General features: G+C 33.2%; 1 protein-coding gene across 2 annotated transcripts; it reads left to right on the top strand.

Moving 5' to 3' along the window:
* Positions 1-1,545: 1,545 nt before the first annotated feature.
* wdb (serine/threonine-protein phosphatase regulatory subunit widerborst) lies at positions 1,546-55,828 on the top strand. 2 transcript variants are annotated; one of them, XM_076475697.1, is made up of 13 exons: positions 1,546-1,776; positions 5,189-5,913; positions 26,686-26,882; positions 34,010-34,111; positions 34,379-34,471; positions 37,793-37,923; positions 38,401-38,460; positions 41,464-41,572; positions 47,415-47,468; positions 48,446-48,496; positions 51,871-51,990; positions 52,162-52,391; positions 54,475-55,828. In XM_076475697.1, the coding sequence occupies exons 2-13, from the start codon at positions 5,736-5,738 to the stop codon at positions 54,632-54,634; spliced, it is 1,485 nt and encodes a 494-aa protein (XP_076331812.1). In that variant the 5' UTR covers positions 1,546-1,776; positions 5,189-5,735; the 3' UTR covers positions 54,635-55,828. The 2 variants fall into 2 exon arrangements, with proteins under 2 accessions (XP_076331812.1, XP_076331813.1); XM_076475698.1 differs by lacking the exon at positions 34,010-34,111 and having other exon boundaries at positions 1,561-1,776.
* Positions 55,829-115,796: the final 59,968 nt, after the last annotated feature.

The raw sequence follows: 115,796 nt of genomic DNA, 5'->3' as shown, positions 1-115,796 counted from the left end.
ACTTTAGTAAATAAGTTTGCTTCATGTCCTGTTGAAAGTGTTCGTACATGTGTAGGGAAGCATAATATGCTAACACAGAAGTACATTATTGTTAATTAATTTACAACCGTCTCATCTGGGACTTAACTTGTCTTTTCCAGATCTTGTGTCCTCTTATCATATTACTCTCAGAATAAATAGCAGGAAACCTGAAATATTTATCCTCCTGATCGCCTCTTACCCATCTTTCCTTAAAAAACAAAAGAAAAATACTTTAACCTATTCCTATAATACAAACCTTAAATCCCCAGAATTGTCTTAGTATCTGCATTGAATCCTTTCTAATAAGTAATATTGTGATCAATATGCCTATTAAAACATTCTAAAAGTCTATTAGTACTACCACTAGAAATAGAAAACTGCTTCGATGACTTCAATACATCCAGTAGTGTACTAAGGCCTTTTTTTTTTCAGGTTTGCTTGTTATGCACATAGCAACACAATGGACTATGTATACCCTTCATACCACTGGTATCGAAACCCAAAATTTAGTTAATTATCGTAAAATTCCAGACCTACTGAGCTACTGGAAGACATTTATCTACTCACTCTATTAAATAGATTCCCCTTTCCCATCTGCATTAAATGTGTAATCCAAAAGTTATGACGTAAATGTATTACCTTGCACTTACTATAATTATGTTATTTGTCAAATATTTATGCAAGTCATTTGTTATACTTCAACACCTTATCACAATTAGAAATACCGAAATGTTTAATGCCGTCAACAAATTGTACAAAAAATGTTAATTATGCTTCAATAAGCATTATTGACATAAATAAGAAAAAACAACAACAATGGCATAAACGCTGTCTCGTGAGACATTTTATTAGTTACAACGGTCCAATATAACTTGACTCAGCTAATAGCAACCTTTTATTTCTGTAATTTAATTAGCTATCATTTTCTCAACGCATACCTATGTGAATTTTTAAGCTTGTGTTATTTTACGCAAAGTTTCTTGAAAATCTCAAAACATGAAGTTAATATTCTTTTCACTATCTATATAACGTATGACATCCAAAAGAAATGTTAACATATTAGTAAGGGAAGGTTTTCCTCTAGTAAACTCATATTAGCTTTCCTTAATTATATATATATATATATATACATTCAAGTGATTTTACAAAGTTTTTTCTTTTGTCAGTCTTTCTGGAATTTTCCCAACAACAAAAGTAAAACTTCATGTATACTTAAGAAATGTTATATTCGATAATTTTTATCTCTAAAAGGAAATTAAATAGGACTATCATTTGGCTCAGAGGTTTATTTGCTAAAGCCAGATTTTGAAGTAGTTCATTTAATTAGCTCAATACAAACTTGTATGTTTATAACAATAACAACAAAAAGCCTCGCGGTGTATAATAAATTGTGTATTTGAAGCATTCGTGTTTTATGTCTAGAAAGAAACAAAATTATTATTTATTTTATTATTACCATATCATATTTTTTTCTGTCTGAAACATACGAAAAATAAATATAAAAAGGTAGTCATGGGTTAAATTATGGTGTAGGGGACTACACAGGATGCACGATGGGATACACTGAGGAGTAAAAGGGGATTTGGACTGTAGTGGTATTGTGCCAATAAAGCAATGTAAAAAATTTTGTGCTTATGAGCATTAGATAATATGTACGAGTTTCAGTAGTTTCGACGTAGTTTAATGTTATTATTAACTAACTATGAAATCTGTTGCGAATATTGCATTTTGGAAAATTGGCAAATTTTAAATGGGGTAGGCTACGTTTTTTTACGTTATAACTTTTTAAGTCTGTGATAAATGCTTGACCGTAACGTTAGTTTTGCTAGGCCTAAGTTTGTAATTTGTTAATATTAGGCTTAAGCTGAGTCTTACCTAATTGCCGGGTGGAATATTGACCAATTAACGTTGTATTGGTATTTTTTTTTGTTTCATTTTGAGTCTAATGATTAATTAAAGATACAGAGATTTGTTTGTCTTGTTAATTTTTTGTTCGTTTTGGCAGATACTGTGTTGAATTGGAGCTTGGGTGTTGGCAATTGTTTTCGAAATGTGTTGGTAATATTGTTGCAATTTAAGTTCCACTGTCATGGAACTTTGTTATTGCTTAAATTTTGTTAAGCCTTGTTTTATTTTTAGGACGTAGCCTTGCATAAAACTTTTCTATGATGTAAAGGTAATACTAACAGCATTACACTATAAATTTCAAGAGTCATAAACTACTGGAAAGTAAAATAGCTAATGTTCAGCCAACTGCATGTGAAATTATAGTTTTAGTATCTTTTGCAGTAATACGTAGATGAACTTTGTTCTCCATCTAGATGTATGCACAAAGACTATTAAGGCTTTTATAAACAGTAAACGTTTGTGTTGCAGTAAATTGCTACCTCATTACTTTTAATAGTGTGTGAAGTTAATACTAACAGGCTAAATATAATACTATCTTTTAAATAAAAATGTTAACATTTAAGGTATGTGGTAATTTCTAATATTGGTTTTTTCATTTTTAAGTGATATTTTATCAACATGTTTTTTCTAAAAATATATCTATGGTTTCCATATAACTTATTTCTAGTAACTTGTCAAATATTTCCTTACTTTTATGGTTAATATACTATTGTGATTGTTGTAATTTAAGGAGCTAGTTACAAAAGGTTTTTTTTCTTTTATGTGGAAGAACTAGAAATGTCTTATTCTAATGGTTAAGATTTTTTTAGGTTTATGGATGATCTTTCTGTGAGTGATCTGTTTGAATGCTGGAACAACAACATAAATGACAAAAGTATAAAGTTTGTTTCCTAATTGAGACATGCAGAAATTATATTGGCCATGTGGGTGTGTCTTATCACTTCTCAGATAGGTTTGAAGTTTTACTGAACATGGAGATCTGAAATAATATTTTGGTTACATCTTTCAAGAACATTTTGAAGGGATGCAATAAAAATGGATTGTTAAAAACTGAGCTCCTGAGTTAAATGGAGATACTGATCACATGAGTTAAATATTCAAGATGAATATATTCTTTATAGGAAAAAATAAGGGGGGCACAAATGAAAGATCAGATTGACAGTTATCACTAAAGTCTAAGGAATATAAAGACCAAGAAAGTTAAATAGAATGTTGGGAAATTCAAAAGGGAATATGAAAAAAAGGTTGGCTAAAAGTGTAAAAAATAACAGGAAGAACTTCTTTAAATACAATAATAGTAAACAGTGTTAAGATGTGACTAGGTTTTTTGAGGGATGGTAGTGAAAAGTTTATTTTTGACAGTCATGAGATGGTTGGGTTACTAAATTCAACATTCTCTTTAGTCTTTCCTAATGGATAATTAAGCAGCATTTCTTCTTTGGAATAGTTTCTAGAGAGAAGCAATTGATGATAAGGTGGTCATATTAATTTTAAGGTTTTTAAGGAGATATTGGGATGTTTAATGAATGACAAGGCTTCTGGATCAGGTTATATTATTCTTAAGAATTTCAGAAGAGCTTAAGAATTAATTAACACTCCTACGAAAAGTGGGGCCTAATAGGCCCCAGAGCAACTTGAAAGGTTATTAATATTAAGCTAATAATTTTGTATTTAAATTAAATTGCCATTTAAATCCATTAATGAATGGATTAACGAGATTCCCACTGTCCCTATCTACAATCTAGCGAAACCACAGCCAGGGGAACAGGCTTGGAGAAATCAGGACTAGAAACGTCTTTTCGTAGGAGTGTTAAATAATATGAGCTACTTTTTTTTTTGCAAGCCTCTGAGTAATGGGAAGATACCAGAGGATTGGAAGTTGGCTAATGTTGCTAGTTGTAATAAGGATGTTGCTTTACAAAAAGTTTAGATTATTTGGGGATGGGGACAAATAAATAGCAAATGTTTTTTAGATATGAAAAATGGAAAGTAATGTATGCAAGTTAGCATAATTTGAATTATAAGTACAGTTGTGTGGAAATAACTTCAACAGTATTATGGGGAAAAAAGGATGCGATGTTCTGGCTGATTTGTCTGTTAAGTCATTCAAGTTGTTGCTGGTGATTGGGCAAATAGCTTTTAGATTCTATTTATATAAATATTAAATGTAAGCCTAACAGTAATTTCATTTTTAAATCATTGGTTAAGCCTTATTAGGAGTGTTTGAATCCTTACCTTAAGAAGGATACTGAATTGTTGGAAAGAGCTCAAAGGAAGGTTACTATGATAATATCTGAGAAGGAAAGATTGTCATATTAGGACAGGTTAAAAGGGAGAATCTGATTGAAGTGCTCAGTACAATTAAGAAAAATGATAATATTGATTTGTTCCATTTCTTTTTTACATGTTTAATGTGAGAAAGGTAGGATAAGTTGACATGAATATAAATTTTGGCAGAGTAGGAGAACTTTTTAACAATGACACTTTTACTTATCTAACAGAGTAATTTATCTTCAGAATGGATTGTTTTCAGATGTGTTGGATGTAGCAATTTTATGAAAGGCTCAATAAATGTCTTAATAATAATGGCTGTTTTTATTTTGTGTACATTTATAACAAATTGCTGAAAAACAGATATTGGAAAGTGAAATTGTCGTTAGCTTGGCAATTAATCAATTATGTAGAAGCATTGATTACATTATTGTCTCGTAAAACAATTAATTAATTGCATCTATAATAAAATAAATGTCATGAGAACTATCAGCTGATTAAAATGAGTGTCTAATTGTTACAAATTTTGATTGTTCCATCTAAGGTTGATAGATGAAAAGTTAGCCTGTGTATATACTTACTCATGAACCTATGTATCTTTTTTTGCTATAGGTTTTTATGTAAATATTTTCTGTTGTTCTGATTGAAAATGGATTTCTAAGCTATGGGTATATTACAAACCACTTTTTCTAAACTTAAAATATAAAATTGTTTTACCTTGATCTTGCTGCTTAACTTAGTGTCTGGAAGTGTGTTGTGAGGTTAGTAAGTCAACAGCATCAGAATTTTTGAAAATATTGTTTTTAGCAGATATGTAATGTAATTAAGTTGTATTTAGTGGTTGTATTATAGCAAAATGTTATAAGTGTATGTTGATCGGAGAAGAAGCTCATAACAGTTTGTTGATAATATAGCAAACATAGTGCATTGCATTAGATGTCTGATAGAAATTGTTTAAAGGTAACTAATAAATATGTTTTTGAAATAGGAACTGGTTTTGTGCCCATCACCTGGAAGCTTACTCGCTGGATAAGTCTTGAAGCCAGTGCTAATATGATACTTGTACTTGTGGATCAAAAGAGATTTTTTACCCCTGGAACTGAATATGCAAATAGACTGCTTAATTTCTTGAGTGTATGTTCAACTAATAATGACACTAGTTGAAAAGTGTAATTGGAAGTTCCATTTTTGACTAATTTGAAGGTTGCAGAAAAACATTGCTGTTAATTAAATTGTTTTATAAGCTCTTTGTTATTTAGTCATTCAGTGACATAATTTCCTGTTTGTTTCTTTTTTATTTTGACAGAGAAAAAACAGTATACTCCAATTTATTTTGGAACATTAGTTATTATTGATCAAAGGATAAATAATAAGACTTGGTCAAATATATAGGTTACCACAGTATATATAGAAATGCTGTGGTATTACCTGGCCTGAGGAAAATTAAAAACCCCTTAAAATTTGTTGTGCACTTAGTACATGTTGAACAAAAAGAAGTGAACTGGGCCTAACGAAGAATACCATATACTGTGGCAATGTCTTCTGTTTCATCTCATTCTCCTTCGCATTCTCTGTCAGCTGCATCAACATTTGTTGATAAGATAGATCCATTTAAGAAAGGCTCTCTGAAAAGGAAGCAGAAAAAATCCCAGGGTTCTTCAAGGTATAGATCAACTAGTGTTGTTGAATTGCAACCTCTTCCTCAGTTAAAAGGTGAGTGAAGTTCAGTTAATATTTAGTTTAGTCTTTTTTAAAACTTTTTCCAGTAATTTGTTCTTTATTATGTATGTGTGCATAGATATTGTAGGTGTGCGTGCTTAACATTTTTATAAACATTATGGAACTACCCTACATTTAAAATCATTAATTTCATATGTAATACTTTGCATTTTAAATTTGGTCTAATTTTAAACTGCTGTACATGAAAATTTATGAAAAACAGTGCAGTACAAAACCTTAATATTATTAATTGTATTCCATTTTCACAAGATTACTGAAATTTGTGGATATTTATTGATACAAAATAAACATTACTTTGCAACATGAATTATAAATGAATAAAATGCTGAATATAATTGGCAAGTATTTCCACTTGTAGTTACAGGTTCTTGGAATTGAGTTAGACATTAATATGAATCAGTAATCAGGTGGTAGTAAACAGTGTAAACAATTTATGATCAAGCAAGTAGATAAGTCACAAAATTTTTACTTGTTCCTTGGCAGAAAGTGTTATTTCCCAATTGCTTATGCCTAAAGTAAATGGAAAAGACCTATTTTTTCTCTTCAAACTTTGTTTTTGTCACCTGGGTAATGAAGTTTTCAAATTTACCCATTTTCCAGAACATTCCAGGTAGATTCAGTGCTAAATAGCTGATAGAGAATTTTCTCAAACTTGCAAGAATTTTCAAAAACTTTCTAGGATGTTATAGAACTTAAGTGAATTTTCTAGAACTTTCCATAGTAATATATACAGGGGCTTACCACTCATAACTTCAGTTTAGTTCTAGCTGTCTAAGTGAACACAAGACTTACCTGATTTTATCAGAGATGGCATCAAGAAGCAGCAAGCATTCTCCAGATGCATTGTTATGTATGTGGCAATTTATCACAACTGAGTTCTCTGTGGGGAGGCACATTGTCAAGTGTGAGCCACCAGTGGACCTCCAGAAGGGATTGTTCTCACCATTGCACATAAAATTGGATCTTATGAAATAATTTGTCACAGCTCTTGATAAGGAGTCTGCAACCTTCAAGTACCTTTTGAGACTTCTTTCCTAAGCTGTCTGAGGCAAAGGTCAAATCTGGTGTCTTCATTGGACCACAAATAAAGAAGATCCTGAAGTTCACAGAATTCCCCAAGAAGCTTAGTAGGAATGTAACAAAGCTGCCCCAAGCTTTTTTTCTGTGGTTCAGGCATTCTTGGGCAGTCACAAGGCTGAAAAGTGTGTGGAACTGGTTGAGGCTCTAGTGATGAACTATGGCAAAATGGGCTGCAGGACATCCCTGAAAATCCATATCTTTGATGCTCATCTTGATTAATTCAAGGAGAACATGGGAGCATACTCAGAGGAGCAAGATATACTGAACTTTGAATGCTGCTGCCAAGAAGTATATAACGAAAATATGATGGAAGACTATTTGGGGTCTGATACGTGAATGTGATTTATATTAGTCAGAAATCTCAATGAGCTACTCACTTCTAAACATTTTTCTTCATTTTTGTATAACTTTAGTATAAATACATGTAAATTTTGATTCATTAGTTTTTATTCAGACCTTATGTAAATGAAAATGTGCAAATTTGCATGTTTTTACATAGAAAATGGGTTAATTTGTAAATTTCATTATCCAGGTCACAAAAGCAAAGTTTGAAGAGAATAGTGACCATTTTCTGTACTTTTACAACATAATCAATTAAGAAATAACACATGCTATCCAGGAACAATTTTTTTTTTTTTTTTTACAGTGTAATTTAGATGTGTCAAATAAGCTTAATAGTATGTGCCATTCATCAGAAGATAAGAACATCATCATTGGTTGTTATTTTGTACACACTATTTCAGTGCAAAGTGAACCAACAGTTTGTTTTAAATTGGCAAAATGTCAGCTCCACACAAATTTATTCTCGTATTTTTTATCATTGCACTTGTAGAACAAACATTTTTTGAGGTAACATTACCAGAAATAATTTGAGTAGGTCAGAAGGATTTTTTTCAAAATTTGAAATATTACCCTACATTGTATCATATCATCTATATAATCAAAATAATGTTTTTCTTGCATTTTATCAGATCAAGAATGACATTCAATTTTTTAGTTTTATGTCTGTTCTACTGCAAATGTTCATTTTGGTTTTACACTTTTAGGTGTATTTACATCACATAAGATCTTTGTGTTACAGGCTCATGTTCTTGTTTCTAATGCATTGCTGCCCAAATGGACCTTCAGTTGTAATGCATTAGAAAAACTGTATATTTGATTTATATGCACGATGTCAAATTTGTAATAAACAATACCTAATATATATATACATCATATTATTATTAAAACTTGTGATGTTCTCACGTTAGTAGATTCTGTTAAATTAACTGATAAAAACTTGTTCATGTGAATGATAAATTAATTTTTATTTCCTTAATGTTTTTACAAAGTACCTCAACCACACCTAATTGTAGGTCATGTTTACAAATAACATTAATGCAAACTAAACTGATTTGCTCTATCAATTGGAATGAACTCCAAAAGCTTGAAACAATTGTCATCTTTACAATTTTGATCTTCCTGGGTTTTTTGAGCAATCCTTAAATAACGACAAACCAAAAACTAACAATATACTAAACTCTTACCAACACTTTTTGTTTTTTTTTTCTCTCAAGGCACATGGTAAACAGATGATGTCATCTTACCCCCTGTTGTAATTGGTTGTTCTGGTTCTGAGGGAGTTCTTCTTAGGTAGATTGTTGATTAAATTCACTGATGGCACCCTTGATTCTCTTGACAGGAACTTCAGACTTCTTAATAGGGTGAGATTTCACTAACAAGTTCTCCTTTGGAGTTACCAGTCAGCCATTTCCTTCACTAATGTACATTGCAAACTGATGTATGGGTGACCTTTGGCTTGGATCATCTATCCATTTGGATTCTGTAAATCACATTTATTCCTTTCTGTACATCATATGGGCTCTCTCAGCACTACAAAATTTTGGAGTTTATCCTCTTTTGCAGCAGAAATTGTTCAACCATATGTTATCTGTATGGGATCCAATCATACCAGCATTAACATCATAGCAACATTTCATCACAAAGTGATTTTAAATCTTCTGGGTAACTTCATGTAATCTTATTTTCACATCCAAGAGATCTCCTTCCAACCACCAGTTCTTCAGGATATACAAGATTATTTGGTTCTACTGTATTCCAGCCACAGTGTGAAGAATTATTGCTAATAACTCTGGCTGGAGTATTTCAGTTCTTGGTGGTGCAATGGTTACTGTACACTGTTTCCATTCAGAATTCAACCTCTGGTGTAGCAGTTGCTGTGTAGCAGGTAGGAATTTTCTGGTCATAGATTTTGAAGTTATTTATAGCCAACCTAAACTTGCATCAATGTCTCTGCAGAAGTGAGTTACCAAGATGTACCTTTCTTTAGTGTCAGTTACCTGTATGTCATGTGGTATATAGTAGACATTTTGTGGACATTTTATCTGATGCTGCGATTTGGGTATAGTGCTCACGAAATCCTGGTGTTATAGCAGTGTACTTGTTTGGCATTGTAGTGTGTTTTCTCATAGGGCTTCATTGTGAGTGGGGTCAGTGGGCACAGAAATATTCCTTTTTTTATTATGGATCTTCCAAATAGTGAAAATACAGTCCATAAGTAAACGACCACATCTTGAAGATTCTGAGCAACTATCTTCAACATCTGTAACACCTCTTTCTTATACTACATTCTCTTTCAGACAAACCTTTAGGACAGATGTCTCCCTTTTTCATTCAGAAGGGACTTGCTGGCTCTCCAAAGTCAGTAAAGAAGCTTCAGTCTGGTGGCATATTGGTGGAAACATCCACATCTCAACAAAGTGAACTCCTTGCATTCAAAGGCAATTGGGGATATACCTGTTGAGGTTACACCTCATGTTACTTTGAATTCATCACAAGGAGTTATTGTTTAGAGGGATTTGAAGAAAATTTCTAAGTCAGAGATTGTTCCTGGTTTCTCTACCCAAGGAGTTTCTGCAGTGAGGTGTATTTCCACTTGCAAAGATGGAATTATGATGTTGACCAGTATATGCAAGAAAAACAGCTTGTTTGGGTTGAGAAAATATTTTACGTAGAAGAGCGAACAAAGTTTCGACCTTCTTCGGTCATCGTCAGGTTCACAAAGAAAGAAAGAGGTGACTGACCGGAAGCTGACCACATGTTTGGAAAGGGTTGTGTAACTGAGTGTCGGAATGTAGAGGGCAGTGTTAGATGTTTGAATATATAATTTTATTTTATTATATTTAATATAGGTATAAAGGCGTTCCTTTATATTGGTTTATTTTGGGTTTAAGTTGTATAAGTAAGGCTTCTTTAACAAACATAAACAAACGCAAAATTAAAGAAGCCTTACTTATACAACTTAAACCCAAAATAAACCAATATAAAGGAACGCCTTTATACCTATATTAAATATAATAAAATAAAATTATATATTCAAACATCTAACACTGCCCTCTACATTCCGACACTCAGTTACACAACCCTTTCCAAACATGTGGTCAGCTTCCGGTCAGTCACCTCTTTCTTTCTTTGTGAACCTGACGATGACCGAAGAAGGTCGAAACTTTGTTCGCTCTTCTACGTAAAATATTTTCTCAACCCAAACGAGCCGTTATCTTAATTGCAGGGTACAGCCATACATTCCAAACCCTCTCCAATGTTTCCAGTGTTAGTGGTTCGATCACCCGAAGAGATCATGTCGTGGTTCCTTGATGCATGCTCGTTGCGGTGGTAAGAACCACAATGCCTATGAGTGTGAAATGGACCCTCGTTGGGTCAGTTGCAATGGCTTTCACCCATCCTACTTTTGCTCTTGCCTTAAGTGGTTGGAAGAAAAAGAGGTGCAGCATTTGAAAATGATTCAAAACATGACTTGCCATGAGACTCGAAAGTTGCTGTCAACCACTTCATCACAGACTTATGCTGCTGCACTTTGTTACACTACTATAGTGGGAATGCAGACAGATCTCTCTGTGCTTTTAAAACAATCATTCTCAAACCATATGAAAAATCTTTTGACCTTCATGGTTAAAAAAGTTGATGAAGCAATGTCAACATCAATCTGTCCCTAACATTCATTCCAGCAAACCTCCAGATCCACTTCTTTTGGTTCTGAGTGTGGGCATTTCCTCAGGTACATTTTCTCCAATCCGAAGATGCAAAATGATCATTCATTTCATGTCCTCAGTTGCTGGAATCCTCTTCCAACAGCAAAGACCTGCCCAATCGACCCAGTGCAGGATCCATGGAGGTTGATAGACCTTCCTCAAATAACGACAGTAAAGAAAAAAGACATGGTCATAAACAACAGGTTTTCCACCCAGTTCCCTTACACATAAATAAAAATGGCCACTTTGGTACAATGGAACTGTTGAGGTTTACGTTCTAATCTGGATGACATCAAAACACTGATTGCTTCCTATCATTTTGTGTCTTTCCTTGCAGGAAACATTTCTGAAACCTTTTGGCAGTTTTCTTTGGACAGAAATTCCACAGTGTGTGATGGACCGAGTGCATGGAGGGGTGGCACTGTTAGTGGATCAGCATGTGCTCACCCTGTCTTTACCACTCGACACACCCTTGGAGGCTGTAGCCATTTGTGTTTCCTTGGGTCATATCATCACTGCTTGTTCTTTCTACCTGTTGCCTGGAGAGACCTATGTTGAATAAGACCTTCATTCTCTAGTTAAACAGTTGCCATCTCCGTTTTTAATCCTCGGGTACTTTAATTGACATCATCCCCTCTGGGGAAGTGCTGATATTGATAGGATGGGTTGCTCCATAGAGCATATGCACTTTGATCATGATCTTTCTCTTTTTAATAGCAGTTCTACTTATTTTCATGCACCTAGTCAGTCCTTTACTGCTATTATTCTCTAAATTTGCTCCCCTTCATTATTCTCCCACTTTTCATGGAGGGTAAACAGTAATCCATGAGGAAGTGATCATTTTCCTATAATCTTGAGAGAGACTGGCTATGGTCGATGCCACCTGACCTGGGTGCCACAGTGGAAGCTGGATCAGGCAAACTGGCCATCTTTCACTGCTCTCGCAGAACTTGATCCTGCCATTGTCTGAAAGCCATCAGTAGATGACTGTGTGGCAGCAGTAACTGATTGTATTATACAAGCAGCTACTGAATGTATTCCCAAAACCTAACACGTTTTCCACGATATCCTCGTCTGTGGTGGAATCCTGCCTGCCACATGACACAGAAGGCTCAAAAACTGGCCTGGGATATTTATTGTAGGTATCCCACACTTTCACACTGCATTACTTTCCAGCAGGCCTGTGCACGTGCTCAATGGGTAAGACGTCAAAACCAGAAGGAATCTTGGATTAAGTTCTCAACCAGTCTATCCTCAACCACCAGGTAAACTGTGGAGGGGCTTTCCAAATTGCTATCAATATGAAGTATATATGGTAAATTATAATAATGTAAATACCAAGGTACATTTCAGAAAGGTGTGCTATTTTGAACTGCATTTTCAATGCAGTTTTCATTGGAAACTCATACTCTGATTAATAATTAATTATTACAAATTAGAAATAATCTGTTTATGAAAATATGCGTATATGTAAAAGAGGAAGCTCACCTAAATTCCACCCAAGGTATTACATAATAATAAAGAAAATCAAGATTAGCTTAGATTGAACATTTAACATACAATAAAGAGTAAAGCTACAAATCAAAAGAAATATAACATAGAGAAAGTTTACATAGCACTATCAGGCTAACTATCTTTCATCTTAATGAAGATGTTGAGTTCTACAGATCAATGTCTCTTTGATGTTAATTGTTAAGCAACAACGATGATTGTCTTTCATATTTTATGAATATATGTAGGTAACAATATTGGGAGGCTGAGGGAGGCTTGGCTCATTTTGGGGGGATTAAGCCCTCCAAGCCTCCCTTGGTGCTGCTGCTGCATTAAGACTCAACAACAGCACCATTTTACACATATTCTCTCCCAAGGTTTGTCCATATCTTTAGGCAGTGTTATTGGTGATGGTGACAGTGTCCACCTTGGTAATGTTTTTAGTTTTTTAAAGGTCATTTATCTTTTTGATGCTATTTAAGTTTTTTTAATTTATACATTAGACTTCTTTTAATGTGATTCCCTTTTAAGAATCGCAGTAAATCTTGTTTGATTTGAAATTAGAAAATGGTCGTAATGTTAAGTAACTCAAAACAAGGACTTCAAATGGCAAACTTCAGGTGACTAATGCTGCTGTTTGAACTACTCGTTAGCCAACCTGGCAAGTTAGTTAAAGTTTTGCTAAAGTCTTTTAACACTCCTACGAAAAGACGTTTCTAGTCCTGATTTCTCCAAGCCCGTTCCCCTGGCTGTGGTTTCGCTAGATAGTAGATTGGGACAGTGGGAATCTCGTTAATCCATTCATTAATGGATTTACATGGCAATTTCATTTAAATACAAAATTATTAGCCTGATATTAATAACCTTTCAAGTTGCTCTGGGGCCTATTAGGCCCCACTTTTCGTAGGAGTGTTAAAACTTTTAGTACTTTACTTTCTGAAAACAGGCATAACATCAAATAACTTGAAACCAGGACTAGAAAGGCCAACTTCATATGACTAACACTGTTTTTTGAATTTACCAATTAGTCATCCTGGCAAATTATAATTAGTTTTGCTGCAGAAAGTCCTTTACAACTTGTGTTACTGTAGTTTTTCTCTTAGTGCTGTAAAGTAGATGTAAAAATTGGATATAATGATATTTATGTTTTTAATTCAAAAACTAAACCTTTTCTTTTGCCTTAATTTCTTTTTATGAATTTTAATAATTTTACTTTAATTTTAACCTTTTACTGGATGTATAGCACAGATAGCCTAGTTGCTTTGTGCTGTAAAACACCAAACCAACCAACCAATCCAGAATTAGATTTGGTAACTTCATGGTTGGAGCAGTCTTTTAGTAACAAGTGATGGAATAGTGGTGGCAATTAGATGTGGACCTAAAGTTTTCCCATTCCATATATTATAGCAGATGGTATTCCAAATTGTAGTTTTTGAGGTAATGAAGAAGGAAGTGTGGCTCGTATGTTCCTTGCGTTTAATAAATTCATTTTCTAAATGTTTTATTATATTACAGATGTTCTCTTATTCCTGTCTTTTTTTTTTTACTGATTTTATTATTGCAACACTCTGAATTTGTCTCAATGATATAATCTACTTTTGTGTCTGATATTTTTATTAATCTTGTCTTCAATCAGAATTATTTTTTAAATCCTTAAGTAGTGTCTTTCTTAATTTCTTAAATTTTTGTCTCTAGTCTTGATCTTGTCTTAATTTCATCACCTTTATAAGGACATGTAGTCCCACTTCAGACAGTTATTATAGCATTGTTCTGTTGATGTTGTTTTCTTTTTTAATTATCTAGTGAAATTAAAAGTCCACACTACAAATATTTACAAATTAAGTTCTTTTTTGCATCTTACAAACTACTCTCATGTCACATACTTGTAGGCCACACTTACAATGATGCTATCTGCTTTACATTTGTATTAAGAATGAACATAATGTGTACAACTTTATGACTGAAGTGGAGGGATAGTTGCATTCAGCTGGCTAGAAATTATGATAGTCTTGAAACATCTCTACCAACTTCTAAATTATATTTTGAGAATCTTGTACTTCAGTTCATTAGAAAACTTCATGTAACATTTGTTTTGAACATTCTAGGTGTTATAGGCTTATCTGATCTTAACTTCATTATGACAGGTAGCTGTTTCTGCTAACAACTAAATTGCAGCATTAAAACTATAACATAACAATACAAGCTTCCAAAATTCAAATATTGCAGCATTTAAATTAATTACCTGAATTTTGTAGCATATTGATCATTTGTTACATATTGATGTATAGGTGTAGTAGTGAAGAAACTTGTTTGAATTGTACAATTGTATACACTTGACGTATATCATCTGCAGGATAAAATTAACTCTAGTTTTAAAAGTAAAGTACTCACAACACACTTTCTGGATATTTCAATATCTGCATGTCACTGTGTGCACTTAAAAGTTTGTTTTTAAAAACCCAAAACTTTTCTAGGTACTTTCCCACAGAGTAAACAAGTGTCCTTTCAAACAAAGTATTTTCATGAATTTTTAAATAAACAAGAAACATTGCCTGGTCAAAACATATAGAAGCATGAGTACTGGAAGCTAGTTAACATTTTAATATTGAGCTGTTTTTTCTTTGAACAATAAATCTCATCACTTAGCAATGATAACAAATGAGTGGCATTGCCAAAAACAATGCTACTGCATTTACTAGTAGTAAATAGATAATTACATATTTCAACTTAGGTTAAACAGTGGTATAGTATTTGTAGAAATTGATACTTTCAGAAACTATTATTCAATAAAGGATAAGTATCCTTTAAGTATTGATGTAGTTCTCATCAATGAACTGAAACAAACATGGCTGTTGAGAGAACATTACTGCAAAGTTTGTTCAAAAAAGCTGGAAAGAAATTGCAAGTTATCCATTAACTCTCTTGCCATGGGATCAGTCCCAAGGGCCAGCCATGTAACCATTTTGTGCTTGTAATAATTTTCATGCCATAATTTTAATGCAGTAAACATACCTTCATAACATTTTAAGATTATCAGTAAGCATTACAAGACTTTAGTGTACAAATTATTTTATTAAATTTTAAGATATTTTAAGAAACGTTTTTCTCATGCATTTTTCTTTTAATGTTGACTGTCTAACGTACATAGTAATATTTCATCTTGTTACTGGGTTACTTTGAAATATCTTCCAGTTTAATAACCTGTAAAAAAAATTGCTGTAATATGCCCATAAAATATTTGAAGTGATTTAAGTGAATCTGGATAGGTTAGTTAAAAAAAGTATAAAAATATAGTTAAGAAATTAGTTTCAAATTAATACTGCTTAAAGTTAGCTCTGACAAAATTAAGTTTTATCTGTTTAGGTATCATTTACTGCACATATCATGATGTTTGAGGCTTATATTCAACATTTTATTAAACTACCTTTTGTTTGTTATATCAATTAGTATAGCATAAAGTCATAGCAAATAATAAATATTTTAGTAGTATATTAGTCTTAAGTTCTTCATTTTATAAGGCAATTATAAAAGTTCTGAATTTCCTCTCGTGTGAGAAAGGTGACATTTTCTGTATCCCATATTCTGTATTTTATTTACCACTTCTCTACAGTAAGAAATTTGATGTTAGTTACACACTGTAACTTGATAATTGTTCAAACAAACAATTTTTATAGCTTTCAAATTTGTTGGCTACAAAGCCATCATAAAGAAAATTGGACCCTTCCTGTCACATATTTTTCTTTAGTGTAATTTTGTATTATCCTTAATGCAGAATCCAAGGTTTGTCATCTATCAAATGCTATATTATGTTCAAAACAGAGAACTTTAATTTTTTATTTTTTTTTGGTACAAGCTTTCTGTATATAATCAGTCAAAAGCTCAGAATGTCCAAATATTTTTCTCAGTCTCTGCAAGATATTTACTTTGTAAACCTTTTGTTTTTGTATTAGATTCCAAGTAGTGAGGTAAGACATTAGAGCTTTTCATATTTTTCTAGGCCCAAATACAATAGTTACTAAATTTGATAATTTATAGTGGAATTACATAGTATTGATATCGTAATTTACTTTTTTTGATATTTCAAAAGGTATATGTAAAACCCTTAGGTTTATATTTTTTATATCTGAAATGTTATAAGGCTTAATAACTTGTGGCAAGTAGCAAATTAGTACAAAATTTTTAATTACAAAATATTTTCTGTACTTCATTTAGTCTTCTATGTTTTACAAAAAATAACTTTTAAGAGCTTATTTATAAATAGCAAGAATGTATATACACATGTAATGCATTATGTCTAAAGTGTGACTGTATTTTAGAAAATCCTGATCCATTAGAATAAAACCAAACCAGTTTTATTTTCCTGAATATGTTAACATGAGTGCATATGCACCACATCATTGCAGTTTTTGTGACGTTAGCCAGGCGCAGCTGAAATGTCAACATTATAAAAAATTATATGGATGTATAACGTTATTAAATTTTTTTATTTTTTAGAATAACATTTGTTTTCATGATATAACTTGTAGTTATTCTAGAAGGAAAAAAGCATAATTTATTTATTTCTTTACTTCTGTGGTGGTTACAAGATGAGTGAAATTGACCCAACCTATACAATGATAAAGTAGTAAAAATAACAGAAAATTTTTTAAAGAAAAAAAACCAAATACTTTAATTACCTCAAGGTTATAAAGATTTTCATGTGAAATTTGAAAGTATTTTGGTGCATGAAAATAACTTTAATATTAAAATCAAAATTATTTTTATGTTGGATAGTCAACATTGGAAAATAAAAATAAAATGTACAAGCAAATGATTACTTAAATTTTGAAACTAAAAAAAAATAAATCAGATACTAAAGTCTTGTAGTGCTTATTGATAATCTGCCAAAAGTTTCATCAAGCTTTGTGTATTAAAATTTATAATTTCAAACTATGATAACCACAAAATGGATATGACTGCACCTAATCATACAGGTTGGGAGTGATACCAGTGTTCTTAGGGTATGTTTTGTTGATACTGATAAGTATTTTTTTCCCTTATAATTAGTTCAGGTTTTGTATCATAGGTGAAATGTCTTGTTGGGTATATTATCAAAATTAGTTTATTCACTCATATTGTTCCCCAGATTTAAGGTTTGATTTGAGCATTACAATGTATATGGTGCTTAATTTATTATAAAAATCCATCAACTCTTAGTTTTTCCAGTTTTGATAGAAAACCTGGTCTGATAGTATATGGAAGCAGAATAAATGTGTTGTTTTTCACTTACATGCATATCCTTTCATGTTTCTCTCGTACTTCCTTTTTAATTCAGAGATACTATTGTGTATTGGCAATCGCAGAATGAACTTTGTTTGAATTATGAAATTACAATTGTGCAGTTATGTTACTATATTTTTTTTAAATCATGTCCCAACATGTTTGCAAACCTGTTCCCTGTAGATGCTTTTCATCAAAAGTGATGATTCAGTTTCTTAATTTTTGTGGACTGAATAGATATATAATGAGAACTACCTTGATACTACATTCTAAAAGTTAGATGCCAGAAGTGTTACACTGGCACCAAAACATGTCCTTGTTTATTTAATGTGTGTACAGATTAGAAAAAAAGTGTTATGTAGAAGGTTATATTAGTTTATTTCTAGTTGTGCAGTTGCAGAATTTTTTTTAAATATAAATTTATAGATAATTTTTACAGTGGTAATGTATTTCTTAACAATATTTTAGTGTGAATTAAAATGAAATTGTCAAAAACATGTGAAGTGCTTGTTGTGAATTATAATGCCTTAAAGTTAATAAAAGTGTACAAAGTTCATGTTTGATTTTAAAGGGTAACAAGATTATTAATTATTTACCATGTTAAAGAAGTTGGTGAAAGAGCAGTTTCATAAGGTACATGTAATCTTGTCCTTGTAAGTACTTTACAGTTATTGAAATTGTTACTTTCCTTTCCTGTTACACATTCATAATGTGATTGAAATTAATGGTTACATAGAATTAAAAATGTTTAGTTTTAAAATGCATAAATATACATTGAGTTAACTGTTCATATTAAAATATTTCTAAGTATTGTGTGTATCTGCAGAAAGATCATAATTGTCAGTTGCATATATTTTAATGCTTAATAAATGTTAGTTTATTTTATTAGTTTTAACTATTTAAATGTCTGTGTAACCTGGACTTTTAATTTGCAACTATTTTTAAATAACACAATACATGGTCAGAATGAAAAAAATTACAAGTTTTTAAGCATTTGGACTCCATACATATATAACACGCAAGTACAATTCTTTTATAGATTAATAAAGTAAATGCTGTATATTGTTTTATGTTAAACAGTATATCTTTGTGCAGCTTCATTTAAGCTGAATATTCTGGTACATTAGTATTGTTCTTCACAGATGTGGTATGGTTTGTGAATTAATAACTGTGAATTTGGTAAATGATCCAGGAAATACTTCATCAAAAAGACTGAACTTGTGTAATCTAATATGCCTTTAAAACAACATTTCTACTGTGTTATTTAATGCTTTCATCTGACAACATTGTGTACTGAGTTTTTTCTTCTGTGTCTTATTTGGCCTTTACTACAAGAAGAATGTAAGCATAATGCATATTTAATGCTACAACAAATTTGTATCATCCTCTCAAAAGAAACTACTTTTTTAACTAATGGGATGGATAGATAGGTCAGTGTGCAGTTGAATTGTAATTTGTGCTATTTTAAATTGAGTGCTAGTTTTGCAAAACTACTGTAACTTGCTGATTTGTAATTTTAGCATTTAATTTTAATTATAAGTGTATTTCACAGATCATGAAATTTTTATTGAAAATTTTTACAGAAGTAGATAAATACTTTATTTTACTATGTAAAGCCTTAAAGGCTTCTAAATGAAATTACTTGTTATTGCAAGATATTTTGTTTGAAAGGATAATGTTTCTAAAAAACAAAATAACACATGCTGAGCTACATAAATTGAGTTCTAAGGAAAACCACTGCCTTTGAACTGAATTTTTGGTACTTGTGGATGGTTGAGTCAAGCTGGGTGATCTGTGGAATTTGCTAACTGTTTAATTGCATCATTAAATAGTGACATTCAACAAACTAATTATTCTTACATGAGCTTAAACCTTTCTATTTTAAATTAGTAAAGGTTCAATTTGAAGACATTATCAAACTAGCCTTCATTTAATGATAGAAAGTTTAGTTTCCAATGTTAAGTACCATTTGCAATTTTTTATATAGTTTTTCAAATCATGCCTTTTCTTAAATTTTGAATATGTCAGAAAATGTGGTTTTATTACTTTGTCCCATCTTCAGTTTGTCACCTATGCATTGATTTGTTTTGATTTGAGACATTAATTACTTTTGCACCATTATCATTCTTTTTCTCCTTATTTTAAGTAGGATCTTATATGTGCTTTAACATCTTCCTTACATGTCTTATTGCTGTTGTTTCTGTTATATTTATCTAAGTGATCATAAGTAGAAACATGGGCTAGGTCCTCTTTCTGTCTCATTGAACATTGGGGTATACTCTGCTTGGCTTTTCTCACAATAACTTGTACACTGGACCAAAGTCTCTTAATTCCAGTGTATGCAAAGAGAAAATGCCACCAAAGTCCTAAACACTGGATTAAAACTGCTGACAGGTACTCTTATATCTCAATGGACTGTATTCCCCAGTCTTTAGCTGCAGGCTGATAAGCTACTCGTATTGGATTGTTGTACAGACCTGCATGACCCCCCAGGTATGATGAGGTGCCATCAGTGGCATGGAAACCATTACATCTTGTAAGGTGCTTCATCCAGTCTAGTCATGGTATTCTCTTGTGGATGTCTTTTGCCTCACCTGTGAGGGAGACAAATTGTACTAGAAGAAATCATCCATTATTGGCAAGTCCAACCTTAGTCTTTTGTCTTAACTAGAGGTGGGACTGTGCATCTCAGAATGGCTGGTATGGATATTAACACTTTTACTAATAAAGCATAAAACAATGTTTTAAACTTCCTAAGTCATTTCATAGTTAAGAAAGAGAGAGTTTGTAACAGACTGTTGCTGGGTGCTTAGATGGATTTTCTGTTCATTTTTCCTTGTTCACTCCATATTCCAGGTCTGTGGATGCTACATTCATCCTACTTCGTAACTTAAGGATTTCTATTATCTCTGAATATTATGTTTTACTACAAACAGAGAAGTATAGACTAGATATTGTTACTAAAAAAAAAAAAATCAAAGCAATGTACTACTTCAAATAGGGTAAACTGTGTATTATTACATAAAGGATAGGCTCTGTGTATCAATAGAAACAAAAGAATAGACTATATATTGTATATTATAAAAACAAAGGACAGACTTGATAGAGTGTATTACTATAAATAATTAAAGATAGGTATGATCAGTGTATTATTACAAACAAATTAGGATAAATTAGTATGTATTAATACAAAGGATGGACTTAATACTGCTTATTACTGGATGCAAAGCAGCATGAACTAGATACTGTGTATTAGTACAGAGGTTAGATTTTATGCTGTACATTACTGAAAATAGAGGATAGACTCAGCACTGTGTGTTACTACAAAGAAGGTTAGACTGTTTTCTTTGTTTCAGTAATAATTAGAGATGTTTTACATTTCAATTCCATACTGCTATTTAATGGTAATTAGGAAAAGAAACAAAACATAGGAAATATAAATTTGCTGTATAGCACTGAACTTAGTCCAGTCACATCAACATGTAATGGGGAATGTCATAAGGTATTGGGTGTTACATTCAAAATTCTTATTAAACTACTTTTTGTTTGTTATATCAATTAGTATAGTATAATAATTGATATTTTAATAGTGTATAAGGTTTATGCTCTTAAATCTATGAGGCAATATTAAAAAAACAATTTCCTTTAGTGTTACACACGACATACTTTCTATAGGTACACCCTTGTGCAAATTAATTGAAACAAGATGGAAAATTATGACTTTTTCAATTTTTGCATTTTATTTCTGAGAATCCAAAAATTACTCGCAAATGAATACATGTTATAACCGCCTTTAATTTTCAGAAGATCATTAATCTGCTTTGGCTTCGAGTTCATGAGTTGACTGCAATCTTTACTAATTTTTGGATCATGGTACAACACCTCAATTATGGCCTCAATTAGCTTCTTTCGTAGTACAGTCTTTTTCCTGAAGTCTTTCTTTACAAATCGCTCAAAGATTTTCAATAGGATTTAAGTCCAGAGAGTTTCCAGGCCAGTCCAGCACCTTTATTCACATTGTAGTTATAAAATTCTTCATAAGTTTTGAAGAAAGAGTATTTTGACCTTTTAAGGGCTCATACACGTTGCCAAAAACATAGTACTAATTTCCTTAATTTACTGATGTTATTATAACTACTAGTTTATATTTTATTAAACTTTTATTTTATATGTAATATATAAGTGAAATAAGACTTTCACATGTAGTTTAAAAAATACAGTATGTAGCATAATAATCATATTTTATATTTAAAAAAAAATGTAAGTGATACTTGTAGTTATGTACAGTAACCTTGTGTTGCAAAAGCACTGTATTGTGACCAGTTGAAAGAACTATGTAATTTAAGCAAAACATATCTTTATTTAAGGTAGCGCTAACCCTTAAAATTTGGCAAATTTACATGCTGAAAAACAATTGTTAAATATTATGCAACCTTCAAGTTGAGTATAAACTAAAGTATGACATCACAATCTCTGAAGTACACCTACAATCATGTATGTCCTGTGGGTAACTAATAAAGCAGGGATAAAAATATAATGTAAACTGTTTTAACATCTTAACTTAGGAATGATAAATAGTAAAAAGTAAATTGATACATGTTCTTTATGAACATCGTAATAGCTTGAATTAAAAACTTTGCAAATCTACTATGAAATAGAGATATGGGCAGTTGATTTTAATGCCTTTATTTAATAAATTCAAGGTGTGAGAATGCTCAGAAATAGCATGTTTATTAATTTTCATGTTTTTATTATTCCTAAGTAAAGTTATGATGTTAAAACTAGTTTCTTTTTTCCTGCTTCATTAATTTGCATGCAACATGAGTGAAAGTGTACATTCAGAGATTGCAACATCATAGTTTTGTTATGTGCTTAAAGTTATAAGAAGTAATTGTTTTCTAAGCAGTCAAATTTTACCTGTTTTAAGGGTAATTACTACCTTAACATTCATTGTTCCAAGCAGATCAAGTTTCTTTTTAGTAAAATCTATTGACTAAATAAACTTAATAAATAGGATAGTAATACTAACAGTTTAATTAGCTAATACTTTTATCTGAAAATCTACACAAGTGTTATTTCCAGTCATGTTTCTAGCTACGCTGTTTATTAAAAGCGTATAGGGAAGGTTTAAATTAGAATTATGCTGGTGCTCCTATTTCAACATTATTATTATTATACATTTTGTTTCATACTTATTCTACCATAATATTTCTTACATCTTGAAAACAGGCATTAAGTACATCTTTTATAAGTAATGCAGTTAATTAATGTACACCTATCCATGCTTCATCATTATGGTCTTCTCCAAGTCAAGGAAGTTAGTTGCTGCAAATTTAGTTTCACAGTTGTGCACTTTTTTTTTTGTGTGTAATAGAACACATTTTGTTTAAGTAAAAGGTATACAAATCAAAGCTATGTGGTACATAGTGTGTTTCAAAGACTGGACTGTTTCTGATGCTGAGAAAAACACTGCTTGAACATTACATGATATATCACTGAATCTTTTAAAATTATCTTTGAATTCCTGACAAGCAAAGAAACCTGTTATTTACTTAGTGGTGTCATCAAACGAAGATAAGTTGCCAAGCATAAGGAGCTAAGTGCAACTACACTTACCAGTAGTGCATAATCATGTTTCATTATATGTTAAATAGTTGGGTAACTTTAGAGATAAGTACTTTGAGACTGTTAGTTAAAACTCCATGCAGATATAGTTCGTCTTAATAAACTGACACAGGTGTCATTGCAGAAAAGGGAAATGTATGGAATTGGCAAATAAGAAATCAATATAAATGAAATAAGAGCCAAAGAACTTGGAAATTTACTGATTCCTAAAGTGAAAAAATGTAATGTTATTTGTATCAAATGTGTAAACTTTATTTCAAATAAGATCACTATTTCATTGTACAAAAATATTTATTGAATAGGCATTGAAGAAATGTATAATTGATTTTGACAAGCCTGAAAATCTATTAATAGTATATACAACTTTTGCCATAAATGAAAAGACTAAGAAACATAATGACCCAGTGGCTAAAAGGGGTGTATGTATTTGGTGGGAAAGTGAATTGAAGCTGAAACTTAAAACGTGAGGCATATTCCATAATTACCTAGCCTTGCTAGAACAAAAGTGAATAAAGATGATATCAATGAAAAACTTTTTTTAATGGAAAAACTCTACTTCATGTTAGAAACATTGGTTGTGGTAGTTTATATTTGGATGCACAAAGCTTATAAAATGTAAAGACAGTGCTCTGTATTTAATTAAAACTTAGACCACTTACTTACGAAGATGTATGTGGAGATTTGAATGAATCTAATGGTTGTGCAAGGTAGCTCAGTGATTATGGGGTTAAACCTAAGTGGATTCCACAATGCATGATACTCATGTCTGTGATGAAAGATATTTTGAGCCAGGTGGTTTGATCAAAAATGACAAACTTACTCTGTTAATACATGGGAATATTTCTCCTAGGTGCCTACTTAACACAATAAGGGTAATGATAGTCTTAAATGTCTGTAAATAAAGAAATTCTCATGTAAAACTTCAACATGTGAACCACTACTGCATTAAATGGGGCTGAGGGATTACAAATCCATTTCTCAAATATTTCCCTCTTTGTAACCCAGTGTACTGTATATCCACCTCTTTCCTATGAATGTAGGGACATTATCTGTAGTCCCTACCCCTAATTTTGTACTTGCATAATTTAATGAAGTTTGATAAACCTCCCATATGCATTCTTTTAATTATACAAATTATTAGAAATCATTATTGCAGTGAAATGCTCAAAAAATTAGTTGCTTATTTTTGTCATAACACTAATCTGTTAAGTTGAACTTGAATTTAACTAAAACAATGAGAAATCATAAATATTTTAATACTTTGTTATTTGGAATCAAAAACACTGATTTTGATTTGTTGATTGCCTTTAGGATGTTAATAGATTTAATCAGTGTTGGTTATTTATTTTATACAATGCTATTCAGTGTAGTCAATTCTTATAAGCAGTTGGTTTTATTAATCTGAGTTAATTGATTATCTCTGGATTTGAGTTCATTGTATTAAAATTTAGTATACGTAGAGCAGCAAGTTAGGTGACAACTGTAGCCAGTATATGAAGTTGTAGTTGAATTACATGTATCAGAACTGTTTTGTTAATGCTTGGAATTTTGTAGGTGGTGTGATGCAACAGAAAATTTATTTTGGTGTGAAAGAGTATATTGTACTCCTTTCTGGTGTTAAGTATTTGTATATTTGGATAATAAAAATATGTTTAGATTTGGGTATTTTGAATTTCCAAAACAAAAGGATTTGTATCTAATGCCATTTAAAAGTAAAATAATTAATATCAACTTTAAACCAGGATCACTCAGAAAGAGATTTGCAATAAGTTGTATCCCAGCTGTGGTAAAGAAAATGACTATAACAAGTGAAGACCCACAAAACCAAATGTTTGTGGCATAAGCCATGCACATACCCAAGGCAAAAGTACAGAACATAGTCAAGAATGATCTTCTTTTGGAAAAATGGGTCAAGGTCACATATGCAAGAGTTGAATGAATATCTAGCAGAAGCAACTTCTGTATATGTGACCTTGGAAAATAAAATTGGTATTATATTCCATACAAACACATAAGTTGCCATATGCAGCACCTTTTGATTTATGTGCAATCAGATTGTTCCATTGGGCACTAAAATGCTGTTGTCCAGGTAAAGTAGGTGAATTATGGAAAGTTGATGGAAGGAATGTTGTGCTTTAGTCATAACAACCTTTACAGCAGAGTCTTTGTCAAGAGGAATGGCATTACGAGACTTGGAATGATTTGGTGAGGCTTAAATTGTTTTTGTATTATATACCCAACTTCTTAATACTGTTTTGAAAAAAACATATGAACCAGGTCCTGCAGTATTTGGTACTTTTGTCTCAGGAAGACGAGTGCTTATTCAGAAGATTTATTTTAATCGAGTTTTTTATGCTACTTTTAGCTTTAGAGAAAATCTGAATGAAAACTAATATTGTTACATAATTGTTACAATATTGTTTGTTTTTATATATTAATGATGCAGACAAAATGTTGTATTGCCAAGTGTATTGATGTATTGTAAAATTATTACAATGACCATTTTTAGGTTTTTATTTGTTTTTCAACCAGTTGGAGAAAATTTTATTTTGCTCACTATTGTGATGCTTTCCAAACAGTATAGTTGGATGTTACCTTTTCCTTTTGAATAAATAACAGTTTAATTTTGCCAGTTTTATACTGTATTGCAAACAACTAGCAGATCTTCAATATTCCTTTTTGAAACATTGAAATAAAAGTTTATCTTGAAGGTACATTGTGTCTTTATCTATAAACAGTATTATTGAATAAGAATCATACCAGTTACATAGCATCTTACACAACAGACTTTATAACTTAACTGAATTTATGAGAATTTGCATTAATTCCATAACAGTAATATTCAAGAAGTTGCAAGTTGCTCTGGAAACTTCCAGTTGAAGAGTGTGCTCTGAAGCTACTTGTAGAATTAGGTTACTAAAAATTGAGTTCTGATTTTGGATACTCTTTAGTGTGACAAATTGGTATGGTATAGGAATTGCAATCCCAAAAAGTACAGAAACAAGGTAGGGATGAATATACAAAAAACACAAGATGACTAGCAAAATATCAACTCTATTTTTAATTTTAATACAAGATGACATGTCCAATAAGCTATAAAAGCAGTGATATTGTGTATGAATGAATACAAAAAAAAATCTTTAGATAACATTTATATTTCATTAATTGTTTAAGTACCTATTATCATGATTTAATAAGTTTTATGATGTAGTCACATAAACATTTTAAAAAATTTTTGCAGATGTACCGTCATCAGAGCAGGAAGAACTATTTATTCGTAAGTTGGGGCAGTGCTGTGTTGTATTTGATTTTATGGACCCAGTATCAGACTTGAAAGGAAAAGAGATCAAGAGGGCTACATTAAATGAATTGGTGGACTATATAACTGCAGGAAGGGGTGTTTTAACTGAAGCAGCTTATCCTGAAATAATACAAATGGTAAGCGTATGTTGGAAGGTTAGCCATCATGCTTCCCACAGAAAATCCTCAGTGCTATTTTACATTTCATTTTTATTTTCTGTATCTTATTATTTCTGAAATACCACTTCATACACAGAATTACAGTTTGGCGAAAAATACCTTAACAACTGAAATGTGAAAAGCAAATTGAAATTGAAGGAAGATTGTATAAATGATAAGCAGAATAGGATATGTTTGGTGGAAGGTTGAGCTTGGTACTTTCTTGTGACTTAGTAGAAAAATTTAAGCCTTATTATGCTTATACTAATTGAATAAATGATAAAATATTTGATAGTTGAGTAACATTTACTTTACAAAATAAACAACAAAAGAAGCATTAACGGATAAAATTGTTTTTGAATACTTATTAGCCCTGTTGCAACTGATCAGGGTTCAAAGGCCTTGTCATCACGTTTGTTGACTTGTATACAAAATTTTATTGAACTATTTTATAAATTTAAGTGTGGAATCAAACTGTAGGTTATATGATATTAAAGTTTGATTTATGTGTTAATTTCTTAATTTAAAAGTAAATATTAACAAAATGTTTAAATATAGAGTAGTGAGTTGTGTGGTATGTTGAATGCAGCATTTTTTGAGATTAAATGTTTATGATGTCAAAATACTAAGTCTGTAATTTTGTACAAATTAGTACTTAAGTTACTATTATTGAAAAGCTAGAATATAAAATAAGAACCTCATCTTTTATTTTTCTGAGACATGGTTTATGTACTGAATTAAACATGGTGGCCTCCTCAACTCTTGTATACTATTACTAAAATATGACTTGAATAATCAGTTAACAGCATAGAATGTCCCTGGAGTTGTTTTTTCAGCCATTTTAATCTTTTAATAAAGCTTCCATGTTTTTTTGATCCACACATGGTTGGATTCCTGTATGTGGTGAGGGGACCTCCCAGAAAAGGTTCTGTTCTTTCAGTTTACCTCCTCTAGGATATAAATTTCCACCCGTGTATTTGCTGTGCTTGGCAACTAAGGAAAGGGAAGAGAGGTTCCTGGTGGTTAAGGAGTCCAACCCTAACACACCACTTTGGCCTTGAATTCCTGTAGATGGGTGGCCTTTGGGTGGTTCCCCTTGAGTTAATCGGCTGGTCCATTTGAGCTACGGTCAACCAATTACCAGTGTTGTATGTTCTCAACAGGTGTTGTGGACATTGCAGCAATGCCAGAATTTCATGAGCTCTATAACCAAACAGCAACATCAGATACAATGTTCTTGTTTAGCACTGTAGTATGTCCCCTTTGCTGCTCAGCCCTATATCTTCAAAATCAGTAACACTTGTACCTCATTTACTTATACTGCATTCTCTTTCATACAAATATTTAGGGCAAATGTCTTCTCTTTTTTAATTAAGAAGGGATGAGAGGGACTTGCTGGCTCTCCAAAGTTGGTCGATCAGCATGTGTCCACCCTGTCTTGCCACTTGACACATTCTTGGAGGCCGTAGCCATCTGTGTTTCCTTGGGTTGTACCATCTCAATCTGTCAACCCTTTATGAAAAGTGGGAGGATAGTGAGAGGGAGCAATATGAGGGATCATTAGCAGTAAGAGACTGACTAGATACATGAAAGACACCACCTTAGCTATTAAGACCCCAATACAATTATTACCCTTTTCCTTTTAAGCTGATCATCTCTTTAACCATAACTGCCCCTTTTACATTGGTGGAACTCAAGCTTGTTCTTTATCAGTTTAGCTGTACATCAGTCAGACCTGGTGATATCACTACAAGATCATGTGCCATCTTTTTTCCTTCCTCTTTTGCTATTCTTGTGGTTGTTTTTAACTGGATCTGGCAGGAGAATGCTTTTCTTGATGCTTGGTGCCATGCTATTGCCCTCCCTTTTTCTAAACTTTGGAGGGATTCCAAGATTCCTTCAAACTACTGTCCAGTTGCTTTGATGAATTGTCTCTGTAAGACCTTAGAGAGAATGGTAAATGCTCTTTTTGTTTGGTTTCTCGATTCAAACAACCTCCTCTCGTCCACTCAGTGTGGGTTCTGATGAAAGCCCTCCACTGTGCACAACCTGATTCAACTTGAAACTTTGATCAGAGAAGACTTTCTGAAGTGACGACATCTTGTGTCAGTATTCCTTGACCTTGAGAAGGCTAACAGTATTACGTGGAGGTATAGCACTTTGCAAGACCTCCATTCAAATGGGTTGTATGTTTATTTTTATTAAAATATTTTTAATGGGCACACGATTCCAAGTTTGTGTGGGTTCAACACTTGTTCTTTCCTACAGGAATTTGGAGTCAATCAGGACTATGTTTTGAGTGTCACACTGAACAACTCCTTACTGTTGCAAACAGCTCTATGTTGACGACTTCTACATCTCATGTGAGTCATCAAACATGAGTGGCAGCTACAGACTGCCCTCAGTCATTTACTAAAGTGGACCACAGCAAATGGCCTTAACTTCTCTCCCTCTAAAATCGTTTGCATGCACTTTTGCCACCAACATCGTATTCACCATATTCCTGAACTCTGTATCAGTGAAGTTGTGCTACCTGTGGTCTCTGAGACCACAGAAAACATATGCACACACTAAGACAAAAAGCAAAATCAACTAATAAAAGTAAATATACCCCAAAATTTAAAAAATCGTGAAACCATATACTGCTGCATACCATATATTTCGGACATCAGCAGAAAAATAACCAACATTTGGCAAAAACTAGTAACAAAATGACATTCCAGTTAATGCCAAATTTATTCAAAAACCAGACACAAAACTGTGTAAAAACTACATTGACAAACACAACACTAACATTATTTATAAAATTAAAGAAGCCTTACTTACACAACAACTCAAGCCCAAAATAAACCAATAAAAGAACACCTTTATACCTATATTAAATATATCCAACATTTAAGCCTGCCCTCAGCATTCCTACATTCAATTATACAACTGCCTTCAAACATGTGATCAGCTATCGGTCTGTAACTTTTTCTTTCTATGTGAACCTGACGATAACCGAAGAAGGTAGAAACATTGTTTGCTCCTCTACATAGTGCTTTCTCTACCCATACCAGCCATTTTTACATATAATTTTCTTGGTGCTTATCTTTGACCATATGCTGACCTTTATACCACACATCAAGCAGCTACAGGTCAAATGTACAAGAGCACTGAACGTCCTTCATGTTCTCTCTTCCCCCACTTGGGGAGAAGATTGATGTTCTATGCTAAAGATACATTGTGCTCTTATTAGATCAAAACTAGATTATGGGTCACTGGTCTATGGCTATGCCAGGAGCTCTGCCTTGAAGATGCTGGATCTCGTTCATCATCTTAGACTTTGGCTCTGCACTAGAGCTTTCTGTACTTCCCCAGTCCAGAGCTTGTACACAGTCTCATGAACCTTCTTTACATCTCTTCCATTTGGAACTGTCTTTACTTGATACTTCAAAACTTTGATCCTTACCTCAAATCCCACCTGTGGATGTATTTTCCTTTCTTGGTGCTTTTTCAGAACAGATGATCTGCCATTGTTACTTTTAACCTTCGTATCCAGGCTGTGTTAAATGAATTGAGCCTGTCTCTTTGGATAACATTGCTGTATCCATTGCTTAGCTCATCCCACCATGGCTTATTACCCATCCCCAAATGTGACCTTTCTTTGGATACTCCTGATTGGAAGTACTCTTGTATTTGCTGAACATCTTTCAAACCATCCTTCCATTTCCATTTATACAGATGGTTCAAAATCAGGTGACTGTGTGGGCTCTACCATGATTTATTATGGTACGGTGGTTGTACACAGAATCCTCTCTACAGTTTGTGTTCATTGCTGAACTGTATGCTATTTCGCTTGCCCTAAATCACATAGAAGCTAAGCAGTACTTGAATTGTACTATACTATTTATAACAACTCTCTTAGTTTTCTACTGTCTCTGTGACCTGGTTTTAAAATTTAGAGTACTGCTACCATCATTTTAAATGTATAATGATTGTATTAGTACTCTAAATTTTATTTATTTAAATAATTCACCTAAAGACAGAGTAGTGACAAGCACAAAGAAAACAATATCCTATAATTCATAATTTTAACTGGCTTACTAACCCCAAGAAGAAGGGTTTTAAATAATTCCTATAGGTTCTTAAGAAACTTTTAAATTAAGATTGAAATTGATAATGCTCTGTTCAGAAAACAAACAACATAGCTTTGAAGTCTGAACTTGTTTGGGAAGGATTTGATTTTGTAAAAATCAAGGTTAAGACAGAAATTTGTAGTTTATTTATGAATAAACTCAACCATTTGTTTGTTTTGTGTAAATATTGTAATCCTTAACTGTTATACTGTATTTTACTGAAGATGAAAAATGTACAATAATGCCAGAGCCATTGAATTGGATATGGCATTATTTCAGTGATAAGCAACTAAATTTTAGTGATTGACAATTACACAAACACATGTTAACAGTGCTAATTGAATGAAAAATTACTTGGCAGGATATTAAATGCATGTCCACAATAAAACTATGATCTGCATAAACCTTTGAAACAAAGTTACTATTAGTATGTGCAAATGTAGGAGTTTTGGGATGTATTGAATTAATCTCACTATCATTAAAGTCTACAAGTGGCAACCTAGTGACAGTAAAAGTGGTTCTTGTTTAAAAGATGAGGCAGTACTGTGAAAACACTAACAGTTACAAATTTAAGCAGTTAAAAGCTAGTTCTTGATGATATTTTCCACACTTCAGAACAATTTGTTGAAAGTGGGAAGTGAAATCTGACAACTACTATTGTGAAACCTAGTGAGAGTTGATCCAGCATAAGTTGAAATTTAATGAAGTTAAATGAGGCTGTGCATAATAGAGACAGTGGAAATAAGTCTTATCTAGTAATTGTGTTTAACAGTTTAAACCATTTATTTTTGTTATAAATGTTCAAAAATACTAAAGTATATAAGAAAATACAAAGTGAATTAAAAGAAAAACTTGTTATTCTAATTATGTCAATCCCTTGTAATTTTCATAAAGCAAAGGTTCTCAAATAATTTACCAATTCTAAATAGTTAGATGTCTTAATGTTATTTATGATCTGTAATTGTTTAAAGTGTTAACTTTCTAAATGTTCAGTTTTAAATCTACATTTAAAAAATATTGCCCAACCTTTTATTTTGAAAACTTCTCATTCCTAATTACCATTCTAGCATTGAAGCTTTTTGTTGTCACTGTGTGTAACACTATTGTACCAAAGTTTATGAGATAAATGGAATATGTGATGTCTGGACAAATTTTTCAAAATTAGGAAAAACAGAAAATTAATTTCACTGTGCGACAAAAATATTTCAGATCCTGTGCTGTCTTTTAAAATTCCTTATGCATGATGTGTTTCAATCTTTACATTATTCGACCAGTATTTACTGTGTTGTGTTTTAATATTTACATTGTTCTACCAGTGTCTACTGTGATGTGTTTAATCTGGCTATTGCTTCATCATTGGTAATTTCCATTGCAGTGTTTCTGTAAATGATTATGAGGTATATAATAGGCTATGTATTTTGCAAGTATTGTACAGGGATATGTACTTCCAAGACCATTATTTTATAGCAGACTGAGAGCACAAAGTCCACAAATTTGCAATAATGATATCTTGGGTATATCAAAGAAGAAAGCAATAAATACTACTCCATTCTTCATGGTTTATGGAATTGCTACTGTAGACTAGTGTTTCCCTGTTTCCTAAATTGGCAGCCATGAAACTTTCTGGGGGTCAACCACAAAAATGGGGTGAAACCAAAGATACTGAGTTGATTTTAATGCTGAAGTTATAGGTTGGATGCCTAAACGTTTTATTCACATCCAGGGAACTTCAGACTAAAAACCTTTAGGAACCACTGTTTTATACAAAACTGTAATTTGATATTTTAGTATATTTTATTCATACCTTAGTATTTTAATGTGGGAATGTCATCTTGTAACACTATATTCTTGTATATTAGTAACTAGTTCTCCTTTGTTTTACCCTGAACATTTTGACAAGTTTAAACTTCCTGCAATATAAGAAATTTGTGACAAACATAAAACTTGAGGAAAACTCTTCATTCTTTGTGTTATGCCCTTATTGCCCTGTGAGTGATAGGAAATCACTTTTTTTGATATACACATATTGAGGTTAACTCGGGTGTACTGCAACAAATTTGTCTCTTTATGTTCAAGTAGTTATTTGTAGTAAGTATTAATTTACAATTTGTTTTTTTAATTCTGAGGTTTGAGTGTATTGTACAATTATTGTTTGATTCTTTACAAGGATAAAATCTTTTAATTACATTCTATGTATGTGGTTTAAATGGATTCAGCTCTTTTAGTAATCAGTTTATGGGTTGCGGTGCAGATGGCATTTCTGCGTGCCTAGTGTAAACTTTGATTAATGGAAACCTTCACTGTGGTGGTTCCTGTTTAGGTGACTTGTACATTCTCATTACATTTTGACCATTTATTGATAATATTCTCTTTGGTCTAAATTATCTATAAAATTGGTGTGCTTCATGGTTTGCATTTGTTTTTTTTTATTATTATTAAATAAACATTTTTCTTCAGAAAGGATAGTTAATATTTGCAGGTAATTCTGATGAAAGTTTGTATGTACTTCATATGTGGTATTACCACGAGACTTGTTATGAGAAATTAATTGTGGGGATAATGTTTGATCAATTTTGCCATTATTAGGCCTTTTTAGACTGAGAAGTTAAGAAAAATGAGCAAATGCTGAAATAACAAGTGTACTGAGATATGGCAAATTCAAAAGTGTGTGTGTCGTACAGAAAAAAACCCTCTACAACTAAAGATTTAATTTCTGTTCACACAGATGTATCTGTGTTGCAATTTTTAAAATACTTCATCACATTTTACATATCCACAGTTATCCTACTTCAAAATTGCTGAAATATGAAGTATTTTAAAAATGTGTTAATGTAGTTTAAAAACAATCTAATGGTATGAAGGATTAATTTATTTTTTGTACACAGTTACAACATAATTTTTTTTCCCAAGCATCTGATCACTAAGATATTAACACATTTTGTATAAGTTCCAAGAAAGTTGGCCATATGGCTTCTTTAATACATTTAGGTTGCATGTAACTTGTTTCGAACACTCCCGCCAAGTGAAAATCCTGACTTTGATCCAGAAGAAGATGATCCAACATTAGAAGCTTCTTGGCCTCATCTACAGGTGTGTTTCTTACATATTTAAAAAAACAAAGTTTAATTCTGACCACATTCTGACTCCTGTCTTCATGCATATGAATTGTATAAAGTGTTCATTTTAGATTCCATCTACATGAATTATGAAATAATATCATTACAAAAGATTATTAATTAGAATTATTGTACTTATAATTATAAACACATTAATTTTTTTTACATTGTAATAAATTACAAACTTTGTATCCAGATTTATAAAATTATTTTATATGTATGGCTGGTCATATCTTTTCAGCTGGTTTACGAGTTTTTTCTTCGATTTCTGGAGTCCCCAGATTTTCAGCCTAGTATTGGGAAGAAAGTTATTGATCAGAAATTTGTTTTGCAGGTAAGTAACAAAAATTGTAGCTTAAAAATTTGGTATATTATTAAGTCTTGCAATTTTCAAATTTAGTTTTTTTTTACTGTAATTAAAATTAATTTGAAAAGGATGAGTCTTATTGAGAAGAAATAGCACAGTGAGAAAACCTGCTGAATCATTTATTTTATATTGAAATATATTGTGTAGCAGAACTGGTACGTTAGTGGTATGTTTCTGCTGAGTCACAAGTCAATGTTAAAGGAACTAGTTTTTGCTCTCAAAGAACGTGTATATTACAAGTACCTCTAGAGTACTTGTGTAAATTATTGAATCTAAGTTTCTGTTAATGAACTTGCTCAGAAGAAGAATTAATATGATATTAACTGTCAATAGCTTCTAAAACACTGAAACCAACAGGCTTTATTTTTAACAGAAATCACACTAGAATACTAGTGCTTAACTTTTTCACATTCCTCTTAAATTTATAGATTTTCATTGTGCATACTTTCAATTTGAAATCAACTTATTACATCTTAAATCTGTCCAAACAAATGAGCACATTTCAGATTTTGAATGCACTCCTGCATAACATATTTCAAAACTTGAGTATAATAATTCTGTTAGAAGTTTTTGTAAAACATTTTATAATTAATACTTTATAAACTTTAATGTAATTTGCAAAGAAAAAGTTCAAACACTAGTTATGAAATTGGTTTAGGATTATTATTTACATCTCAAACTGTAATGCTACTTTTTTTTTTATCAAGGTTTTGGTTTTTTTCTCACTATATTTTCTATCTCTTGCACTTAATTAAATTGGTACATTATCTAATTAACACGCTTTTATGTCCCCCACAGCATATGACCTGGAAAAGTGTTAATGAAGCTCTGCTTTGAAAATAGCTACAGGCAAAATTTAAATTCCAGCAGATAAGAGAGATAATAAAGTATTTACTTCAACATAGACTTTATGAAGTGGTATGAAGAGTAATTAGTGATCTTGTGTGGAAATTGATTAAATGTAGCTCCTGAGGGAACAACAACAGGATATTTTGATGACAAGAAACCCACCTTAAATAAAATTGTATCTCAGAACAGCTGGTATGGGTATTGACACTTTTAATGATAAGGAAAAAACAAGGTTTGACCTTTCTAGGTCATCTTCAAGTTAAGAAGATTAACCTCTCCTTATCAATAAGTGTTTATACCCACACTAGCTGCTCTGAGATAGACCAAAGGATTTAGTAAGAAGTTCATTAGAATTAGGAACAAACCAAAGATCTGGGAATTTTTTTTTACGGCCCCTTCACCCATATTCCTGAAAATGTTTTTATATTGTATTTCTTTGAAAGCTACTGAATATTTTGTGTCAAGACATCAGGTAGACCTAGTTAACCGTAAAGTTTGGTAGATGATGACAATGTTTTGATAACTCAATTACTTATGCATTCAACAATATTTTTAAGTATTGTACACAATGTTGATAAGTAAAAGAAATTAGTTTTTAGAAAAAAAACTAATTTATTAGATATGAATTTAATATAACCAAGAACATTGTAAAGAATTATATTGTTACTTGACCTGACAACATTGTGACTGGTCAGGTCATAGGTTACCAATTAATCTTTCAGATTTTGCCATTTTATTTGTTGTAGACAGAAGTTATGAATGTTACAACTGACAGAATAAAATATCAAAAGAAATGTTGATAAATATCAGTGAAGTTTAGGCTTATTGAATATATAAAATGCATTTGTCTGATCAAAATAATAAATTCTAAGATGAAAAAGAAATTAGTGAATTTTCAAAGTAGTGTTCATTCAACAAAATTTTAGAAATTTCACAATGGGGAAAAAATTAGAGAAATAAGTAACATTGATTTTTTTACACCTAAAGCTAGTTACATCTCAAAAGACGTTTTTATTAAGTTCTGTGCAACTTGGTTTAGTATTCCCTTTACGAGAAGGGGAAATAGGCATATCGTTGACCATTCTTTTTCAAGTGCTTTAAGTGGTAAAGACAATGAAAAACAAAAAAAAAATGTCTAGTCTTAGTATCATTTTGAATGACAAGTGAAGTACGAAATACTTTATCCAACTTTATTAAACTTGTAATGAAATTGTTCACCAGATCTTGTGAGAATTTTTATATGGAACATTGCTTATATTTTTATACATGTGGCCTATGTTTAGACATATCGATCACGTACTTGTAAAGTCTCTAGGAAAAGTAATTAAGTGTAATAAACAGATTGTATTATGCTTAAAAATGTAAACTAAAAATGGGATGAAAACAGGATTAGGAACACTTACGCACCTCTTTTTCTTTTGTATAGAAGTAATGATACATTCAACTCGTTTCTTAAGATCTGGAAATGAGACTTATGAAGTTATGTTCTTGTTTAATTTGTTAGTAAACTGTGAACACACTAGCAAATGACTGGATGTACTTTGCAAGCAATAGTTTCATTATATCTTGTTTGTTATGCTTAACCTTTTTTAAATTTAATATTACACTTAGAAAGGTCATTTTTCAGAATGTTTAGATTAAATGACTAATGAAATTCATTTAAACTGGTCATTTCTTGTTAGTTATAATTGAAATTTATAGCCAAAAAAAAAAACTTCAGTAGCAGAGTTACTCAGATGATGGGTCAGTGTGATGTAATAGTTATAGGTTTATTTTATAGTGTATTCAATTTAGTAATAAGTAATTTCTATTCAGTTTCTTGTGCAGCATTATCTTTGGATATTTAAACTATGAGGTAGTTAGAGAACTAACAACAGACTGCATTACACCATTTTTATACCCTTGCTATTAATGATGTCAGCTGTATTTCAAATTAATGGCAAATTGCACTCTGCATAGCAGATTAAAGTTACATATTAAAGTATCAATACTATTCAAAAAATTAACTAATTTGTTAAATAAGTGATTTCTTGTAGGCTGGAATTTTAATGGACTTAATCCTGAGACTTTTTGGCAACAAAGCATATTTTTCATGAATTTTGGAATCTCAAAATATTATAATACATGTTTTATAGATAAATTGCTTATGTTCCATGAAGGCTCTTATAAAACATTTGTTTCCCCTGCTTTTGTGTTTTGAGAGAATTTAGTGGATATTTACCTCAGTATCTTGAACTGTTTATAATGACTTTGTGAATGTGCATGTGATGTTGTGCAAGTTTTTATGTATATGTATGTTTATAATGAAATACTTATGGGTATAACTTAATTTTTTTCATTCTGGCTAGATTAATAACTATTCAAGTTTCAGACACAAGTTAAGAGTAACTCTTAGGATAATGTTGTAAGTTAATTACCTTTGTTTTTTTTTTTCTTTAGTTGTTAGAGCTGTTTGATAGTGAAGATCCCAGGGAAAGGGATTTCCTAAAGACTGTCCTTCATAGGATCTATGGAAAGTTTCTTGGCCTGCGAGCTTTCATTAGGAGACAAATAAATAATATATTCTTAAAGTAAGTTACATTTTTAAGTGTTATTAAATTTGTATTAACAGTTCCTGTAAGAATAGTTTGTATTTGTTGCAGTATTTTATAAAATTTATGCTGAACTCTATCAGTTGATTTAAGTATGTATTAGCTTTAGATTCAGTGATAATTTGTGTTTTTAAATATTGTTTATTAAAAATGAAGTTTGAATTTTCATTCTGAGAAGAAATCTTAATGAAATAGCATAACTTCAGATATCTTTCTATAAATGATGTAATTTCTATAAATAAGTAATTGTTTGTATGAATTTGTAACGTAATATTTGTAAGATGTTTTTAATATTTTTTTAAGAAACAAAAATTAAATTGCAGTCTTCATGAAATATGTTGGTGTGCGATTTCTTCTGAATGTTTTAAGGTTTGGACAAAGAATTGAAGTTGAAGTTGATTTTTTTAAAACTTATATGTAGTTACAGGGTTAATTTATAGAAAACTCTTTCTGTAGGTTTATTTATGAGACAGAGCAGTTTAATGGTGTTGGAGAATTGTTGGAAATATTAGGCAGGTAGGTAAAAGATCAGCAAGTTATGGAAGATACTTTGTAAGTAAAAGTAATTGCATAATATAGTAATTTACTTCTATGTTACTGTAATATAACTTTTAAACTCAGTCTTTTGTACATTTTGCTCACAAATATAAAATCACTCTGGACTTCTAAAAAAGTTAAAATAAAGATAATTCTTAAAGACTATTTCTGATGCTTTAGACTTTTTATAGAATTCTAATATCTTGTATTCTTTGGAAAGTCTAGGTTGAGAATAATCAAGTTAACAAAGAAAAATGCCCGTTAAATAGGCATAAAGACAGTACTTTGTATTTTTTCAGTTCAGTCTAACCTTAAGCCTTCATTTGAATTTTTTTAACAATATAATAAATATTCTGCAGGCATGAGCTTTCCATGGCATTGTTAGTTAAGAGAAAATATGTTGATATTGAAGAATGTTTTGTTTTTCCTCTTGTTTCATTGCTAGTTAACATACACTAACTTCTGTTACCTGCTGATGATGCCAAGCCTTCAGAACTATGTAAATTCTTCAATATTTTGTTGGAACTATAGGTGAAACCAGTTTGTGGACCTGCATTATTATTTGGGAGAAATATTGTTTGAAATGTCATTGTTTTTTGTTTTAGTATTTCGGTTTAGGTACATGTCAGTGTATTTTATGAAGGCATATATAAAGGTTCTTATGACTTAGCCATAGGCAAGAAATATGGTGTTTAGATTTGCTTTTCACTATTACCTGTAGAATAGGCAGACATGAATGTAGCTTATCAAGAAGTACTTTATAAAACTAAGTTGTGAACAAAGAATACAACTTGATGCATTTTAGGTCAGTTCATCTGGGATGAAGTATGGGCAAATATTCTTAATCTAGATTTACACTGTAGAGCTTACGAGGATGTTTTCTGAATCAGTCTTTCTTTTATAACTGTTTTGCCTTAACCTTGTAACCACAGATAATCTTTACTGCCCATGATGCAAGGTTTTAGTATCCTACATTCAACATTTTGTATAAACTTTGTTATACCAATTAGTATAGCATAAAATATCAACTACGAATCCATATTTTAGTAGTATAAAAGTTTTAAGTTCTCAATTCTTTAAGGCAGTATTTTAAAAATTCCTGGATTTTCCCTACTGTGATGCATGTGACATTTTTCTTTAGGTATCATCTCAGTTTTATCTACCACCCCTCCAGTAACTGAAATTAAACTGAAAAGTAAATTACTCACTGTAAAATTGTTATTGCTTAGACAGATCATAATTTTTAGAATTCTCAAAATTTTCTTTGGTTACAGAGCTCTCAAATAGAAAATCAGATGTTATATTCGCATTCTCTCTTTCAGGATTTGTTAATAGTTATATTCAATTATATACTTTCTATAATCAATAGAAAGTCAAGGTTTTTCTCTGTCAGATGATAGATATCATTGTGTTTTGAATGGAGAATTGCAGTTTCACTAAGAGTACAGTCTTTATTCCCACATGCTAGTTAACAGATTGAATAAATTTGTAATGACTTTTGTCATGTAGTTAGAAAGCCAAAAAAGTTCTGAGAGTTAAGGGAAATTGTCTGCATTTTGCATGTTATTAGTCTGTTCTTCAGTGTATTATTTAATTAATTATTTAGTGCATTACTACCATAGAGTAGGGTTAAGTACCATCAACAACTGACACCAAGAAAAAAAGATAAGGCAAGTATTTATTTATTGTTTACCTTTATTCTTTATTACTATAAAAGTAACTAAAATGTAGAAATAGGTATATTTTTGTTAGTTAAGAATAGATTGGGCAAAATAAATAGTAATAACTACACAAAACATACACGCAAACAGCTTGGAGTAGCTTGTGGGTGTTGTAATATGATTGTGCAATTCACATTAGACTTTCCTAGGGTAATTTAAAGGTTCAAGGATATAGTTTATGGAAAGCATTTTAACAGGTGAATTGACAGAGAGAGAAAAAGCGTGGTGTTGAAGTCAGGATGAAAAATAAAATACTTAAGAGAATAAGAACTGATGATAAAAGAAATTATCTGTGGCAGTAGAGCTGTTGATATTAAGTTTCATACAGTTAACTGTTCAGTTGTTATTGCTAGTAAATAACATGTAAGAAAAATCAGATAAACTGGAGAATGCAAAAACAAACATGGATGAAACTTAAAATAGTTTGACTTTTTCAAAGCAGAAACAAATTTCTGTTCACAGAGGTCAGAAAGAACCTGCAATCACAAAACTCTTGTTGTACTTGGTCATTTAGGAAAAAGGTACAATAATGCCTGAGTATATACTTTGTGTGTGTATGTATAAAAGCTATAATATTTTACTATACTATAATGTGTTGCAAATTTTTATTAATGATTTTATTCATAATTAAAGCAACTTTACTAACTCAATGTATGATGATACAAGTCTTTTGCTGTCTCCCACTTTTTCACATCATTGGTATGTTTTTACATGCATTTCATAAAGTTCAAAGTCAGATTTTTATAATAAATCTTGTTTGTTTTTTGTTATGCATGACATGATTTTGTACTGTATTGCCATATAAGCTAAACTAGCCATTTTAGCATTTTATAAAGATAGAAGTATCAGGATCTCGTGTGCTTGTACATTATTATTTTTAAAGAAAGCTTAAAATATTTTGGATGAAATGTAGAAATGTTGCTTTCTGAAATAATTCGTTTTTTAGTAATAATTTCTCTCAGTTCACAAAGTGTTTAAAGTATTTCAGGCCAGTCAAGTCATTTCAATAGAACACTTTGCAAGGTTTTTCCAGATCAACAAGTTGTTTTTTTTTGTTTTTTCATTTGTACACATTATTTTTACTTAAGATACTTAGTCATAGGTGGTTATGATAACTACATGGTGCAAATATAAATGTTAGTAGAGAGGTTTGTTTCAGCATTTAATTTTTTTCTCTTTGTATTAAATTCTAAGTATTATAGATGGTATTTTTATGTTTGTGAAAGAGCAAAATTTGACTGTAGCATGTGTCTGGTTACAGCATCATTAATGGTTTTGCCTTACCACTGAAGGCAGAACATAAGCAGTTTCTGGTCAAAGTACTTATACCTCTTCACAAACCTCGGAGTCTAGGACTTTATCATGCACAGGTAAGTTAAAGATCACAGTCTGATTAATGTAATTTTTATACATTCAGCAGTAAATGTCAAAATTCAATTATTTCATAATTTACAGGTTCATACAGAACTACAAGTAAACAAAATCCTATTTCTTGAAAAGTTCTAAGAAAGAAAAGTTACCAACTCGTACAACTGACCTACAGCTAAAAAATATGGTAAATTCTGGAATAGCTAGGAAATAAACTTGTTAATTTTTGCCATACCGCCTAAATATTTGTGTAACATTATCATAACATAATTAAGTTTAGTTGTTCTCTTATATACTAATAGTTTCAATCAATATTTGGACTTAATAAATAAAAGGTTGAAAATTTGTCAGAAAACACTTTTTACAAAAATTGTATCGATAAGCAACATTTTAAATAATTTTTGTTGTTTTAAGGAGTTAAGTTTTTTTTATCAGATTTCTTTTGTATTTTATATTCATTTTAAATTCTTAACTTCATAAGAATTTCTTAAAACTGTACCTATCCATCCACACACGTGCAATATAGAGCACTATTGATTTTTGTATTAGTCTTTTATAATTCTACATGTTACAGCTGACAATAACAAATCTTGATGATAGCATTGTATTCAGATATTCTGTCCTTTCCTTGTGAATGAAAAATATGTAAATACATATATTTCTACTTACAATATAGTATACTTCACAAAACAGTTAAAATGTAATGGTTACTTTGTATATAGCTATGGAAAGGGAAGTCTGTTATTGTAAAATGTCTAATACCCTACCAAAACTCATTTGTATACATGACAGGCATTTAATGATTACACTATGTAACACAAATTTTGTTCCTGGATAGTATGCATTATTTTTAATTGCTTATGTTGTAAAAGTGCAGAAAATGGCCATTACTCCCTTCAAACCTTGCTTTTGTGACCTGGGTAATGAAATTTAGAAATTAACCTATTTTCTATGTAAAAATGGGCAAATTTGCCTATTTTCATCTATTTAAGGCCTGAATAAAACAACATAAGAATCAAGATTTACATGTATTTATACTAAAGTTATACAAAAATGAAGAAAAATGTTTAAAAGTGAGTATTTGAATATGTGATATGTGAATGTGATTTACATTAGTCAGAAATCTCAATAAGCTAGTCTCCCATCATGTTGTCGTTATATGCTCCTTGGTAGCGGCATTCAAGTCCAGTATATCTTGGTGGAAGTGCTCGTCTTGTTCCTCTGAGTATGCTCCCATGTTTTCCTTGAATTTATCAAGATAAGCGTCAAGGATATGGACTTTCATGGACATTCTGCAGCCCATTTTGTTGTTTTCACCAGAGCCTCAAACAGTTCCACATAATTTTTGGCCTTATGATTGCCCAAGAAGCCCTGAACTGCTATGACAAAGCTGCTCCAAGCTTTTTTTTGCCTTCTTACTGAGCTTCTTGGGGAATTCTGTACACTCAAGGATCTTATTTATTTGTGGCCCAGTGAAGACATCAGCTTTGACTTTTGCCTCAGACAGCTTAAGGAAGGTCTCAAAGGTACTTGAAGGTTGCAGATTCCTTATTAAGAGTTATGACAAATTGTTTCATAAGACCCAGTTTTATGTGGAATGGTGGGAACAACACTTGACATTGTGCCTTACCACAGAGAACTTGGTCTGTTTTGGTCCCTGATGTTCCAGAGACAAAGATAACAGGGAAACTTAAAGCCTCCTTGGAGACTCATCAGGATTGCCACCAGTTTCAAGTTTCCGATAACCTCTCAGCCATACTCATCATACTCCAAGGCTTTTAGCAAGGTCTTTATGCTGTTGTAATTTTCTTTGAGGTGCATTGAATGAGCCAGGGGAAGAGATGGATACTTATTCCTGTTATGGAGCAGGACAGCTTTGAGGCTTCTGGATGAGCTATCAATGAAGAGGTATTATTTGTTCAGGTTACAGACAATTCCAGCTGCCTTGCACAGACTGGATACATTGTGGTAGAAGCAAAAGCCATCTTAACAAGTGAAGAAGCTTGAAAAACGTTGGTGACACTTTTTCTGACTTCTGACTTGCACACTTTTATCTGACAAATCCAACTCCTTGATCCTAGATGTCAAAAGCTGACATTTGACTTTGTTAAACCAAGATCTCTGTCAAGTCATTGAGGTAGTATGGGTTTCTCTCACCAGTTGCACATCTGAAGTTGTAATCTGGATCTTCAACGTCTACCTCCTCTTCTGATTTGCTGCTCTCTTCTGAGGATGGCTGCTTTCTCTCTGGAATATTTGGTATAGGGAGTCCAGGGCAGTGTGGTATTGGGGTGATGGACGATAGAAGGTCTGGATACATGATAACAGATGCATTCTTGCTAGCACCATGTTTGAAAGGGTCCACCATGCAGAAGTAGCAATTAATTGAGTGGTCAGTGGGTTCATGCCAAATTCTTGGAATAACCAACTTCATGGCTCTCTTTTCCCCTTTGTACTATCCTGCAAAAGAGCAAAATAAAATTATGAAGAATAAATTTTTCATCCACAACAAATGTGTAAGAGGTTCATGTAAAATATTTTGATATTTTTTCTATACTATTGGGAATTACAAAAAGAAAATTTAAAAGGTCTAAAATTTGTATAATATAAAATCTTACTATTCACAAAAGCAAAGTTTGATAAAAATAGGTCTTTTCCATTTACTTTAGGCATAAGCATTTGGGAAATAACTCTCTCTGCCCAGGAACAAGAAAAAGTAAAAATTTTGTAACATAGGGTTATTAATGTTATCTGAAGGGCAAATTATTGTTATTCATTCTGTATAGTATACATTAGACCTCATGCAAACTCTTGACATTAAAAAAACAAGTTTCATGAGTGTGAAGGGCTATTGGGCAAACAAAACTAAATGTGAAACAGGCTATTGAGAAATTGCAGTTCATGGTGGTAGAATATGCAACTTCAAAACCAATTATATGGTTTCCCTGACAAATGGATGATGCAGACAATCATCCATAATACAAGCAAAGAACCTTGTGTTATTTGTTTGCTGCTTCATTTACATACTTTCAGTATAGAAACTGTTAGAAACAGAGTTAATGATGTATGCCAGAAATAGTGAGGCTGTTCTGCTCACAGTGAGGCTTAAAGCAGCTTGCCTCTAATGTTAAAATGTGGTGTTATTTTCTAGATTAGTTGTTTTATCTTGCAGTCAGATAAAAATGTTATTATTTAGAATCTGAAATTGATCCAGTGCAATTTACTCATTGGGATATGGAACGTGTGTCAGTGGTTGAACAATATATATTGGTCATAATATTCACATTAACATCTTGTGGAATGGCACCACTAATGTCACTTATCATAGGGAGCATGTTCTATTAGCCTTTGTGGTATCATAAGCTTCTGTTGAGCCTAAATGCAGCTTCAGAGATAAGGAAGACCACCCCTGCAGGGTTAAACAATCAGAATGTTTACAGTGGTATTTACAGAATAACGAGGTTTGCTTTCTCTCAAAGTATGAGGAATTTTTCTGCAAGACATTTCACAGGTCATTGTGACTCCAGACATTAAAGGTTCACATGAAATTGCTTTTTCAGAGGAGTTTTAAAAGGTATCTGATTTTGTCTTTCTTGGTGGTTGTGATGCTTTTCTCACATTATTTGGATTGTGAAGATAAAACTTATCTTGGAACATGATTGCCCTTTCAACCATGGAAATAATGTAATGTGGCAGTCTGTATATTAGCTGGGAAAAGAGCAGCTCAAATGATGGCAGTGGGTTGTGTTGACTGGCTATTTTAATTCTAATTTATCTTGTAAATTAGGATTGACTGGTAGAGATAGCCTTTGAGTAGCTTTGTGCAAAAATTCAACACACAAACAAACACTGGTACGAAGTTGTACATGCTGATCATGATGACAATAATTTATAGTGAAATGCCAGGAAGTATTTTCAACTAAAGAGATTATCATTTATATATATGTGTGTGTGTATAATATACAAATTAAAAAAAATATTAAGTTCTGTCAGTTTTTGATATACCAGTACTTAGACCAACTAGGATGTTTCTCTGAATTTTGGTCATAGTTTGACAAACTTTAGATCTCTCTATTACAAGTGATGATGATAATTGTATGTAACATATTGAATATGACAGAGAACTCTAACAATTAGATAAAGGGTTTAAAATTAAGCTCAATTGTTGTTATTGTAAAAATGACTGAGATTTTAAAGCTGGTAATTTTGACCCATATGTGATTAAGTTGTTTTATTTTTTTGAATGATGCATTGTATTTAAATGGAAACCTAAGAAATAAACTGTAATATTTTAAGAATTTCTGCTATTATAATTTGAAGATGAATTTCAGTCTAGAAATTATCTTTAGTGTAGTACACATGAATGAGATGTCTATATCAAAATCTTTTCATGTGTATTTGATGTTAATATGACTTAATTATATCTGATGCTGATTTTTGATTCACTTGTGTGGGAAAGATTTGTAAATTACTTTTGAAGTATCCACAGGAATATCAAGAGGAAGGAATCAGTTCATGCTTTAAAATAAACTTCAGTGAACATAATTTTAGTAGAAGCTTTAGATTTTTTTTTTTTTCCCTGTTGAAATATTTTAATATTTGAATATAAGAAGGAAGTTGGCTGAATCTTGTTGCTAAAGCAATGGAAGAGACAAAATAATTTTTTAATAGTATTATTTAATCTGCACATTAGTAAATGAAACAATGCATCTGTAGTTTTCACAAACCTGAAGAGTTGGAAATTGAAGTTGGTCAGGGAATCTCAAATTTCTTTGATACAAAACAACCCACACGTGAAATACAGAATTTAAAATGTGAAGTATTCTGTAGTTACATTAGAGAAGATAACATCATATGTTATTCATCTCTGCCGTTTGGTACCTCCTGAAAATACTCAGATTTTCAGGTTACACCTTGGACTTCATTATATAATATTTTCAAATTTAAACACTTTTTGTATGAAGTGTTATGTTAGTTTAATTCACTTTGGAAGCTTGAAACTGTGTACTTGAACTTATCAAGTGTATCTTCAAAAGATTTAGCAGTTATATACAAAATAAGAAAAAATTATAAAACATTTTTATTAAAGATATATCTGAGTTTATGAATCCTTTACTGAGCCAAAAGTGATTTTCTGCTAAAACTAAAATTTTTTTCATTTCACCTTAGTTAATATTCAATTTTTCTTTCTTGTGCAAGATTTTACATTTCATCTCATCTTTACCATAATACTGACTTGTGAAATTGTCATATTACAGCAACTTAAAAGCAGAAAAATACAAAATATAAAGAATACTATTTTATGTTGGTTTAACATTATTTTTTAACAAAATTTAATATTTTTGCTTTTCATTACGTGTAGTTTACATTTTTGATTGGTTAAACAGTAGTAGAAGCTCTATTATTGATGTTGTGAAAACTAAAGGAATGAATTCAGTATGTGTACATCCCGTGTGATTCAGAAGAGTAAAGATTGTTTGTTTTAAATATTTCATTCTGCAACTAAAATTGTAACTTGTATCACAATTTGTATTATAAACTGTTTTTATCTGATTTGTGTTGACATACATTAATGATACTGTTGTTTCATCAAATTGACCCTTTAGTCACACCATACACATTGAGAGAATTACGTAATACATACAGAGTTTGAGCAGGAAACAATTTTAGAAACATTAAGAAAATGAAATTTTGAAATTTGTGGAAACCTTGATTTTCTGTTTTTAAATATCAGAATATACAGAATTGTTTGTTTAGGAAATGAACTGCAGTCATTTTGCACATATAAATGACTTTTGTTTTAGTTGTATGGTGTTTGTTTATTTCAGTGTTAATTTTTTGCAGTTGGCTTACTGTGTTGTTCAGTTCCTGGAAAAAGATGCAACTCTTACTGATCAGGTTCGTCAGTTTTTAAAATAATATATACTGGTTTTCAGTGTTTCATTTTTCAGTTAATGATGAAGTACATCTGAACATTGAACAGTTTTGCCTGGTATTTGCATTGAATTTTATACATTTTCAATGACAAAATTACCATTTGGTAGCAGAGTCTGACTCGCTGTTTGTGTGAAACCATGCATGTCAGTTGGTAATAATTGGAAAATATTTGTTATTGTTGTTTAAAGATGTTCATTTAAAATAACATTTTACAATTTATTGGTAAAAATGTATTTCATGGACATTTAAACTTTTAATACTGATAACTCTCCCTCCCACCCTCTGGGAGGTAGCTGAATATTTTGTCCACTTACAACTCATACTTTCAAGATTTTAGCTTTGTCTCAATTTTTGTGGTAGCACACGCTTATCTCCTGATTAAAATTTGGTTTTGAAACTCTGAAAACAAGGGAGTTTGAAGACCACAAATAGAAACTACAATCCAATAAAAAATTTCAAACATTTTTCTGTTTACCAAAATTTGGTTTCACATCTGTCTTCAAAGCCACTTAATTCTATAGAGAAATTTTTTTTTTATTATCTTTTATGTATCACATAACTTTTTGTTCCACGCTCTTGAAAGTTTTGACTGATTCTTTGAGATGTTTACGCATGTAAAGTTTATTATTATTACAATATTACATGTTTGTGTTTGGAAAGTTCCAACTGCTTTTACTAGTTTCTTTTTCATGGCATCCACTTGCTCTCTTGTTATTGTGTTTCAAGAAATTGATCTGTAATCTCTAATATTTGTCTATCTACTTTAAGAATTCAATTAATGAGAAGATAAGCATGATACTATGAATAAACCAACAGTGAAAAGTAGTTTGGAACATAGTAGCTAATGTTTCTTTTTAATGATGGATAAACACTTGTTAGCAAAAGATTTTCTGTTGTTTAGGTACTTATTTTGATACATATTGCATTTTCACAAATAGGTAGTCAAAGGACTGATGAAGTTTTGGCCAAAAACCTGCAGTCAAAAAGAGGTAAGTGTTTGATCCTTGGTACAAACCTGTAGGATTTCATATTCTTTTCTAATTGATTTTTGGAACCTTCATGTTTTCCTGACATCATGATTGTTAATATGTCTTATAGACTGTAGTATAATTTAGGAGAATATTTGAATGTTATTAATGTATCTGGAAAGTATAATAATGTGTTGGCTGTGGTAAATTTTGAGAAATATTTTATCCATTGTAACTTGCCTGGAAAATATTTAAGAAGTAGTATGTTTTAAGTGAATACAAAATATTTTTGTATATCTGGAAGACAGTACCCTTGAAGTAGTATATATTTTTATCTTTGCTTCTTCAGCTTGTACATTTACTATGGAAATCAGATTCTCAGAATGTAGTGAGAATGATTAATCTATATAGCAACAAATAACAATACTAAACATTTCATGTAGCTTCTGTTAAAACATATAACATTATATAAAGTAGACTTAAAAGTATGATATAATATAACCATGGTAGCTAGCTTTGAAGAAGCATGATAGAGGGCAGCTTAACTCTCAGTAGGGGCTGTTCTATTGGACAGATGATGTGGTCTCTTTGTACTCATTTCGCCTTTTCAGATTTAATAGTTCTGACTTTTAATATAGTGTGTACATCTTTTGAAATGTCTTTTGGTTAATGTTATGTCTTTTGCATTAAAAAAATATTTTTTATGAAATAAAATAGAGATTTATCCATGAATATATTAAGTATTTGACTTGAACAGATCATGTGAAAGTAATTTTCATATTAAGATTAAAAATACTTTTCTTCATCTCAAAAATCTGATTTCCTCTGTATAATCTGTAAAACCTCCTAAATGCATTTCAGACTTTTTTCAGTAAAACTTTGTAGTTTGTATTCTATATGCTATCTTAAAACTGTATCAGTAAATTTTAATGACCTCATAACCACCCAAAAAATCAATCTATTTTATCCTTTTTTCTTCCTAGATTCACCTGAGTAGCATGCATGCCTTGTGAAAGAATGTTATATTATTTTATTTAATATCAAATAACATAGAAAGATGGTTATTCATACATTTTATTTACTTTATTTGTAAAGAATAAACATAAACAAGAAATGAAATACTTAACCAATCTTTCTTTTTCTTCCTCTCAGTTGTGGAAGAGTTAACTTTAATTTTTTATGCTAATCTTAGCACTGCAATTAATAATTTGTATTTAATTAAATAATACACCAAACAGATGAATAACATGCAAAAGGTGGACAAAATTCCCTTACCTCTCAAAAATGTTCTTACTTTCTAACTATGCGACAAGAGTCATTACAAATTCATCCAAGCTAGTCGTTAACTTTTCCATTTGAGCAATGTTGACATTCTGGGTGAAGTTGACACTTAATTATTTGGAACATAACTTTATACAATACGTCATTGTATGGATGAAAACCTTAACTTTCTATTGGTTTTAGGTAACGTATAATTCAATGTAAGAAAAAACTTAATGAATTATGTAGAGAGGATGTGATTGGTAGGTGTCTGATTTTTTTTATTTGATAGCTCTGTAACCAAACAGAATTGAAGACTGATAAATGTGATTTGTCTGAGTAATGAAGATTTTATAGGGAGTGGTTTAGATTTCATACTTTTTTCGAGGGGTGGTAAGTAAAATATGGATGATGACCTGCTAAAAGAAAATGTTGTGGGTCACACTAGGGGAAATTCTGAATTTCTTTTAATATTACTTTGTAGAATTAAGAACATAAAAGCTATATGCTATTAAAATATGGATTATTAGCTAAGATTTTGTTATTCTAATTGGTATTACATAAACAAAAGTAATATTTTGAATGTGAGATGTTAAAACCTTGTGTCATGCAGGAAAGGATACCTGATGCAACATGGTTAAATTGTATGCAACAGAACAGGTTTGGTAATTAGGATAGTTTTTTTAGGTCTTATCATGTTAAAGTTTATGGCCGAGCCTTCTTTCCGGCTTTAAGATTTGTGCTGTTCTCAAACCTTTCTTACTTATGTGAAAAAAAAAAAACTTCTTAAGAAGCTGAGCAATAAACATTGCCACCTACACTCAAGATCAATTTGGAGTTATCTGTAAACCTTAATTTTCACATTAGGATTTTTCACTTTAAAGTTTACATCATAAATTTTTTGTGGACTGTTTGTGTGTGCATGCATATGTACACATACATAAACATATATACATGTATAATTTGCAAAGTTATGTATATCAGCAAAAGTAAATACCATTTTACAGAACATATGAACATGTGGGAGTTTCAGAACTGTCCGGAAGTGATTGTTCCTGTATGAGGTATTCATATACGCTGAAATCAGTAATCATAAAATTTATTTCACTTGCATGTTATAACTACAAACCATGTTGATTTACTTATAAAAGTTCTCCTAACTAACTCTGATCAGCTCAGTTACTTTTGGCTGTGTATTTTTATGCATAATCATTACATGCAGTTGTGAAGCAGAAACTCTGGACCAGTACAACGTTATTGTTTTTGAAACTGGTAGACAGAGTATGTACCTATAATATAAAAAGAAAAGAGCTACTAATTTTATTTATGATTTGTACAATTTTTCATTATACTTTGGTTTTTCTGTTGGGTACAGATTCATACATATTGTTAGGGTAGAGGTAATATATAGTAATACTGGAAAAAGTTGTATTATAGGAGGTTTTCTAGGTTACACAACTGATATTTGAGATGTTTTAGACCAAAGTATTTTTAATCTTAATCTGCACTTGGACTGTCAAGTAACTGATTTTTGTGTACAAATAAAATTTATAATATTTACTAAAAGTCTGCTACATTTTGTGAAGAATTGCACACTGTATTAAAAGTTGTAGTATATAAACTGAGCACAAAGTGGTCATAAGGCCAGCTGCTATAGAGTTTGAACCTGATCAGTGGTTCTATAACAAAAAAAATAGGCTCCAGGATGACAGGTGTATTAGTAACAGTAATACAAAATGCTACTGGCAAGTTTAGTTTGAGGAACAACATTTTGTTTGAATATATTATTTGTTAATGGTATCTCATTTCTTTGCTAGTTGAGTGAAAGTTGCACCTTTTTATGCATAATATGAAATTCTTAATGTTGTTGTTAAACAAAGGTACTGGAATAACATGCTTGAAGTAGAAGTCTTTTCAGTTCACTTAAGACTGCTAGATTCTGCTTTTAACAAGTTTTACAGACAGCTTTAATAAGTAGTAAATAAAAAAACTTGGAAATTTTTACAATAGCATCATTATGAAAAAAGCATCAAAGATTTGTTACAGTACCATTAACATGTTAGGGCAAAACTTCACTAAAAATACCATCTGTTTGCCATAATATGTATTTTAAATGCTGATATTTTAACATATAGGTAATGTTTCTTGGTGAGATGGAAGAGATTCTGGATGTGATAGAACCTTCTGAATTTGTCAAAATACAAGATCCTCTCTTTAAGCAGGTAGCCCGTTGCGTTTCAAGCCCTCACTTTCAAGTAAGTGCCACTTTAGGGAAACTGCAGTTTTTTGTAGCTTTTTAAACTATTTATAATCTTATTTTATTGTGTAATGATTATCTTTGGACACTATTTTGAAAAGAAATGCACACAAATTACTTGTAAGTAGCAATAAAAATGACTTGTTCAAACTGAGCATGTTGTATTCAGGTTGCTGAAAGGGCTCTTTATTTTTGGAACAACGAGTACATATTAAGCCTAATGGAGGAAAACAATGAAGTCATCTTGCCCATCATGTTCCCAGCTCTGTATCGGATATCCAAGGAACACTGGAACCAAACAATTATTTCTCTGGTCTATAATGTTCTTAAAACTTTCATGGAGATGAATTCCAAATTATTTGATGAACTTACAGCTTCATATAAAGCAGAAAGACAGAAGTAAGTAGTCAGTTTTTTTTCTATGTATTACTGGCATTTTAACATGTATCATTACCCTTTCATAGTGGGTCAATGGTCAAAAGTCATGTCATTGCATTTGTTGACTTGCACTGAAAATTTTATTGACCTAGTATTTTATGAATTTGTCAATAAGTTTGGATTCAAATTATAGATTATAATTCAATCTTTAATGTTACATGCAAACTAATTTCTTAATTTAAAAGTGAATATTAAAAGAACACACCTAAATACTGATTTTAGTGAGTTGTATTTTGAATGCAGCACTATTTAAAATTAACATTTGATGTCAAAATATGTAATAATACCAAGTCTATAGTTTCATACAATTTAGGAACTCAAATTGCCAATATTAAGAAACTAAAATATAAAATAAGAACCTTGTATCTTTTTGTTTTGTGGGATACGGCTTATAAAGTGGCCCCCTTTACCTCGTTCTATTTTTGGAAATGGTCCTCTATATACACTTCATTATATAGCACGTGAATAACCAATATGACAGCTTAGTGTTCCCTGAGGGGTTTTTCTGAGCATTTTAATTTTTTAAACTAAGATTTCAATGAGGTAGTGTGTGCTTTTAGTCTGCTCGAACTTTCACGTATTTTGTAAACCTACATACATCTTGGTTACTGAGCTTAATAATAATTGAATTCTATTATATCTGTATAGTTATTTATGATTCTTTTGTTATTCTTGGATATTCTTCGCATGCAAAATTTTAAAAGGCTTAGCAACCTACACCCAATATCAAGAGTTCAGAGGTTGTTGCTAGAAAATAGAATTATTTGCTTTACTTCTTTATTTATTATTTTGTATTTTAAGATAGGTAAGTTTAATGATTGAAATATGAGTGTACATTACAAAATAATAGTCCATTAAAACACAGCCAAGACAGGGAAGACTAAGGGTCAGTTTTATCTTATTTGATACATAACATCAGTGCATGTGCACTGCATCAATACAAGTTATATGATGTTAGCTAGGCATGACTGGAAGGTCAATAATAGAAAATGTGTAAATATGTAACATTATGAGACTTAAGCTAGTTAGACTAAACATTTGTATTTTCATGTTATACATATGTAGTCATTTTAGCATGAAAAAATGTAATTTATATTTATTTCCTAATTATTTTTGTGATGGTTGAGGTTGGTCATGTGACAGATCCCGCATAGTTTGGGTATAGAAAATAAGTCTTACTGAAAACAAACATTTGAAATGTACTTAAGTTTTAGAGATTATTCACATATTTCAGATGTTTGGAATGAAGAAAAGTTTTTAAATCATAACATGAAATCACTTTGCACTCAGACTAGTAACAAAACAGTCTGTTTTTACAAACAAAGCTTTAGTAAATATATTTCATTAACAAACTTGATTTTTTGTGTACAAAAACTTGTCATTTTTACTAAAAGTCTACCAAATTTTGTGGAGATACATGTATCAAAAGTTATAGTGTGAATACTTAATGTGTGCAAATATGTAGACAAATTAGTTTGTTATAGTGAAAGGTTTAAAAGTTTGAGGAACATATTTTCCTGAAATTGTTAAATAATCGCTGGTTATAATGATGCCCAAAAGTTAGATTTTATGAAGGTTGCATTATAATATTCTTGGCTTTCTGATATTTATTTTTAAGTATGTACAATTAATTCCTTAGAATCTATATATATTCTTAAGTTTCACCATATGGTGGAAAATAACTTATTGAGTTATTTCATATTTAATAACTATCTCTTGCATTTTAAATTCTTCATTGTTTTATGAAACATGATGCTACAAGTTAGTTACAGAAAATGTTTAACATGCTGGCTCACTGACATATCAATGTGATGAATGTTATTTTTACACTGAAAGATATTTTAATAATAAGAATAGAGGTAAAGTAGGCAGTAACTATTTCCTTTAGAAGTTAATTAGTAAATACTATAGGTTGCATTGCACAACATCTAATAGAAATACTTTTATTTATTTATTGAACTGAAGCAAACAAAATCCATTTAATCAATTCTTATCCTTGCTGTGATTTAAAATGTTTTTATTTGACTATTTTGTTTCATTTTAGAGAGAAAAGGAAGGAAAAAGAACGTGATGAATTATGGAAGAAACTTTCTCAACTGGAACTGAATAATAAAGCAAAGCTGATGAATTCTGGGTCACTCAACCAGAACAATACTAATGTTGCACACACTCAACGACAAGTAAACAAATCAGGCCAAAATTAACCAAGTATACCACTTTGTTTGTGTCAGTTTGTCACAGCTAGGCTTAGAGCCATTTTGAATTAATTCAGAACTGCATGTTCAGGAATGAGCAGTTTGCCCTTACTTAGCATTGGGTGTCCTAAATGATGCCCAGTGCTAATAAGTGTGAAGAACTGGTCATAAAATAATTGGGATGTGCATCTTTAATCAGCTGTTCCAACTGGCTTAAGTTGTCTGAAAATCTCAGAAAGCTGGTAATTTAGCCTTCATGAAAAAATAATAAAATAAAATTTAAAAATCATCGTAGTAGACTCTAGGTCATTCTAATCAGGGCAGAATTGTATTGATATGAAAACTTATTAACTAAGATTATGCATCTATGTATTATCAGCCTCATTGTGTTACATGTTGTCTAGTAGGTTATATTCTCCTAGATCATTTTAGGTACTTTTCAATCAAACACAAATTGTATGATTTTGAAAATATAGAAACAGTCTAAGGTAGCTTGAATGTTTACTGCTGTGACTACACAAAAGCTAGGGATTACATTTTACTTTTGTTTATTATTATTAGCAAGAAACATTGTAATGTAGACATACTTCACACTGAGAAAATGTATTGCTCCTAGTGTGTATGTTATTATAGTATCATTTTGTCTTGTTAGAAAACTTTGCACAGTGTGAGGGGTGCATGGCAGTTTTCAGGACACTAGTAGAAAAGTGATTTTGGTTCAGTGGTACACCTGCTGTATATTGTCAACTTTGGGGTTGTTAGAAGTAATGTAAAATGGACAGAAATTTCAGACCCTTCATGTACAGACTGTTTGATTTTCATATCACACTAAAAACTGCCTGTTTTTGTCTGTTCTTTTCAAACACATTGAGTGTTTTTTTCTTCATTATCTAAAGTTGTTTTCCTTCTTTTTGTTTTGCTCAACTCTTGTTATATGTAATTTTGTAATGAATAATATGAATAACTGAACTGTATTCTCCTTGGTCAGAATGTAATTGTAGTAATTTATTTTGATTTTAACTGATTATTAGTCTTCTCTATTTCTAACTTCATATGCTATGGAGAGAGAACCTTCTAGTACCAGAGAAATAAATAGTAAAAAAATCTTGTGACTGCTACTTTAGTTGTTGTTAACATGCATAAAGTGCTGCTGTGTAAATAAAATTGGAGATCCCAACCAACAAATGTTTTTTTAAATAAAAACTGTATATTGGTTTTATTGGGGGGAGGCATTATAATCAACCAAAGACAAGAACCAAAAAAACAAACTAGAATTTATTCACTGGCTTCAGAGAATTCAATTGAATGTTTTGTTGGTTTTTTTTTTTTAACTGTAGGTATCACTAGCATCTTCTACTTATAAATAATGACTCCCTGCATTAAGTAATATTTCACCAGAAATGTATTGTAGTCATCACATACTTTATATATCCATGCTTTTGATAATTTCGTTTTCTTCAGGATAATTCAACAGCAGTATGTGTCCTGAGAACTTTCATGTGGAACTTGTGTGGGATGAAATTACCATTATCACTTTTTGCTATTAGTTGGTAACTATGTTTTTGACCAAATTAGGGGGGTGGGGAATGTTGAAAGCTGTTCTTTATTTAATGTTTGAATTGAAGCCAAAAACACAGGCTTCTTTTTTTTTTTTAATGTGTACATAAAAATGTTTCACATGTGGCTAATGCTTAATACCTAATACAGAATTCCTCTTCCTTTACAAATTAAGCCAAAGTTGTTTGTTTTGCTTCCATATAAAACATATCAATGTAATCATATTTTAGAACTTTGGCTTTATGCTTATTAAATCAGCTAGTATCATTAAGCACTTCATTTTTGATGTCTCAACACTGATATTACCCTCTCTACTTTATTTGTTTGAGAATTATGCTGAATAAACCTTGGAGAATCCCATTTTTGGTGTTTAGACCCAAGACTTGCAATGTCTGAACTTGCAAACAACCAACTGGTATGTCCAGACATTATTTATCATGTCTGTAGTCCAATAAAATTTACCTTTTGTGTTCAGTTAAAAGTTTGTGATCTCTGAGCTCTGCAACACTCCTCTGGTGTGTGCAGATGCTAGACAGTTAAAATATCTCAACTGTGTAATACAGGTTAGCTTGAATGTATAAACACTGAAGTTATGATGACTGAAATATCATACAATCTGTACTACATGGGTACACTAGTTAAATGATGTATGAACTTGGAAACAATCTAAGTGGTATGTACAGAAATGCTAGAATTATGTATTACCTCTTATAATACTTAGATGGTGTATTGAGACATCAGTTATAATGAGTAAACTTTGAGGGGGGGATGGTTATAAATGTATATTTGAGGCCATATTCAATAATTATTGTCTCTGACTTGTAAGTTTTATGACAGTTTAGTTTGTGTTCAAATTAAGTTATCTAAGCTTAAAGTCCAAGATACATTCATTGACCTAAAAGTTATGATGTCCACATCTATGACACAAATATAGCTGATGATGTTAGACTTTTAAAAGTAATGGTGTCTAACTCCTGATGCAAAATCAGATGACTAATTCTGGACTCTATTATATCCTTCTTTGTTTGATACATATTGATGCTAATTCATACTACAATTATGCAACCTCTCTGAGGCAGTTTTTTCTGTCTATTCTGACCTCACTTGTGAAACATTCAGTTGCTAATGCTAAACCTTAGTAATATATCTTCTGTAAGATCATGCCCTGTTTCTCCCCTTTCCTTGAAATAAATGCAGTTGGTAATGATACATCTTAATGTGATATCTTCCATACTAAATAAGCTTTTACGTCTACCCTTCCCTAGGACAAGTGTTGCAGCTAATCATATACTTTAATGCGATGTATCTTTTCTGAGGCTGTATTCTCTTCTGTGTCTTTCCCAACCCTCTGCCAGAAACAAGTTGCTGTTCCTAAAGTTTAACGTATATTCTCCTCATCTCACTTCTGATTTTGTCTCCCCTAATCCCTCTCTTTCAAACAGTTCCATAGCTAAATGCTAGACCTGAATGTGATGATATCCCTTCCATCAAACTACATCAGCTTTCATGTCTACTCTGTGGTGTGACTTTGCTGTAATTAAACATTGTTACTAGGATATTCTGTATTCCAAATGTTTGCTGCTACAGCAAAACCTTAGTGCTGTAATGTCCAGATTTTCTGGCAAATTCAAACCATCTGTTGTTAAGTTTTAATTTTCATGTCCATATTTCCAGGTGCATCAAGCTTTTGCATTGAATTCTATTCTCATAGTCAGTCTTTAAATGTAATATGTCTAAATTCAGTTGTTACAATCAGGTTTAAGTGCTAAGATGCTCAAACATAATTGCTATTATTAGATTTTACTGATAAGATTCCAAAATTCAGTTACTGGAACCTCAAAGCTCCCAAGCACATTCAGATTCTTTTTTCCAGCATAGATGTTTTTAGGTTTCCATGTTAGTATAGAAACAAAAACCCTAGATACAATTTGTTTGATCAAATCTTAAGATCCAGTGCATGTTACCAGGCTGCGAGTGTAAAACTATCTACAAGTAAGTTTATAACAGAAGTTAAAATAGCTTAAGATTCACTTGTTCTCCTAAATTTTGTGTAAGATGTTATTTCCCAAAGGTTACATAATAATTATAATTCCATAGACCAATAAAATGCCTGTTTAAAACATCTGTACTGGTAGGTGAACAATTATTCTTTTGTGGGTGCTTTTTCCAGCATAAAGTTTAAAGAAAAAAAATTGTTAATTACACTTAGTAACATCTAATCATTTAAAGATTAAAATTGTTATAATTTATGTGGTAATATTATTGCTTTTACTATGAGAATGAACAGTGTTATTCACAGTAACAGGAGCAACATTCTTTTAGAAAGTATCTATAAACTCAGTGTTGACGGGATCAGACAATGAACTTAATAAATGATTTGCGTAGTTTGAGCGGTTTGTAAGGTGTTATTGTTAGATATTTTTGCAGTACTGACAAATAGTATTTCTAAATCTGAAATAATATAGTCAGTATAAATGTTGAAACTTTATTCAGCCACTGAACATCTACTGTTAAATGACAAATAACCAGAAATTTGCTGGTATGTTTGATTATTGATTCTTATTGGAAATTTTATTGTATTAAAGTTCACATTTTAAAATATTGTATCTAAAGCTATAAACAGGTAGGTACTAATAGTACCAGTGATAGGAATTTAAAATTGTTTCTGTATGAATTAAACTATTACATGTTTATTTTTTATGCAAGAAGATACGTTTTTTTTAAGTTTCCAGCCAGACTTACTATGTAAGTTATTTTGTATATATACTTATAACAGTGGGACAGTAACTGAATTCTGATTAATACAACAAACTTGCAGAGTAACATTAGTGCTATTTTCAATTTAACTATCTGGATTTAACGTTTTGTCACTTTTGGTGTAACTATCCTTATTCTCCTTAGTACTGTTTGCAGTATAACTATTTTGACTACACTACACTATTTTCAGTTTAACCACCTTGATTACACTTAGCACTGCTTCCAGTTGTAACCACCTAGACTACCTTAGGCACTGCTTTCAGTTTAACCTTCACTAAATTTTACATTTTGGACAAGAATTACTGTACATAGAACGTATTGTCCAAGAATAATTACATGAGCCACCGGATACGTTGACAGAAAATATTCACTCTTGTAACTGTTGGTTTAAAGGGCACTTTAACCGAGAAGAATTACTTGAATCACCTTATGTACAAAGAATGTTATTAGAAAAGAATTACATGACCTTCATCCGTGCGTGGCAGAAATAGTGTCGTAAGATATACACAAAATAACTTGTCAAAGAGATGTGATAATTACCATTGGTTATAGTGTGTGTGTTGGGCAATCATAGCCCTGTGCTTTGTACCCAAAGACGGGTTGAACAAAAGAATTATATGCACTTTCAGATAATGTGCTTACATTAAAAGAAAAAAAAATTGTATTTCAATATGTAAGGAAGTTTTTAAGAGTGCATGTAGATCCAGGTAAAAATAGTGTGTACTAATAGATGTATTGAGTTTATCTTGATTGCTGAGTTACTCTCATCCACCAGGTGCACGAAGAACGTGTTGACAAGGGTGATTTACGTGTACGAACATATGTGAACTAACTATTTATGCAATTATATATGTTTATTAATAAAAATAAAATCACAAAATATGCATAAGAAGTAAAGAATTACATCCACTATCAGTTTAGAAAGTGTGTTTAACAAGAATTATATAGTTTGAGAGGTATTAAGAGCGTATTGTGGAGGACCCACATCTACCATCAGCTTTTTTTTGCTGTCGTAGTTTGAATAACCAACGAGTCATGGGATACGTTTTTACTACACCGGCGATTTGAAACATTTAGAATCAAAATATTTTTTTTTTACTTTAATTAATAAAAAAATAATTCCTTTAAATAACATTTAAGCTCGGAATTTCGGTGTTGATGTTGAAATATTCCTTTTTAACTTAGAATAATGTTAATTCCTTCATTAGTGGTTTGTGTGATCTGATTATCATATGACCGGTGTGAGGATGGAAGTGAGTAAAATTGACATAATTTCAATGATATCGGTAATACACAATTTGTAAGTAACATATAAATGTAAACTTCATGTGAATATCAACGTGAAATTGAAAGCTTTAAAAATATGAATACGTTTTGGAAGGTTAAGTATCCATATTCGTTTACACTCCTACAAGTTATGCTTTTTTGTGGGCTCACTGTGAAATTGGTATTACATTGTAAATTAAATGGTCATAATAAGAAACTGCAAGTATTAAAACGCATCTCAAACATAATTAATATTGATTTATGCCCCAAATTTAATCAAATTATGTTAATGTCATAGGTACAAAATCGGACATCAGGTGAAAGATGAAGCAACGACCCCAACTTGGTTTCATCCCCAACATGACTACTTTTGGAATCTAAAATTGCATTAGTTATTAAGAAAAACAAAAACACGTTATAAACGAATGAAACTTTATGAAGATTAAATAGCGACATTTGAATTTAAAGCAAGGGACAGTAAATTTTAAGTATGAAAAATGTTTGTGAATTGTAATATTCTGATGAACAGATTTTCTCATGTAAAATGACTAAATGAAGTTCCACCCTTCTTCCAGTGGCTTAGTTACAAGGCTGAAGGTTTTTAACGCTAAAAACCCGAGTTTCGATACTCGTGGGTTAGCACAGATACTTCATTGTAGTTAACGAAAAATAAGTTAATGCTGAACAGTTGGAATTTGAAGGTAACAATGAATGCGCTATAGTCTTCAGTATCAATTAGCCAGGTGTTAAGGGTGGTTCTGAGGGTCACTATATATGCTCACCCTTTCTGCCGTAAAGGCATTATGAAGTAACAATAAATCTCGCTATTAGCTATATTGAATAGCCTAAGAGTTGGTGGTGACTAGCTCCTTTCTCTCTAATCTTACACTGCTCAATTAAGTACGGCTAGCGCAGACAGAACTCTAAAACATATCTTCTGATGAAACTTTGTAGAATGGACGGTAACTGCATGTTGTGGAGACAGAAGTGTAAAGGAAGACTTTCGTGCATATTCAAACTGAGGAAAAAGTTAGGACACTCTACTTCCTAAGAGCTAGTGTTGCCCCTTTGACTGAAATAACTGCAGTGAGACGCTTCTTGTAGCCATCTACCAGTCTCTGACATCGGTCTGAAGAAAGTTTGCCCCACATCTCAATGCAGAATTCTTTTAACTGTGACATGTTTTGAGGGGTTTCTTGCATGTACAGCCTGTTTCAAGTCACCCCACAGCATCTCAATGGGATTAAGATCTGTGCTTTGACTCGACTATTCTAGGACTCTCCATTTAGTTTTCAACCAGTTCTTGGTGGATTTACTGGTATTTTGGGTCATTGTGGTGTTGCAGGGTCCAGTTCCGCTTCAGCTTTAATTTTCGTACAGATGGCCTCATATGATCCTCAAGCACCTTCTGATACACAGTAGAATGCATGGTGGATTTTATGATTGTGAGCTGTCCAGGTCCTGCTACATCAAAGCAGACCCAAACCATAACACTTCTACCTCCATGCCTTACAGTTGGTATGAGGTTCTTTTCCTGGAATGCTGTATTTGGTTTACACCAAACATGTCCTCTGTTCTGGTGTCCAAATAATTCAGTTGTGGACTCATCTGTCCAAAGAACATTATTTCAGAAGTCCTGGTCTTTGTCTACATTCTCTCTGGCAAACTTCATTCTGGCCTTGATGTTTCTCTTAGATAGCAAAGGTTTCATCCTTGCACACCTCCCATGCAAGTTAAATTTGTGCAGTCTCTTTCTGATTGTAGAGGCATGCACTTTCACATCATCAGTAGCCAGAGCCTGCTGTAGGTCCCATGATGACAAGTTAGGGTGTTTGGAGACCTCTTTTAGCATCTTACGGTCTGGTCTCAGGGTGAACTTGCTTGGACGACCAGACCTGGGCATATTGGCAGTTGTTTTGAAAGCCCTCCACTTGTTGACTATTTTCTGGACAGTGGAATGGCTGATTTCAAAATCTTTTGGGATCGTTTTAAATCCCTAACCAGAGTCATAAGCTGCTACAATTTTCTTTCTGAAGGCCTCAGACAGCTCTTTTGCTCTCACCATGGTGCTCACTCTCACTTCAACAGTCAGGAGCACACCAAACTAAATGTCTGAGGTTTAAATAGCGCAAGCCTCATTCAAAATGCCGAGTAACGATCTTTTAATCATGTGCACCTGGTGTGATACAATTGTGTATGAGTTGAGTCATTTTAAGTGGGAATAAAGGTGGGGGTGTCCTAACTTTTTCCTCAGTTAGAATATGCATTTTAGTAGCATAACATTTACAGAAGATCTTGAAAAGTCTTTTCTTCAGTTTTAATTGTTTAGTTATATTCCTATAATCTCAGTATTGTTAAATATCTATATATCCAAAAATGTTACAAAAATACACAGGCTTTCATAGGGTGTCCTAACTTTTTCACATGACTGTATGTATCATAATATTCTACTGCTTATTTTTCTAAAAATAACATTTTTCTCTTAAGTGTAAAGAACGTTGTTTTCTCAGCAATACAGTAGTATAAGTTTTTTAGTGGTGACTATATAAAAGAGTTTAATCTGTAAGGGAATGATAGACGAAGATAGGGACTATTTCCTTCGATTTCAGGCAGATTACTTCCGTGAGTGGTTGAACACAGTCAGTTAGTAGAATGTCTTACACCAAGTCTGGGCAGTCTATCATTCAGTACGTCGGAGTAATTGGATAAAGGATAATTTTCAACTTGATCATTATTATAAAGTAGTTTGTTTTCTCGTACGTGCTACAGATTTGATGTTGTGGAGTAATTAATGTGTTTTTTTATATGGCTGGATCCATAGATTGGAGTAGAAGTTGACAATTTATCCAAATGACTTTTTGACACTGAATTGGAAGCCACTTATGAGTACATCAGTTTCTAATTTTTTATATTATTCCCCTCGGTGTGGATTCCTGTGTTGTGAGGGAACTTCCCAGAGAAGGTTCTATTCTTTCAGTTTACTTCCTCTGGGATCTAAATATCTATTCGCGTGTTGTCCACCACTTCATCTCAGATGCATGCTGCTGCACTTCATTCCACTACTACAGTGGGAATACAAAAGGATTTCCCTGTGCTTCCAAAATAATTGTTCTCAAAAGAAATCTGTTTGACCTGATGATTTACACTATGACATGCTGCACTACCTCTCTCCTGCTTCTTTTGATATTCTTCCAATTGTTTTTAACCAGATCTGACAGAAGAATGTTTTTCCTAATGCCTGGCGCCAGGCTGTTATCTTATCTTTCTCTAAGTCTGGAAAAATCCCAAGATTCCTTCAAACTACCATCCAATTGCTCTGACGAGCTGTCTCTGAAAGACCTTAGAGAGGATGGTTAATGCTCGTCTTGTTTGGTTCCTCGAATCAAACAACCTCCTATCGCTCACCCAGTGTGGGTTCTGACGACAGCACTCCACCACGGACCACCTAATTCGACTTGAAACATCAATCAGAGAAGCGTTTCTCAAACGACATCTTGTATTAATATTCTTTGACATTGAGAAGGCTTATGACACAACATGGAGGTATGGCATTTTGCGAGATATCTATCTATATATATGTATTACGTGGCCATTTACCCATCTTTATTTAAAAAATTTTAATGGACAGAAGATTCCAAGTTCGTGTGGGTTCGACACTTTCCCGTTCATTTCTACAGGAACTTGGGGTCACTTAGGGCTGTGTTTTGAGTGTCACACTTTTCAGTATTAAGATCAATGCCATCACTGAACAATTCCCTCTCACTGTTGCAAATGGGCTCTTGTTGACGACTTTCACATCTCGTGTCAGTCGTCAACATGAGATATACTGAGTGGCAACTACAAACTGCCCTCAATCATGTACTGAAGTGGACCATGGTGAATGGCTTTAATTTCTCTCTCTTTAAAACAATTTGCATGCACTTTTGCCGCCAATGAGGTATTCACCCTGATCCTGAATGCCATATTGGTGAAGTTTCTTGGAGCTTATCTTTGACCATAAGCTGACCTTTATACCACACTTAAAGCAGCTATGAGTCAAATGTACAAGAGCACTGAACATCCTCCATGTCCTCTCTACCACCAGTTGGGGAGTGGATTGATGTTCTATGTTAGAGATATATCATGCTCTTATTCGATTGAAACTCGACTATGAATCAATGGTCTATGGCTCTGCCAGACCCTTGGCCTTAAAGATGCTGGACCCCATTCGTCATCAAGGACTTCGACTCTGCAATTGGGCTTTTTTGCACCTCCCCAGTTCAAAGCTTATACGTAGAATCTAATGAACTTTCTCTGCACCTTCGCCATTTGGGTCGAAACGTTGTTCGCTCTTCTATGTAAAGTGTTTTCTCAGCCCAAACGAGCCGTTTTTGCATATAAATTTTCGAAACTTTGTTCCTTCTCAAAGCATCCCACCTGCGGATGTGTTTTCCTTCCTCAGTGGGCCATACTTTTTCAGAACAGACTATCTGCCATTGCTCTTTTTTGGCCTTCGCGTCCAGGTGCAATTGGATGAATTGGGTCTGTCCTTGGATAACATTGCAGAATCCACTGGTCAGTCATCACATCATGGCTAATTAGTCCCCAAATGTGACCTTTCTTTAAGTCACAGATACTCCCGATTGGAAGTACCGTCTTTTATTTGCTGAACATCTTTCCAACAACCTTTCTATTCCAATTTGTACGGATGGTTCCAAATCAGGTAACTCTCTGGGCTCTGCCGTGGTTTGGTGGTTGCGTGCAGTTCAGCAGTGAACACATAAGCTGTGTTCCAACTGCACTCTTTATAGTGACTCGCTTAGTTCTCTACTGGCCCTGGAATTGCTTCACGTTGGCTACACCCTGTTCTCATTGATATTCAAAATTGATTGGCCCATTTCTCATTAACATCTACTTGTATCCAGTTTTTCTGGATACCAGGTCACGTTTGTATTCGCGGGAACGAGCTTACAGACACAGCAGCTAAATCTATCTGCTCTGGCACTATCACCACTGTGCCTATTCAATACATGGACTACACCCTATGGCATGCAGCTGGCAGTCAACTTGGAGTAAGCAACGCGACAACAAGCTTTTGGCCATGTAACTTCTGTAAGTTTCGGAAGGAGGAAGTTGTTCTACCTATACTACGCATTGGTCACAGTTTTTTTAACTCTTCATTTTCTCTTATCTGGAACTGTTGCACCAGTGTGTAGTTTGTGTAACACTCAGATCACTGTAAGCTGTATTTTACTTTCTTGCAATCGTTACGACTGTCAACGACGGCACTGTTTTAAACATGTTCTGTCCCAAGGTTTGTCCGTAACATTAGTGTTATTGGTGAGGGTGACACTATCCACCTTGATAAAGTTTTTAGTTTTTTAATGGCCATTAATCTTTTTAATGTCATTTAAATGTTTGATATTTATTAATTACACCTCTTTAATTGTGGTTCCCTTTTAAGGGTCTCAATCTCTCTAGTTCAATTTGAAATTCGAAAATGACCATAACATTAAATAACTCGACACCTGGACTGGAAAGGCCAACTTTAGATGACTAATACTGCTGTTTGAACTACCTGTTAGTTGTCCTGGCGAGTTGTTATTACAATTTTGCTGTATGTCTTTTAACACTTTTATTACTTTACTTTTTGATAATGGCTGTTATAACACATAACCAGGACTGGAAAGGCCAACTTCAGGTGACTGATGGTGGTTCTTGTACTTACCTGTTAAGTCTTCCTGGCGGGTTATGATCATTACCATTATGCTAGAGAAAGTACTTTACAACTTCTCTTATTCTGCTTTCTCTCTAACATGGCATCAACATTGGTTTTATGCTTTTTCTGTTTTTCAATGCTGTTTTGTTTTACCTTCATTTCCTTTTATGTATTTTACTACATTTAATTTATTTTTAACTTTTTACCGGACGCTTAGCACAGATTGCCTAGCTGCTTTGTGCCATAAAACACTAAATCAACCAACCAAAACAAATGAAAAGTATTTTGACCTCCATAGTTAAAAAAGTTGATGAATCAACTTCAACCTCTATATATGTTCCTTATGTACATTTCAACAAATCCCACGATTCAGTTCCAGGTACAGGCATTTCCTCGGATACATCTTCTTCGGCGATTTTCTTTGTACAGAAATGACTGGCTGTGTGATGGACGAGTGCATGGAGGGGTGGCACTGTTGGTTGATCAGCATGTCCCAACCCCATCTTTGCCACTCGACACACCTTCGGAGGCTGTAGCCATCCATGTTTCCTTGGCTCATACCATCACTCTTTGTTCTCTCTACCTGTTGCAAACTGGCCCTTTTTCACTGCTCTCGCAGAATGTGATCCTTCCATCGTCTGTAAGCCATCAATAGACGACTGTGTGGCAATAGTAACTGATTGTATTATACAAGTAGCTGCTCATTGTTTTCCTAAAATCTCGACACATTTTCGACTATATCCTCATACGTGGTGGAATCCTACCTCCCACATGGCATGGAAGGCTCATAAACGGGCCTGGAATACTTTTCGTAAGTATCCCACACTCTTGAACCACATCGCTTTCCAGTAGGACCCGTGCACATGTGCGGTGGGTAAGACGTCAAAGCCAGAAAGAATCTTGGATTAAAAGTTTGTAATCAGCATATCTTCTACCACCAGTTCCAAAGTGATGGGACAGGATTCAAAAGGTTAGTGGACAATATAATTCTGTTCCCCTCTCGATCTTGCTCTCTGATGGTCAGGAAGTAGCTGACACCCAGAGCATCACCGATACTCTAGGTGAAAACTTTTGCCGGGCATCTAGCACTTCTGTTTTTTTTTCCACCTTCTTAGCCATGACGACTCAGACACAGCAATTACCTCTTTTCTTTCGAGCTGATTTTCTCTATGACTATAATCGTCTTTTTACACTAGTGGAACTCAAACTGGCCCCTTCATGATGCTGGACACCATTCATCATCAAGGACTTCGGCTTCTGTACTGGGGCTTTCTGTACTTTCCCAGTTCAGAGCTTATACATAGTCTCATGAACCTCCTTTGCACCTCCGTCGTTTGCAACTGTCTTTACTATATGCTTTGAAACTTCGTTCCTTACCAAAGCATCCCACCTGGGATTGTGTTTTCCTTCCTCGGTGGGCCATACTTTTGCTATTGCTCCTTTTGGCATTCGTATCCAGTCACTGTTGGATAAATTAAGTCTGTCCTTAGATAACATTGCTGTATCCACTGATCAGCCTATCCCACCATGGCTTCTTATAGTCCCCAAATGTAGTATATCTTTAAGTCATCTGAAAAAGCAGACACTCCCGATTGGAAATACTGTCTGCTATTTGCTGAACATTTTTTGAACCATCCTTCCATTCCGATTTATACAGATGGTTCAACATCAATTGACTCTGGGCTGTGCCATAGTTTGTTGTAATTTAATAATTATTAAAGTTTTGCTTGTCAGTCATACTTCTTGATATAATGATGATATTCTTAAAGTGTATTATCAAGGTTTTTCTGGCACAGCCGAACAAATTTATGCTCAATAGCTCATCCTGGAGAAAACGAAAGATTGCTAAAACAAAGTACACTTGCTTTGGTTTATATAACAGCATTTTAAATCAAATGTTCAAGTTCAAACACTTCAATAAAAAAAAGTATAGTTTACAGATGTAAGATAGCTTATTTTAAAAAATTATAAGGTTTACTACTCTAATATTTTGAGATATAATGTGTTCTTCATTACAAAATGTCGTGGACTGAGCTTGCAAACTTGCTTGTATCTTTCATATACGAACCTTCTCTTATCGCATTTTGAATACAAAGTTCTTTCAATTTTGTAGGAAACTCAGAAAAAGTTTTATACATTTAAAAGTTTTACATAATATCATGACCTCTTAATTTGTTAGAAAATAAGGTTTGTTTGTTTGTTTGTTTTGGAATTTCGCACAAAGCTACTCGAGGGCTATCTGTGCTAGCCGTCCCTAATTTAGCAGTGTAAGACTAGAGAGAAGGCAGCTAGTCATCACCACCCACCGCCAACTCTTGGGCTACTCTTTTACCAACGAATAGTGGGATTGACCGTCACATTATACACCCCCACGGCTGGGAGGGCGAGCATGTTTAGCGCGACGCGGGCGCGAACCCGCGACCCTCGGATTACGAGTCGCACGCCTTACGCACTTGGCCATGCCAGGCCAGAAAATAAGGAAATAATGAACCATTTTAGTTATATTGGTAATATTTTATATGGTTATTTTATTATTCAAGTACTAATTTAAATTCTTACTTTGCACCTCCATAACAATTAGTTTTTGGCTGTACTGTTGTCATGGTCCTGTACTCAATTTCACAGTTAAACAGCATAGCAGAAATTTATTTCGAGTGTCAGGCTACTCTAATGTTACACTGCAGTACCAGTTTACTGAGTTTTCATTGGTTCCAAGACATATTTAGGAAGGTTTATGCAAGGTTTTACTTAAAAGTTTGGTTATACTTATGTTACTTTGTTCAACAAAACTAAATTTGCAATGGTTCTTGAAACTAACAACTAGTTGTGTGTTCAGTGAGGTATAGTATGTTCTTTCTTTGAATGTTACTATCAGTAAAAGTATTGGTAAATTGTCTAGAGTACGTAGTTTTTTGTTATTTTTATTCTGGATATTATTTTGCATAGTTAAATGTAGCACGTTGATTTAAGATTCAAATTTTTTCAGCTGGTAAAACACCATATTATTGGGCTTATGATCGAAAAAAATCGTTAACACATAAGGTTTGTCAACTGATGGACCAATGTATCGTAATTTTTACGCAAGTGTTTAGTGTAATAACAATACATTTAATTAGATATAATCAGCAACTTGTTGATTTTTATTTTTAATCTAAGTAGGGAGCTTACTTAATTAGAAGTTAATGTTACTGATTGTAATCAGTTGCAGTGATTAATCTAACACTATTTTTTATCCAAAAATAAAGCTGAAGTTACATGGTCTGTTATTATACTAAGTTATGGTACTGATTTTTAATTATGGTCGTTCAGCTTTTGTGTGGAGTGGTTAGTTGAACATTGATATAAGCAGAAGCGATTCAGGAAAGCTGTGGTGACTATTGAACTATCACTCTGAATTCAATGACGATAATGGAACTCTGCATTTTGCTCATAAATTTGTGAATGTGTTTATAGAAAGACTGCCATTACACAGTAACACGCTTTCTTAAAGTAACAAGTGATTCAAGTGCAATAAAATAACTACCTTCGGACTTCCTCGGAGCACTAGGGAGACCCAGATCTGACATTGAATAATATAAAAAAGAATGAAATAATATATTTTTTTTTTCAGTTGTAATGAAGAAGAGAAAAAAAGCGTTTGAAGTTTTGGTGTTTTTACTTTTCCATAACTGGACTGATATCTATATGGTTGGAAAATAGTCACTGCATAAACACGCTATATCCAAATTTGAAGTTGAATTGGCAATTGAAGTAGATCGAAGATCGTTTCAGCACAGAGAAAGTAATGTTTAAGTTACGTGTTTTTTTTATGTAATAGAATAATGTACCTGATATGTTAGAGAGGATGATGGAGCTTACACCTAAAAGGATGTAATGGGAAAGATGCCTCATGTATGTGGATAACATTTTAGTTTTTGTGTGCATGTTTTAGCCACTTTTTTGGAAACTAAAAATAGTTTCATAATACCAAAGATACAGATTTACCATCGAAACTAGTAAACTGTGTCAACACTTGTGTAAAAATGGTATTTCTCAATGAAATAGGAGGTAGAAACGAAGTGTTCACTAATTTTGCAAAAATGGCATTGGTGGAGAACTGGCATAACTATCGGATCAAATGAAAAATATTTATTTTTTCACGTTTACATCAAACCTCCAAGAGTCTGTGACTAATTTATCCAACATAGCTGCATCACTGTTTGTAGTGACAAAGACTGACATGCACTTTGTATGGATGCATGAATAAAAGCAAGCATTCCAATATTATGATTGCTTAAATAAAATGTATACTGACATCTTCTGGATGTTGATGCTGTACTACAAAGAAAGAACCATTTGCCTTTGTAGTATTTGCCAGATAATACTACCACTACTTCCATAACAGGAAGTTCATTATTGGAATTGATCATGTGGAACTGAAATGACTGAATTTGAGAAATATCGATTAGCAACACTACAATAGTGCAAAAAATGTACAGATATCGAAAAGTGAGATGAGTGGAATATAGTGAATGGTATTTGTTATTTCACAACGTTTACTTAGAGACATTAATACAGTCTGTTTTTGACGTTTTGGCAGAATAATGTATGGCGCGATTTAGAGAACTTGAAAAAAGTTGCTTCAGATCAAGGAGCAATCTTTAATAGTTTGATAGTTTGTTTAAATGGGTGGAGTAAACGGCATAGCTGAACACTCTAAGTTTAGCACGTGGCATGTTTCATTAAACCACATTGCACAACTGAATCACATTTAAATGGTTGTTCTTTGCATGTACTGATGCACAGTAAAGTTGTATAGTACCCAGTGCTATCCTTCTGTCAAGGGCAAGTATGTAATATTTGATGCAACAAAGAAAGGACACTTCGAATTTTGATAGTACTGACAGTGACTAAATAATTTAGTTCTTCCAGCATACCGACAGTGGTTAACTAATGTGGTTCTGCGTAGGCAAATCTGTATTTCCTATGACGACAACGCGTGAAAACGAATTATGAACTGCAGGTGACATGCATGAATTTCGAATATGTTGACAACCTCAAGTTCTGTGTTAGTGACGAGCTGCTTTAAAAATAATTGATTCGGGGAACTGGAGTGATTAACTTTGATGACACGATACTTGTATATCTTACAAATTTCAATAATGAGCAGTTTAATGTTAACTTAACAGCTAAGACTTTTCCAAAAAGGAGTTCTACAAGTGCTGTTAAGATATTCCAAGATGCTGATGGTGGTATTTTACATTAACATTAGTAGTTTAAACAGTCAATCAGTTAACAAAGCAATGACTAAAAAGTAGTGGTATTCTTCCTGAGCCTTAAATAGTGGTTGACAGTAGAATGTCAGTACGGTGTTTTGTAATAATCACTCCGTTATAGTGCTGCTAGGATGGTTGTTTTGTAGAGAAAATAATTAGTGACTGTTTGTAAGTCTTATTGTTTCGAGTATTACTCAGTTTGTAGTGGTAAAATATTGGTGTGATGTTTTGCCATACTGTTGACACACAAAGTTCATTATACTAGCATTCATTTGATGCAGTAGATCATGCTAATAATTCTTGATATAGCTAGATTACCTGCGACTGTCAAAAAACATTCTTGAATATTGACTGTCATTATTAATGATTAAAACTGATAAATTACAAACTTTGACATTAATCTTTGCAGTAAAACTTTTCGAAATGATAAATTTGATCATTTTAATTGTTATGAACCATTTTTACAACCATCGACATTTGAATCTATAGTACAGGGGTGGCCATACCGTGGCTCTTGACATATAATGTATAGCTCGCGGAAATATGTTGGCTGAGCTTCTTTTTGCATCACAATTAATATAAAAGGTAAATAAAAAATTTTCAAGCTTTATAATTATTTACTGGGTATAAACTGAGAATCCACTGGATTAAAACTTAATTTTAATGTTCATGGTGATTAAATATATTTAAGAATGTATATCCCAATTTAATGCTAGATTTGAGTCGGGGATTAAAGAAATTTTGGACCAGCAAGGATTACAGAGGAATTGTGGTAAAGAATCAGTAATCATGCAAGGCAGTGCTGAGAATGTTAGTTTTAGTGGGCGTGGCTTGCGATCGCTTGACTGTGGCGTGTGTGGCTATGTTGCGGGCAGTGAAATTATCGGAGTATTAGTGTGATACTGAGCGCTGTAGAGTTTGGTTGTGTTGCGCGTGCTGGAACTTGTTGTTTCTTTTCACTCTAATTTTTTAAAAGTGTCTGTGAAGGAAAATGGCGTCATCAAATTGTAAGAAGCGAAAGTGTGATGCTGAAAACAAATTTTAAGCCAGAGTGGGAAGAAGATTTTGCATTCATTGTTTAAAGGAGGTAAACCTCTGTGTATCTTATCTGCAATGTGTTACTCAGTCATTACAAAGCCGGTAACTTGAAACGCCACTATGAAACAAATCACAAAAATTTTTCGTCTGATTATCCACCTAAATCAGAATTACGGAGAAACAAGTTAACTGTGTTAAAATCATCAAGAAATAGCTAGCAGACACTGTTGACAACGTTTGGTAAGGAAGTTGACACAACGACTGCAGCTAGTTTTGTTATATCATGGAATATTGTTCGTGCTAAACGCTCATATTCTGATGCTAAATTTGTTAAGAAGCATGTAGCTAAAGTTGTTGCAATGTTAGATCCAAACAACTCAAAACTTCAGCGACTAATAGCACAAACACCAGATTTACGCCATACTACAGAGACGTATATCCCAGTTCAGTGCTGATATTGCAGGCAAAATGCAAAATTATTTAAAGAATTCCCTTTCATTCAGCTTAGCCCTTGACGACTCAACAGACATACAAGACAACCCACAACTGGAGGTATTTGTACTTTGTTTCTTCTGATTTAAATGTGAAAGAAGAGATGTTGGGCTTAGTGGCACTAAAAGAAACAACTCGTGGTGTTGATATTAAAAATGCGCTTGACAGACCCTTAATGACTGCCGATATTCCAATGGACAAACTCGTCAATGTTGCAAAAGATGGAGCACCTGCAATGGTGGAGAAAAATGCAGGATTAATTGTAGTTCTGAAAAGTGATCCCAGCTTTCTAGAGTTTCTCCCTGTTCATTGCATTATTTATCGTGAACAAATAAATAAACTTACATTATTATTTGACAAGCATAAATACCAGAACCAACAATGTTAATGATAAAAAGTAAGAGGTAATCTTTAACGTAAATTAGTTACGCACGTATTTAGGACCTGAAAGTACGAACGTGTTTTGTTGAAAAGGGTTTTATATATTATTTAATATTTGGTGGCATCGCACTGCCTCACGATAAAATATAGTGATGATACATTTAGACTGATGAATACATTCAAATGTACAGTAGAGGTTTTACAGGATGTTAGTAGGGGAAGGTGGGGTAAGACGGTCGGTCTTAAATTTGAACATTGCTTTTTTCATGTGAGTAACCTTCATTGGTAAAAACCAAGTATTTTTAATGAACCGTATTTATATATTTCTCCTTGAAACAAAGGCTTGAAAAATTTCTTTCATAAATAATAAAAAAGGGTGGGGCGTTTTATCCTAAGCCACTCGTAGTCTCACTACAAAAAAAAATCGATAAACTCGTTTTTTTTACAGCATATTCGTCTGTTTATAATTCCTTATTATCTGAAATCAAAAAGAAAAATTCTTGAAATATATCATTTAAAACTGCAAAAATGTTTAAACACTTACCTGGTTATAATAATTTTTTTAAGCAAAAAATTGGGTAGTGATGTAATCATTGGCGCTCGTCCACCAATGTGTTTATGCACGAACTCACGTGAGCTATAGTACGTGCAATTCGCTTAATATGCCAAAACGTCATAACTGATTATATAACGGGGAAGTTATTTTATCTCAGGGATACGTCTTACCTCAGTTTCTTAATATATATTAATATTGTATTGCGGTTCTTTTCTCCTTTGTCGTGCTCTCGAAATGGATAATGAAGAAAATAAAACTACTTACTTAGCGTATCAACTCACAAAGACCACATGTGAGTCAAACCGGCTGAACAAAGAGCAAAATAATTTTACACAAACGGGCTGAAGGAGGACTGAAGTTCCTGAACACTTAGAAAGAGCTGATAGACTCGCCTGAGTATAATAAACTGTTCATACATTAGTTCTTTATTTACTTTGAATTTCGCGCAAAGCTACACGAGGGCTATCTGCGCTAGCCGTCCCTAATTTAGCTGTATAAGACTGGAGGATGTGCGTGTGCGTTTCTTGTAGCAAAGCCACATCGGGCTATCTGCTAAGCCCACCAATTTTGGCGTTGTAAATCCGTGGACTTACCTCTGTACTAGCAGGGGGCAAGACTGGAGGGAAGGCAACTAATTATCAGCATTCACCTCCAACTATTGGGCTTCTCTTTTACTAACAAATAGTGGATTGACCGTAACTTTACAACGCCCCACTGCTGAAAGGACGAGCATGTTTAGTGTGACAGAGATTCGAACCCGCGACCCTCAGATTACGAGTCAAGCGCCCTAACTACCTAGCCATGCTGGGTTTCTTCATCCATTGAATCCTTGTCACGATTAAAATAAAATAAAATATATTAATATTTGAACAGTAGTTTTGAGTATAGGTTGTGTTTGTTTGTTTTGAATTTCGCACAAAGCTACTCGAGAGATATGTGTTAGGCGTCCCTAATTTAGCAGTGCAAGACTAGAGGGAAGGCAGCTAGTCATCACCACCCATCGCCAACTCTTGGGCCACTCTTTTACCAACGAATAGTGGGATTGACCGTAATATTATAACGACCCCACGGCTGAAAGGGCGAGCATGTTTGGCGCGACAGGGATGCGAACCCGCGACCATCAAATTACGAGTCGCACGCCTAAACACGCTTGGCCATGCCGGGCCTGTATAGGTTGTGTCCTTTTTTTACCACTTACCTAGATTATATGACGAAACAATGCCATTTCATATTCTCAGAAAGTTTGCAGAAATTACTAAACTAATGTTATTATAGAAACAAAAGAGAAATCCATATAATTTCGTTTATATACCTTTTGAGATAACTTAATCGTATAAACTCTCTCTTCGAAATAAGCCACTCATGAAAGAATTATACATTGTAGAGCAGCCATTTCAAAGATATCACTCTTATTGAAATACTTTAATCTTATTGGACGTATTTACTGTTAAAAATGACAATGACCACAACAAGCAAACAAACAAAAGAGATCGCCTGGTTCTGAAATTCACGATTTTGTGATTTAAATCAATACGCATGCTCCAGTTCATAATAGAAACGTCTTTTGTGTTGTATCATTATAATATATTCTAAAAATGAGATTATAAGAGTGGCCATTGTTATAACTTCAAACAGTCGGATATACTGCAGGATAGTGCATCAAGTGTGTGTGTAACATTTATTCATCATAATGTTTTCCTCAAGAAGCGGATATCTCTATGAATTCTTGTTTCTTCACCTAGCTTCATTAGTAACGTGCCAAGATTTAAAAGGTAAACAATAATAGTGTCGATACAAGTTAATATATTAACTGATTAATTTATTTATGCTAAAACATTTCTTATATTATCTTTTACCAACAACACTTAATAATATAACTTATACTTGTGGTAAACTTTGTGGTAAAACATTACTTATGTTATCATTTACCAATAACACCTAATGATATAATGTATACTTGTGGTAAACTTTGTGGTCAAACATTTCATTTATTACACTACGTAACACAGATTTTGTCCCTGGATATTGTGTGTTATTTCTTAATTGATTATGTTGTAAAAGTACAGAAAATGGCCATTATTCCCTTCAAACTTTGCTTTTATGACCTCGATAATGAAATTTACAAATTAACCTATTTTCTATGTAAAAGCGGGCAAATTTGTACATTTTCATTTACATTCATTCTGAATGAAACAACATATGAATCGAGATTTACATGTATTTATACTAAAGTTATAAAAAAATGAAGAAAAATGTTTAGAAGTGAGTAGTTTTTCGAGATTTGCGACTGTAATGCAAATCATTTTCACTAATCCCAAATTATATTAGCCCCCAAATTTAGTCTCCTATCATTTTTTCGTTATATGCTCCCAGGTCACAAAGTTTGAAGATAAAAATAGGTCTTTTCCATTTACTTTAGGTATAAGCAATTGGGAAATAACATTTTCTGCCCAGGAACAAGAAAAAGTAGAAATTTTGTCACATAGTGTTATTGTTTTCCAGCAAAACGTAATATTATAACTTATTTTTGTGGCAGACTTTGTGGGAAAATATTTCTAATGTTATATTATTTAACAGAAACACCTAATTAATGTTAGGTAATTATGAATTATTATTATTATTAGGTTTTTATAAATTGTTCTTGAGATGGAATTTGTGGTGAAATATTTCTGTTAGGCATACAATTTTTAGTTTAATAGTAGTTATTTAGTTTATTTAGTGACTAGCTGGACTACCCGTCTCCTGGACGGAAGTTACGTTAAACCATGATTAATGGAAGGTTACCTTAGGACATGAAAAGCTGCTTGACTTGTATGTAAATATATAAAATGGCCATAAAAACTGCAAGCCGCAAAAATGTGAAACCGCAAATTTCCATATACCTCCGGATGCATTCAACAAACCTTCATGCCAAATTTGACGAAGATTCATCAACTGAGAAAAAAGTAGTGGCAAAAAACGCAAAATGTAAAACTGAAAAATAGTAAATATCTCCCATGAACCCAATGAATTTCACTATATTCAAAAAGGCCCATAAAAACTGCAAAACGCAAAATGTTTGTCAAACGGTGGGACAAAGGTATTCAATGTTACTAAAACGTTTATGTATCTCTTTCTTTCATCCTAAGTTAAATTGGAAAGAGAATCTATGAGGTAAAAGTACAGTGCATTATTTGATTGGCTGTATTCTCTGTTATGAACTGCTGCTTTACTGTTCAATGCTTATCAACACAGCTTGTGTCAGCAAACCAAAGAAATACCATTGTCTTTATAATGTTGAAGTGTATATAATATCTATGGGGTTTTGAGTCCTTTACGAAAAAATGATCCACATTGATTTCAATATGTGAATAATATTATGACATTTCGTTGAATTCATTATTCGGTATTACTCCAGTGAAAACGAAATGAAATTTTTAACACACACACACATAATCATTAAACAGCTGGTCTGCTGTAGAGTAGTGAATAATGAATTCAACGAAACGTTTAAACAGTTACGTACATTGAAAATCTACAAACGAAAATTAAGAATTCCGAGAATCACAAGTTGTACCACATGTCTAAAGAGACTTGTATTTAATTGTACCATCGTTGAGACAGTGTGAATTTACGGATCCACAATGCTACAATCCATGGTTCGATATTGTGGTAGGTATAACACATATAGCTCATTTCGTGACTTTGTACTACACAAAAATAAAAAATGCAAAATATTGTCTACATTATACAGAATAAATTTTAATAGCTATTTACTTCATATCGTGTTACAAGTGTTTAAATAAACGTGGATAGAGACGCTTCGTACTATAAGAACATAATGACATTAGCCACAAGCCTTATTACGTGTTACAAGTGTTTAAAGTGATGTGTTTAGAAACGTTCTATACACAAAAATAGAATTAAAATGGCCACAAGCTTTATTACATGTTATAAGAGTTTAAAAATATTTTAGAGACGTTTCATACAAGAAAAACAGAATGAAACTGGTCACAAGCTGTATTACGTGTCACAAATGTTTAGACAGATGGTAAAGAGACATTCTGTACAACGTAAACAGATTGAAAACATCTTTATTGAGTGTTATAAGAGTTGGAATACAGTTGTATAGAGATGTTCTATACAATGAAAACATAATATCTATAGCCATAAACCTTTTTACCTATTACAAGTGTTTTAAGTAGATGTGGATAGAGACATTCCGTAAAACGAAATGAGACAATAATACTCTCAAGCTTTATTAATGTTAGAAGTATTTAAATAGATGTCTTTAGAAACGTTCTATACAATAAAGACAGATTGCCAATAGCGACAAGCTTTATTAAGTTTAAATAAAGTTTTATAAAGACACTATAAAGTAAAAACAGAATAACAATTGCCAAAAGTTTTATTACGTGCCATAAAAATTTAAATAAGACTTTCATGGAGACGTTATATATAATAAAAATAGCCAGAAGCTTTACTTTACCAAGTGCCATATGGAAGTGAACAAGTGTTATACTTCTGTGTTTTCACGGTTTATATTATAATAAATATCAGCTTTTAGAATAAAACTAAATTAAATATAGCTGTCTAAACACTAGGCATAATAAATTAATTTTTAGAGGTTCATAACGTGTAACCAACGCAATGTTCACTGAAGTACGCCAAATCCAATAAGTTGAATTGTATAATGTTATTTTAAAAATTATGGATCACATCAATGGATAACTCTGTTTACTTGATTTGTGGTTATCAGGTCAGTTGGAAAACACGATTTACAGAGTCTCGTCAAATTGTTACAGTGGCTACATCCAATTATGTTGTATCTGACGGCCCTACATCTTGACAATATTCCTGTAGCATAGTTTCCATTTTAAAAGGCTCTGCAGTAAGGCTGTTCTGTGTAAATATCATCCTCTGTGCTGGCTTTCCGTAATCGATATGGGGTATGAAGACAACTGTTTCACAGCACCAGTTTCAACAGTGTTTTCGCACAGAAATACAAAAGCACTGCGTCCAACTGACCAACTTATCTTTGTATAGAATAGCAGGAATAACCGGTTCATTCTAAATTCTTGATCAGAACACATTTGAATATTTTGTGTTAAATAAGGTGTTACATGCCCTACCAAAAAGCGATAAATTTTCGTCGGCTGAAAATTTAGTTCTGATGCACTCCGTTCCACTGCTACTTTATATCGACTGTGGTTTTGCGTGACTTCCATCTTTAAAATCGTTTTTATGTAACGCATTCAATTCTTTGAAAAAACTGTTTCTTACATGAGCATTCTTTCTTTCGTTAAATAAAAATGTTAAACTTTATGAAAGTCAATTATTTCAATTACTAAATTAATATATTTATATAGTTAAACGAGTAAAGGAATAATTAAAAATTTTAAACAATTATTTGAATATATCGTAATTTATTTCACTGTGCTATGACGTAGTTCTTAAAATCAAGTAGTAATTTTCAAGACCCTTTAAAATATATAAATTTGTATTATTGCTTTTTATATTATTTTTTTTATTTTTCGATAAAAGTGTTAGAACAAGGAATGAACAAAAACAATCATGTAAAAATTATCTATAATGCCAAAATAAGCACAGGTATTTTACAATAAGATGTAAAATATTGAATTACTTACTGGAAATATATAAACGATCCGACCCATTAAAAAAAATACACCGAATTACAGAACAGAGTGACAATCGAGAAACCTTTAAAAACGATTTAGCCTTTGTTGCGCGCTGTGGACTTGAAATACACTGAAAACAGAACCCAAGTGGCACAGTGGTATGTCTGCAGAATTCTATTGTTATCAAGAGGGTTTGAATACCCGTAGTTAGCAGAGATAACCTTTTGTGCATAATAATAAAACGAACAAAGCGAAAGAAACTTTTATAAATGATCGTATGATTCGTTACGCTCTGGAACAAAAAAAGGTTTTCGAAGTAAATATAATAGTATGATAAATAATTAAGCATTAATGATTTTTATTTGCATATGTGTCACCAATTCATACAAATTCATAAACTGAACAAGAAATGAGGTTATAGATTTTACAAGTTTCTTTATTACAGGGCGAGAGACTGTTAGGAGAAAATTTAGTAGTAATTTATCATTAATATACCATGAAGGAGAATAGTCCATAGTTCCAATGAAATCCGTACCTCGTTGAGACAGGGTAAATCTACGGATTTATAACGCTACAATTAGGGGTTCGATTCCCTTTGGTGGACATAAGAGATAGCCCGATGTGGTTTTTCTATAAGAAAAACGCAAACACACACACAGCCAATGAAATCCCATCATAAAGATCAGAAAAAATTACTACAAAACAGCATGCAATAGTAAGCTTTAAAAAACAATTTCCATAGGAATATATTGGCTTTAAAATTGACAGTTGGAACTAGACATTTGGTTACTAAAATAAAACGTTTCTCTGCTTATACAGGATTGTTATTTTTACTCATTAGAGGTGAAAACTCATTACAGTGATTCGTATTGGTCGAGATGAGTTTCTGATACTCTGCAACAGCGTGATGATAGTTTTTCCTATAACCCATGTCCAATTCAGATATTACACTTCTTAAAAAGAGATAAAGGCAGTGAATGAACAGAAGAAGGTATTTTGTCTGAATTGGAAAACAAGTTCGTCAGAAGAATAAAAATAAATGGAAGTTACTGATTTTATTATCGTTCTATTAGGGGAGTCGTTTCAAGAAATTGAGTGGTATTTCGATATTTGAAATACTGTCGAAGATCTATGTAAGCATATTTTCGATTTTAGGTTTCTTTTTTGGAGCAATAATTTCAAGACATAAATCTCATTTATTATGTATAAATTACATAGCTTTACAATACAAATATTGTTCTAAACAAAATTGCGTTAAGATTTTTTCTAACATATTGCTCTAAAAAATGTCACAGGACCGAAATATAGTGATTCAACGATGTTAAAAAACGAAGCATCAACACAATGTAACAAGTATTCAACAGCACTTAGTAAATGAAAATCTGTGTGGAATTAAGTCTATTTGTCATGTAAAAGTACTAAAGACAGATTGATTGGTCCTTGTTACAACAAGCATAATATTATCGCTTAAGATACGAAACCCGATCCGACTCTTAACTAGAATTTAGTTACAAAATCGCAGCTTGAGACAGTTATGCATAATTTTCATAAAACATAACCTGGGATTTGTACGAATTTGATATCAATCAAATACATACGTGTTAAATTTTGCTTATCATGAATTTAGTATGGATAAGCTACTGTATGGGTGAACATATGCGCGCTGGTTATTATAAAAGATTTGACTGTATAGAAGTGTTAAACCAGTACGAACTATTTACCTCTTCGATAAATAATAGCTAAATTTTACCTTTCCTAGTTCTCGATGACTCAGCGATAAACCTGAGGATACTATGAGAACTATATATCATAGCCATCACTAATTTTGAAGTGACAGGCATGAGAGAAACCATATAGTAAATACCACCCACAGCCAATTCTTAGGTTAGCCTTTAGCAATGATTGGTGGCGACTAACCGTCATATAAAACCTCCACGAGGACTGGTTTAGATCTCGCGACTTACAGATTATGAGACGAGAGCCCTAACCACAAGGTCATGTTAGGCCCCAACAATCAAACAAGTGTGTTTCTGGTTCGATCTATTCATTTTTGTTATACCTTGTCATTATTTCAATGGATTCTACTGGCACAAATAAATCTAAACCATCCGAAATCGAAAAAGCCTTTTTAGTTTACACCTATTTGTACATATTTGTACCGATAAGTAAGTTGTACAGTAATAGAAATTAAAACCCTCTTTCAGCAAATGTTAAAGATTTAGTAATTATTGGTGCACAGAGGTCAAATATTACTTTTTGCATAACTTGGTTTGAATATATTGAATATTTTTTTATATCTATTATGTATGGAAACATTTATAAATTAAGATTTTCTCCTGGATGTTCACCATGTATGGGGCCCAGCATGGCCAAGCGTGTTAAGGCGTTCGACTCGTAATCCGAGGGTCGCGGGTTCGAATCCCGGTCGCACCAAACATGCTCGCCCTTTCAACCGTGGTGGCGTTAGAATGTGACAGTCAATCCCACTATTCGTTGGTAAAAGAGTAGCCCAAGAGTTGGCGGTGGGTAGTGATGACTAGCTGCTTTCCCTCAGGTCTTACACTGCTAAATTAGGGACGCCTGGCGCAGATAGTCCTCGAGTAGCTTTGCGCGAAATTCAAAAAATAAACAAACAAACATCACCATGTATGTTGATTTATATTCTTATTTTAAAATATATTTTGTATGATGTACGGTAAACCAAACATTTTATATTTTTAGGTAGTTGGAGCTGCTGTGAAAACCCTATCTCTCCAAAGTTTGTTGTGCATTTGACAAAGTCTCTACCAAGAGGAACAATGTCGGTTATTGTTTCTAACGCCCAAGACTGTCGTATGTACTTTACGTTTCTGCTAAATTTTCAACTGTTTATACATATATATATATATATATATAAAGAACATACTCCGTACTTTTAGGTGTGTTATAACCGTGTCAATGAAACTCATTAAGAGTATCCGTATATGTGGTGAGTGCTGTGGCTGATTGCTCTCTTCTGGTAAAGAGTTTTAAGTTACGGATGATTACGTGAGTATCTTAAGGATGACCTGGCTGTTTAAACCATATGTCGCATAAAGTACAATTTCATTTGAAATACGAAATGTTTGTTTGTTTGTTTTTTGAATTTCGCACAAAGCTACCCGAGGGCTATCTGTGCTAGCCGCCCCTAATTTAGCAGTGTAAGACTAGAGGGAAGGCAGCTAGTCATCACCACCCGCCGCCAACTCTTGGGCTACTCTTTTACCAACGAATAGTGGGAATGATCGTCACATTATAACGCCCCCACGGCTGAAAGGGCGAGCATGTTTGGCGTGACCGGGATGCGAACCCGCGACCCTCAGATTACGAGTCGCACGCCTTAACACGCTTGGCAAATACGAAATAATCTATTATGATTATGATTAAATTAGTTAATGCTTTCAATAAAATAAGACAAAAATAGAAAAGCGACTTTTAATTTATTTTGTCTCTTAGCACATATAGGTATATCAAAGTAAGTGACTATTCAAACGTAACTCCGGATGTAAATATAATTTTTATTTTTATTTTTAGTTATATTACTTGAAAGATAATTCAATTTTTCGTTTATATTGTTGGGAGTAGGCTTTTTTCAAATTTCCTGTAAAAATAGTACTAGAAAGTCTTGTCCACTTAATGATAACTAAACGTTTTATTTTTAAATGGAATAAAATGAATATAATTTTTAAGAACGTGATGGTAGGAATACATAACACATTGTAAAATTAAATATACTTGAAAACACATAATTATTTGCGCAACTCTTAGAGAAACGCATGTGAAATTTACCCTGGTTATTACCAACTGGGTCACAATTGACTCAATGCGCTGTAGAAGTTCGACTACGCGTTGGATAAACGCGCTATGACCTTATGGTTCGGTTGGATCCATGCACTATGATTCTGTAATCTTCTGACGTGTCGATTCAACACGTTTTAAGTTTCTAGTCAAACTTCAACTTGCAGTCAACACGTTTGACCCTCTTGGCTGCAGAAAACAGGGATATAGTAAATGGATCCAAAACAAACTAGAAATTTTTACTTGGACGATGGTATTAAAAACAATGTTATGCATGGCTACGAGTTGGATTAGTGTGTTATAGACCTAATGGTTTCGCATAACATAAACGCTTATCCTCAAGTGCATTAAAACCTCAAAACGGGAATAATTTAAAAGTTAGATCCAGTTATATAACAGTACCATGAATATTAGAGTACAGGTCTGGAAAAATGGAAGACATTTTAAAGATTGAGGTAGGAAGTTAAACATTACATAATAAATGAGGGCCTGGCATGGCCTAGCGCGTTAAGGCGTGCGCTTCGTAATCTGAGGGTCGCGGGTTCGCGCCCGAGTCGCGCCAAACATGCTCGCCCTCCCAGGCTTGGGGGCGTTATAATGTTACGGTCAATCCCACTTTTCGTTGGTAAAAGAGTAGCCCAAGAGTTGGCGGTGGGTGGTGATGACTAGCTGCCTTCCCTCTAGTCTTACACTGCTAAATTAGGGACGGCTAGCACAGATAGCCCTCGAGTAGCTTTGTGCGAAATTCCAAAACAAACAAACATAATAAATGAAAAATATAAATTAATTATTTCACCAGATTTGACAAAAAATTTGAAAATAGGGATATTAATATGTTAATAATAACATGAATAATTTTAATTGTAACAGTTTTGTAGATTGAAATACTATTAAAATAATAATAATACAGTTTTCATGTTGTTAATAAAACATGCAGGTTCAATAAATAAATTTAGCGCAAAGATACGAAACCATATCATCTAAGTACTTTTAAGGGGTTCTTATAATGCTAGAAACCGGATTTTGATACTTTTGGTGGGCAGAGCACAGATAACCCATCGCGTAGTTTTGTGCCTGACCATAAACAAACAAACCTTGGAGAGTGGATTTTTTTTTCTCCAGGGACAAACTTTTCTAATTTTTGAAAGTAACTGCAACAATGTGTAAATGAATATTAGTTGTTGGCTCTGTGTAAGGTTACAGCACTATTAATGTTCTTATAGCAGTAAGGTGATAGAACTAACAATGTTTTTACAATGTAGCGGTAAGGTGATAGTACTAACAATGTTCTCACAATGTAACGGTTAGGTGATAGTACCAATAATATTCTCACAATATAACGGTTAGGTGATAGTACCAATAATATTCTCACAATATAACGGTTAGGTGATAGTACCAACAATGTATTTATGATGTTAGCATAAGGTGACAGTACTAATGATAATAACAGTAAAGTTATTAATGAACTTATGATTTTATAGCGCTAAAGTAGCAGCACTAAGAAAGTATTTATGATGTTAGTAGTAAGTTACTGTTAAAGTACTTACAATGATAGCGGCAAGTTTAATTTTTACTCATACTTTCAAAGCCACAACATTCAGACTCAGGAAGTTCAAAACAAAATCTGCTGTGCACAAAAATATGCAAATTTACATATAATCTTACAATCATAAAATCGAGTTCTTATGTTCATCAGTTTTTACTTTTCCTTTGTTACATCACAAACTTAAGTGAGTATACAAATACACAGAGTAAATGTACTTGTAAATTACTATAGGAAGACTTTTCACAGAGAAAAATGGATATTCAGTGTTCCAAGTTAATTCTCTAAAGTTGAACGATTCGTAATGTTTGAAATCTATAAACGTTCTTGGCCAAATTCTGTAGTTTTCCGATCAATAAGCGTTAATTACAGTTATAACCTCCGAGTCTTATAGTATAGTGACTGTAGCTGACAAACAATGTATTCTATTACTGTCTCTCGGCAAGATTTTATACCAATCACGCACGATTCTCGAACGTTTAACAATGTTTCGTAAATCACATATTGTTGATTCTTGCTCTCGAGAAAATTGTACAGATTTAGAGAACAGACGGGACTTGCGCAATAAACTTTTAACAATATACGTCATATGCATCAAACTGAAACAAACGTTGGTATTAAAATAAATGTATAACAGAAATCCGTTACAGCAGATAACTTCGAATCAAAACAATGGGCTATTGTGCTATATCCACCGCCTCCCGGTAGTATAGCGGTATGTCTCCGGATTTACAACGCTAACATCAGGGGTTCGATTCCCCTCGGTGGGCTGAGCAGATAGCCCTTGTGGCTTTGCTATACGAAAAACACACACACGCTATATCCACCATAAATATCGAAACTCAGTTTGTAACGTTGTAAGTTCTCAAACGTGTCACTGGAGGGATCGTATGAGTTGCATGATAAAACGAAATCTGTCACTAATAAATCCTGTACACAAGAAAAACCGAGACATAATTTAGTGGCAACTTGTACCGATTAATAAAATAAATGACACAGTAGAGTGTCCGACACATCATTTACCACATCATGTCAGGCAGTTTTAGTGCCTAACATGTGGTCTGTCCCAACACATCATCCACTTCAATACACAATGCAAAGGTAGTCTCAAAATATTTTTGATAAATATAGTACTAACCCATCTTTTATAAACGCGAATCCAGAAATTTTCAGCTTTTATTTCTTAAAAAGGTATTTGTTTTTATTATAGCTGAAGCCTTACCAAGTCCAATGGTGAAGGAACTGCACGAGAACTTTACAAAGACGGTAATACAGTCTCTGTCTTTACATCCTAGTGAGCAACTTTATCTGGGAATTGCAAGACTTGAGAAAACAATTAAGTTTCTGTCTCAAGACTCGAAGCAGATCTTTGTTCTTGCTCTGTGCTTTGATGCTCCTAGGCTTCTACCTCACGTGAGACCATTTTATTGTCCAACATAATCACTAGTTTTATAGGAAATTGTATCCCGTGTCAAATTTTTAACTTCAAGGACATGAGTTATTCCACTTTTAAGACATAAAAAAAGTTCTTCTGCTAACTAGATAGACTGCTCTCAATAACTGTATCATAATAAAAGAAATGCTCTTGCTTGAATGTACGGCCCGGCATGGCCAAGCGTGTTAAGGCGTGCGACTCGTAATCTGAGGGTCGCGGGCTCGCATCCCCGTCGCGCCAAACATGCTCGCCCTTTCAGCCGTAGGGGCGTTGTAATGTGACGGTCAATCCCACTATTCGTTGGTAAAAGAGTAGCCGGTGGGTGGTGATGACTAGCTACCTTCTAGCTAATATATGCCATCTTTGTACTACGTTAAATAAGAGACAAAACTATGCATTCCAAAGTAAATAACACTTACACAGTACTAAAAGTCCCTTCTCAATTTCTTGTGCATCTCAAACTCATGCATATCTGTTTAATAGTGTTTCTAAATTCATGAAGTCTTATACCTATGCACATATGTATTTACATAAGTTTCTAACTTTCTTTCTTAATTCAAAGATTTTTGCTTGTCAGTATAAAATAACAAATACGAGTGTCGCGGGTTCGCGCCCGCGTCGCGCTAAACATGCTCGCCCTCCCAGTCGTGGGGGCATTATAATGTGACTGTGAATCACCCTATTCGTTGGTAAAAGAGTAGCCCAAGAGTTGGCGGTGGGTGGTGATGACTAGCTGCCTTCCCTCTAGTCTTACCTTGCTAAATTAGGGACGGCTAGCACAGATAGCCCTCGAGTAGCTTTGTGCGAAATTCAAAAACAAACAAACAAGCTTGAATGTAGAATAAATAATTGATTTTTTTCTCGTTAAAACATCACCTACATCGAAACATTTGCTACGTAGATTAATCAAATTACAAAAGTTTGAACTTGAAGTTTAAAATATGAAACAAGTACGTAACGTACGAGTAAATATATACCCCACTCCATCCCCAAAAAACAAATAGATCATATCCATGAAATCATATATAAATAACACAGACACAATTACAGACAAAGATTATTAAACCCCACAAATTACGAAGGAAACGATACTGTAACTTAGCCATACTTTCACGATGTCACATAGTTGTTCAATGGGATTGTGTTAAAAGCCAGCAAGAAACTTCCAGATCACTTGCAGTGCCACCGTTCGCATGAACAGATTGACAATGACAATCCCAACCACATGGAAACATGCAGCCCATAACAAACAGAACGGTCTCTTCATGCTGTGAGGAGAAGTAAGGAGAAAGACCCACGTCAATGGATGCTACTGCTGCAGGACAAGTACGAGTGTGCCTCAATAGTACAAGAAATAATCTTCATAGCACGAGATAAAATGGAAGGGCTGCTAATGTAACGCCACTCTTTACTGCAGGCAATATCGTATTCCGACATCAGTAGGTCTCAGAAACGATATCACACCCTTCTACTTTTCAGTATAATTTTTCCACGAGCCTAGTTTTGTACACTTCTTGGACAGAAGACACATTAACTGCAAGCCATCACCACATTCATTGCTTCTCACGACAATTTGAGAAGGCATCAGTTTTTCAGTTTATAACACTCTTCTCACGTGCTTTTTGTTTGTTTACCAGGTAGAAAATCTTACATCCACCCTCAGCTGCAAGTAGGAGAAAAAGAAATCGTGTGATCTCTGCGTACCTCTGGTTTTTCATAATAAATCTAAATCCCTGCCAGAAACCTTGTTAAACCATTTGCAAAACAATCAAAATACGACGGTGTAAGTGACATTTAGGCAACTGGACGATCAAACAGCTGGTGATTTTGACGAGAATGATCTTCTATCTGTCTATGCCGATAATAATTTTGTCAGACAAATTATTATTTTAGTACATAACTGAGCTATTTCAGCCTGAGTCACGAATAATAGCTTGAAGATCAGGATTATCATTCTCCTGTGAAGAGGCCAATTACCACACACAAACCCTTTTGATCATGTATTGACTACACTTAATCGTTCATTATAAAAGCATCTCAAACAACCAACTTGTAGGATCATCTGCATCCGACTTCTTCAGTAAGAGTGGTGCGCAGGCCAAGATTTCAGATCCTGTAAATGTCATGTTTAACTGCGTTTATGCCTCAGATCAACTAAGAACTAATGATAATCTTTTAGTCGTTGTTCATGTTTGTTTATCTAATAAAACAACATTTTTTCTAGTATGAGTGCTTATTTACTTATTTGTAAACCGTGTAATACATAGGTAAATCAAAGTTCTTTAATAACATAGACATACATATATATTCCAGATCTATGCATTTATTTATTACAGAAAAAAGGGTGAGATGGAGCCACCCTTGAATAACAAAAGAAACTGATATGGTAGAGCAGCGTATCACAAACTTTCTCGGTTTACAGTGCCATTAGTGTCTTAGCAATTTTTTCACGGCGACCCTAGGCAAAAAGAAAAACCTAACATTTCCGTTTAAGTATTTATGTCCTAACAACTTAGTAGCCGTTGGAAAGAAGAATACACGTAAAATGAAAGTAAAAACAATATTTTTATTTTATTCTTAAATAACCACAAGTACAAATGGGATGTATGTGTCTGTTATGCACTGCACAGTTCCTCAAACCTTGGAATCAGATTGGACACCACCACCCTTATTTCCTGTTCCACACTGATTTTCGCGCGGTACTTGCTTTTTATCACGACAACCGACAAAAACCCAGCTTCGCAGAGATATGATGTCGCAAATGGAATTAGGATTCGCTGAGGTTTAGCACTTAGCAGTGAATATTTATCTTTTACTGATATCCAAAACTCAGTTAGTTCCATGCTGCCAAATTTTGTTTTTAAAGTCTTTCCACAGGACAGCTCAACAAGATTTTCTTTTTCTGCGGCCTTAACCTCAGATGAGGCCTTAACCTTGAATGGGTCTTGGATCCATGCAACCTTCTCCCTATCTTCGGAAAAGTAATTTTCAAACCAGTAACTGAGCTGTGTTAGATGCTCCTCAAAAACAGATTTTAGTTCGTGAATAAAATCAACTTCATTGGATGTAACAAACTGTGCAACAGGGGGAAACAGTCGTTACCACCATCTTCATTCATTTTTCTTCTCCATCGTAGTAACTTCTTTCTAAAGACTGAAACCTTATCTGTAGAGAGAGGTTCAACACATTCAGTTTTTCGAAGAGATCACACAGGTATGCTAATTTTGTCAAAAAACCAATATCCCAGAAGAATTTATCGCATTCATATTCTTCTTCTTTGAAATAAGAGTTTCTGTCATAATTCGAATACATGGGATAGTACATTCTCATGGGAGAGCTATCGCGAGCTACAGTAGTACAAGAAAGATGTGTGCAAAGATCCCATATCCTCATACAGTTTTTTTTAAAAAAAAACCTCTCCTTCTGTGTGTCGAGTTTTTATAAAGTTCACCACTTTCAACGTGTTTTCCAGGACTAGGTTCATTGGAGGATTCAGGTGCTTTGACGCTAGGGCTCCCCTGTGGATTATGCAGTAGATTCACAATGTATCAAGAATTTTGCTTTTTATGAGTGCCTGCAATCCTCCATAACAGCCAGACATAAAGCGACCACCATCGGTACAGACGCCAACACACTTAGTTCAGTCTAAGTTGTTTCCACACAAGCCTTTGTACCTTCAGTGATACTTTTACAAAGAAAAATCTTCCACAATTTTGTCACCATCCACGAACTGTCGCCTCATCTAGCTGTTACCCAAATTCCTTCCCTTTCATTTTTTCAATTAGCTGATCGTTGAAGTCTTTTACCATGTGTTGGATTCTACGACTGATAGTACTGTTGGATAAGGGCATCTTCGAAAGCAGTCTTCCAGCAGATTTACCAACCATAATGTTCATCATATCCACTGCAGCCGGTAAAACCAGTTATTCTGCGATGGTATGAGACTTTTTACATTTTGCGACTCTATATGCCACCTAATAGGATGCTAGCAAAGCACTGCTTGATATTGATGTTTGTTTTAAAAACGTACCTTTTTGTTCTTTCAGTTCTTTTAACTTTCTGGTAAAACAATCCCTGGATTATTAGTTGGGATTATTGGTCTCTAAGTGGCGTCTTAGTTTACTTGAAAGCATGCACTCTGAAGCCAAAACTTTTAGACATAATACACACTATAGACATTCTTTATGATTGACATCTACAGAAGTAAAACCAAAATCTAGATAACTATCGTCATATTTCCGATATTTCCGTTTCTTCACAACTTTGCCACTGGTCTGTGGTTTGTCATCCTTTTCTTCACTTACACACTTCTTATTAATGTTCAAAAATCTTTCCATCTTTATGCACAAGGACTAATAATCAACAAAATAATTCACTGAACTTCGTTAGACGCTTGATCACAACACCCTTCAGTTATTTTGATTAGTGACGGACCCGAAGAGTCGACAGGTATTTATATACAAAATCTAAGAAACGAGAAAGTTTGAAAAGTTTCTGGCGTAGCCAAAGGTACAAGTAAATAAAAACATATCAGAAACATTCGAGAATGTCATCGATAGTAATGTAGCGCGATCTAATGTTAAACCTGTGTACTACCTCGAGCTAGTAGTTAGCGCAGTGTCCGACAGATGTCGATATCACTGTGCTTCCCTCGAAATTTTGAAATATCCTGCGGAGCCCCTGCGAGTTCGTCGAAGTGCCCTGAGGCGCCGTGGCACACAGATTGGGAGCCACTGTGGTAGAGTGAAAAATCTAGTATTCACTTAGCATATTTAATTCCAAGATCGATTTAAAGATAATAATATAATCTCAATGTCAACACGAAATTAAAAACAAATTTGAGAATTTTTTTTTTTTTACTTTTGTCTTGTTTTCTCTATAAAGATGCGAGAAGACGTTAAATTTACTGAGATGCACTATAAATATTATAGATGGCATGGATATTAGTCATAGTTGTTGTTCATAAAACAGAAATTAGATTATTACATGTGATTGTGATACTTTTAAAATAAAGTATCGAAAGTGCAATATTTGGAAACCAAACATTATTACACCATAACAACTATACAATGCTAAGGCTCGGCATGGCCAGGTGGTTAAGGTACTCGACTCGTAATCTGAGGGTCATGGGTTCGAATTTCCGTTGCACCAAACATGTTCACCCTGTCAGTCGTAGGGGCGTTATAACGTTACGGTCAATCTCACTATTCATTGGTAAAAGAGTAGCCAAAGAGTTATCGGTGGGTGGTGATGACTAGCACTTACACTACTAAGCTAGGGACGGCTAGCGCAGACAGCCCTCAATTAGCTTTGCGCAAAATTCAGAACAAACCAAATCAGAATGTTAAGAAAACTTATCGCTAGATGTAGGCCTCATGTTATATAACTAGTAAGTATAACTCTTATATTAGGTAACGACTTCAGTAGCTGTAGATGTAATGTTGAATAATGCGTTAAGTGGGTGAAGGCCGGAATGATGAGAGGAGGGCGGAAGAGGTAGCTGCCACGGGGCTCAGCAGTGGGATGTTCCAAAGCTCACTAGAAATACTTAATGAACTAAAATGGCTGCTGCGTTTTCTATGATTGATGAAAAATTTGTTCCCTACATTTTTTTATGAAAGTTTGACAATAGTAAATGAAGGGGGGCCGCTAATATTACTGACCCCAGGGCCTGGGCTATTTCTCAGCATCCCTGGTTGCAGGCTGTGGAACGTTTTCAGTAGATGTAGATTTCATGTTGTGTAGTGTTCTAGGTAATTGTAGGGACTGTGTTCTGTAACGCTCTCAGCTGGTGTAAGTTTCATGTTCTGCAATGTATTCGCCCTCCAGTGGCAAAGCGGTATATCTACGGACTTAAATTGCTAAAAACCAGGTTTCGATACCCGTGGTGGGGAGATCACAGATAGCCCATTGTGTAGTTTTGCATTTAATTCTAACAAACAACAAACTGTAATGTTTTCAGTAATTATAGGTTTCATGTTTTGTATCGCTTGCGCTCTTATTGTAATGTAATATTACTTTGTCTTTATAATCTTGATTTAACACATTATTATAGTTGTTGTTAGTGTTTTTTTAAGGTTGTAAAAGTTGGACTATTTATGACATTAGTTCAAACTGGACAGCAAAATTCGCACGCTATCCATCAGAAAAACGTAGTTTTGAGCAGTATTTTTAGTTAACTAACCCAGTTAATTTAACGAATTCCGTTAAGTTTTCATAATATTTGCATTAAACGAACCTACGCACTCAAAGTTGTAGTTAATTCAATGATTCAATAAGTTCCAAGGAACTTAACCACTGAAAGTCACAGTTACATCAACTGTATTTATATCAACTGAGCTTAAACATCCCAAGTCATGATGTGCCGTGTTGATTGGTAATCTCTTCGGCGACCTGATAAAAGCTCTTATTGTAATTCTTCTCTGTAATGTGAGGGTTTTAATACAATTGTAGTTTGTTACTTGAAGATTTCACTTTCGTTGTTTTTGTTGGTTGTTTCGTAGGATATGTTTATTCTCTAAACTTTGTTCCTGAATTACAATGAACTTTGTTTTCTAGGTTGATAAGGTATACCGAAAGTTTCCTTGGGTTAGGTGGTTGCTGTTAACAAAAGGACAGGGTCGTTCCGATTCACCTGATCACTCTCTATTTGTAGAATATCCTTCTTCATCATGTAAAATAGCTGTATCCTACGAAGAAGCGTGGAATGTGACTTTCTATGATACGGTAAGAAAACCGAGGAAAATAAGATTTTAAGGATAAAGTGTTCTAACTATATCTCACGTTAGACAGAGGAAAGAAAGGTAGCTAAGTACAACGAATTAACTTGTCACAACCAAATCCAAGTTTTCGGCACAATTGAATTCCAGCAATGGTGACTTTAAGTCACATAATCCGCCTGTTTTTAGAATACTATGATGCAAATTATTATTGTACTACTTAATGTAGTATTTGTGAATTTACTTGTTTATCTGAAAATTAGTTCTAATAGTTTTGGAGCTAGTAAAACGAATCTTACTAGCCGGGTTTGGTTGGTATCCTTATTTATATATATGGCATTGCTCTCTCCTTTGGGGTATCAAAGGGGAGCCATATTTAAAATAGTGTTCATATCCCCACTTACAAGGTAGCATTATCAAACGTGGCACACATGTTCAGGTACTAGGGGTAGGTGCCAAAACAGTATTTGTTTTTGTTTACCGGCACCTTCTTCTCTTTCGGGTAAAGATAAAAGTAATCGGGGACAGTAAAGGTACTTTATCCATATATTAGGTCCTTTAGGAATTATGAACAGTGTAGCGCTGGTCTTTTGTGCTAGTTATTATACAATAGATCAAATTTGCTCGTAGAATTACTCTTATGAGAAAGCATGAAGTATGAAAGCTTGTGTTAAAGAAAGTGTAATTACTTAATTCAGTAAGTAGTAAAGTTTGATAGTAGGTGATGTCTGCTCATTTATTTTTGTAATATTCTAATCCATATAGTTGACAAGTTGCATAAACTTCGTTTCTTTGGTTGTTTTTAACTCATATTAGTGTATATAAAATGCAATGTATCTAACAGGATTTGGAGTTTAATTTATATTCACCCATCTTGCAATAGGAAACTATTGGCCAACGGGAAAACAACTACATCATCGAAGGTCCAAATATTGAGTCCTGTAACTGCACGAAGAGAGTACAAATAGGAAAATGGATTGCTAAAAATAAAAAACTTCTACCTGCGAAGCCAAATGATTTCTTTCGTTTGTCCAGAGATTTACATATAATTAACCGAACATTACGTATAGCCACAATGGATGTAAGTTGACCCAAGAGAGAGAAAAAAGGAGCTGTAAATTGAAATTAGATAAGACAATTTTCATAAAACAACAACTTTAATTTGTTTCTATTTTTAATATGCTTACATCTACCTCGTGTGACAAATATTAATTTGGTTTATGTGTAGTAAGTGTGATTAGTATTAGTTTGGTTATATGTACCAAGTGTAGTTAGTGTTACCTTAGCGTGGTCGATGATACTTTGTTGTGTGTTTGGTTATATGTACCAAATGTGGTTAATGTTCGGTTGATTGTATCTGTGAAGTATGGTCAATTTTAGTTTGGTTATATATAATAAATGTGGTTATTGTTAATTTGGTTGGTGTAACAAGAGCAGTTAGCACTAGTCTGGTTGTATGTACGAAATATGGTTAATGTAAGTTTAGTTGTGTGTATAAAGTGTAGTTAGTGTTAGCTTGATTGTGTGTTTCAAGCTTGATCGATGCTAGTTTCGTTGTGTGCTAGTTTGGTTATATGTACCAAAAAAGGTCAATGTTCGGTTAATTGGAGTGTGGTCAATTTTAGTTTGGTTATATATAACAAATGTGGTTATTATTAATTTGGATGTATGTACCAAGAACAGTTAGTACTAGTTTGGTTATACACACGAAATGTGGTCAATGTCAGTTTGGGTATGTGCATCAAGAGTGGTAAATGTTAGCTTGGTTATTTATATTATGTGTGGTCAATACTTGTTTCGTTGTGGGTACCCAGTATACTTAGAGATAGACTGATTATATTTACCAGATGTGGCAAGTGCTAATTTGGTTGATGTTTACTAAGTGTTAGCTTGATTATATGCTCCAAGTATGATCGATGTTAGTTTGGATGTGTGTACCAAGTGTGTTCAATATTAATTTAGTTGTGTGTATTAAGTGTGATCGATTTTAGATTGGTTATGTGTACCAAGTGTGGGTAATGTTAGTTTGCTTGTGTGTGTCTCAAGAGTAGTTAGGTTTAATTTGGTTGTGTGTACCTAGTATAATCAGCATTTGTTTGTTATATCTACCAAGTGTAGTTAAGTTCGTTTGTCTACCAAGTGGGTAAGCAATAGTTTAGTTGTGTAAATCAAGTTTAGTTGGTGTTAATTTGGTCATAGGTATTGCTGATTTAGTTGTATTCAACAACTGTATCAATCTTTGTTTATTTAGATGTACGAAGTGTTGTTAGATTCGTTTTGTGTACCATGTGTGATTAGTGTTAGCTTGGTTATGTGTACCTAGTGTTATCAATATTAGTTTTGTTAGTTTGCTTATATGTACAACGTGCGTGGTCAGTGTTTGGTTGTGTCTACAAAGTGTATTTACAGTTATGACAGAAAGTGTTCGTAATCCTGCGTCCAGAGTAGTTTTTTTGCTCATAACTTAAAAAACCATCACGAGTAGGCTAAAAGACATATAGTATATTATAAAGATCATAATAACACACATCTACATAAAGTTTTATGTAAATTGAACGACAAATAAACTGTTTATAAACAAATAAAAAAACATAGGAGGGGCAGAAAGTATTCGCACATTTCAGAACGTGTGAAAAACTGATATCCCCGTAAAAATTTTGTTTAGTTTGGCGAATAAACTACATGATACCTTTCCAGAACTAGACACTGGGCTCATAATTATTGGAATTTAGCTAGCAAAAAATTTATTTTTGGCAATTTAGCGCCGTCTCCGTCATTATCTGCTTGGTCATCATGGCGAACAGGAAACAACTATCCAGTTATTTAAAAAAAACGAATTATTATAAAATACAAGTCTCGTGTGCCTCTTTCTGGTATTGCTACACAACTTAATGTGCCGAAATCTACTGTTCAAAGCATATATGCCAAGTTTAAGCTTACAGGATCAACTGCTAACCTCCCTCGTTCCGGACGCCCCACCAAAATTCCAGAGAGAACCAAGAGAAAGGTTCTCAGAGAAGTTAGTAGGAACCCTCGTTTAACACGTAATGATATACAGAAACTGGTAAGGGAAACTGGAGTTGAAGTAAGCACCTCCACAGTTACGAACATGTTACGCTCTTCTGGGTTCAAAGAATGCCGTCCTCGTAGAACTCCATATTTAAAGCCTGTTTATTTAGAAGCACGATTGAGGTATGCAAGAAAGCATGTAGATAAACCCTTTACCTATTGGAAGAGTATTCTTTGGTCAGACGAGACTAAAATCGAGCTTTTTCGCCACAATGATGTTCGCAATATTTTCCGTAAGAAGGATAAACGGAATTTTCCAAAGAACACCGTCCCTACAGTTAAACACGGAGGTGGCTCGATCATGCTATGGGGTTCCTTCAACTCTTCTGGTGTAGGCAGCCTTCACCGCGTCAACGGAATCATGATAACAAAAGAGTACGTTGATATATTTGGCATTTATATCAAGAATGATGCTCGGAACTTGCGGCTTGGGCGTCGTTGGATCTTCCAGCACGACAATGACCCTAAGCACACATCGAAATATGTGCAACCCTGGTTGCAGAGGAACCATATAAGCGTTCTGGAGTGGCCATCGCAGTCACTCGGTCTCAACCCAATTGAAAACGTTTGTCATGAGTTGAAGACCAGGGTTCATCAGCGTCATCCGAAAAACATGCAAGAGTTGGAGGCCTTCTATGAAGAATAATGGAAGAAAATACTAGTCGAGTACTGTCAAACGATCATGGAGGGCTATGAGGAGAGATTGCGCCAAGTAATTCACCTGAAAGGCTACACAACTGGCCATTAAAGTAGACGCACGAACACTTTCTGCACCTCCTATGTTTGATTATTTGTTTATAAACTGTTTATTTGTTGTTTAATTTACATAAAACTTTATGTAGATGTGTGTTAGTATAATATTTATAATATACTTTACTCTCATTATCCTAATCGTGATACATTTTAAGTTATGAGGAAAAACTACTCACGACACAGGTGTACGAACACTTTCTGTCGTAACTGTAGTGTAAATTTGATTATGTGTACAAGATCTGATTAATGCTAGTTTGGTTTTGAGTAACAAGTGTGGTTAGAGTTAGTTTGGTCTTATGTACCACATATCGTCAGTGTTAGTTTGGTTTTATGTATCATATATCGTCAGTTTTAGTTTGGTTATACTTACAAAGCGTGATCATTATTGATTTTGATTACAATTACCAAGAGTGATCAGTATTAGTTTGGCTGTCTGTGTCACCTGTGGTTATCTCTAATTTGGTTGTTTGTACTAAATATGGTTATTCTTAGTTTATTTGAGTTTTCCAAGTGTTGTTAGAGTTAGTTTTATTTACATTTACAAAGAGTGGTCAGTATTATTTTCGTTGTGTTTGTTAAGTGTATTTAGTATCAGTTTGGTTATGTGTAACAAGTTTGATTAATGTTAGTTTGGGTATGTGTCCCATGTGTGATTATTATTAGTTTGGTTATGCGTTCTAATTGTAGTTAGTGTGAGGTTGTTGTTTTTTTCTGTGACAAATGTAATTAGCTTTAGTTTGGTTGTGTGTTGTAAGTGTAAGGAGCATTAATTTTTTTTTTTTTATGTACAAAGTGTCGTCAGTGTTAGTTTGGTTTAGTGTGCCACGTATAGTTATTAGGCCCCCCAGTGGCTCAGCGGTAAGTCTGCGGATTTACAACGCAATAAACCGGGTTTCGATACGCGTGGTGGGCAGAGCACAAATAGCCCATTGTGTAGCTTTATGTTTAATTCAAAACAACAACACAACGACTACAATTATTATTTGCTTAGTTGTGTGTGATAAGTGTAGTTGCTGTCACTAAATAAAATTAGTAAGACAAAGCTGGTTCTTCCGATTTTAATTTATCTTCCGCATTTTCATGTTCTTTTGTTCAAACTTTTAAGTTCCTACTTGTTTGTCCAATATAATATAGACCACAAGTATATTAAATTTTGTATATATCACATTTATCCCTTAATTTAATTTTGTCTCATGACTTAATTTGAATTGAAGAGTAACTGTTACTTGATAATTCATATTTTGCCTGAGCACATTACTTACTTTTATTGAACGGGATGAAACATAAGATAAACATATTTTTTCCTACAATAATTTTTGTTACCTGCAATTTAATACGTCCAGAAATTTGAATAAAATAATATCAAAATGCGATGGATAAATTAAAAATGGATGGATCGGCTTTGGTGGAACACGTGGCGAATTCTACACGTTATTTACTCGGATAATATAAAAATAGTTAAACGGGTAGTAGAAAATAATGAACACAGTGTTATTTTGGTCCTATATACCAAGAGTAATTAGAGTTATTTTAGAGGTGTGTATCAAGTGTAATTGCTTTTAGTTTGGTTATATGCACCAAGTGTGGTCATTGTTAGTTTGGTTGTGTGTACCAAGTGTGATTAGTGTTAGTTTAATCTTGTGTGACAAGTGTAGTTAGTGTTAGCTTGGTTGTGTGTTCCAAGTATGATAGATGGTAGTTTCGTTGTGTGTAACAAGTGTGGTTAATGTTTAGTTTGGTCCTATGTTCCAAAGGTTGATGTTCGATTGACTATACTTACGAATTGTGGTCAGTTTTTGTTTGGTTATGTATAAAACATTGTGGTTATTGTCAGTTTGGTTTTGTGTACCAAGGGTAGTAAGTGTGAGATTTGTTATGTATACAAAATGTGGTCTATGTTAGATTGGTTGTGTGTAACACGAGTAGTTAGTGTCGGTTGGATTATGTGTACCAAGTGTAATCAGTATTAGTTTTTATTATTATTTAACAAGCGCAGTTAGTGTTGCTTTGGTTTTGTGTATCAAGTGTAGTGAGGTTAAATTTGGTTATGTGTATCATATATGCTGAATACAAGTTTATTTATCAGCACAAAGAGTGATTACATTTACCAAATGCGGACAATATTAGCTTCGTTGGGTTTAGGAAGTGTGATCAATGTTAGCTCGGTTATAATTTTCAAATGTGATCAATATGATTTTATTTCGTTAGTTTAACTCTTTGTATAAAGTGTAGCTAGTATTAGTTTGGTTTTGTGTACCAAATGTTGTTTGTGTTTGTTTCATTATATTTACCAAGAGTGGTCAATGCTAGTTTGGTTATGAGCACCAAATGTGGTCAATATTGGTTTGTTTGTGTTTGTTTGGTTGCGTGTACCATGTGAAGCTGGAGTTAGTTTAGTTATATCTACCAAGTTGGATCAGTATTAGTTGCATTACATGTACCAAATGTGGCCAATGATAGTTTCGTTGTATGTTATTATTGCTTATTGTTGTGTGTTTATTATTAAGTTGATGATATATATTATGCGTGTTCAAATTTAGTTTGTATGTGTGTACTAAATGGGGTTAATATTAGTTTATGTGTAATCATTCTTGTCAGTTAGTTTGGTTATATTTAATAAATATGATTGTTAGTAGCTCGATATTTGGTTATATGTGTATTGATAGTTTGTTTATATGCACCATATGTGGTCAACGTAAGGTTTTTTCTCGTACCAAGTGTGGTGATTTTAAGTTCGATTGTATGTACAAAGTATAGTTTGGTTTTGTGTACTAAGTACGTTTGTTGATAGTTTGGTTATACATACCATAGGTGGTCAATGCTAGTCTGTTTGTAAGTACCACGTGTAGTTAGCGTTAGTGTAGATATATGTACCAAGTGTTATTCATGTTAGTTTGTTTTTGTGTACTAAGTATGTTTATCGATAGTTTGGTGATATACACGCCGTACGTGGGCAATGCTAGTTTGACCATGTGATTCAAGTGCGGTTATTGATAGTTTGATTGTATCAGTGTCAGACATATGTGTTTAAGAAGTAAGCCTCTCTGATAAGACAAACTAATAACACAGATTCCTGCTATATATATTTGTTTTGTAATTTATTTTCTATGTCGAAATGAAAAGTAGTGCTTCCACCAAGTGAAGTCATGTACACATTTTCCCGATTTTTTAGATAGTTCCTGTTTTCATACGTTCCTCTGACACATAAATGGGATTTTAAGTACGTCTGTCAGAGTGTCTTGTCAGTAAAAAGTATGTAAGTCACTTGAAGATGCCAGATTATCAACTTAGTGAAAGGGATTTACATATTGCTAACTTTCACTATATCTCAGACTATTTTGAAGCTAAGCCAGCCAGCTATCACTGATATTGATATAAAATTCCGTAGTCTCTTGTAAACAAGTTGCAGTTAAATAACAGTTATATTGTAAACCATTATTGTTGAAAGAAAACTCTTTGATGTTTCTGTACCCACGTCAACGAATACAGCTTCAGTGTTGTGTACCATACAAATCTATACTGGACTAGTGAGCTCTGGTTTTACCGTTTCGTTGTATCCGTATCCAGCTTCACTGCTGTATCTTATATTAATAGTATGATGTTTACGAAGATCAAAACGTTTTTAAATATTATACATATAACGAACATATGCTTTAAGATGTCATAACATCTGTATCTATAATGTGCTGCTATCAGTGGGCTGTAAAACTCAATACACTTTCTGTTCATAACGAAGTAAGTAATCGCTGTTAAATTTAGTCTAACTTTACAGTTACAATAAATGTTCGTGCTGTTACTACAGTATATACAAATAAAGCTCGGAACAACCTAAGCTAAATACAGTATCAAGCAAATGTATTGTAGACGGTTGCCAACATGAAAAGGTAAGCTATTACGATATTCTATTGCCAGTCGACAGTCGGCCCACTAGCTTCATTATACATCACAGTGAAAAATGGAATATTTCACTTAGAATAATTGTAACTTGAGTTTTCTATTCTGAGAAAGAATGCATCGTCATTATTAGGAGTTATATGCAACCTTAAGTGTAATGCAGTAAAATCACCATCACACAAAACTATACACGTCCTGGTATCTTATAGATTTCACATTATAAAACGTCTAATGTATTTCTTGATTAAGGTCTCTGTGAACTATCATAATACATAATACAAATTAAGAACCATTTCTCAGTAGATGATAACAATAATACAACACATCTTTTTGCACTTATAGCTGCTTACACCAGTGTCACAGATTACATCTACATTCACACTGTATTCATCAATCTGTGCTGATCGTCTATTTTTAGGATATTAATTCCGGAACAGAGGTAAATAATTAACTTCGTTTTATTTGTAGTTGATGTATCCTAGACATAGTCATAGATATGCTTCTCAGATATAGTTTACCACCAACCAATCTTTTGATAGCTTCTGTATCAACCAGGAACTCCATTTCTTGCTCTTGTGCTTTTATGAGCATAAACCAAGCACTAACAAGTCTGCAGAGAGGCTAAAGTAGCAACAGCTACAGGTTGCTGTCGAACCTTCTGCTTTAGCTCTGTATTTGAATAACATCTTAACATACCTTGCTGGTCGATAAGATACGCTTAGTTCACTTTAAAATGACTCACTTGCCACAACAAAAGTAGACACCATGGTCCTACTTTTAAACATAATGTATAGACAGAGAAATCATTAGCAATAGCTGCAACACAAACATCATGAAAAGACCAGAGAAATCCTACCCATTCACTAGAAGCCAGTGGGGTTGTGACACAGTGCTGCTGGTTTGTTTTCAGTGAAGCTTAACCTCGGTATTATGCAATCACTATAACCAAGTTACAAACACTGATGTTGTGGCAGTCCTTCTCTCGTGTGACATATTCATAAAATAAATTGCCTCATCGCATCCAGATTATGCCCTCTCTCTTGTTTAGGAAAATATCTTCACGATCTTTATAATCCATTGCAAGATATGCTTACCCATACCAATGGCGTAGATTCTTTAGGTAAGTGTGATAATCTCGATGAGATGTTTCTTTCCAGCCTTGAGCTCCATCCAATGGATAGTACTATTCTAAAATGGGTTGATATGTCAGTATAGCAAGGCTACAACTGTATCCTAGTCCTAGAGCTGCTCTTTACTCAAGAGTTTGATGGAATCAAGAGCTAAATCACTAAAACTCAAGATCAAGAACTTATAAATTTAGGCATTCCAAGCAGTGGCGTGCTTACAGAGCTTCAGGAAACTGTCCGGAACCTCTTAGCCTTACCCTTAAATGATGTGGGAAGATATGCTTAGCCTTTCTCACTGGGTACTATGATAGCAGCATAAAACTCTTTTTATAGATTGTTGGCCAACACCAGGATGAAACCTTTTAAATCTAGAGCGTAGAGTGCAGGAAACAAAATGATCATATCACGCTCAGACAATATTAAGCACAGTTACGGCAGAAAGTGTTCGTACATCTGCGTCGTGAGTAGTTTTTTCTTTATAGCTTAAAAAGTACCACAATTAGGATAATGAAAGTAGGGTATATTATAAATATTATACATAAAGTTTTAAGTAACTTGAACGACAAATAAACTGTTTATAAACAAATAACTAAACATAGGAGGGGCAGAAAGTGTTCGTGCGTCTACTTTATTTATCAGTTGTGTAGCCTTTCAGGTGAATTACTTGGCGCAATCTCTCCTCATAGCCCTCCATGATCGTTTGACAGTACTCGACTAGTATTTTCTTCCATTATTCTTCATAGAAGGCCTCCAACTCTTGCATGTTTTTCGGATGACGCTGATGAACCCTGGTCTTCAACTCATGACAAACGTTTTCAATTGGGTTGAGACCGAGTGACTGCGATGGCCACTCCAGAACGCTTATATGGTTCCTCTGCAACCAGGGTTGCACATATTTCGATGTGTGCTTAGGGTCATTGTCGTGCTGGAAGATCCAACGACGCTCAAGCCGCAAGTTCCGAGCATCATTCTTGATATAAATGCCAAATATATCAACGTACTCTTTTGTTTTCATGATTCCGTTGACGCGGTGAAGGCTGCCTACACCAGAAGAGTTGAAGGAACCCCATAGCATGATCGAGCCACCTCCGTGTTTAACTGTAGGGACGGTGTTCTTTGGAAAATTCCGTTTATCCTTCTTACGGAAAATATTGCGAACATCATTGTGGCGAAAAAGCTCGATTTTAGTCTCGTCTGACCAAAGAATACTCTTCCAATAGGTAAAGGGTTTATCTACATGCTTTCTTGCATACCTCAATCGTGCTTCTAAATAAACAGGCTTTAAATATGGAGTTCTACGAGGACGGCATTCTTTGAACCCAGAAGAGTGTAACATGTTCGTAACTGTGGAGGTGCTTACTTCAACTCCAGTTTCCCTTACCAGTTTCTGTATATCATTACGTGTTAAACGAGGGTTCCTACTAACTTCTCTGAGAACCTTCCTCTTGGTTCTCTCTGGAATTTTGGTGGGGCGTCCGGAACGAGGGAGGTTAGCAGTTGATCCTGTAAGCTTAAACTTGGCATATATGCTTTGAACAGTAGATTTCGGCACATTAAGTTGTGTAGCAATACCAGAAAGAGGCACACGAGACTTGTATTTTATAATAATTCGTTTTTTTTTAAATAACTGGATAGTTGTTTCCTGTTTGCCATGATGACCAAGCAGATAATGACGGAGATGGCGCTAAATTGCTGGAAATAAATTTTTCGCTGGCTAAATTCCAATAATTATAAACCCAGTGTCTAGTTCTGGAATGGTATAATGTAGTTTATTCGCCAAACTAAACAAAATTTTTACGGGAATATCAGTTTTTTCACACGTTCTGAAATGTACGAACACTTTCTGATCCTCCTATTTTTGGTTATTTTTTTATAGACAGTTTATTTGTCACTTAATTTACATAAACATTTATGTAAATGTGTGTTAGTATAATTTTTACAATATAACCTATGTCTGTTAGCCTAATAGCGATACTTTTTAAGTTATGAGCAAATAACTACTCTAGACGCAGGGGTACCAATACTTTTTGTCGTAACTGTATCTGCACCTGGGTGTCAAAAAATAAACAACAAGTTACTATTGGTATCTCATACATTGGATCTTCACTATCCTAGGTTATTTCCATGATTCATGCTCTCCCTGGAAGTATATCTCATATCATGAATTGCGTTACGATTGTACCATGGATTATTATCTTCACCAGTAATGCCTAGTGTCTCACCTACCTGTGAAACAGATCAGATTGGCAGTTGTCGAACTTTGGAGTAAACTTTTCCATGACGTCAGACCTCTTTCCCGTTATAGCTGTAGGTACAGAAAAAGAAAACTTCTTATCGAGTTCTGCCTTAACTGATTGATCTTAACGCACATGGATGAGTGAGAGTTGTTTTGGTATGAATCTGACGAGTCTGAGACTGAATGGGGTGGTCATAAATTCTCACTATGTCAGCAAATGTCTGACGTCCTGAAAAGTGTTCTTTAACGTTCGACAAATCTTTCTCTGACAGCCATTTAACCCTCAGTTAGTGTTTTCTTCTTAGTTATAATTTTTTGATTTATCAAAAATGCCATTTAATCAAATACAAAACCTTAAATTTGTAACATAAGAGTATAGAAGAGCACAAGGGATTTAACTCATCAAAGGGTGAATAATAACACAATACACCATATTTTTTCGCTAGCTTGCTTTATAAAAAAATGTGCATGCGCGCACGCATGTAGATAAGTAATAATACTCAGGTGCACACACTCAATGTCCACTTAGTACTGGTGCAAAATTTTGGGTTTCTATGTTTTTTCCTCTTGGACCCATGGTGGTAACACTTCTTTTCTATGTTTTTTTTGCTAACTTGCCTCATAAAAAGTTGCGCACGCACGCACACGGATAAGTAATAATACACAGGTGCACATCATGAGGATCCACCTAGTATGGGTGCCGAATTTCAGGTTTCCAGGTTCTTGAGGCTATGGCGGTCACACAGACATGCACGTGCACGTCTCACTGACTGTATGTGGTTTCTATTCGTAATTCGTCTTACCTATGTGATTTTTCTACCTTATCTTATTCAAAAGAGGCACATGTACGCACATAAGATTAGTAATAATAACCAGTGCACACCCTAAGGGTACACTTAGTATGAGTGCAAAATTTCAGATAGAATTCTAGGTTCTTTCCTCTTGGAGCTATGTCAGTCACGCACACACACACACACAGGCCCACAGACAAGCCTTTTTATTATTATAATAGTTAGCACAATATCAACCACTTGTGTTTACTTTTTCAGAATTTTCCATTCTTTGTCCAGGAAATTGTTTCAGATAGAAAAGTGATCGGAAAGGATGGTATCGATCTTAAGATTATAGAAATTTTGGCTGAAAAATTTAATTTCAAGTAAGATTTAGTTTTACTAACATACATGGTTAACTACTTTACATGAACATTTAGGATTTTCTTTTTCTTCAACAGTTTAGCTCATGCACAATTTTATTATTAAAAATAATTAGAATATTATTAAAGGAATGGATTTGAGTCTGGATAAATATCATTTCCACAGATCTGGAAATGTTTATACTATATAATAATAATCAGATCCCAAAATCAAAATGTTTTGTTTCGTGAGGTGATATTTGTAACGTTAAAGATGCACTGAGTGAACCAAGAGTCACTTATTTGAGACATCGAATGTTTCTAACAGAATGATTGCTGAACTCCATATATCACTGTAGTCTGTCACTTAATACTTACAACGTTTGGCAAATTATCTAGACTGGTATCGTTTATGTTACAGTTTTTGTTTACTTACTGGAATTTCGTTGCTCAGGTTCCAGGTTCTGACACCTAGTGATCGTGTATGGGGAGTAAAACTGCCTAATGGAGAGTGGAGTGGCTTGTTCAGGATGATTTTAAATCAAGTTAGTAACGTTCTGGCTTAGTTTCTTGAAGAAAAACAGAAAGTTGAGTGCATTTTATTAAAACGAGTTTGAATATACTATGTCGCAATATAGCGGAAAGCACGAGAAATACACTTGATATTATTTATTAAGTAAGTAGTGTGATGCAACAGAAAAATGATTTCATTAGAGAGAAATATTTAACAGCCCTTTCCGACGTAAAATATTCATGTACTTAGATCATAAAGCTAAAATTTAAAATATAAGGATATTCCTTATGCTTACTGATACTGGGAAAAAAGAAATATGGATTAACTTGGGATGCCAACATTATCAAGAGATAGCCTTACAACAAGTCACGACCCAGATGTGGAAGTAAAGTGCGGTGTCTTATTGTAGCAGATGAAGATCTACCAACACAAAGTGCAGCGGTAAAATTCTTCCACATACTCCAAGCAACAGAAATGCAACATAATCTAAAAGGATTCTCATGTGAAAAAGCGCCACATCTCATGTATATACAGGCTGCTTCCCTAACATATCCGTTACACCATTGTATACCTTAATCAGATGGAGAGTTAAACGACTATTAATGCTATTCCTTATGACTACATTCGTTGACGATAGATTTATATGTAATGAAATTGCTGATAACTTGGTGATACGAAACAGACGTCCTCATACACTAACTGGGTTATACTCCTGTAGAAATGTTTTGTATATTATAACTTTATAAAGAATCCTTCCACAGGACTATAGCCAATATGATAAACTCATATAGAGCTTGACTAGATGTTACGACATATACTGTAATGATTCAGATAGAACATTACTAGAAGTGTTGACATGAACTGTAATAACCTAGATGGAGCATGAAGAGATGTGGAAACGTGAATTTTAATGACTCAAATGGAGCATGGCCAGATGTGTCTACATGAACTGTAACGACTCGGATTTTGCATGACCAAATGTGTCTACATGGACTGCAACGACTCACACAGAGTATGACGAGATATGCCTACATAGGCACTTCGATGCTCCAATAGATTTACTATAGCGTGCTCAAGGTATTTTTTATCTTCATTAGCTGTTCGTATTTTTAGCTAGATTAAAAATTTTGACTAAAATTTTCAATTACAAATTTTAAAGTTTTTTTACTGGTGTTCTTCTCACTAGGAGGTAGACTTTGCTATCACAAACATAGGAATGATAAATGAACGTCAAGAAGCAATAGATTACACATATCCTTACATGACTGATAGCTTAAACTTTTTAGTTCGAGCACCACGTGAAAAATCCCGAGCATTGGCTATCATCAGACCTTTCACTTTAGAGGTAAGAAACGCTGATGCTAAACAAATGTGGTTATCCTGAATAGAAAAGTAACAGCATACTTTTTTATGTTTTTTTTTAATTGTTCTGATAACTTTTGGAAAATCAGCTGTTTTTAGACACACTCTATACTAATGTAGTGTCCTGTAGTAAGATGCGTTTGTAGGTATTGAAATGCGTTAACTAACATTGAAGATAAATGTTATTGTAGAAGCTGTTATATTGGTTCAAAAATATACGCCGTTTAAGTTAGTGTAACTGTTTTATTACAATTTGAAAATAAGTAGCTGAAAATCAGTGTTCTTTTCGTGACTTTGCTGAAACAGAAAAGGCTTAATATTTGATCAATTTGTATACTATGACTGTTTTCACAAGAAACATATTAACTTATATATTAAATAAAGTAAATAACTTTTTTTCTGGTACTGATTTTAGGCAACATATTTCTAAATTGTTTCTTTAATTTTTAATGTCAAATATAACGGTAAAATGTGTTATATTGTTTTAAAGTTTCATTTAGAATGAAAATCAATGAGTTTCATATTTTCACATTGTTTTTTTTTTCATGCACAGAAACAAACAAAAGGGCTGAGCGGAATCGGCTTAACAGCATATAGCTTCATAACTTTAGTTATTTATAGTAGGGAAACTGCAAGTTCATAAAATTAGTTACATTCCTTGCGATCACAAGTCGAAATTAACACTGCGGTCTCTTTCATTCAATATGATCTTACAGATATTGTTACATTCGCGTGATGAGACGTATGGGAAAATCGCCATATGGTTATAACTCTTGTTCCTCCAAACCTAACGAGGTGCACAATCTGGGTAGCTAAATCATCTATTAATCGGGTCCCAACCTGTTCTCTTTGAATGTTACGCCTCTTTTCCAAGCTTCTTGACAATTAATTTGAATTATGAATTTTTTCTAATAAACTTCGGTTACGGATTGAACTTACACTAATATATTGATTAAACAACTGATTATTTGGCAGAAATAATGTTTCTCCAGTAGAGTATTATCAATGCAGTATGGTAAATATGAACCACGGAACAGAATTGAGCTGGCGCAGACAGGCTTGTTGTTTTGCGCCATAAAACGCCAAACAACTAACTAACCTAGAATTGAGCTCATGTTTGGGTAGTAATATATAATGGTCTTTTTTGTTTTTAAATGCGTCTATACAGCTTAGTTGTACTAACAAGAGTATCAATGGCAGTCAATGAGACTTTACAAAAAAGATGTTTGGGATCTTGTGTCCTTTGACTTTACACTATTTTAGAATATCAGTGTTTAAATAGCTTTCGTAGGAATGGGTTTTAACCATTTGTAACGTCGCTACAAGCAGGGTTAAAGAGCAACAAAAGAAATTATTCAACTATAACTTCATTTAGAAATAAATTCATCACTTATCAAACCACAGTTAATAATCACGTGTCTGGCGAAGACTTGACACTAATGTTAATGAACAATATATCATAAATATCAATATTATTTCAAATAATGGAAACAAGAAAAGAATCAGAGGGACAATAATCAGAGGGACAATATCTATTTCCAAAAACTACAGCAACACAAAAATATCTTTCGATATTAATAACAATATCGAGTGATAAACAGTAATAATTCATGAACTTTATTATTCATTAGCTATCTCGTTTATCACATTCATTTATTCATTGAATAAGTCATGAGAGTACACTTGTGTGATCATAAATTTATATAATCTTCTGCTACACTGCGTATCATTGTTAGGGAAGCTGGTGTTAGTTTAATCATACATACATTATTACTCAATATACAACTGATTAGACAGAAGGTGAGTTATCATTCTAATGAAATTAAAAGCCAATAGATAAAATAAACAATAGAAGGGAATAATAAATGAATGATAAACACAATCATAACCATAGGAAGTAGAATTTGCTGTCGTACACTCCTTTCTCCTTGGAAAACGAACTGGCGGTATTAATCACTTCGCATAACTATCCCAATTGTTCATCATTAGTTTTAACTCCCTCTTTATACTAACATCATGAATCTGTTACAGTTTAAGTATAGATACTTTACAGTTCATGTACTTAATTTTTTTCAATCACATAAACGCTTTACATCCCAACATCAACTTCACATGTGAACAAGAAGAAAGCAATCAAATATCGTTTCTTAACCTCAAAATTACAAGAACCGATACACAATTTAAAACAGCAATCCACCGAAAAATCACCCATACTGAACTATACATTCCTTGGGACTCAGCACATGAAACAAAACAAAAACTCAACATACTAAGAAACCAAATAAACACAGCCAAATAAACTCAAATAAATACAACATAACCATAGAAAACACTCAAATACTAAATAAAGAAACAAACATAAACAAATAATCAGTGATGTCGAGAAAACCCACTTGTAGAGAAAAATATATATGTAAAAACGGTTAGTATGAGTTCAGAAATTTTTTTTTTTATACGTAGAGGAGCGAACAACGTTTCGACCTTCTTCGGTAATCGTCAGGTTCACAAAGAAAGGAAGAGGTAACTGACCGGAAGCTGACCTATGTTAAAAATAATATAATAAATAATAATAATAAAATAAATAATATAAAATTATATATTCAAACATCTAAGCACGTCCTCTACATTCCGACACTCAGTTACACAATCCCTTTCAAACATGTGGTCAGCTTCCGGTCAGTTACCTCTTCCTTTCCGAAGAAGGTCGAAACGTTGTTTGCTCCTCTACGTAAAAAATATTTTCTCAACCCAAACGAGCCGTTTTAACACATAAACATAAACAAACGCAAAATTAAAGAAGCCTTACTTATACAACAACTCAAGCCCAAAATAAACCAATACCTATATTAAAAATAATGTAATAAATAATATAAAATTATATATATTAAAACATCTAAGCACGCCCTCTATAATCCGATACTTAGTTACACATTCCCTTTCAAACATGTGGTCAGCTTCCGGTCAGTTACCTCTTTCTTTCTTTGTGAACCTGACGATGATCGAGAAGGTTGAAATGTTGTTCGCTCCTTTACGTAAAAAAATTTCTCAACCTAAACGAGTCGTTTTTACATATATATGTCGAGAGAATTGCAACTGAGACACAAATTGTGGGCCATTATCAGATACAAGGGTATTTGGAATACCATATGTACACAAGTGTTCACTAATTAGGTCTTTCAGAATCACCTTCACAGTTATTTGTTTAAGAGGATATAATTCAACTCATTTACTGAAATAATGTGTCACAATAAAAAAATAACTACTTCTTGACACAGGAGTAGGATAAGGTCCTATAATATCTACTCTTATGATCTCACACAGTTTCATTAATTTAGTGCTTTACATAAAACCAGCTGGCCACTTTTAATCAAATTTAATGACTTTGATAAGCATGGCATGCCAATACATAATTTTTAGCGTCCTTTCTCATACTCAGACATTATCCATGTCCGGATATTTTGTCTATTATTATAGTGTAGTGTCCCACAAGCCTATTACGACGTTCAGTTTTAATCACTTCATTATTTAAATGTTCCTTGTTGATTGTTTCAGCAATGCTCATATTATTTCGTAAATTCAAGCACATTAGCAACAGATGTGTAAACAGATATAACAAAGTAATATTCCAAGTATTCTCGTACAGAAACGTGTATTTGTGATATTATACACTTCACAATTTCTCTGTCTATCGGGTTCCGTACTTAAAAATTGTAACTGGCGTGTTCACAATATATACGTTTTCACAGTTTTCCAAATAAATTTCTCAGCTGCATTAGCGTGATACTTTCTACTAAAAGAGATACTAAGCTATTTCGACATTACCTGACAGTCAATCAAGAAATAGTGAACGATACATTTAGTGTTTGATCGCATTTTTTCACTCGATATTATTATTAATATTGAAAGATAGTTTTCAATCGCTGTATTTTTCAAATTAGGTTTTCTTCTTTTCTTGGTGTTATTCCTGTTTCCATTTTTGAAATAATATTTATATTTATAATATTTTGTCCATTAAAATTAGTATGGAGTCCTGACCAGGCATGTATTCATTAACTATGTTTTGGTTAGTGTTGAATATATTTCTAAGCGTTATTATGATTGAATAACTTGCTTTTTTCTTACACCCTAATTGTAGCAGCGTATTTATTTCGATCATTATCAATATTTGGTGACGGTATTGCATTATCGCATGGTCGGGAATTCTCTAGACAACAAATATAATCATAAACCTAATGGTAACGGTGCCATATCTCATGTCTGCGACAATACTCCCCTCTATTACATAAACAAATCATTCTCATTAAATGAAATGAAATATCCTAAAACCCAGACACTTTGTAACATATAACATTGTGACAATTGTCAGTGTTTTAAGTTTATTACTTTGTGTCATCTTTAGTCTGCGGTGAAAAGAATATTATCCTAAAATTCAGTCAGTATAAAATGTTCAACACATCTGTTTTAAGTATCCACGTCTGAATTGCGAATTTTCAATAGTTCGGAATAATAGTAGTGATAAGAGCAATAAGAAAAGATATGTGAAATTTTCATTCATACCCTGTGGTTATTTACCACATACATATTGCTCTAATTTCACAAAGAACACCTAAAAGTTGTCAGAAATACTTTCACTGGACTAAAACGTTTTAAAACTCTTCCAGGTGTGGGTTGGACTTCTGTTGGTGGTTTTACTAGCTTCTTTGTTCACTACTTTTGTGGGGAAAAAAACTTGTGACCCTACAGCCCAGAAGTGGAACTTTCGCCAAGCTCTTTGGTATTATTTTGGTGCTTTGACTTTACAAGGTTTGATTTCGTTTCTTCTCATGTCATAGGAAAAAATTTAAATATATGCATACATAAAACATTTTGATGTTAATATGTATATAAGGTAAGGTATATGCTGTAAAGGTACCATTCAATTCCTTAAGAAAAACTTTAAATAAATAAGAGCGAAGTAAAAGTAGTTAAGAATGAATAAAAGTTTTTGTTTTTCAAATTACAACCTTTTATATTGTCAGGATTGTGTGCAACAACATATAATACACTTATTTCTGAATTTAGTTGCGTTAACATTAAGGGCTTACAATACAAAAATTCACGATTCAGTCCCTATTGTTAACAGACTGAGTGTATTATATATTAAAACAGCGGTAGAAACGGAGGATTTTGATATAACAGTAACAACTGAAACATGATTAAATGTAGACAGTTTTAGTAACAGAAATGTGTGTGAAATATGGGGTTCTGGGTTACTGAATAGGGATAGAATACTAAAGAAAAGGGGAAGAGCGGCTTTATATGTGAAATTTGAGTTACATCCTGTTCAAATTGAGAACGTCAAACATTATAAAAGTTAGATTGAACCATGGTTTATTTTATTAGTTATAGTGGTAATTTGTTACAGATCACCACGTGCTACTGATAACATTAATGAGAAACTTTACAATGAGATTCATATTTTCAGCTATTAATGAGGTCATAATTACGAATGATTTATTTTTTCAGACACGTAGAGTGGGAAATGTTAGGGTTTCTTCAGCAATCGTTCAAGGAAACTACTAGAAATAATGCCATTTTAGATTTATTAACACTTTCAAACATAGAAATGATAGAGTGGGTGAAAATTGGGAAACATCTGGGTGTAAGTGATGATTGCTCTTATAGGTTCAATGTTTTACTGCATATGGAGATACGGAATAAGTTTTCAAAAAGTAAAATTTGAAGAGATGTGACAAGTATTATCTATTGTGAACTGGGAAGCTGAGTTACTTGGAAACACTAAGGAGGTGTGGAAAATATTTAAAAATAAAGTTTTAGTTATTTAATATAAATATGTTCCTCCTTAAAAGAAAATGACGGTTGCAAAAAAAAACAACAAAACAGGTTGATTCACAAAGGGTATTAGAGATAAAATTAAAGAAAAGCATCACAGATTTAAGAAATTTAAATCGACTGGTAGGACGAGGTATATAGACGATAGAGTTGGTCAAACAGGAAATTAGGACATCAAAAAGGCTGTGTGAAAAAAAATTAGCTGAAAAATGTAAATTTACACAGTGAAGATTTACCTAAATACATAAACAGTGAACAAAATGTAAGGATGAGTATAGGGCCTTTGAGAGATGATAAAAAAGGGATTCGTATCTGAAAATTATGGGATAGCTGGGTTATTAAGATCTGTTTGCTTGTTTTTTTTCAGTTCTTACTAATTAAGATTTAAGCAATGTTCATCATCCTAGACAGTTGATAGATGGGAACTAGATAATCACGTTAATTTTGAGCTAGTTAAGAAAAAATTGGAAAGTTTACAAAATGCAAGACTCTAGGGCCGTAAAATATTTTCTCAAGTGTTTTGAAAGAATTTAACGATTAGATATGTGAGCCACTTGCTGATATTATTTTTTTTGTAAATGCTTGAAGAGGGAGGAGGTGTTAGAGAATTGGAAGTTAGCTAATGTTACTCCTCTTTTTAAGGGAGGTAATAAAAATTGTCCCAGTTATTACAGACCTGTTAGTCTTACATCAGTTATGAAAAACGTTTATGAAAGTCTGATAAAAATGATTTTATTGGATGTTATATGAGTATTCAATATGGTTTGACCCAGTGAAAGTCTTGTCTTACAAATCGTTTGACATTCTATGAAAAGGTTACTGCTAACGTAGGTGAGCGTAAAAGTGTAAAATTGGTATGTGTGGCTTTTCAGAAAATATTTTTGACATAAAAAACTTGAAAACATATCTATATAGATGAGAGAAATACATTGGCTAATTGAATAGAAAAGTGGCTGGATGGAAGAAAGCGGTGGGTTGTTATAAATGAAGTTTAAGGTTGGTTTTCTTAAATTACATAGATGAAGAACATGTTAATAAATTACTTAAATTAGCTGATGATATAAAGGTTTAGCTGTAAAGTGAATGCTACTACTTTACAAAATTGATTTAGATCATTTAGTCAGTTGAACAAATAAATGTCAGATGGGTTTTAGTTATAATAAATGAAGATAATACATGTGAGTTATCATAATTTGAATTATAAGTATCATTTTGATGGGACTCACTTTAACAGTGTCATAAAATAAAAGGATCTTGATGTAATGGTTGATCAGTCTCTTAACTCATTCAAGCAGTGTGTTGTTGCTAGTGGTTGGGCAAATAGGATTTTAGGTTGAATCTGCAGAAATATTGACTAAAGGAATTATAATTTCATTGTATAGGTCACTGGTTAGTGTTGTGTTCAGTACTGGGCTCCTTACCTTAGGAATGACATTCAGTTGTTGAAAATGGCTCAGAGGAAGGCTATTAGGGAATATGGAGATACGGAATAATTACATAGAGTTGGGTTACAAAAAGGCCTCTGTATTTTGATACCTTGCTTGAACAGCTTGTCTTACGAGGAGAAGTTAAGGTCTCTGAAATTGTTTTCTCTTGAGAAAAGAAGAGTTAGAGAGGATCTGATTTAACTGTTGCATATTGTAAGGGGAATTGATAGTAATGATTCATCGTATTTTTTTATAATTAATAGTGAGAGTGGCAAGAATAGGACGCACAAATACAAATTTTGACAAGGTAGGGATCATCTTCAAGTAAGACAGGCCTGTTTTTCTAACAGGATGGTTGTTCTTTTGGTTGCCTTCGGATTTGGCAGTGATAGTAAATTTAAATATGTTTAAGGGAAGACTTGAGAAATATAAAAATGATAATAGGTAGCTTTGAGGTTTTTAAAAATAGTCTTAATTTAGTGTCCAAGTCTAGATAGACTAATAAGTCTCTTGTTTTCTTTAAGTATTATGTTATGTTAAAACATTTCGTTAAGCCTTGCAACACTAAATCTCTAAACAGCAAATAAATAAGTATGAAACGATATTCTTGTGATAACATGCTATTATCGGCATCATGTTGTGTCCTCAATTTTTTATTTATAGTTGTGTGACAATTTATGAAATTGACGTAACATACACGGTATTGTTAAACATTGTCTATTCTGGTTCCCAGAACATGTAATATTTTGAAAATAATAAAAAAATAAAAATTATATATTAACCTATACTGCAAGTTCGGCGTTAATAAATTTCTATAGCAATCAGCCTCATCTAATAAGACAAAAAGGAGGTTTAAATCACGTTATAGACATCTGAATAAGAAACCTTTGTTTCTGATGTTTGCCACACTTCAATGATGATATTCAGTGATCAGTACTGTAAATTCGAGTTATATGAGCTATTGTCATACAGAGGAACAGGCACGTTATGCATGTCACATTGAAATGCAAAGTCGACATAAAATCGCAGTTGAATGAAATGTCTCAGAACTACCTTTTGATATTAGTTGTCATTACGTAAGTAGTGTAACGTTATCAAAAATTCATCGCTTTTGGAAGGGTATGTAGCATAACAGCATTTCCAATGCTACATATTCATATTCTCAGTACGCAAAGATGTGTTCAGATCGGGGATTTTGAATCTTAAAAACAGACGGATGTATTTAGAAGTATTGGAAAACAAATGAATGTGGATCCGTGTCGGATACCAGGACCACCATTGAAGAGACCTGCCGCAAGTTGTACTTCTATCGTTGTAAATGAAATGTGTGTCTTCGTGAGGATGCACGAGCACGTCTATCTGTTCCAGCTATAATACGTAACATAATAAAGGAAAGCCGATCAACCGTCACATACTTTAAGCACTTATGCAGATGGAAAATGAAACGAGTATTCGTGCTATTGCATACAAAGATATATCAGTCAAATCGCTGGACGTAGTACTTATAGATTCTGTTCTATGTAACTGTTGAAAGATCTGGGAAATCGTCGTCTTCGTACTTTAGTTGGATAGTAAAAAATAAACAAAAAGAAGAAGTAGTGTGCTTTGGACATGACATCCTTAAGATAGATTAAACTACGCTGAAGGGCTATTGTTATATATATATCATGATCAGATGTTGCAATATGGACTGT

This window comes from Tachypleus tridentatus, chromosome 13, assembly GCF_004210375.1.
Source record: "Tachypleus tridentatus isolate NWPU-2018 chromosome 13, ASM421037v1, whole genome shotgun sequence".
Classification (NCBI taxonomy): Eukaryota; Metazoa; Arthropoda; class Merostomata; order Xiphosura; family Limulidae; genus Tachypleus; species Tachypleus tridentatus.
This window is presented reverse-complemented; position numbering and strand designations above follow the sequence as displayed.

Excerpts from the sequence above, each read along its gene's own strand:
- wdb (XM_076475697.1), top strand. The coding sequence starts at position 5,736 with ATGTCTTCTGTTTCATCTCATTCTCCTTCGCATTCTCTGTCAGCTGCA. Across the intron at positions 41,573-47,414 it reads TAGGACTTTATCATGCACAG|TTGGCTTACTGTGTTGTTCA; the intron begins GTAAGTTAAAGA and ends AATTTTTTGCAG. Across the intron at positions 51,991-52,161 it reads TTTCAAGCCCTCACTTTCAA|GTTGCTGAAAGGGCTCTTTA; the intron begins GTAAGTGCCACT and ends TGTTGTATTCAG.